General features: G+C 36.4%; 10 protein-coding genes and 2 long non-coding RNA genes across 15 annotated transcripts; 7 read left to right on the forward strand and 5 right to left on the reverse strand.

The window, feature by feature from the left end:
- Nucleotides 1–5,243: 5,243 nt before the first annotated feature.
- Nucleotides 5,244–11,676, reverse strand: LOC149398399 (uncharacterized). Its single transcript, XR_016296899.1, has 2 exons — nucleotides 11,321–11,676; nucleotides 5,244–5,905 (listed from the first exon to the last, which is right to left on the reverse strand). It is a non-coding gene; the product is annotated as an uncharacterized LOC149398399 (long non-coding RNA).
- LOC149398400 (putative F-box/LRR-repeat protein At1g56400) lies at nucleotides 8,996–10,768 on the forward strand. Its single transcript, XM_089615256.1, has 3 exons — nucleotides 8,996–10,045; nucleotides 10,141–10,314; nucleotides 10,493–10,768. Exons 1-3 carry the CDS (start codon nucleotides 8,996–8,998, stop codon nucleotides 10,766–10,768), a joined length of 1,500 nt encoding a protein of 499 aa, XP_089471382.1.
- A 1,206-nt stretch (nucleotides 11,677–12,882) lies between the features above and the next one.
- LOC149398401 (DAG protein, chloroplastic-like) lies at nucleotides 12,883–16,101 on the forward strand. The gene is made up of 4 exons (XM_089615564.1): nucleotides 12,883–13,266; nucleotides 14,829–14,926; nucleotides 15,018–15,083; nucleotides 15,705–16,101. Exons 1-4 carry the CDS (start codon nucleotides 12,929–12,931, stop codon nucleotides 15,881–15,883), a joined length of 681 nt encoding a protein of 226 aa, XP_089471690.1. The 5' UTR covers nucleotides 12,883–12,928; the 3' UTR covers nucleotides 15,884–16,101.
- Nucleotides 16,102–22,508: 6,407 nt separating this feature from the next.
- On the forward strand, nucleotides 22,509–28,589 carry LOC149398402 (agamous-like MADS-box protein AP1). The gene is made up of 8 exons (XM_089615495.1): nucleotides 22,509–22,700; nucleotides 22,764–22,956; nucleotides 27,280–27,358; nucleotides 27,512–27,567; nucleotides 27,678–27,768; nucleotides 27,919–27,960; nucleotides 28,119–28,160; nucleotides 28,264–28,589. Exons 2-8 carry the CDS (start codon nucleotides 22,772–22,774, stop codon nucleotides 28,294–28,296), a joined length of 528 nt encoding a protein of 175 aa, XP_089471621.1. The 5' UTR covers nucleotides 22,509–22,700; nucleotides 22,764–22,771; the 3' UTR covers nucleotides 28,297–28,589.
- Nucleotides 28,590–36,923: 8,334 nt separating this feature from the next.
- Nucleotides 36,924–37,609, reverse strand: LOC149398403 (uncharacterized). Its single transcript, XM_089614580.1, has 2 exons — nucleotides 37,403–37,609; nucleotides 36,924–37,322 (listed from the first exon to the last, which is right to left on the reverse strand). The coding sequence occupies exons 1-2, from the start codon at nucleotides 37,607–37,609 to the stop codon at nucleotides 36,924–36,926; spliced, it is 606 nt and encodes a 201-aa protein (XP_089470706.1).
- A 60-nt stretch (nucleotides 37,610–37,669) lies between these two features.
- Nucleotides 37,670–39,056, reverse strand: LOC149398404 (uncharacterized). The gene is made up of 2 exons (XM_089614581.1): nucleotides 38,866–39,056; nucleotides 37,670–38,486 (listed from the first exon to the last, which is right to left on the reverse strand). The coding sequence occupies exons 1-2, from the start codon at nucleotides 39,054–39,056 to the stop codon at nucleotides 37,670–37,672; spliced, it is 1,008 nt and encodes a 335-aa protein (XP_089470707.1).
- A 5,692-nt stretch (nucleotides 39,057–44,748) lies between these two features.
- Nucleotides 44,749–45,492, forward strand: LOC149398405 (uncharacterized). The gene has a single exon (XM_089614583.1). The coding sequence runs from the start codon at nucleotides 44,749–44,751 to the stop codon at nucleotides 45,490–45,492; it is 744 nt and encodes a 247-aa protein (XP_089470709.1).
- An 18,198-nt stretch (nucleotides 45,493–63,690) lies between these two features.
- On the forward strand, nucleotides 63,691–66,457 carry LOC149398406 (aspartic proteinase nepenthesin-2-like). Its single transcript, XM_089614584.1, has 3 exons — nucleotides 63,691–64,069; nucleotides 64,749–65,546; nucleotides 66,405–66,457. The coding sequence occupies exons 1-3, from the start codon at nucleotides 63,691–63,693 to the stop codon at nucleotides 66,455–66,457; spliced, it is 1,230 nt and encodes a 409-aa protein (XP_089470710.1).
- A 57-nt stretch (nucleotides 66,458–66,514) lies between these two features.
- On the reverse strand, nucleotides 66,515–69,418 carry LOC149398407 (uncharacterized). Its single transcript, XM_089614585.1, has 4 exons — nucleotides 69,241–69,418; nucleotides 68,627–69,159; nucleotides 66,738–66,818; nucleotides 66,515–66,577 (listed from the first exon to the last, which is right to left on the reverse strand). Exons 1-4 carry the CDS (start codon nucleotides 69,416–69,418, stop codon nucleotides 66,515–66,517), a joined length of 855 nt encoding a protein of 284 aa, XP_089470711.1.
- Nucleotides 69,419–82,083: 12,665 nt separating this feature from the next.
- LOC149398408 (uncharacterized) lies at nucleotides 82,084–83,567 on the reverse strand. The gene is made up of 2 exons (XR_016297111.1): nucleotides 82,700–83,567; nucleotides 82,084–82,333 (listed from the first exon to the last, which is right to left on the reverse strand). It is a non-coding gene; the product is annotated as an uncharacterized LOC149398408 (long non-coding RNA).
- Nucleotides 83,568–83,734: 167 nt separating this feature from the next.
- On the forward strand, nucleotides 83,735–88,110 carry LOC149398409 (AP-5 complex subunit zeta-1). Of its 2 annotated transcripts, none has more exons than XM_089616120.1 (16): nucleotides 83,735–83,940; nucleotides 84,060–84,200; nucleotides 84,295–84,386; nucleotides 84,668–84,764; nucleotides 84,890–84,933; nucleotides 85,080–85,168; nucleotides 85,268–85,359; nucleotides 85,444–85,590; nucleotides 85,894–86,041; nucleotides 86,144–86,220; nucleotides 86,417–86,488; nucleotides 86,584–86,631; nucleotides 86,722–86,849; nucleotides 86,957–87,116; nucleotides 87,481–87,691; nucleotides 87,840–88,110. In XM_089616120.1, exons 1-16 carry the CDS (start codon nucleotides 83,836–83,838, stop codon nucleotides 87,887–87,889), a joined length of 1,701 nt encoding a protein of 566 aa, XP_089472246.1. In that variant the 5' UTR covers nucleotides 83,735–83,835; the 3' UTR covers nucleotides 87,890–88,110. The 2 variants fall into 2 exon arrangements, with proteins under 2 accessions (XP_089472246.1, XP_089472247.1); XM_089616121.1 differs by having other exon boundaries at nucleotides 86,587–86,631.
- Nucleotides 88,111–116,292: 28,182 nt separating this feature from the next.
- On the forward strand, nucleotides 116,293–117,562 carry LOC149398410 (vascular-related unknown protein 4-like). 3 transcript variants are annotated; one of them, XM_089615775.1, is made up of 3 exons: nucleotides 116,293–116,811; nucleotides 117,123–117,191; nucleotides 117,300–117,562. In XM_089615775.1, exons 1-3 carry the CDS (start codon nucleotides 116,479–116,481, stop codon nucleotides 117,447–117,449), a joined length of 552 nt encoding a protein of 183 aa, XP_089471901.1. In that variant the 5' UTR covers nucleotides 116,293–116,478; the 3' UTR covers nucleotides 117,450–117,562. The 3 variants fall into 3 exon arrangements, with proteins under 3 accessions (XP_089471901.1, XP_089471902.1, XP_089471903.1); XM_089615776.1 differs by having other exon boundaries at nucleotides 117,306–117,562; XM_089615777.1 differs by lacking the exon at nucleotides 117,123–117,191.
- The last annotated feature ends 4,136 nt before the right edge of the window (nucleotides 117,563–121,698 follow it).

A 121,698-nucleotide genomic window follows, 5' to 3' on the forward strand; every position in this document is an offset into this window, starting at 1 on the left:
AATTAATGTTGATTAACAAAAATTTACAGTAATTAAGTCTACAAAGATCTAGAAGTAAAACTTGGAATACCATGAAAAACAACATCAATTAACATTAAAGCGTTAATTAACGGATATGAAACAAAAAGACGCAGACCATGATGGTTTCGACAAAGAAGATGAAGACTTAAATGCAGAGAGAGATAGAGTATTTACCGAATAAAATTGATAGGCTAGGGATATAAGTAACTCCTACAAATAAGGAAAGAAATAAACTAATTATAATTAGTTGATAATAATTTAAATTTCCAACAAATTCTAATGAAACCATGAATAATTTGAGAAATGGTAATATATGGAATATTAAAACACAGATAATAGTGCCACGTAAGTGAAATCGCTATTTTTCATAAAATATTGAAACGTTTTCTATTTAAAAATTAATAAGTTTGAGGTGGCTTAGTTATTAATATTTTTTTTTAAAGTTTGATCTTGATGTTTACAGCATTAGTAGACTTCTTTTTAAAAAAAAAATCGTTTTCCATTTCATTTACCTTTTTATTAGTAATTTACGGTTTCATTAAAAATATATGCAAAATTATTAAATAAAATCAAATGAGGTAATTATGGAATGTACGTTATAAAATTTAAGGCATTCAGGAAATTACTATATTCAAACGAAGTGTTTATGGGATTTTCACGATTAGATCAGTGGTAAGACTACCTCTAAAATGAGGAATTAGGTTTCAATTTACTTTGAAAGTGCCAAAATCATATTAAAGACGACACTACACAATGGTTTAACTCATCAATCATCGTATACAATATGATGCACGTAAAAAAGAAGAATAAACCAAAAGGTGAAAGACAAAAGTTTCATTGAAAATGAAATTAGATAAAGGCTCTAGTAATTATTCGTTACACTTCATTATCTCAAATCTTATCCACCTTTTAATAAAAGTATATGAGTTTTCCTAAAAAAAAGGGTAAACAAAGAAAAAGTTATATTATTTTCAACATGGCATCTTTACTCTTGACGTTTAGTAAAAAGATTATTTAAAAAAAAAAAAAAACCAAAAGAAAAAAGGCCAAACATGACTTACTTTTCTTTGAACATATACATACTGTTTATTATTCTTTTTCTTTTTTTTTTTCTTTTTTTTTTCCCCCAAATTCAACCACTCTAATATCTACACATGACGACTTCCTTTCTAGGGTAGAAAACAATTATTGAAAAAAAGAAGAAAAAAAAAAGATTGTTACACATTTATTATTTTTCCTGCTAAGATTCCTTGGTTGTTGCACAGTAAATGTCTATGTCCTCATACCATCTAACAAAGTCTAAATTCAATACCTCTAGTCACACTTTTTGGCTCCACAACAGTAATTACAAAGATGATGAAATAAAGTGGTAGTTAGTTTGGTCTAGCGATAATCTCACACACACCTCGACGGAGAGGTCATGGGTTCAAGTCTCCATGGGATGCAGAAATGCATACTCCTTAGGATTTATTCTAATAAGTATGTAATTTTGGCCAGTAGTGTCACCTACTATGTAATCTTGGCCGATAGTGTCACCTGCGCTTTGCACTGCTAATATATCATGTAATCCTGGCCGATAGTGTCTCTACTCAAAAAAAAAAAAAAAAAAGATGATGAAATAAAAGAATGGTCATGCAAATTAGAATACTCATGTCAGAAGTTAAAAGCCAAAAGAAAAAACAAATTAAATTCATGCACATTTACAGAATTTGTGAACAATAATGAGACAATAGAAAGAAGAGCCAACGACCCTTTTGAATTGCCGAATTTTATTCTTCTTGTCTCCATATATCTATATGTATATATATATATATATATATGTATGTGTGTATATATTTGCTGACCAGTTTGGCACCATATCATAATAATATTCTGTCATCTCTTATTATCTCTATATCTATACACGTGATAATAAAGCATTATTACCGTACAAATATACATTTGTTGTGGTGGAGATTTCAAGTTTCAATAGCTAATTTCCTTTCTTCGAAAAAAAAATAGAAATAAAATAAAAATAAATTAAAGATCAAATCATCTAAAGTTGGAGAAATAATACGTACAGTCCTTTTCCATGACAACGGGGTTGGACTTTTGAAAGTGATAGTGTCTTTTCGCTATATTATCCCGAGTTTCAAGGAAAATTATTGGTATGGTTGAATTTCTTTTTATTTAATTTATAAGTATTATTATTAATGGGTCTTGAGTCTCTTGAGTGACACAAGTGTCACACAACGAAAGTAAAAGAGAAGCAATTTATATATCACTTATTCATGGCATTTAAGATAACTGGGCATTCAAAATTAAATGCAAAAATTGTGATCCTCCAAGTAGTGGTCTGGATTGATCCATATCTTCATGCATAATCATAGTTCTCTAACTTTGGCTACATTGTTCCAAATATCTATCTATAATTCTATTATTGACCATTGATCATTTTCATAATAGGGCTAGAAAACAAAAAAAAAATTAAAATGATCCATATAGCATCAAGAATCTTAACGTCTCTATACGTGAAGTTTTAAGTTTAAGCCATCTTAGTCGCGTATACTTGGGGAGGCTTTAATTAGTTAATGTGACGGAATAATAATGTTGTGTCAACCTTTCTTTCAAAAATTAGTCAAACTTATTTACTTCATACGACATTAATCATTGAGTGTGTTATTGCTTATCTGAGTTTGAATAATGATTCAGTGTGTACTTCAAGATTTTTTTTTAATTGCTCTGATAGATGATAGGTACTCGTATATTTGTTTTTATTTAATCAAGACGTGCTCTTCATCATGTGATGCCTTGGCGGAGGAAAAAAAAATTAAAGTCACACGGGATAAATTTGAAAAATAATTATCCAATAGAGCATATACGAAAAAAAAATCATATAATTTTGAGCTAAAAATGTAAAATAAAATAATAGCGATTTACGGTAAAAAAAAAAAAATTATAATGAATAAAAGTTTAGCGGAGGGGTGGACCTTGGATGGCGTATGCCCTCCTCAGCATGTTAAAATTATATAAAATATTTTAATTTTTTAGTTTAAAGATATACGCTTTATTCAATAAAATTCTCATCAGTTCTGAGATGAAATCTGAGCTCTGTCTATGGCGATCTGCATCTTGAATGATGGCTCGCATGCACAAAAAAAATTCATGTATCATTGTTCTCTATTCTAGCATATTATTACCTTGATAATTATATGTTGGATTAAATGTTGTGTTGTTTGTGTGAATTTTTTATGATGGAATATCCATCTTCTATTATTATTTTTAATAAATTGTTCATTTGATTTAATTAGGTTTATGAGAGTTTGAAGTTTACTTTCAAGATTTTGTTGCTTAAATTGATCAAGTTTTATTTTTAAACCATAATGTTATTGAAAAATAATCAAAATTATGCAAGATAATGTCTCACATTGTTATTCATCAGCTGTGGGTACATGTTCACATTGAAACGTGATGAACACTTTCATCCCATTGTGTCAGAAAATTGGATATGATTTAAAGTAAAGAAAATTGTTACTGTACATCGGACCTTTTGCATCAGCGACGCTAGTTAGTTCTTATCTATAGCGGAATCTTTATTTTGTTTTTAAAAAAAAATTAAATAGGTAATGAGTATACTTTGAACAATAATAAATTCATAAACCTAGATTCACCATCTACTGTAGATTCAGATATTATAGACATATAATTCTAATTTCCTTGTTTATGTAAAATTTAAGACAAAGAAAGTTTTGGAAATGGTAATTTTCTAATGGAGCCTAATTAAATTGGTATCTTAAATAATTCCCTTGAAAAATATATATTATACTATTGACTCAACATTAATCGGCGCCATGTCAAGTGTCCGCGACAAGACTTGTCAAAAAATTGTAAAAAAAAAAAAAAAAAAGATCGAGGTCTGCGGCACGTCTTTGTCGTGAATCCCAAAAAACCGAGCACTCAACACACCGCCTCAACATACCACTTTAAATACCTCATTCCTAAAAAAATTCGAGATAAGTTTATCTCAACTAACAGAATACTGCATCTCTCTCACCTTATTTTTTCTCTCTAAAATCTTGAGCCAAAACATAGGCCTTCCATCTCACAATAACAATCTGATTAATGAGCGTTAGGGAGCGCGTCGGAAAAAAATCCCTTTGCGTTCTTTCAGTTCACATTTTTCTCGTTTTCTCATCAGAAACAAACTTTTAACAAGGCAAAGACGATGAGTTTGTAGATCGTACCACCATTTGACTTTTGTGCGATCATTTGGTCCAATCCTAGATCGAGTCACGTGCGATTCTAGGTGTTAATTCAAAAACGACATTAACACCAATTAAATTGTTGCTAGTACATGCGATGTTGTTGTTATCGGACATAGTCCTAACCTAGAGCTTGGCTGATGTTATGGTGATGTTTTTGTTTAGTCAAAATTGTTTAAGGGGTTCTTTTCCAGACAAGAAAAAATTACGGGAGAAATCCATTATTACTTTTATAATCGTGACATTCATTTCTTAAGAGACCCTTTATTGGACATTTTTGTAAATGACTCGCGCAAAACACACCCCACGCATTTCATGCATGGAAAACTACTACTTTACACACACTCCATATCTCTATTTCTTATTATGGGCATCATTGAAAAAGCGAAGTTTTAGAGAGAAGAAAAATAATTTAAATCTGACCATCTTCTATTTTGTAAAACGACATGCTTCATTAAACGACATGCATTTTCCACGGTTGGCTCTTATAGACAAACGACATACTTCAGCAACATGTTTATAATCTCTCTACAAACTATGACTTCCTTTATTCCTATATTACAACATGTTTAAAATATCTTTACAAACTATGACTTCCTTATTCCTATTTCTACCAAGTAAAAACACATTCCGTACGACTTTGGTCCCAATCCGAAGAGCCCTCTCAAACTATCAGAGCCAACTAAAACCAACCAGCCATGAACTAGCCTAATTTTTTTTTTCCCTCAAACAAATTGCAAAAGTTGATTAATTCACTTTTCTTAGTACTGATTCTTGATTCCTCTCTGGCCTTGCTCCTAAACCGCAACAGAAATATGGATGTCTAAAGAAACGACGTGAAAAAGGAATGAACATATTTCTGTCTTTAACAGATCTTACTCTAGATAATTCGTTTCGTGAAGACCATTAACGAAAATATCTGGAAAAAAAAATATAAGCAATAAATAAGCCAGCAATAAATAAATGAATACATAGAAGACAGAACAATAATAGTGACTGAAATATAAGCTCCCAATATGAATATGCAAAGACAATTGTAAAGGAAAAACCTGGCCGAGATTCCGGTGGAGACCATGTTTTCGATGCCCGTTCCCAAGTTCAACTGTTGCTTTGGCCGAGATTCCGGTCTCTATTCCACTTTCTTCTTCAGCAACAAGTCATGGGTTTTGTTTCCTTTTTTTGGACAATAGACTCATTTATTTTCCATGAATGGTTCATGGTATGTTTAACATGTCATCACAGAATAGTTTTATTTAACAGGGTTCCGCAGAATATACGCAACTCCTTATTAGAGCTTATGAATACCAACCACTCTGTTTGGCAAGTGTTCTTGGAAGACTTGTTTGGCCACCGGAAAAAAGCGACAAACCACATCGAAAATCCCATCATCAAACGTCTCTTCCGTGGCCAAACTCTTTAGTCATCGAGCCCCATGAGATCTCCGGGCTAACTGGTTTGGAGAAATTTGTACATGTCTGAGTGGTCAAAGCTCTGTGACTGACATGTGGACCACAGTCTCTCTTGGCTCGGTCTTCTCTGCCGAGTTTTGGAGAATTCTGAGGCCGATGATTGCCACGTTGCGGGAGGTGAGTCATAACAACAAGTCATAGTTACAGAACTCTGAAGTGAAGAAACTCAATTGGCTGTAAAAGGATAATACTCGGATGTCAAATTTGTTTAAGCAAATTATGAAGAAAAGAAACGAGCGAGTGTACGTAATCATCAATGACTTCTAAAAAAATGTGTTCCTGAACAGCTTAAAACAGGTTATAGGACCTTTAACTTTTCTCTTTCGGCAAAAACTAATAAACATAAAAGTAAAAGTGAACCACCCCAAGATGTATACGCAAATGATTTACTATAATTTATCACTAATAAATCGATAAAATAAAAAAACAAAAAAAAAACATCTCATCAGAGCAAATGAAGACGATATTAAGGTGGGGAAATGGAATTATTCTCAATTATCATCAATACGAATCTGATTATCTAGCATCATAGTATGAACAGAATACTGTAAACAAAGAGGCTATAGTTGCATTGCAGAAGTATACAGATACGTTTCACCATGATAATGTTTAAGAAGGTATATATTTCGACACACGTCGTCTAATAGTATCCTTGCAAATATATCTTCTAAATAAGAAACTTGAAAAACGTGCCAATGGATAGTTTTCACACTTTCACAGAACAAGCTCTTGAAAAAACGGAGACAGATGAAGGAAGATCACAACTGAAGTTCAGCTATTTATAGTACAAAGCACGATCAATTGATACTTAGAGCTAAATTACTAGTTCCTAGATTTAGCTTTTCATTGATACTTCGTAACGATACTTAATATGTTGATCAGGAGCAATAACAACCATAGCCATAATATCTATTTAACAAACCAGCGGAAGCGAAGTATATTTATACAAAACAAACATCCAGTCCTATAAATTTTCATGATCAGTTCTTATAGTAAAATGGTCATTCCAAAAAATTAAACCAGACGAGACAAAATTAATTATTTTTGTTCCAGAGTCCAAACGCAATCAGTCGACTTGCGAACAAAAGTGAAACGGAAACTTGAAAGAATACGTTATGTACATAACAGACATGGACGAGTAATTTACAAAAATAAAAGGATGTTTTTTTTTTATTTCTTTCCTGTTCCACTTTCACGGGGTATATCGCTAGAGAAACAGAACCAAGTTTGTTATGCAGAAAAGACTATAAAAACTCGACCCTTCGGGAAATTTCCTTCCTTATAAGTGTCAACCATGTATTCCCTGATATGAATCGAGATTCCGGATTATATTTTCTTGGGCCACAATGGCACTCTTGATGGCATCCTTTATTCTATTTTCCTATGCCCTACAGTTTTTATCTTTGATTGGGTTACCAACACTTTTAACGGTCAAAATCCATCTTTTACCCAACGAATGTAGCAAATTGAGATCCACCATAAAGATAATTCCATTGTAATCCTTCAGAGTTCTTTAGGCAATTTTTTTATGCATATCTACATCTTATAGATTTCATCTATCCCTCATAACTACAGGGAGATATTTGAAGGAGCATGATTTTCTTGAATATAATAGTTCCATAGTAGAACTTCATGCTTTTTAATGCATATTTGGGATGCATATCTGTGCACGTCATACATATTATCTATGCCTCATAACTCCAGTGAGAGCTTTTAAGGAATAAGATTTTCTTTGATAATTAAAATCCTTCTACAATGGCTCATTTTTCTCCTAAATAAGAGCGCGAAAAACAAGATTTAGTTCTAGAACCGAACCATTGTTGAATATCCAAAGTGGTTTAAATATGAGGACATGAATCACAATACAATTGCGATAAGATAAGTCACAAGTTGCTATCATTCTGAAGTAAATGATTGTCTCTAAGCACGTCACTTAAAAACATGTAAAAGGTATCACTAATTTTTTTTTACTTCAAACGCCAATAGGAACAAGATAGACTCGAACAACTATTTAAAACAAATATGTCAATCCCAAGATTACCAAGTTGAAGTATCTCTAAATTAACACAATTGTAAAATAAATATATAAAAAAGATTATAAAAAAAATAGAGGCAAAAAAAAAATGGTTAAAACTCACATGATTATACCACGACACCGTTACTGTAACCGTAACACGCTAATGCAAAATTTGGACGCCCTTGGCCAATGCTCATGACAAACATTTGGCATTAATTAGATTGCCACGCTTTCCTTGAGAGTAACGATACCTCGACTCTATTTAATCTAGCCTCGATACCTTGTATTTTCATCAATCATTCTCTTGGGTTTAGTCTAATGATACTAGAGTAACGATACCTCGACTCTATTTTCCCTGAATTATCCCTCCAAACGTCCCGATTTTCTTTCTTTGTTCTTTTTCTCTGGTGTAAAGGTGATTCTTTTCCGCCGATTTTTTATATTCCGGATGACAAACAACACAAGAAGTGCTTTGAGGTAATCTATATTCCTTCAACATCATTTAGTAGATTTGCAGTTTACTTCCTCTGTCTACAGCATTCAATCCCATCTTTGATGATTAATTCCTAGATTATTTTTTCTTAATAAGTTGTATCAAAATCTTTTGCATTATATCATATCTGTATCCTGATCCCATCTTCACTATTTGCGTTTAATCGGGATTTAGTCCTCTAGCCCCTCTTTGTTATGACTGGGGCTTCAAAGAGCCGATTTTGTTCTTATCCGTCTTTTCTAGGACGGAATCTAATATCTATAATGCTGTCTATTACTTGGTTCTAATTCTTTGTACGTTTTCCTTTTTCGTTTTCAAGTACTAGATCTACATTTGCCACATCTAAATGTAAATTGAATCGCCGTTTTTTTTTTCTTTGAAGAATTTTAGAGTTCTAAGACGATATTCATATATTCCTATGGCCCTAAATCGAGCTAAGCAAACCACCCATTACGAGGAGAAGGCTTTACATTTAGGCTTTCTCACAAGCTCCTGAAAAAACCTCAAGTTTATTTTGGTATATAATAATTATTCCACCGTCATGTTTCTCACGTCATAATTGTTACATGCCAATAACAATTTCACAAGAGATAAGACTTGATATCTTTAGCATATTGTAGCACGGACTGCCGATATGTCGGTTAGCTATGCATGACTTAATATCTACTAGGCCAAATTTCCCCTTTTTCAACAATCCATAACGCGGTAATTTTCCATGGGATGATCTGATGAATTTTCTTTTGACCGAGATAGAATGGAAAGCTTCAGTGGCAGCGATGGTGATAGCGCTAGCAAGAAAAGGAAAGTGGAAGACGAATCAACGTGCATTAATCACATAAGTCGACTACCAGAAGTGATTTTCATCTGCATCATCTCACTTTTGCCGACGAAAGATCTCATGGTAGCGAGCCTAGTGTCAAGGCTCTGGAAAAGGATGGTCTTGAGTCATTTGTCAACAGTGTCCTCGAGTTTAAAGCTGAACGAACTCGAGGCCGTCAAAAAGTTCATCGCTGATCGCATTCCGAATCCGATTCCCGAGTTTCAAGGTTCCTATTTCCAAACGTATCTGATAGACGCAGCAAAAAGGAAATACGTGGATTTCGTAACTCAAACTCTCGTGCTCCATGCCGGGTGCGCAATCGAAAACCTCAAAATATGGTTACATCACGATAGGAACGATAGGTACGCCGAAAAGATCCAGAGCTGGGTTCACTTTTCCTTCACCAACAAAATCAGAGCGCTCTCTTTGGACTTCGCTAACGGAGACTCTGAAACAGCTGTTACTTCTCCAAAACGTTTTGACTTGCTCACTAGCGATTTCTCGAGTAGGATATTGCACTCTTTGTCCTTGACTTACTGCAAAATCAATTCATTCACTTTTGGCTCCATGACATCTCTTCATAAGTTAGAGCTGAAGCGCGTGAAGATTTACGGCAGCTCTTTTGGGGAACTAGTATCTACATGCCCAGTTCTTGAAGAAGTGGCTTTACATGACTGTATTCTTCCTTATGAATTTATGTTGTACGATCAAGACCTGAAGATCAAGAGTCTGTCGATGGTCAACTGCACAGATGTTATGATAGAATCGCTTGACATCGACATATCAGTTCCGGAGCTCGTGACACTTGTCATCGTAGCAAGTTCGTTCGGAACAATGTCCCTCCGAAAATCGGAGAAACTTGAAAACACTACAATCGACGGTTCTTATCTGGTGGCCAACAGCGGACAAGGAGATGGTATTGCTTCTCTCTTGTATAATTTAGACTATTGCAATACGGTCTCTTTGCACAGTTATTGCATTCAGGTAAGAATTTCTACACACACAAAAAAAAAAAAAAAAAAATCAATTTTTATTACTTCTGGGGTCTTATTTCTTGTAATTTTCTGTTTCTACGGAAGGTTCTGCCAACAGGAGAAGATATTTCAGAAGAAATGCCCAGTTATCTCACACATGTACAACACTTGAAGTTGACTACCGGATTAGGGAGACAAGAACTTCCTGGGATAGCGTGTCTCATAAGAAGTTGCCCCACCTTGAAGACCATAACTCTGACCATCGAGGAATCCGCTGAGGTACGCTGCGTTTCACCTTTCTCAGTGACATCGGACTCTAAAGATCTGAGCTTTTTCGGGGTGCCTGTTCTTCTCTCTCTCTCTCTCTCTCTCTCTCTCTCTCTGTCAGGTCGATTTCTTCGATTTCTTCGTTGAGGAAATATTTGCGTACGATGAGGATACCTATTGGGATACGCAGGCGTCCCCGTTCCTTTGCTTCGATGCCACTCTCAAGGAAGTCGTAATCAACGGATTCGGGTCAAGGAAAAGAGAGATCGACGTGGCTCGGTTCTTGCTTAACAACGCGCCGCTGCTTGAGAAAATGGAGCTCTACTACGAAGCCGAGACCAAAGGGAAACAAAAAGCCGAGACCAAGTGGTACCCGATATTCGATCATCCTCTCTTGGACGCCTCGAAGTTGTCCGAACATGTTCAAGTCTTGGCTTTCAAACCCCTTGTAGTCCTCGATGATTGAGTTTCTCGTCCCGATATTAGACCAGTGAATCTTCGTTCTTATTGCTTGTAGCTGTCTTTTTTGGTTTCTTTGTCCTTAAGAACCTATCTACCTTCGTGTCGCTCTCCCAATGCTGATGTTTTCATCTTTTGTTTTTCAGTGTTTTAAGTACTCTTTTTTTATTTTTATTTTATTTTATGTTTTAGGTATGTTTGTCGAGATACACATGAAGCTAAGGGTTTTTCTATTCCCATAAATCTCTCTTCTTCTATGATCGTTTTAAAGTCTTTTGGTTGTTTGGTGAAATTCAAGAGTAATTTTTCTCAATTCAGTTTGTTTTTCTCATTTCCAGTAACCTGAAGTGACAAGGACAAATTTCTCGAAGAAATTCAAGCGATTACTCTATAGATTACACACGTAACTCCAAATTCAAAAAATAACAATCTTAATCATTTTCGACCTAAATATACACAGCTAATTTTATATGAAAATAAATTAAGAAAAAGAAATCGAGTTTTAGAAGCAAATTCGTCGCAAGAGCAATCTATAACCATGAGGGCTTATATGCATTACCTGTTATCGTTGATAAAATCTCAGAAAGCTTGGCTCTTTCACATCGATCGATACGATAACCCGACAAAGTATCGAATCCATACTGACCATCGGTTGAAATTGAAAGTATGATCGATTTCGACAGAAATCGCAGAACTGTAATTTATTTCAGTTCTCTCTCTGTGGTCCGGAAGGTATGGCTGTTTTTTTTTTTTTTTTTTTTGACCAACTACTCAATTTCAAGGTAATTTTTCTCCCTCACTTTCATGCGTGGAATAAAAGTGTTGCCATTCTTAAAATAAAAGAATAAAAGTGTTGCTTGCTAAAATAGTGTATTTCATGCTAAAATGATAGGTTAAGATTTCCAATAATCATGAAAACGAACATTCGACCTTTTTTTCCCCCCGAAGACGACTGTGGGTGGAAAAATATTAAGATATTGTACTAGAATTAACCGAAAATTAATTTAACCGAGTATTCAATCAATTTTTAAAATATTCAATTAAGTTTTAACCGAATCAAATTGAACTATATAGACACTGTTTAACATAGCTCAACTACTTTTATATTTTTTTCTCAAAAATTCCGAAAATCTTGTTTTTCAATTTTTTTTTTATATTTTACAAAAATACTTTTTTAAAAATTATTTTTACCAAACGCTTTAAAACGATTAACCTTTTTAAAAAAAACTAAAACCAGACTTAATAAGCTAATCCAAACAGTTTCATTATACTAGAAGATGAACGTAACAAAGAGAAACTTGGGTAAACAGCAGCCAATCTAACAATTAGTTCTTATTAATTTTACATCGCAATTGTTTGTTTTTTTTTTAACAGACTTGCACGAGCTTTGGGATGAGAATGTGGATTTGGGCCAAGGAGTGTTTCAAAGTTAAGCCCTTTTTTTTTATTAACACTTGTGCACACGATATGTACTTTGATTGGTCACGTGCCTAATCTTTGATGGGCCCAAAATTACTCTTCAAGATTCCAAAAAGCTTGAAGAAGTTTAAAATGAGACCTAACGCGTCCAAGAGTTTCAGATGATCCTTAAATCATGTAATTGATTTCATATTCAACTTCGCGTTGGAAGTGAGCTTCATAGGTGATATTTGTGAAATATCCCCGACAGAATAAGTGAAATCGGAGGAAGGAGGGAATGGACAATGGAAATGGCATCAACTAGTAGCAATTTTGATAATTTGGACCAAAATCGTAGCAACTATGTTTTTGGACACTTTTACTATACATTAATTATACCAGTTGTTATAAACCGATTATTTACAAGTCTATAATTAACAATAATTGTAAATATAAGTCTACAGTTATCAGTAAAAGTGTCCAAAAACATAGCTACTACTGTTTTTGTCAAAAGTATCAAAATGGCTACTAGTTAAATCCATTTCCCAATGGACAATGGATTTTAATTGGGCCACAATAGCAAACCCAGAAAGCCCAAATTCATTTACTTAAAGCCCAATATGTTTAAGGTACTCGCTCTAATTTGTACATTTTTTTTGTTTTTTTTTGTTTTTTGTTTTTTCTTCTCATCGAGCTCAATACAAATATCCGCTCTTTCATTTCAGACTTTCCTTATCATCATCTCTCTCTCTCTCTCTCTCTCTGAACCATGGCAATGTCGACGAACCTCTCTCTAGCACCCAAAGCCCTAGTGGCGGAATCGATTAGGCCTTCTCTCTCTCACCACGGCCGAGTCCGGTTCGTCTCCGTCGTGCCGTCAACGGTCCGGTCTCGCTCGCTCCGGCAAGTCTCGGTTAGGGTTTCGACGATGGACAGCGATTACTCGGCGAACAGAAGCGAAAACAACGAGGAAATAGAGCCGATAATGTTACCTGGCTGTGACTATAACCACTGGCTCATCGTCATGGAGTTTCCCAAGGACCCTGCTCCAACCAGGGAACAGATGATTGATACCTATCTCAACACTCTCGCTTCAGTTCTCGGAAGGTTCATATTTTTTTCTTTTATCTGTGTTTTTTTTTCGTTTTCTTTATTGGATAATCTTGTTTACCTTTCCTGTTGTTTCTTAGCTGAGGATTTATTTCCATTCGTAAATTGGAACTTAATTTTTTCTTTCTTTCTTCTTTTTCTAAGATTGTGAAAACTTGAGTTTGTTTGACATATTTTCTAAATTATCGGTACTTTGGAGCTTAATTGGTTGTTGAAGTGTGGTTTGTCACATGACATAGCTGAATATCATTTGTGAAGTGAACTTTATTAAAGTAAGGTTCTTATTCCTGTCATATTTTTTAAATTTCCTGCGTAATATATTATACTTTCACAGGTTAGATGAAGGATTTTTATTTGCCTCTGGAGTAAGAAAAGATAATCCATGTTTTTTGTTTTTATTTTTATTTGGAGATTGTTATGTTTTTTTTTTCTTTTCTTTTTCAGAAGCTCGTGACTATCACTGGGTAATTATTTAAGTTAGCAGGTTAAGGGATGAGAGACATAAAAATATTATGCAGCTTAACAATGAAATATATATCTTTATCGGTGTTCTCGAAATATCAAGATTGTGAAAACTTGAGTTTGCTTGAAATATTTTCCAAATCATCAGTACTTTGGAGCTTAATGACATAGCTGAATTTGCATTTTGGAAGTGAAGTTTATTAATGAGATGCTTTTATTTTTATTTGGAGATTGTTATGTTTTTTTTTTCTTTTCTTTTTCAGAAGCTCGTGACTATCACTGGGTAATTATTTAAGTTAGCAGGTTAAGGGATGAGAGACATAAAATTATTATGCAGCTTAACAATGAAATATATATCTTTATCGGTGTTCTCGAAATATCAAGATTGTGAAAACTTGAGTTTGCTTGAAATATTTTCCAAATCATCAGTACTTTGGAGCTTAATGACATAGCTGAATTTGCATTTTGGAAGTGAAGTTTATTAATGAGATGCTCTTATTTCCATCGTGGTTTTTAAATGTCCTGAACTTGTTATGTGTTGAGTCCCTAGGATGCGATTTAGTTGTGTTTTCACAGGTTAGATGAAGGATTTTTATTTGACTCTGAAGTAAGAAAAGAGGTAACATGTTGTTTTTGGTGGTTTTTCGGAGGCTTGTGACTATCACTGGGTGATCATTAGCACTTTAGCAGGTTAAGGGTTGAGAGTCAAAATAATTTTTTTTGGGCAGCTTAACAATAAAATTTATATATCTTCTGGCGTTGTTGAATTATCAGCGATTGACTGAATTTATCAGAAGACTAACTTGGTTAAAATTTCAAACTGAACCGAGTTCAGTAGCACAATGATATGATAGCATATCGGGTGATTAACTGGTTCTTGATGAGGTGAACTTTAGCCAGTTTATATTGATCCTCTATGAATTTAGATAGATGTTCTATTTTTGCTTTTGTGGCTGAGAAAATACAGGACATATATATATATATATATTGTGAAGATTAGGCTTAGTATAATGAACATGCTCTTCTCAGGAATTCTGTGGTTGAAACATTTATTTTATAATTTTGGTTTTTTATACGTGGCTGATATATACAAACAGTATGGAAGAAGCAAAGAAGAACATGTATGCTTTTAGCACCACCACTTACACCGGTTTCCAGTGTACTATATCCGAAGAAACATCCGAAAAGTTCAAAGGTAAGTCTCACTTGTTCGGAGTCCTCGTAAATATTTTTGTAATGAGTGGCTAATGAAATTATTTCCCATCCCTCGTGAATGGTCACTGCAGGACTGCCCGGGGTTCTTTGGGTATTGCCGGATTCATACATTGATGTCAAGAATAAAGATTACGGCGGTAAAATTTTCTTTTATATCGAATTATGTCATATCCTACAAGCTTGTTTATTACATGCCCATTTACTATTCAGGTGGCGACAGTTTGTTCCTTGTTCTTTTTCTTGGCAGTTTCCTTCACGAGCCTTGTATTTATTTATTTATTTATTTTTTCTGTAAAACAAATTTCAGTTCTAAACAAAAGAAAAACAGAAAATTAGGAAAATAGCCAACTTAAACGTTTGACATTGCTAAATAGCCAATGTTTGATAAATCTTAGATAAATAGCCATAAATAATGACGTGCCCTATATGGAGGTGACTATTTAACTAAGATTTACGTCTGTAAATACATGAAATGGTTATTTACCTAGGATTTATCAAACGTTGGCTATTTAGTAATGTCAAACGTTTAAGTTGACTATTTTACTAATGGAAAAAAACATCACGTAGCTTTCGCGTATGTGAAAAGAAAGTTGGAGAAAAAAATTACGTGCTAAAATGAATTTTATTTTAATTAATTTGTAAGAAAATGCCAAGAAACACAAATTCAGGGAAGAACTGTCGCCACTTGAATAGTATGGGAGCTGTAACTAAATACCATATAACCTTTTTTTTTTTTTTTTTTTTTTGTGGCTATATAGGGGATAAATATGTTAACGGAGAGATTATTCCCGGGAGCTACCCGACCTATCAACCGAAGAAGCGCAAAGAACCGAGACAGGAGGGACGAAGATACGAAAGGCGAAGGGACGGTCCTATTTCCGAGCAGAAAAACCCGAGACAGGGAGCGACACAACCCGGATCATCGGCGGCGCCTTGATCGGTCGCATCAATCAGCGGACCCGGAAGTTTTTGCTTAAGAAGTAAGTAGTGTTGTAGTAATGGATCTTATTCTCGGATGTTAGATTAAGGCGATATTATTTTGGGATGTTAGTTTTTAAGGCATCAAATTTGAACGAACCACTGGACCGTGCACTTTGAGATGTGTATATACTTAAGTTCTATTGGACCAAATATATATTTTGGTGTTTTTGTTCTTCCCAAGTATTTATAAATCTGGGGTTTGTGTTTAGTAATTTTATTAAGTTTGTAAATCTGACTAGATAAGATTAGCTATAATGAAATTTAATCGTCATAATCGTTATAGTTATAGTTCACTTATTGAAAAGTTTAACACCATTACTTGATGTAGTTTTAGAGTATCGTGAACAACCTTCGATGATAATTGTGATTGGTTCAGTAGAAAATGGGATGGAAGAAATTATTTTGAGTGATATATGGGTGAGAAGGAAAGACATAATTGGAGAGAAATTTAAACTATAACTAAAAGAGAGGCATAAAACAGGCATAAAAATACTGTAGTTAGACTTGTCCCATAATAACTGCAGTGTGGCCCCATTTTGCTCTTTCTTTAACCTGTACCACACATTTGTTAGAGTTAGAGGTTGCATAAATTCTCGCTCATAGCTTCATATCAAGATATTCAACATTTTGGTTTACTCTCCCCTAAAAAATTGAACAAAACAAAAATCACCGTTATAAAACAACATTATAATTGAAGTACTATAACTACTGGAAGTCAAATTAGATAAAAACCTATTTCTTGTAACTATTATTAAAAAAAGTCATCAAATATTAAAATAAGTATATAATATTTATATTTAGCTAATAATTGTTATTTATTATATCATTTTCCAAGACAAATTTGAATAATAAGAAAAATTAAACAAAATTTATTTAATTCTATAGAATTACATTCATGTTAAACTTCATGCCATAACCTGAAAGTAACTAAAATTATGAAGAATTTATTTTAACGTCATTAGGAAAATACACAATATAAATTACCAAAAAGATTGTTAATATAAACGAAATAAATTAAGAAAACGTATGTATAGTTTTGATTTAACTTATTAAATTAACAACATAAAGCTTATATACACTAAAATAAATATGAATATTACTAAGTCGAATCCACAATTATTCAACGAAATCCAACAATGAAGAGAAAAATAAAGGCTGCTTTGAGAGTTAGAAAGAGAGAAAGAACAGAGGAATTAAGGAAAAGCAGAGAGAGAATGAGAGAAATGGTTAAATGGGCTGTAATGGTATTTTTGTCCGATTTTAGGTCAAAAGTCATGTTTTGGATATTTTCAAACTAGTAGATATAGCTTTGATATTTTGCTACTTTTGAAGCCCACAATATGACATTTCTTAATTATAATCCAACTCCAAAAACGACATGCGTGAAAACATGTGGCCATACCTAAAATTCTTATGGTTGAAGTCCATATGGCGATGAGCCAACCAACCCAAAATTCACAAGGCTCGAGCCCATAAGGCGATGAGCATGACCACACGACGTGATCTCTCGTTCCATGCCCCGTAACCTTTCGATCATGCAGCATTCCAGCCTCACGCCTACCTTCCCCAATGCATGTCTAGACGATCGGTAGCCCGTGTTACACCTTTCCCTATGCTTAGCTTGCCTCATGCCACTCTAGCTTTGTGGCACCCGACCTTGCTGAACGTCTAATAGCTCGACGACTTGCCTTCCCGCACGTCCAACCCGTCTCGTGGTTAACCTAGCAGCTTACCTCAGCACATTCAGCTACCGCGGCCCATCTCGACCTCTTAGGTATCATAACCTTTTTGTTATATATACACAAAACAATACTCCATCATCTACGCTGGACTCATTGAATTCTCTCTCCTTCTCTCAGTCTAAAGACGAGCAAAAAGTTACGAACTCTATAAGTCCTTACTTTAATATTGAGCGTCGTAGTGTGCAAGAAAAAAAAATGTCGACGAGTAACAAATGTCATTGTTATCTCATGTGACAACTCATCGACAAGAAGAATATGATGAGATCATAGTGTCATTTACTATAAATGAAAAATTAACATCACTTATAGTGTATTGGATATATAATTTTTTTTTATTTCCTTGTCTCCTTGTGTCCTTGAGAAGCATCGACTAGAAAATGACCCATCATCAGTCACATGATACTTTGGGCTTCATGTCCTCGAAACGTGTTTTCTTGAATGTTGATCCTGAAAATGATATTAATAATTTGGTGCTAGAGGGAAGCAACTCGTGAATAGCCACACTTTTCCGTCAATAGCTTGTTTCCTTAGTGGAAATTTTTCAATTCGATAATGATTGAAGATTAAAGATCCCTCTATAAGACCTTCTCATGGAATTTTTTGTCCCTTAAGAAACCCTATAATTGGTAATAAAAATCTTAGAAATTAAAGCAACCTTCGTCTCTCGAACCATACTACCTTGGTTGCTACAATGACTACGACTCACGTTTCTCGACCGCCTCAATGATTTTGACCAAGCAACTAGGCTACCTAAGTTTTAGCTACCACGTGGCTTGCGAACAAGGAATACACTCGACAGGTATGCAGTAAAAAAAACTGACACACTTCTTAGCGGCCCGTGACTCGCGACCACGCGATCTACAATCAAGCGACCAATCCGATGCCTAGCCTTTTTCCCACCACCCAAGGGATCACATCTCAACAAGTTTTGGGCCATCTCCAAAGTTTCATCCACCATCGAAAAAACCCCGAGGAGCCCCGCCGAGATGGGTAACGCTACCTCTCAAATTGCAACAGTCCTCTTCTTCGACTTCCAATACTCTTGAAGACGGGTCTTAGATGAAGAGAAAGCTTTCATATGAAATGAAAAAAGATGCCGAACTATGAAGTGATCTCCAAAAGAGACTCCAAAACTCCATATGGACAATAATTAATGTGGACTAAATAAGATTCCAACACAACACTCTGCTATAGATTTTTGGGTCGGAGACGTGAAGCTAGATTTACCTATCTTACCACCACCCTCGCCCTCGAAAGGTGGATGCGCTAGAATCTAGGAGAGTTTGCACCAAAGCCCGAGGTAAATTCGATTAATGTCTCGATCGATGAGATATTGCACGTGAACGACCTGAACGGTAAAAGTCCTTGAGGCGGCCTCGCTCTCTCAAAGATGGCCACACATTTCACTCTAAATGATTGTGATCCTTTTTGCTCATAATGTCTTAGTCGCCTTAAACTATTGAAACCTTTGTCTCCCTCCACCGACTTCCATAATTATATTAATCATTAATTTCTATGAATACAACAAACTTTCTTCTCGAAGTAATTCAGTACGATGTCATACCATACGCATATCGCAATCATGTTTTCATGCATAAACAACATGAGGTTCTACCTTCGGTAAAGTTGAATATGTATATAATCAAAACATAAGTTGAATATGTAATTGAAGCCCTTCCTAAGTGAAAGTTGTCCCTAGCTCGGCGATGCCTCTAGACTCGGTGTCCATCACTAGTGACATTTTTCTTTGGCATGATGCTCTTTATCAACAGACGTGGGCTTGCTATTATGTCCTTATTGTCTCACATCTTCCAAAAGTTCCGTGTTGTTTCTTCCGTGAACTCTGTGTTGAAGGGTCCACCTAAGAGAGCATTCAGAAAGAAAGAATTTTGCTAAACTTGAGTGTTATTTAGTGTTCAATTAATGACTCATTCTAATTAAAATAAATGACAAGATTAAGTGTCTTTGGGAAAACAAAATCTAATGCGACATTAAAATCATTCCAAGAGGTATTTAGATGGTATTTTGATAAATATTTTTTTGTGGTTGAATAACGTTTCATCAATCGTCTCTTTCAACATACAATCAAGAGCATTTGCGGAGAAGATGATGGGTCATTTTGTAAAAGAATTAATATTTTCAATTTTTATTGGAAAAAAAATCAACAAAAATTTAAATTAGAGATAAATTTAATACAGAGATATTCATTAAGATATAATTAAATCATACACACTAAAACATGATATTTAAAAAAAAATCCGAATTCGCCACGCATACGATATTTTCCACGAACGCAAGTAGTGCTGAGGAGGGGCTTTAGTCTCCCCCTTGAATTTGAAATATTCAAAATTAATACATACATACATACACACATATATATATATATATACACACACATATATATATATATATATATATATACACGCTATGTATTTAGAAATTGATAAAGAACTAAGCAACAACAAATATACAAATTTTATTATAGCCAATGTTCGAATTAAAAAAAAAAAAAACTAGCCAAGATGCTGACGTGGACAGAATTCAAGCGTCGTATTTTTACATTTTATCCCTTTGATACTTATCACACGGTTTATGTATATATTATTCAAAATCGTTATTAATTGGACGGTTTCTGTATATATTATTCAAAATCGTTATTAATTGGATGAAATATTATAATCAAATCTGATTTGGTTAGTTTTATTTATTTATTTTGTTTTTAATAGGAAACAGTTATATTAATATGACACAAGAATATGATGAGCGTATTCTAAATTGATTTTGATTGGCTGAGTCGATATGTTTTATATTTTCAAGGTTTGAAATGTCAGTGGCCATTTTTTTGCCGATGGTAAAAAAAATTAGAAATTGCGGTGGCCCAAACTCTTGCCACGATCCTTGAAGGGCTGAGCTCGTTTGGTGCCAGCGAGCACCGTCCCGAAGATCGGCGACCTAGGCGCATAGATCTCCGCGACTACAGGCTACGCGGCGACAACGAGATACGCTCAGGCGGAGTTGCTCGATGTGGCGGAATCATCAACGACATTTTTGAATTTATATTTTTCTTCTAAATCACGTTCATTTAATAATCATTTTTATTTTCTGGTTTGTATTCAAATTTGTGCAGTAAATATTCATTAATAATCGTTAAAAGTCTCTGGGATCTATTGTTTTCTAATTTTTTTCTTATTGATCGTGAATAGTTAATAATCGTTAATAATTTTCTGGGTATCTAATTGTTGTCGGGTGTTTTTTTTTTTTTCAAATATCATTAGGTAATAATTGGTAATAATCATTAATAGTATTATTCATTCCCATAATAGATATTTAAATATCGTTAGGTAATAATCGTTATAATTTTATGCATTCTCAGATTTTGAATTTTGCAATTTGGATTTACTTTATATTTGTATAATTGTTTCTGTAATTTTTGTTTTGTTTCTTTTCGGGAGTAGATTTTTTTTTTTATAAGAATTAATTGATGGTTGCTTGAATTAAGGAATCAGGATTATTTCTTTCCTTTTTTTTTTTTTTCTTAAATTATATCACATATATTTGGTGGACAATTTTATAAGGGCATTTGTGTAAAAATTATACCGTTAATTAATACGATTGGCTAATTAGAATGAAATTTCAAACTTTCATTGTAGTTACTTTGGTAGAGTGCTCATGTATTCAAGCTATACAACATTAAAAAGTGTAGTATGTATTAGTATATATATTCTGACCGACATAATACTATATATGCTATAGGTAAAATAATTTTAGAGGTATTTCTTTTATTTTTATTTTTGTATCAATACTTATCTAATTATATCTATTACCAACATAAAGTTAGAAGAATTTTTAGCCTCCCCCCTTTCAATAATCCTGGCTTCGTCCCCGTTTATGGGGGTGTTCATCAAAACTGCCAAACCGAACAACTCGATAATCCAAACCAAACCGCACTCTTTTTTAAACCGCCCCATTAAAACCCGATGAAGTTTGGGTTGTAACCAACCCAAACCGCAATTGTTTCGGGTTGGTTTGGTTTTTAATAGTCGTGAGATTGGGTTGAACCAAACCAACCCGATAGTGTTAATTATTTAATTTTTGTAAGATTACAAATATTTTATATGTACTATTGTTAAAAAAATAATAGTTTTTAATAATATTATAATAAAATAAAAAATATATAGTATTATATTTTATTATTTACGACTACATGAAAACTTGGTAATTAAAAATTTGCGTGATTTGTATTTTAATACGTAATTTTTTTAAAGATAAGTAAAATTTTAATTTTATTTGACAAAACGTTCTAAATATAATATATGTATATGATTTTCATTCGAGTTATAAAGTCATTTGTCGAGAATTATAATCCGAAAAAACTAACCCAAACCAACCCGATTATTTTCGGATTGGTTTAGTTTGATTTTACCTTTCAATCGGGTTGGTTTGGGTTTTAAAATTAAAAAATTAGTTATAACGGTTCGGGTTGGTAGAACATGAAAAAACCGATTAACCCAACCCGATTACACCCCTACCCGATTATACTAATTTTTTTTTTTTTCAATGTTAAGTCGGCATGTGTAAGTTTTGTAAAAAAAAAAAAAACAAACAAAATGGCGTGCTTATCTATCTTTGCCAAATGGAGGGCATGACTCGACACGTAGGAAGGAAACGATTTAAAAAAAAAAAAAAAAAAAAACGATAAATGTTCCGAGCCACAAATTTGTCGCGTGTGCTTCTTCATATTCAAAATACACGTATATAATAATAACTGATAAATAAACGTACCGGTAATAAAAAAAATGTAATACATAATTACATATATTGCCATAAAGAAACAACAACAACTAGAGCAGTGCAGACAGAATAAAATAATTCCTAATTTAGCATCAATCCTAAACCAAAAAAAAAAAAAACACTATTCTTCAAACTGACCCTCCTCTCTGGCATTCCAGCGAAATAAAAAAACCAGCCCTTGACACACGAAAACCGCCACGTGTCGACCACCGAGCCCGAAGAATTCAGGTCATCTTTCAGGTACGAGTTATATTTCTATCTTCTTCTTTAGTCAAATAATTAGGGTTTTGACTTCTCAGAGAGAGAGAGAGATGGGAAGAGGAAAAGTTGAGCTGAAGAGAATCGAGGACAAGCACAGCAGAAATGTAACATTCGCGAAGCGAAGAAAAGGTCTCATAAAGAAAGCCTCTGAAATCTCTGTTCTGTGCGACGTAGAGATCGCTCTCATCATCTTCTCTTCCACCGGAAAACTCTCCAACTTTTCTAGCCATCACTGGTACTTATTTCTCTAAATCCTTGGCCTTTCAAATAATATTTGCTTTTTTTTTTTTCTGTTAATAAATACTAAATCTGAGTGTCAACTAACTCTGTTTCACGTACTCCTATATGCAAAATGATTGTTTATTTTTATTTATTTATTTATTTATTTTTCATTCTTGTTCTTTATTGCAATTCAGTGTTAAATATCACCTTGTAATAACCTGTATTATTTGATATCATTTGATGTAAATCTATTTACAATATGAATTAATTTTTTTACAATCAAGATATCTAAAATAGGATATTGTAATAAAATTGCCCTGTAAAACACCCTCCTCATCGATTAGAGAACTTGCAAAATTGATCCATTTAATTTGCTGTAATAATGATTATTATGAATCTTAATTACTTTAATTAAGCCGTTAGACTCTAGTTTCTATATTTGAGACGTCATAGAGACGATCACTTTGCAGACGTATTAAGTTGAATGTTTTTTTTTTTTGTTTTTTTTTTGTCTTCAAACAGTTTCAAAGAAAGCCCGTACACACATTCATTGAATTATATATGTATATATTTAACCACACATATATGTGTATGCGATTCCTTAAAAGATGTGTTTTTTCTTATTTTTATAATTTGATTGTGTACGCAATTCTTTTTACTTGTATTTTTTTTATCTTTAATCGGTTTATTTATATGAAGGAAATTTCATCCGTTACTTTGCAAAATATTAGTTTCAAGTATTATTTGGCGGTTGTTATCCGAATTTACTATGTCAGCATAAACATGACATCGTTTGGCATAGTTTTGTTTAAAAAAAAAAAACGCTTTTAGATTCAGTTTTTGGAAAAAAACTGTTTTTTTTAAACTGACAGGTGTTTGGTAAGCTGTTTATAAAACAGTTGTTGCTGGTAACAAAAACTGATTTTGCGTTTGATAAAATAAATATATTATAGTAAAAAGACTAAAATAGACATAGAATAAATATTTAACAGTGCTATGGATAATCACGTGAGGATATTAAAGTAATTTTATATCAAATACAAAAACGCTTTTTTCTAAAAGTTAAGATTCGTAGCTTTTGTGACTCATGTACAATTTTTAAAATCGTTTTTGAAATTTTTTCTAAAAAATGTTTTACCAAACAGTAAGATTGCAGTTTGGTTTTTGCTAACAGTAAAAACAGGCTTAAAAAAGCTGTGCCAAACACGCCCATAATCTTCTAACACAAGATGTTCCTCCCTTTCTCACGTGGCAATATTTTTGGCCTAACTTTCATTTAGTTATTGAGGGAAATGATAGACGTGATGAGCACACGATCTCTATATTTTTAAGGGGATTGTTTGATCTCTAAATCCTTGGGCTTTCGAATAATATTTGCTCTTTTTTTTTTTTTTTTTTTCGGTTAATAAATACTAAATCTGAGTGTCAACTAACTCTGTTTCACGTACTCCTCTATGCAAAATGATTGTTTATTTATTTATTTTTATTCGTGTTCTTTATTGCAATTCAGTGTTAAATATCACCTTGTAATGACCTGTATTATTTCATATCATTTGATGTAAATCTATTTACAATATGAATTAATTTTTTTTTATTACGATCATGATATCTAAAATAGGATATTGTAATAAAATTGCCCTGTAAAACACCCTCCACATCGATTAGAGAACTTGCAAAATTGATCCATTTAATTTGCTGTAATAATGATTATTATGAATCTTAATTACTTTAATTAAGCCGGAAGACTCTAGTTTCTATATTTGAGACTTCATAGAGACGATCACTTTGCAGACGTATTAAGTTGAATGTTTTTTTATATTTGTCTTCAAACAGTTTCAAAGAAAGCCCGTACACACATTCATTGAATTATGAGAAATTGTCCCATTTGTCACAAATTTTCTAACATTTTTTCGCTTTTCACCAAAAGACTAATTTGGTCCAAAATAACACCGATAGGTCAACAATGTTGACATCTAATAGTTAAGGACAAAAATAAATGTCAACATTGTTGACATAGATGGTGACATTTTGGACCAAATTAATCTTTCGGTGGAAAGTGAAAAAATGTTATGAAATTGGTGACAAATTAGACAATTTCTCTTGAATTATATATGTTTCATATTTATCCACACATATATGTGTATGCGATTCCTTAAAAGAGGTGTTTTTTCTTATTTTTATAATTTGATTGTGTACGCAATTCTTTTTACTTTTATTTTTATCTTTAATCGGTGTATTTATATGGAGGAGATTTCATCCGTTGCTTTGCAAAATATTAGTTTCAAGTATTATTTGGCGGTTGTTATCCGAATTTTACTATGTCAGCATAAACATACTCTTCTAACACAACATGTTCCTCCCTTTCTTACGTACGTGGTAATATTTTTGGCCTAACTTTCATTTAGTTATAGAGAGAAATGATAGACGTGATGTGCTCACGATCTATATTTTTAAGGGGATCTGTTTGATGTTTGAGTTAGAAGATCAATCAACTGAGAGTCTAGCTAAAGTATGGGCTTAGTATGTGAGATTATAACCTCTTGGACACCCTCTCTATAAGCTAGCTTTTGAGGATGATTTCTATCAAAGGGTTGTAACAATTGGTATCAGAGCTAACCCTACTCCGACCCACATTGCGGAAGTGGCGACCTGGGAAGGGGCGACCTGAAAAAGCCAGAGTAGGCCATCTAGAGTGGGCAGACGTGGACATCGGTATCAGAAGCGTGGTGGTATGTTACAATCCTAGTTGATACTCACATTACTAAATATGTGATTGGCATATGTGAGAATCCCAAATAATGTTGGTTTATAACCTCTTGGTCACCTTCTCCCTAGTAGTTAGCTTTTGGCGATAAGTTCTACAGGAGAATGGCAACGGGTACGGGTTTTAGCGGGTACACCAATACCCGTTAACCCGTACCCTTTAACCCGGTTTTCCCAACGGGGCGGGTAACGGGTATACCCGCCGGGTGACGGGTGCCAAAATTGAGCACCCGTTAATCCGTTTAAAAAAAATAAAAAAATAATTTTTAATAAGAATCAGAACAACAACCTACTCATTATGATGTAATCTAATGTTTTCTTAAAAAAAAATATCTAGTTTTTTCCATAAAAATAATTAACGGGCGGGTTAGCGGGTTAACGGGGCGGGTTTAACATTTTCGCTACCCGACCCGTACCCGCTAAAATACTAACGGGTAATACCCGTTAGCCCGTTAACTCATTTTGAACGGGTATTACCCGACCCGTTAAGACCGGGTAACGGACGGGCTAACGGGTTTCGGGTAAAAATGCCATCCCTTTCTACTCAAAGGGCAGTAACATACTCAAACACAACTTTGGATTAAGAAAGACAGCCCATGTACCCGAATCTAGCCATGAAAAGAGCATTTTCTTCAATGGTTTAGTTACTCATTGTGTTTTGTTTTGGCGAGAGCCTTGATAGTAAAAAAAACATAAATGACTCATTTTAATGTAGAAAGCCTCAACTCTAGGAACCAGAAGAGACATGCTGGCACAAGTTTTTTGGAAATTCTCCAAACAAGTTCTCTTTAAGTATGAAAATCTTAATACAAACACTTTACTTGCAATAAGGATTTAGTTTTGAATTTTTTCTTCTGGATCTTTTGCACTCTTCCCATAGATGAAAAAAGAAATTTGATTGTCGCTAATGTTTCTAAAAAAGAAATTTACCACTAAAGAGTCCCATAATCTGTTGGCCACAGTTTGCTAATGTTTCTGAAAAGCTAATGACTTTTGCAGCTAAACTATTATTTGGTCAATTTTTAGAGTTCCAACAGTTTGGTACACATGCTAATTAATTTCTTCTGTTTTGTTTTCCTGGCCGAAACATCCCCTCTTTTTTTTTTTTTTTTTTTTTTTTTTTTTTTTTTTAATTTGTACAGCACAACTATGAAGATGAATGGACCTTGAAAGGAATTCTGTAACACCAAAATTTAAATCTATTGCCTTAGACCTGATCACTTTTTCTTCATCATTATCAAACCATAGCTTTTCAAAAAGCTAGGAATATTCTGCTGGCTTTGAAAAATAATTAGTCTAATAATATTCCATAACAATCATAAGCATTATATTTGGTACAGAAACGGGCTGTTAAGTTGGCTCTGTTTACAGAGGTTTAGATGCTAGGATTTCAGTATAGGCTAGGTAGGTTGATTTTTCGAGCTTTGATGATCCTTTTCTTTCTGGTATGAAAACAAGACATGGCAATGATTTTGAAAATGATTTTTTTTTTGTGTGTGGATAATTTCAGTTTGGATGCATTTAATAAATTATAACATGGGTTTATAGCTGAGATATCTACAACTACTTTCAGTTTGGAAAAAACAGTCAACCGATACAAGAGAATTGCCAATGCAGAAGTTACTTTCAACAAGCTACCTGGTGAATCAAAGGTATACACAACATATCTAAATATGAATCTATATGTATATATACACATACATATATATATATATATATATATATATACATATATCCTAAAGTACTATACGTCTTCTGCTACTTTGCACTTAATTGGCTCATTTGCAACGATATATTGCCTGCAGAATAATGAGATTGAGAAAGCTGATGATGTATATTTGCTTAATGATGACATAATAAGGTGGGTTAATTAACATATATAAATACCGACGTGTCGTCAGATTTCATATCAAAGCTATTTGGTTGGTGTGTTTTTATTTTGATTTTTGTGTACCATGACCTTCAATACAGGGATCCCACAATCGAACAACTATCTGTTAATGAACTAGCAAGCCTTGAAACAGATCTATCTGTGATGTTAGTAAAAACAAGAAAAAGAAAGGTTAGTCTAATGTTTTCTGTAAATATCTTCTCTCAAACTATTCGTTTCAAATCCAGGAAATTAGGCACAATAATGTTAGAACAAGTTAATTTTTTTTTTTTTTTTTTTTTTTTTTTTTTTTTTTTTTTTTGTAAATTTGCTTCCCTGCAGACAGAATTAATGGTGGAAACTTTGAAGAAACTTGTTGAGAAGGTATTGAACCGTCATTTTCTTGATTTTGATTATGCAACATCTCTTTAGTGGTTTTGACTAGAAAAAAATGAAAACTAATATTTATCACATTGAGATAGATAAAAAGACTGACCATGGATGTGGATATTCATTACCTGATACTTCTTTTCTGAGCTCAGGAAAAACAGCTCATGGAAAAGAATCGCTTACTTCAAAACAAGGTAAGCTAATGGATATTATAAAAGAAATTTTTATATGTATAGACGAGTGTGTTTACAAGTGTATTTTGAAGTAAGAACTAGTCTTTTGTCTTTTGAATTGCAGATTGGGATAGCTATCGAGGGTGGTGACAGCTAAAACGACGACGTTGCGTTTGAGGGATTGTTACGTGATTGGCTAGGAACGACGGTGATGTGATAATTTTGCCAAATCAGATTTCTATATTCAGACGTGTCCTTTTGACAATTGGCGGTTTGGCCAAAAGTAATATAAAGCATTGCTGTCTCTCTCGTGCCTTTCCAATAACGTTGCCACAATGCTTCTTCTGTTTGATTCTTTTTCTTCTGTATGTAAGCTATTTATGTTAAGATACTTATGTGACAATAAGATAAAGCACTGTGACAATAATATAAAACATGGTGATTTTTTTTTTCTTCTCGAGTATATGGGGGTTTCCAATTCCAATTTGCTCAAAGATAATAGAACAATAATGTTAGTACAAAACATTTTCGTGGAGATTAATAGTTATATTTTTTTTTTCTTTTCAGTCACACGTGTGTCTGTGTTCTTCTAATTTTTAAACCTTATAATATATATAATTTAATAAATCCTTGGTTTTTGCATATATTTTATTGAAAAATCTGGTTATGTTTCATAATCACAAAAATCTTGTAGATCTTAAATGAGTGTATTGGTTTAATGAGATTTGTTGGGTTAAAGTTTAAGATCATTTATAAAAGTAATATTTTTTTTTGTCTTATTACAAGATTGAAGCAAGACCTACAATATATATATGGGCTGTTTGAAATAAATTTTGGGAAATTGCCCTAAATAGGAGTAAAAAAAAAAGGTTTTTACTTTTTTGGACTTTTTTTTTCAAAAAGCTCACAAATAGGACTTCGTAATTAATTTGGATTTATGTAATTACCCTTTTACCCCCGTGAATATTAAAATTTAAATAAAAAATCACCAAAAAACCGGATTTCTTCATTTAACTTGCCTCCACGTCACCTTCCTCACTTACCTTGACTCCACGTCACCTTCCTCTTCATTTCTTCATCGACCGAGATAGTTTAACCAGAAGAGAGAGAGAGAGAGTGAGCGAAAAAAAAAACCGTCCAACTTCCTTAACCAACACTCCAAAAACCGTCTCGATTTGTTTTTCAAACTCCATAATCTCACTCATTTCGTCACTCTCGTCCATTCTTCGCCCAAGAAATGAAGAAAAAGAATAGTTCGCCGACCAAACGCCCCCCAAAAGTTCCAAAACCTAACCCTAAAAAGAGGAGTCTTCCTCAATCATCGGCCGAAACTCCACCTCCAGTGACGCATGCATCCCCGCGTCGGAGTCCGCGCGTGGCTTTTGGCCCGGAGTCACCAATGCAAAACTCCACGGCGAAGAAATGGAAGAAGGTTCTTGCGCCGCCGAAGAAAAAGAGGAAGGTGGTTCTTGAGTCGCCTTCAAATTCTGACTCCTCTGTCCCTTGTACATCCGAGAGACCTCACAAGGTGAGTTTTTTTACTTGCAATTGGTGGTTTCAGTTTTTTGGGTGCTTAAATTTTTTATTTCGTGACAAAAATGAAAACTTTTGGGTTTGCATGTTAATTTTTTGTTGATTATGTGTGGATTTTGTGTTGATTCATGGGTTTGCATGTTTATTGTGTGTTTCATGTAACTGTTAGTTTGACAAAAGTGTTCATTTTTCTAGGCTTGCTCATATTAGATGTAGGTTCTGTGAATTGTTTTGTGTCACACATTTCTGGGTATCGTGATAATTGTGTCATGAAATTTATGGATTTCCGTGACAATTGTGTCACGAAATATCTGGGTTTCGTGACACCTATGTGACGAAATTTTTGGGTATCGTGACAACTATATCACGAATTTCTGGGTATCGTGACAACTATGTCACGATACCCTGAAATTCGTGACACAATTGTAGCGAAACCCATAAATTTCGTGACAAAGGTGTCACGAAACCCTAAAAATTTCATGACACAATTATCACGAAACGCAGAAGTTTCGTGACACAAGAGTCACGAAATCCAGAAATTTCGTGACACAATTGTCACGAAAACCACAATGTTTATGTGTTTAATGTTCCAACTCATATGTGTTTAATGTTTTAACTTTTATGTGTTTAATGTTGTAATTTTTAGGGTTTCATACGAAGGATAAAAGAAGATGAAATAGACTCAAGCTACTCGTTCAATTTCCATGGGAACTTGGACGACTTCGAAAAGGAGACCGGCATGACCGCCAACCAAAAAGACTTATTCAAAAAGACGTGTTTTGGGCAGTTTCTAGACATGCCCTTGATAACAAAATCATCCAGAATAATAAGTCATTTGGTATTGAGATCTGGTTATTATGATGAGGCCGGTGCATCTAACGATTCTCTGGTCATGGAGATTGGTGGAAGACCCCGCGAGTTCACCATAGAGCACTTTTCCCTGATCACAGGGTTAAGACAGCGAAAACTACGCAGAACAACCACGGTACGCTAATGTGGTTGAGGGAGGGCTATACAATGTCACCTTCTGTAATGGTGCTCTTTGCCGGAAAAGGGCCAACATTGGTGTAGTCCTTGAGAGTAGCCAGGAATGGCCAGATGAGAGGAGGGTGAGACTACTCCTCCTCCACTTTCTGTACAATGTTCTCTTGGCGGCCGAGAAGACCGTCAACTTCCCCTGCGATAGCTACATCAAGATGGTGGATGACCCGGTTGTTTTCAACAACTACCCATGGGGAGACGTCGCCTGGAACTTCTTTCTAGGTTCTATCGTGGGCTTTGTGAGCAAGGCAAAGACCATCAAGGAGGGTAAGAACCCAAAACTCCACCTGTCGGGTTTCGTGCTCCCACTCCAGATATGGGGTTACGAGTGCATCCCACGATTCGTGGAGCTGGACTTCGCCTCAATACTCGTTGCCGACGCAACGCTGCTGATGAGGTGTTGGGCTACTAAATCAGGGAAGGTCTTGGAGTCCCAACTACAAAAGATTCGATTCCAAGAGGTATGAATATGATTGATAAGAATATGTACATTTAATTAAATTTTAATCTCTAACTTATAAGAACATGCAAATTTAATTAACTTCGGACCTCTTCCAGATCGAATTCAAGCCGATCGGTGGTGAGGTAGAGTCTGCGACAACTGCGAGGACTGTTGTGAGCCCCTCTGAGAAGAGGGGGAAGAAGAAAAAAGAAGACATTGTTACCACATCATCATCAACTGAGGTAATGGTTTCTTAAGTAATTAGTTTCTTATAGTTTAAAGTAAATTTGTGACAGTAAAGTCACGAAATCAAGTAAATTCGTGACATATCAATTATATTCGTGACATGAAATCAATTATAGTTTAAAAATATTTGATTTCGTGACTTTCATGGCACGAGTATACGTGATTTCGTGACATCTATGTCACGAAAGTATGTCACGAATATAATTGATTTCGTGACTTGTATGTCACGAAAATACTTCATTTCGTGATTCTATTCTCATACAAAATTATTTGTACATTGCAGATACGCATGTCCGCCATGGAAAAAGATCTGAAACATTTTAGAATAGAGTTTCTTGAGTGGAAGAAGCAGTTGTTCACTGAAATGCGATCCATTTCAGAAACCTTGAAAGAGGTTGTGGACAAGCAACAAGTATCTCAGGATGCTGATTTTGTCAACCTCCAGAAATATGAAGAGGAGGTGAAGGAGAAGGAAGAAGAGAATATGGAAGATGTGAACAGAGAAGAAGGGCACAGGAATGATGGGACAGAAGTTCCCATGAACGACGTCGATGTTAAAGAGAAACAAGGAGAAGAAGAAGAGAACAAGGAAGAGGAGAAGGACAAAGAAGAGGAGAAGGGTAATGAAGAAGTAGTTGTGGACAAATCAAATGAGTTGGAGAACAACAACGAAGAAGCTGAGAAAAATGATGAAGATCAGCCATCTATTGGAGGAAAATGTAAAGAAGATGATCTTCAGAAGAAAAAAGATGATAGTGAAGATGACGAAGACGGTGGGAGAGGTCCTGAAGATGAAGGGCCAAAAGAAGTGGACAGGAACCAAACACACGCTGATGGCGGCGAGGACCAGACCCGAGCCGAAGAGACCCATGAGTCTAAAACGCCTATGCCACGTCCAGAGGCGGCTGATGAGGTCTGTTCCTCGTTGTTGAAGATTCCTGGAAAGCTCATAATGATTTCATCATCAGATGAAAAGCCTACTCGCCATACGAGGGCGCCAGCGGTCTTCACACCGACACCCGCGCCGGCTGTGTTTACGAGGTTCACACGACCACTTCGGCCACCGTCAGTCTATCCATTCTCCTACCCTAAAGACGAGATTTCTGTGGGAGATATTGCAGCAATGGCTAAATGGATTAAAGTTGGTCTTAAATCGAATCACAAAAATGCGTAAGTATCTTTCTCCTTCTTACATATATTGTCTGGTAATTTTAAATAAAAATGAGATCTAATACTTGTGATTTTTCAGCAGTCCGAAGTACAAGTCACCAGATGAAGATTTATCTCCCTCGTTCCATTTTACGGTGGTTGAGATTACATCGAAGACTTGGTTTTACTCTTTGTGGACCCCGGTTGAGTGGCTTACGGGAGAGGTACGTCCGCTCAACCAGGTTTTTTAGAGCCAAGGATGACAAACACCACTGCACTTCGGATTGTTTTTTGTTTGTGTGAATGTAAATAGATAAAACCATGGTTTTTCTAGCTTTATTGTGACGTGTTTTTTATTTGGTTTTTTGAACTTCATGTAATAAATTCTATATGTCGTGACAATGAATTTCTGAACCTGGATTCCTGAATTAATTCACTTGGATTTCGCTTGTTATTCTACATACTCAATAGTCAACTGCATTTATTTGTTTGTTGTTAATATTTACTACATGACAACATTGTCACCAGAAACTGTGTTGTTGTCACCACATGAAGATAAGAATCTGGTGGCAATATTATCACGAAGTGAACACTTATATGTCACTGATTTCTGTGAATTTTTTTTTATTTTGCAGCATATGGACGTCATTTTCTACTACTTGAGAAAGAAGGGGAAGTATGGAAATGTCCGAAAGCCGTTTACGACAACCAACTCGTACTTTCTACCAATGCTCACCCGATGCCATGATGCTTGGTCCAAAGCGAAGAACAAGGACGTGTTTGATTGGACGGACCATTTAGTTGTGCTTGACTACATAACTGCCGAAAAAAAAACAGGTTTTGCAAACACTCCATGGGCAGATGTTAACACTATCTACGTCCCTGTCCATGTGCCGGATCACTGGCTCCTTGTCGTAATTTCCCTAAGCCGTAGAGCGCTAACAATATACGACTCTATGGACTCGAAGTATGCACGCAATGTTCGTGATAGCATACGGATGATGGCGGATTTTATCCCCATTGTGTTGGGCGTCGTCGGTCTGGCAGATGGCAACTCGGAGCAATTTAAAATAGTAATAGCGCCTATGCCACAACAATCCAATGGGTAAGATCTCTTCTCATAATTGTTTATCATGTTTTATTTTGATGTATATTTAATACTAGTAAGCAACCATGAACATGGGAGACTGTGGCATGTTTTGCGTAAAGGCCGCCGAATTTATGATCCACGGGATTCCGGTCAGTAGTTTGCATCAAGACAATATTTCCATGTACAGAAAAAAGATGGCAACCGAGTTGTACAAGCACGTGGCATTAAAGATCGCAAACAATGTTGAGTCAGCCGAAGAGAATTGAAAGTAGGAGAAGTGATTAGTGATCCAAATCTTATAAATAGGGTGAAGTGTATTCTTTTGGAATGTCTTTGTGATGGCGGTGTGACTCTTAATTCTCCTTTGTAGAATTTGTGTGACAAGGTCGTCACGAAGACATGGTCTATGTTTTATACGTACGTATAGGGGCCAGTAAATTATTAAATATGTAACTCTATACTCTTTTGGATGTGATTATATGAAATACAATTCATATGATTTCATAACAACGCCAAATAGATTCTTGATGTCACTTAATTTCTACGCATCTAGTGACGTTCCTGTCACGAAAAATGGGGACTTCGTGACGTTCATGTCACGAAAAATGGGGATTTCGTGACGTTCCTGTCACGAACAATGAGTATAACGAGTCTAACCTGAACTCCAGCTTTTAATTGTATAAATTTAAATTTAGTGCTCCACCTATCACGACTCTCCCGATAGCCTAGACGATTGCTATGTGGCTTCCTCTAGGTAACGGGTTCGACGGTCGTACCGTACTCAAGTTAAACAACTACAAAATAATAAAATGAGGTATTGTAAAATACCTCTTTTTTAATTTTTATATTTATTATTCGTACTTGTCACGAAATATTGGGATTTCGTGACTTTCCTGTCACGAAACAAAACTCTTCAAGTCACGAAATAGTACTATTTCGTGACTACTATGTCACGATATTTCGGGATTTCGCGACTCATATGTCACGAAAAATGGGGATTTCGTGACGTTCATGTCACGAAAAATGGGGATTTCGTGACGTTCATGTCACGAAAAATGGGGATTTCGTGACGTTCCTGTCACAAAAAATGGGTATTTCGTGACGTTCCTGTCACGAAAAATGGGGATTTCGTGACGTTCATGTCACGAAAAATGGGGATTTCGTGACGTTCCTGTCACGAAAATTGGGGACGTCGTGACGTTCCTGTAACGAAAAATAAGTCTTCAAGTCACGAAACGGTACGTTTTCGTGACATACCAGTCACGAAATTGTTCCCTTTGATGGAATTTAATGAGAAATCTCTTATTCTTTTCATTAAATCCGTCGTAGCGGATCAATGGTTGTTATGCAAATTAAAATGATAAAATTTGAAAAATAAATGGACAGCCGTTCTACTTACCTATAATATTAAGAAAATATGAGAAGCATAAATGGTAAGTGAGTTCTACTTACCTAGAACATTTTGACGAACTAATGTGTTTTGTATCGTGAAGTGTTGTTGACATACATTCATTTGTCTCATTTCATTTCATCATCTCAAAGGGACAAAATTTAAAGTACTCTAAACATATGAACATAGGTGAATGAGGTTGAACGTCATGTCGTCCGACATGTCGTTTTCAACTCTAATTTCTCCTTAATGTTGGAATTTTTTTATTAATAGCGTTGGTAGTCCTCCCAAAACAACTCATTTACGAGTCTAGAATGAAATTTATGAGGACCAAACGAGATCAAATGAGCGAAATAGATCATGAGTTCAGTTAATTGGTACGCATCTCGTGACGTTCTTGTCACGAAAAATGGGGATTTCGTGACGTTCCTGTCACAAAAAATGGGTATTTCGTGACGTTCCTGTCACGAAAAATGGGGATTTCGTGACTTTCCTGTCACGAAAAATGGGGATTTCGTGACGTTCCTGTCACGAAAAATGGGGATTTCGTGACGTTCCTGTCACGAAAATTGGGGACGTCGTGATGTTCCTGTCACGAAAAATGAGGATTTCGTGACGTTCCTGTCACGAAACGGAAGTCTTCAAGTCTCGAAACGGTAGTTTTTTGTGACATACCAGTCACGAAATTGGAAAAAAAAGTCCATACCCAACATTAGTACATCAAGAAAAAGTCTTAAAAACATATGAACATATGAGGAGAATTATACAAATAGTTTTAAAACATGTGATATCGTATAGACATTAAAACATTGTAAATATTGAGTACCTCATCTCGAACTACATTTTATTTCTTTCTGTCCACCCCCCTTTGGCAAGCCGGCAAATCTTTATGGTCTTCGACAATAGCTCCCTTTGATTTCAAAAATTCCTCCCAATTCTCGCCGAATATTTCTTGAAGAACGGAGTTAGCCATCAAAACCGGAGATTTGTAATCCTCACCTGCATGCATCTCTACATACTCGTTGTATTCAGCGTCGCTCATGTCATGACGCTTCTTTAATTTCCTGGGAGGGCGCGGAGATGGAATCATGTAATATCTTGCGGTCGAGTTTGCACTTCCTGAAGGCATCTCCGACGTCTCATTCACCGTCGACACCTTTTTACTCGAATCGCTTCCCTTCGTCATTGGATCTTTAGCGTCCATTTCACTGTTAGACTCTTTCGAACAATATTATCAGTTTGATATGAGGTAGGTCGGATAAATATGAGGATTCCTTACCTAACTTTTGTAGTAAGTAAATGCTAAAATAAATATTCTTACCTAACTTCCAAAGTTGGTTGTTCAGTAATTTAATTGCTATGAATGCCATTTATTGCTATTAAATATCCATATCCCAATTACCAACTCGGTCAAAACAGCGAAAGATATCATGGTTCACGAAAATGGCTCGAACTTCTCTGTCACGAAAATGGCTCGAACTTCTATGTCAAGAAAAATGATGATGTCGTGACTTCTCTGTCACGAAACAATTGGATGTCGTGACTTCTATGTCAAGAAAAATGATAATGTCGTGACTTCTCTGTAAGGGAAACAATTGGATGTCGTGACTTCTATGTCACGAAGAATTGCTATTTCGTGACATAGAAGTCAGTAAAACAATAGATTTCGTGAGGTTTACGTCACGTAAATTGTTTAATGGGACTAACGTCACGAATGAGAAATATATATAAAAATCCATAACAAACATAACAAACTAAATAAGAAATAAAGTAAAGTACAAATCCAAATTGGTACATCAAATAAAAAGTCTAAAAAAAGGAACAATCGAGCTCATGTTCGGGGTCGGCTATGGTGGGTCGGGATCGCGGTGCGACATGTGGCTCGATTATGTCCTACTCCACCACACCGACTGCATTTATTCCTTCTATCATCATCCCTTCCCATGGAGAGGGTATTCTTTTCTTTTTCGGTCTTCCGGCGGCACGAGCCGCAACATGAGGTGGATTTACTATTTTTTGCATGACTTCCTCTGGAAAATTCCACGACTCCTCGCTGCCAATTAGATGAATTACACCTGCATAACAACTTCTCCAATATTCGGTGGTGTAGTAATTTGATATGTACTTCTCAACTGCGAAGTTTCGAAAACCGCAAGCCGCAATGCCGTGGGGACAGATAAAGTTGTCAGTTTGAAAGACACGGCAACTACATGTCTTCTCTCTCAAATTTACAGCCCACTTTTGCCCCTCTCTATCAACGACTTCAAACTCGTATACCGATGATGGATGCACCTGTTCCGCACCCAATACCATTTTGTTTATAATAAAAAACATATTATAAAAAAATTAAAAATTGAATGCCTATCACGTACCCCCATTCCAGTAGATTTAGCGTGGTATTCTTCAAGTTTTTTATTCGCGTCAACGCAAAGGATCGTCAACGTTCCCAACGCTTTTTCTCTACGTTCGTAAAACCATTTACTCATTCTCTCCCGGAGAAAATCAAATAGCGTGGCAATAGGGAACTCTCTCGGTTTGACATTCATTGCATTCAGCGACTCGGCATTGTTTGATGTCATTATTGAGTACCTCTTCTCCGTGTAGAAACTACGAGCCCATTTTTCGTGGCCTACGTCATTCTAAAGATACGCTCGGACTCTTGGATCTTCCTCATCTATCATAAGCATATACTTTTCAAACTCTGCATACATGTATGCCTTTGCTGCATCATATAACGTCCAATTCACCTCTTTTGATAGACCTTTGATTTGGTTCTTCACGTTCTTCAAAAGATGAAACATGAAATAACCATGGTCTGAGTTAGTGAAAACCTTTTTCACACTGTTAATGATTCCCGCGTTCCTGTCAGACACTATGACCTGATGTGACCTCTCCCCGATTGCTTCCTTTAACCTTGTCAAGAAGTAAACCCACGATTCAGTAGATTCTGAATCACCAGCGCCGAATGCGAGGGGGTAAACTTGTTCATTTGCATCCATACCACATGCTGAAAACAGTGTGCCTTTATAGTAACTCTTCAAAAAAGTGTCGTCGATGATAACTACGGGCCGTAGATACTTCCACCCCCTTTTCCAAGCACTAAACGACACGAAGAAGTATTTGAAACGGTGGGATCGAGGAGTTGTGACAAGGTCGAATGACGAACCTGGATTGTTAGTCGACCACATGTACATGAATTTAGGGAGAGATCTATACGATGCATCATCGGTGTCAAACAATGATGATAGTGCCGCCTGTCTTGACCTCCATGCTTTTTTGTAGGACATGTCCACTCCAAAATCTTGTTGCATGTAGGACATGATGTCTTTGGGTTTGCATGGTGAACATGAGGGATCGATGTACCTGTGTTTCATAGTCTCGCCTACAAATGTGGACGTAGCCTGATGATGTTCTCCTTGTCTGAATTGTGTAGCACACGTGTGCTCAGAATCATACCTGCAAGAATGTAAGAGCAATGTTAATTTCGGGTGACCACAATAATATCAATGTAGAAATAAGTAATAAGTCACCTCCTCACTTCAAAGATCTCGGATGTAGTCTTTTTTACTCCACGAACTGACCACGCGCATGAGTCATCTCGACAAACAACATGGATATACCATTTGTTAGAAGTCTTCGTCTTGAACGTAAAATGTTTGGTGATTGCTAACATGCATAAATGTTTCTTCAGAGTTGCTTTGTTGGCGTACAATCCTCCTTTGACTAGTCTCAGCGGAGAGTGAACACATCAAGGTCAGGATGCATATTTTGGTTATCTGTGGAAGGCGTAGCGCATTGACTCGTCCTCCTCGTTCTAGAGCAAGGCGTACTAAACCGTTTTGGAGTGCCTGAGCGCGGAGGGGTCTGCCATGGTGTGCCTGAATGACTCTGATTCGGGTCGGGGATCTTGGGAGAACTAGCCTCCGACTTAGGAGACGACATGTCCGCTTGTGCTAGTTGATCGGTGTTTGGAGTTGAACCAACGCCTGAGTCCGAAACCAACGGCTCTTGCTTCAATGGCTCCATATCTACTACCAAACTAAGTTTGGATCTGTCCGGTTTCTCCTTCCGAAGATGCAAGTAACATTTCAAACTTAGGTCGGAGTCAATACTTACTAGGGGTACCGACCCTTCTGTCTCATAAGAAACACGGAGGACTTGATTTTTAGGTGAGCGATTGAGCGTGGCATACAATAACTGCATAAACACCTCGTACGTTGCTTTTGCCGGTATTAAGATTCCCACTGCACACCCAGGGCCAACGTCGTATCGTTCATGTTTCACCCATCTACCGCTATGCTTGACGAAGGTATGAATGTCTTTTATAACTGCAAATAGTGGAGATAAAGTCACATTAAATTATTTTCTCATAAAACTTTATTATATGCGCAGATATATAGTAAGCGCTTGAATCCATATTATATAATATCGTTCATGTTTGTCATTGCAGACTTTAGTTTCGTGACTATGGTGTCACGAAATAATTTAGTTCGTGACAATATTGTCACGAAATAATTTCGTTTTGTGACTATATTGTCACGAAATATGGATTCATGCTGAAGCTTTCGTGACTATGGGTGTCACGAAATAATTTAATTTCGTGACAATAGTGTCACGAAATAATTTCGTTTTGTGACTATATTGTCACGAAATATGGAGTCATGCTGAAGCTTTCGTGACTATGGGTGTCACGAAATAATTTAGTTTCGTGACAGTCACGAAATAATTTCGTTTTGTGACTATATTGTCACGAAATATTGAGTCATGCTGAATCTTTCGTGACAACGTTGGTCACAAACACTGTAACGAAATGGCTATGTATGAGGGAGCTTACCGGAATAAAGAGCGAAAAGAGTGTCAATGTGGGAGCTTGCTGCGCCGGAAAGGGCAGAGAGAGACGGCGGCGAAGGTGGGTGGCCTTGGAAGACGACGGACGGCGCGAACTAAGAGAGAGAGAAGGGATGGCCGTCAAGTTAGAGAGAGAGGACGGACGCCGGCTGAGATCCAGACACCCGGACGACAATGAGACACGACGCCAATGGAGGAGATGCGACGGAGAGGAGATGAAACAAGTGCAGTGGAGAAGAAGAAGCCGATAATAAATGAAAGAAAAGAAAGAAGGAGAAATGAGAGTAGGGTTTGCTTTTTAGGATTCTTTAAAAAAATAAATAGAAAATAAATAAGGGTATAATGGTAATTACATAAATAGAAATAAATGAAGAGGTCCTATTGCTGACCTTTTTAAAAAAAACGTCCAAAAAAGTCATTTGGTCTTTATTTACTTCTAGTTTTGGAAAACTCCCATAAATTTTTATGAATAGTTTTCAGATTAAATGTTATATTTCTATCAAAAGACTTCATTTTGGGAAGGCATTAATTCATCATTTGACCGGCATTGCTCTAAATTGGATGATTAATTCAAACTAAATAATCAGGCTAAGGCTAATAAATTTGCATGGTAGTTTTTTTTTTTTTTTTTTTTTTTTTAAATATAATAAAACAATAATGTGCAATAAACCTCTTAACAAAACGACTCTAAACCAAATAAATTAAATTAGAATAATAGGTTTATTAAAAAAATATGCTACTGATGCAGTTATTTGTTGAACGTATATAATTAAAATATATAGGTTCAATAAAAATGATAAAAAAAAAATCAGGTAGCCTTGTGTGCATATATATGTATATATATGGCATGAACGAGCATAAGTACACTTGCTGAAAGAGCAAATATATTGTACTCTCTAATAAGAAAAGTAAGGTGATCATTAAACTTGTGTGGAAGAGAGTGCGAGAATAGAAATACATGCATAAAGAAATAGACCTCAGCAAAATGTGAGAGAAAATTGAGCCACGTGCCACATCATTTTTGTGACGAAACATTTCAAAAACGTTTTTCCTATAGAGGTTGGCCTCTTTTATTATAAGTAAGTAGATATTACTATATTTATTTTAGAAAATATCTTTCTTTTGATATATCTTTTTACAAACGAAGTAAGTAGGTCAGCATTGTGTCGACTTAGGTTACTGTTTCACTTTTTCATGCAACAAAATTATTTGACCAATCCTTAACTTTTTAAACGCACGTACATCAATTTTTTGTTTGGTGAGTTGGTGTGTATATATATATCATTTGGTGTTCACTACAACTTAACTGAGTTTGAAATCATTGGATTAGGCTCAGATATGTTTGGTTATTTAAACATAAATGGGAATGATTGAATCGGGACATTATGGGTATTTATAAATATTTTTTCTCATATGAAGTGGGGTTTTATTACATGGGCCCAAAATCAAAATAGGTTGCTCTTCAAAATAGCCCAATCAAAATCCTACTTGTGGGGGTTGGATAGGTCCGCTCTACTGAAGTCTAATCTCGATTGGGAAAACAGGGAAATTTTGAAAAGCGTGTGCAATAGTCCACGAAATTCAATTTTTTGAAGAAAATTTTGTTGTAAATATGAAAATTATGTGCATTTTGACCCAAACAAATTCTTCCCTATGGTTAACCGAAGTGCAGTTGAGTAGGTTTAAGGTTTTAAGGTTGACCCAAACAAATTACATTGCGGCTGTGGGTAATTTGAAGATTTTAAGGTTAGTGTTTTTTACTCGAAAACTATATGTCCAAGGACAATGAAGTAGGTTTGTCCGTGGTGGTCGTAAGTCCATTCTTAGGGTTGTGCATCAACAAAACACTAGGTTTAATTTTATGGCGATGTTTGTACTTAAATTTTTTTTTTTTTTTTTGGTGAGAATGATAATAAGCTGTCTTTTTTCGAGCAATTTAAATTATTATTAAAGATAAATATGCTATTTCAATAATTTGGTCAGTAATTTAATTTCTATCAGGAGATAAATGGAAAAACCAAAAAAATAAAGGATTAAAAATGGGTAAAGAATATCTCCGGAAGGAAAATTCGACTTTGAAATTAGAAATTCCGTTAGCCAATGGAAACACAAACGGAAAAAAATGTTAGGTCACCCATATATAAATGTAGTGGGATGAGACGGATAGTCGTACATTTTACATTATAATCGAGATCTTCATATACATTGTGGAATGTCCTAAAAACAAAATTAGATAAATATGGTTCGTTACAACACTAGGACAAAAAACGTTATCCGGTGCAACGAAAGTCGCACCCAATACTTAAAATGTCGCACCTAAGGTAGTGTTTGGTATTCCTCTCAAAAACAATTTTTTAGTTTTTGAGTTGAAAAAATTGAAAACAAAAATTGAAAATATGTTTGGTTTAAGTTTTTGGAAAAAAATTTCAAAAATTTTTGAAGTTGTTTTGGAAAAAAGTAAAGAAAACTGAAAACAAATAAAATGTGTTTTTGAAAAAAATTTCTTCTCTTCTCTCCTCTTTCTCCTCATCTTCTCTTTTCATTCTTTCAAAAACAAAAATGAAAACTATACCAAACACTTTTTTCAGTTTTTTCACTTTCTCAAAAACAAAAATGAAAACTGTACCAAAGAGCTTTTTGAAAACAACTACAAAACAGTTTTTCTGTACAACTACAAAAATTAGAAAACAGAAAACAAAAACTTTTTGAATTAACTACCAAACACAACCTAAAAGTTTATTAGGTGCGACATTAGGTGCGACAGCGTCGCACCGGATAACCCGTCGCAGAAGGTATTGGGTGCGACATGTCGCACCGAATAAGTACACATTTAGGTGCGACATTTTCAGGTGCGATTTACCGCACCAAATGCCCAAGTTATTTTCCTGCCAAATTTTATAAGATTGGGGGGTAAATTCATATCGGGTGCGACATTGTCGCACCTAATGCCGTTCCCGCCGTTGTATTTCTTTTTTCTCATTACGATTATTCTTTCTGGAACTACGCAGTCAATGGAGAGAGTATAATTTCCTTTATTTACATATCGTCTCCGAATTTGAAATGTAGTACGTTACGGAATAAATTTACTTAAATTCACAGAAGTGTGATTATAATCGCATACCTTTTTTTTTTTAGTAAGGGCACTATCGACCAGGATTACATGATATATTAGCAGTGCAAAGCGCATGTGGCATTATCGGCCAAGATTACATAGTAGGTCGCACTATTGGCCAAGATTACATAATTTTTAGAATAAATCCTAGGGGGCATGCATTTCTGCATCCCATTGGGGCTTGAACCCATGACCTCTCTGTCGAGGTGTGTGTGAGATTACCGCTAGACCAAGCTAGCTACCACATTATAATCGCATACCTATTCCGGGAGAAATACTACAAATGTTTTTCAGTTTTTCAATAGTTTGTACATGTTCTGTTCTGTTAGTGATAGGCGTAAGTAGCATAGCCTAGCGTTATCTAACCAAATGCCAACAGATATCTACGATATTATATTTAATTAAAAAAAAAAACCTTCACTTTTGCAAATCAAATTCCTATCAATTATTAAATACCTTATACGGCGCTATAGACTTATTTAAAAATTTCAAATATCCCTAGAATATTGATTGGGATATGATATAATTAATGTCTTATGCGGTCATTAAAAAAATTAAACCTCCTTTTATTTTTCCTTTCATAAAAACAACAGTCACAATGTCACATGTACATTATTACCACACACACACACGCACAACAATACAACATACCAAACACTCTAAATATTCACTAGCAAACCATGTACTAATACAGATATTCCAACAGCAACCACGTAGATGAAAAAAAAAATGCCTCAATCTTTCCTAGTCAATTATGCTATACTAGTATTCACGGTATTTTTCCATGCATCCCAGTCCACTTATTCAAACCCTACCGGATTTTTCCATGAAAATGATAATGAGAGACTCTCCTGGATCGCCTTTGTACCCCGGAAATCTAACCCAATCGCAGAGAATAGAGAGACTGGTTAAATTCTCCAAAGACAGGGCTCAGTACTTAGAGGCTTCAAGTTCTTCTAATATTAGTGTCGTTGAGCCTCAAAGCGAGGGAGTCATGGCTATATATCATACAGGATTTGTGTACTTTGTATATTTTCTGATGGGGAATCCAATGATGAAAATGTACCTGATCATGGACACTGGCTCTTCCACAACTTGGACTCAGTGCTTGCCTTGTTCTGAGTGTTACCCACAATCCGTTGCTATCTACAATTCGAGTGCCTCGTCTACTTTTGCAAAGCTTCCTTGTAGTTCCCCTTTGTGCAGCGGTAATGATAATAACCCTAACTCTCTCTCTCTCTCTCTCTCTCTCTCTCTCTCTCTCATTCAAGTAGAGTTTAGACTTGTATAAGAATTGATGGCTATGTTTGTATTTTGTTATTCTACATATTGAGCGAGCTGAGGAGTTGAGCGAGCTGCGAGCTGAGGAGTTGAGCGAGCTGAGGAGTTGAGCGAGCTGGTTTGGTGCTTGCGTGACTTGCACGTTTTGTTTTAAACTGTTTCTTTCTTTTGTTTAAAAGGCTGTAAACAAAACGAGCGTATTTTACCCTCTGGTTTTAATTTTAAGTGAGGGTAACTTAGTCTTTTCTGAAAATCCTTTTGTTTAAATATCCTGTATTGTTCTGCGTTTGAATTCAATGAAACAGTATTTTTCATTTTTCAAAATTTCTTCTCTTTTCCCTTTTTTCTCTCTGAACGAATTCGAGCTTCAAATCGTGAAATGGTATCAGAGCAACTTTCGCTACTCTAGGGTTTATCGATTGCTCACCAGATCGGAGTGGTTCTTCACCTCCTCTTCATCCTATACGATCATCGGAGATGGCGACTGAAGAATCTTTGACTGGAGATAGATCAGCGACAGTGATTTCCTCGAGGAAAGCTCTGATGGATGAATCTCTTGATCCGTTCTTCTTGCACCACACAGATTCACCAGGCATGGTCTTGGTAACTCAGGAGATGAATGGTGAGAATTATCCTTCTTGGAGCAAATCGATGAGGATGGCGCTGTCAATCAAGAACAAGCTCGGCTTCATTGATGGATCCATCAAGAAACCTGACGAATCTAAGGTGAATCTCTTCCATTCTTGGAGAAGGAATAATAATATTGTGATCACCTGGATTCTGAATTCTTGCACTAAAGAAATTGCTTCGAGTATTGTGTATGGAGAGTATGCAAATGATATTTGGGAAGATCTGAGAGAAAGATATGAGCAGAGCAATGGTCCTCGGATTTTTGAACTCCGACGAGAGATCATGAACTTGGTTCAAGATCAGAAAAGTGTGGGAGTTTATTTCACCAAACTCAAGATCCTCTGGGAGGAACTGAGCAATTATAGGCCAGCTTGTGCTTGTACCTGTGGGGGATCCAAAGAATTGCTCAACTTCATGCAAAATGAATATGTTATGAAGTTATTGATGGGACTCAATGACTCTTTCTCGACTGTTCGAGGCCAAGTCCTTCTAATGGACCCCCTACCACCGATCAACAAGGTGTTTGCCATGGTGTGTCAAGATGAGAAGCAGAGATTAGTCAGTGCAGACACTTTTGCCAATCAAGACTAGTCCAACTCAGTTTCAATGGCGGTAAACGACCAAAAGAGAGCCAACAACAATGCCACCAACAAGAAAGATAAGCTCATATGCACTCACTCCAAGATGACATGGCACACTGTTGACAAGTGCTACAAGTTGCATGGCTATCCAACTGGCTACAAACCAAGGTCAAAGAACTCCACAAATGCGACTGAAGCAGCCTTACAAGGGACAAAGAACTCCATTGGCTCTACACCAAATCTCAGCAATGAACAAATTCACCAGATCATCTCCATGCTCTCCAACCAGCTCACAACACCTACACCCCTTACACCCTCTCCTGAAGGTCAAAGTGACATCAACATGACATCCTTTCTCACAGGTTCATGTTCTTACAATGATGCAGGTTGTATTACTAATTTTAGTCATAATTGGATTATTGACTCTCCTATTTCTAAGTACATTTGTGCTCATAGTTCAGGATGCATCACTAACCCTAGCCATAATTGGATTATGGACTCTGGTGCATTTAGATACATTTGTGCAAATAAAACTCTTTTCTACAGCTTGAAAAGATTACACAGTTCTACCATTACTTTGCCTAATCACACGGTGATACCTGTCCATTACTATGGTGACATCAATGTCAACAAGAATCTAGTGCTCAAAGATGTTTTACTTGTCCCTGATTTCAAATTTAATTTGATCTCAGTCAGTTCTTTGACACTAGATTCTTCCCTTATTGTCACTTTCTCACGCAGTGATTTTGTTATACAGGATATCCTGACCAAGATGATGATTGGCAAGGGTGAAACTCAAGGAGGACTGTATGTGCTCAAGAATGCTGCAGATCATACCATCAACAACATCACTGCACAGACTTGGCATAACAGGCTTGGCCATTTATCTTTTAAACGTTTAGATTTCCTGAGAACTAGACTGTCTTACTTACCACAGAATAAACATGATCCTTGTTATATTTGTCCTCTTGCAAAGCAGCGTAGACTTCCCTTTATATCTCATAATCATCTATCTGAAAAGACCTTTGACTTGATTCACTGTGATGTGTGGGGTCCTTATGCTGTGACCTCACGATCAGGTCATAGGTTCTTTTTTACTCTTGTAGATGATTGTAGTAGATTTTGCTGGATATATCTCATGAGGAACAAATCTGATGTTCACAGGATCATTCCAAACTTTTGTGCCATGGTTCAAAATCAATTTTGTACTACTATTAAGCAGTTTAGGTCTGATAATGCCAAAGAGTTAATCTTTTCAGACTTCTTCTCAAAGACATGTGTTATACATCAACTCTCTTGTGTAGAAACTCCACAGCAGAACTCAGTTGTGGAAAGGAAACATCAGCATCTTTTGAATGTGGCAAGAGCCTTATATTTTCAATCCCAAATTCCCATTGAATATTGGACTGACTGTGTGTTGACTGCTGTGTATCTCATAAACAGAACACCAAGTCCTCTCTTGTCCAACAAATGTCCTTTCAATATCTTAAACTCTAAAGAGGTTGATTACGATGTGATGAGAGTTTTTGGAAGTTTGGTCTTTGCTTCTACTTTGCAGTCTCACAGGACCAAGCTTCAACCAAGGGCCAGGCAGTGTGTTTTCTTGGGTTATCCCCCTGGTGTTAAGTGGTATAGGTTATTGGATTTACACACTCGAGAGACTTTTATCTCAAGAGATGTAGTATTCCATGAAAATGTCTATCCCTTCCACAATATTAAGACTAAATCCAAGCTGATTGACCCTTTTCGTGACATTGGTTTACCTCTCCCTGTTGCTGATTTTTCTGAACACAATCAAATAGACCAGGTTCCTGCAGCACATACAAAGGAAGCAGACAAGTTGGTGGACTTGCCAGCTACCCTTCCGAGTGAACATCAGGAGACATGCCCTAACCATTCAGATGGTCTCACTGACAGCACTATACCTAGAAGGAGATCAACAAGGTCAAGAGCACCACCAACAAAACTGCAAGATTACCACTGCATGGTTGCCAAAATAAAACCAGGTGTACATTTTCCATCCCCACATCATATCTCTAAAGTTTGTTCTTATGATTCTCTGAGTCCTCAATTTCACAACTATGTGATGTCTATTTCAAACAACTATGAGCCACAATATTTTCATCAGGCTTTTAAGCTTGCACATTGGAGACAAGCTATGCAAGAAGAGTTACAAGCCATGGAGGCTAATCATACATGGACTATTGTTGATTTACCACCTGACAAGAAAAGTATTGGGTGCAGGTGGATATACACAAATAAGTTCAACTCAGATGGGACTTTGGCTAGACATAAGGCACGTTTAGTTGCTAAGGGGTATAGCCAAAGGGAAGGTGTTGATTTTATTGACACTTTTTCTCCTGTAGCCAAGCTTACAACTGTGAAAGTTCTTCTAGCTTTGGCTGCCTCTTATAACTGGAAATTAGCCGAGTTAGACATAAATAATGCCTTTTTGAATGGTGAATTGTTTGAGGAAGTATATATGGACATTCCTTTAGGTTATGGTGGACAGGGGGAGCAACACAAGTCTCAGCCTAAGCGTGTATGCAAGTTACATAAGTCCATTTATGGTCTTAAACAAGCTTCAAGGCAGTGGAATATAACTTTTACCAAGGCTATTTTGTCTTATGGGTTTCATCAGTCAAAATCTGACTATTCTTTGTTTACACGTGGTTCTAACAATGATTTTGTGACTATTCTTTTATATGTAGATGATATTGTCATTGCAGGGCCTGATACAAAGATCATTGATGGTGTCAAGAATTTTTTGCATTCCAAGTTCAAACTCAAAGACCTAGGTCCCTTGAAGTTTTTTCTTGGGATAGAGATTGCTAGATCTGCATCTGACATTGTTATATGTCAAAGGCAGTATGCTTTGCAGCTATTAGATGACTATGGTTTCTTGGACTCAAAGCCTTCTACTACACCCATGAATCCGAGAGTTTCTTTAACTTCTCAGGATGGTTTACCTCTGGAGAATATAACACATTACATGAGTCTTATTGGACGACTTTTGTATCTGACTATTTCTCGACCGGATATCACTTATTGTGTTCATGCTTTGAGTCAGTTTTTACAGGCTCCTCGTGATGTTCATTTGCAGGCTGCTCACCATTTGCTGAGGTACACCAAGGGCTCTCCAGGGCAAGGATTGTTCTTCTCAGCAACGTCTACAACACAGCTCAAAGGCTTCTCTGATGCAGATTGGGGAACATGTCATGATACAATGAGGTCAATCACGGGTTTTTGCATGTTCATTGGAGATTCATTGGTGGCGTGGAAGTCCAAAAAGCAGAACACTGTATCCAGATCTTCAGCGGAAGCAGAATATCGGGCACTAGCCACTGCAACCAGTGAATTGGTTTGGCTACAACAGTTGTTGCGTGACTTTCAAGTTACGCCAACAGGTCCAACTGTTCTTTTCTGCGACAATCAGGCGGCTGTGTATATCGCCTCAAATCCTGTTTTCCATGAACGTACCAAACACATAGAGATTGATCTCTATTTTGTGCGCGATCATGTACAGCGTGGTACGATCAAGCTGTTGCCAATCCGTTCTCAGCATCAACTCGCGGATGCATTCACTAAGCCTCTTCCTGCTCCAGCTTTGCGATCAATCATGTCCAAGCTGTCTCTCAAGGATATCTTTCGTCCACCTTGAGGGGGAGTATCAGAATTGATGGCTATGTTTGTATTTTGTTATTCTACATATTGAGCGAGCTGAGGAGTTGAGCGAGCTGCGAGCTGAGGAGTTGAGCGAGCTGAGGAGTTGAGCGAGCTGGTTTGGTGCTTGCATGACTTGCACGTTTTGTTTTAAACTGTTTCTTTCTTTTGTTTAAAAGGCTGTAAACAAAACGAGCGTATTTTACCCTCTGGTTTTAATTTTAAGTGAGGGTAACTTAGTCTTTTCTGAAAATCCTTTTGTTTAAATATCATGTATTGTTCTGCGTTTGAATTCAATGAAACAGTATTTTTCATTCTTCAAAATTTCTTCTCTTTTCCCTTTTTCTATCTGAACGAATTCGAGCTTCAAATCGTGAAAACTTGAGATGAAAACTTTTTTTTTTCCTTGAAATTTAGACACAAATATATTCGTTGACATGTTCATTTTTTCTATCTTGGATTGGGAGAAATCAATATACCGATAGATACTGAATTTCAAAAAAGTTTCCTGCATAAATAAACTTTCGGATGGGAGAAAAAAAGATATATGAATTTTATGTTAATCCACACTGACGAACAATGTGGACAAGTTATTAGACGTGTAAGTCTAGCTCCCTCTCAAAAGCTAGTTCCCTGAAGCATTCCACACAATTTATAAGGAGCCCATTGCTCAAATACCTTATCAATCTATGACATTTGCAAAATAGTTTCTATTAGAATATTTCATGCATCATATTAATTAAGGTCTATTAGGAAAATAACTCATTTAAACGTTTGATATTGTTAAATAGTCAATGTTTGGTAAATATTAAGTAAGTAGCCATTTTTACGTATTTACATACGTAAATCTTAGATAAATAACCACCTCCATATATTAGGCCACGTCATTGTTTATGGCTATTTACTTAAAATTTACCAAACGCTGACTATTTAGCAATGTCAAATGTTTAAGTTGGCTATTTTCCTAATTTTCTGTAAACATGTCCAAGGCTCCGGAGCGCCGTTCAAGTGCGTTGAAAATGAATGTAAGTTCGTGATCAGCTACAACAGCGGAGGGTTCACCGAGGGCGATGTAGCCACCACTACTAGAAAAATGTTATTTAGTGGCATTGTTTTAATGCTAACAAATACAAAAAATGGCACAAAAAAAGTGCTGCCTATCTGAATGCTACTAAAACTTATATATTTTTTAGTGGCGGTCAATATATAGATAGCGGTTTAAGTTGAACCGCCATGAAAAAAACGAACCGCCACCTAAAAGTGCATTAATGAATTATTTTTATATAATATATATATTTTTTTTATAATTTCCCAATTTTTTTTATTAACTAATAATTACCAATTTATTGATAATATTTTAATTATTTGACTTTTTATTGTTTCATATTAAGAATATGTCTTTAAGAAACGATGCTCTCATCACTCCACCCAGATGAATATTAAGAACAAGTCTTTAACATCTGAAAGATGGGCATAAATTAGAGGAGGGCTGGTCATTTATGAACATCTCATTGACGATCTGTTTTGCCTTGTCAATCTCACGTTACTTAAAAAAAAGAATCAAGTGTTGCTCTCTTCTCTTGACCTTCACGCAGAAATTAGAGAGCTTTGTCGTTGGCCCGTTTTTTATTTGCAGAGAACATTCATCACAATACATCTTACCTCGTTCATCATATGGATCCAAAGCGATCCATCCATTAGTAAATATTACCTCTCTTTTATCCTACATCCCTTTCTGAACCGTCCGGCCATCAACACAACATAGGCCGCGGTGTTGCACATCGCCACGCTGACCCTGATTAGAGCATTCAGCAATAGTCCATTATGATATTTTGTTTTTCCTTCGTTAATGACGATGTAACCAGGAGACTGAGAATGGATTTCATTTATATGCGAGGTTAGTAGATTGTGGGGTAGGATTTCTAGGATATATATCTCTAACTGCTTAAATCCATAATAGAAAAAAGAGAGGGAAATTAAAAGATATATAACCAAGGGAGGGAAAAGTTGAAGGTTACGTGGGTTTTGTTAGTGGGTCACATGTCTACAATGTGAAAATTTTGAATTGTTTTTGAGAAAAAGTAGGCTGAATATGTGGAATTTGTTTGTAATTTATAATTAATGTATATATAATATTTTCTTATTATAATTTAATAATATTAAATATTAAAAATAAAATAAAATAACTACATAATTTCGGTGGCGGTTATGACTGCTTTCTTTTCTCAAGATTAGGAAGCACTTCATTCATGACTGTCATTATTTAGTGTTTTAATGGCAGTTTATATATAATTGCCATTAAAAATTAATAATAAATGGCTGTCTTTTAACTCACCGCCACCTTTCAAGTGCCACTAAATCTCATTTTTCTAGAAGTGCACGGAGACGATCCGCTTCCTCTGCAGCGACGGAACAGTCAACACCGTGAACGGCTTTGCCTTTGGCTGTGCGAGGAGGGTCACGGGCTTCAAAGTGCTCGAGAACACGGTGGTAGGAGGAATATTGGGCGTGAGCTGGGACTCCGAGGGGATAGTGTCCCAGCTCGGCGACCTCGCGAATAGTCGCTTCTCATATTGCCTCGACCCTTTCGAAAACGGAGGGAACGAAAAGAGCACCCTCAGCTTCGGAGACGCCGTCCCAACCCCGCCGGGGAACGCGTTTGTTACCCCGATTCTCCGCCATCCCGACCCGTTTAACTCTTATTTTTACCTAGACGTACGCGACATCAGCATGGGGTAAAAAAGATTAGGGTTTCCACCGGGGACTTTTTGAGTCTTGGGTGACTCGGGTGGCTTCATCATCGACTCGGGGACCGCTCTCACACACATAGCCGAAATATGGGGCAACCCTTACCTCCACATTGTCTCGGCCTTCGAGGACTACTACAACGACGAGAAGGGTCTCGTGAAGATCAAGGTCTCGGACATGGAGTTGTGCTACCGTTATCCAGTTGGGTTCACCGATTTCCTGTCGATGACGTACCATTTTGCCGGGGCTGATTTACACATCGACGGTGATTCCGTGAGTGTTCACGGGGATCTTAATGGGAGATTTTTCTGTGTGGGTGTTCTCCGTGGTGGTAGTAACTCCATTCTTGGGGCTGTGCATCAACATAACACTAGGTTTACTTTTGATGGTCACAGGAATACTCTTCAGTTTTACAGCGATGTTTGTGCTTGAATCAAACTTGGAACTCATCCTAAAACAAAATTTGAATGAAAATATGTACATACCGTGTGCAAGTGAAACTAAGAAAATTGGATAACGAAAAGCTGTGAAGAGAAAAGAGTGGGTTTTGTGCAAAAGAGAAGCTCGAAGAAGCCATGTCTTGATAAGAGTTGGGACAAAAAGATGAAAGAGGCAAAAGGAATTAGAGATGGGGTGTGTCCATATTTATATTCGGATTAACGAATTGTTTAAATATTTTGATTTTGGGAAAGATCAGATTGAATTCAAAAAAATGTGTTGCAGCAATGTCTCATCGTAAATATCGGTAAAATAACGACAAAAAAAAAAAGAAAAAAAAAGCACCATATAGTACTAATGTACGTATCATCTCACATGTTGCTCTTGAGTGTTGTTCCAGAAAACAAAATTCACAAGATGTATTAATCTTGTTAGGAAGATTGATTCCCTAACGAGGAAAGAAATTAGAGAAGGTTTATTTGTATCAAGATTCACATCCTAATAATAATATAGCCCCTGTGTATTACAAGAAAAAACTCAATATTAGGTTTCAAAACTAAACTTCTTTCGAATTCGTAAAAATATTAGAAAATCGTAATCATTCAAAATATACCAGAAATCGCATTTTCTACTTTAAAATTGATATCTTCATTCCTGTACATTTGGATATTATTCTTAATTTTTTTTTTACATCGAAACAGGATATATGTGGTCTATAAGTAAAATCCTACGTCTATAGTGAATTCAAAATATATAGTATACGTTACTTACCTTCCTCATTTTGGAAGATATAAGTACAAGAACGCAGTTCAACCATTCTTGAGTACCGTATTCATATCCATAAGTAAATACCTTAAACAGGACATTTAATTTATTCAGTGAATATTGTTGAGTATAATATTCTAATTAATGGCATAAGTGGTCATTAAAAAAAAACCATTCAATCTTTTTCTTTGCCGTTCATTATATTCAACGAACAACACGTAAACAAACATATCCAACAATTAAACATAATTACATTGTTACACCCACAAAACTATGCAAACCAAAACCCTATAAAAAAACTAACAGCCAAAGTTTCACAAATCTTGTAAGTTCTTTTTTTTTTTTTTTTTTTTTTTTTTAAACATGTCTCAATCTTTCCTACGTCTATAAGTAAAATCCTACGTCTATAGTGAATTCAAAATATATAGTATACGTTACTTACCTTCCTCATTTTGGAAGATATAAGTACAAGAACGCAGTTCAACAATTCTTGAGTACCGTATTCATATCTGTTACGGGATAAATTAGTCAGACTCCGATCTGGCTAGTCGGACTACCGAGCAGAAATATGAATCCAGCACCGAGCTCAGGTTAAGTAAACCCAAGGGCCATCCATTGAGAAGGAACGAACCGTTCATAAGTTAAGAACGAAACCCACCGATCAGAACTTCGAAGAGAAGAGAAGAACGTGGGTCAAAGACTAGTCAAAACTAATAGAAAACATGTTTCAAGCTCTAAAACGCACACCTCGACGGTTCAGGAACCACGCAAGGAGCATTAACCGCCCACCTCAGAGAGAGGCGAAAGGCAGTTACCTATAACCGTCCAGAACGTGGGATTGATCACCCCACGTTCCTCAAAATAACCGTCAAAGACACGACCAGATGAGTATAAATAGAGGCAGCAGCACAGAACGAGGGACGGACTTTTTTACACACTTTCTTTCACTTAAAATCTCTAGAAAACATTGCTCTCTTGTATTAGATTCGTCTGTATAAAGAGAAAGTCTTGCCTAAATCACCTCTGTACTCGGAGGCTTTGTACTCGGAGTCAGTATATTTTCGTGAGATATTGTTGTACTAATTTTACAGGTCAACAGTTGGCGCTAGAAGGAGGGGAACCAGCTGAAGAATATGGCTAGTTCGTCCGCACCCGTGAACGTTGTCTCTAACCAGGAGACGGAGATAGAGCACCATAACCGCACCCTGCCTCTCACCTCGGAAGAAATAGCTGAACTCCTTCCGGAACCCAGCCTCGAAGAACAATTCAGACAGATGCAAGAACGTCTCTCGGTCTTAGAGGCAAATAACAGGGACTTGAAGAGAAGGTTACAGGCAAAGAGGGTCACACTGCGAAGCGCGATAGTGATCCCAGATGAAGAGCCCTCGCACCGATCAGGGAAGGAACCCATCGGACAAGATCCGCAGGTTAAGAAACCTCGGAAACATGCCAAAGATCGGTATGAGAAGATGGAAGATGTTTCTGAGTCCGAGAAGGAGCAATACAGTCAGGAAAAGATTCCTGATCGGTACCAGCCCAGCATGGACAAAGGACATTCAAGCACTTTCAGGCACAGCTTAGAAAGCTCGGAGACCGAAGACAGTGCAAGCACCAACAAAACAAACCTTAGAAGGTTGGAACGTCGGATTGAAGAGGTAGCTCTAGGTCAGAAGGAGTCTGTTCCGAAGGTTGGAGAAGCTATCTCCCCGTTCACGGCCCGCGTGTTAGAACACCCGTTGCCTGATCGGTTTAGGATGCCAAGCATCCCAGTATACGACGGAAAGACCGACCCGGGAGACCATATAGACACCTTTTCCTCTTGGATGCTGCTGCAAGGAGCCGGACCAGAAGTTATGTGCAGAGCCTTCTCTATCACTTTGACTGGCTCAGCCAAAAGATGGTACAGAAAACTAAAGCCAAACTCCATAGGATCCTGGAAACAGCTGTCTAGAAAATTCATGGAACAGTTTGTCGGCTCCAGTTCAGGGAAAACTCCCAAAGAAAGACTGCTGGCGGTAAGACAAGCCCATGACGAGTCTCTAAAAGATTTTATTAATCGATACTCGGAACAAGCACTTCAGGTTGACGATCTGAACGAAGACTTTAAGCTCTTCGGGATCTCTTCCGGCGTCCGAACAGAATCAGAATTCTGGTGGTCTCTTCAGAAGACTAGTCCAAAGGACTACAACGATTTCTTGAAGAGAGCTCAGAAATATATCAACGCGGAGGAAGCAAGGCTGGCGGCAAGAAAAGCAAAGCCGCCGAAGAGCTACCGAGAAGAGCATAGGGAACGACATTCTGAGGACCACCGCCCACCAAAGAAGAGCCGGTCAGGAGCAGGACCTCTGAAACCTTTTTCCAGTAAGTTCGATAAATATCATAAGCTCAATGCCCCGATAGAGGAGATATTTAGTCTTACACAGGACAAGGAAGATTTCCCTAAGCCGAAGCCGATCAAGAAAGATATCTCGAAGAGAGATAAAACAAAATATTGCGCTTTCCACGCGGACATCGGTCACCGTACTGCCGACTGTTTCAACCTCAAAGAGGCCATAGAAGCTCTAATCCGAAGAGGAGCGTTGAAGAAATTCAAGGCCGAGCAAGGGGAGCAAGAGGAGCAGAGAGGTGAGGCATATGCCGAAATCTCACTCATAGTCGGAGGACCACATGTGGGAGGAACTTCAAGGAGCGCTCAAAAAAGCTATGTAAGGGAAGCCTACGCAGGACCCCGGCAGATCTTGTTTACAGCCGAGCAGAGGCCTAACAAGATAGCCAAGTCTAGCTCGGAGCCTATTACCTTTACAGCAGAAGATGCTCGGTGGGTGATGTATCCTCACAACGATCCATTGGTCATTTCGGCCTTAATCGGCAACAGGAACGTACACCGGATTTTGGTGGACACTGGAAGCGCTGTTGACGTACTCTATGAAGACACATTCAACAAGATGGGTCTTAAGCAAGACACGTTGGCTCCTTCCTCTGAGAATCTCTATGGCTTCACGGGAGATTCAATCCAGCCCAAGGGATTAGTCTCACTCCCAATAACTGTGGGAGAAAACCCGAGGAGTAAAACCATCAACACAACATGGATAGTGGTCCCCGGAAAATCTTCATTCAATGCGATCATTGGCAGACCCACCTTGCAGTCCCTCGGGGCCGTTGCGTCGGTGGAGTATTTGAAGATGAAGTTCCCTACCGAGCACGGGATAGGTGAAGTAGTCGGAACTCAGGCTATCGCAAGGAGCTGCTATGCGAATTATCTCAAAGAGAGTCAGGACAAAGATGTTCACAAGGTTATGATGATCGATCCAGATTTTGACCCACGCCTCCCGAGCCGAGAAGAAATTGGCCCAGGAGACGAAGTCGAGGAAGTCGCCCCAGATCCAAAGCAACCTGAGAAGAAGCTCAAGATTGGAAAGTATCTTGAATCAGGTACCAAAAGTAACTTAATTACTCTCCTATCTAATAGTTTAGATATATTTGCTTGGTCGCAGTCCGACATGACATGGATAGATCCTCAAATAGCATGTCATAGGTTAAATATAGATCCTAAAGAAAAACCTATCAGACAGAAAAGAAGAGCTTTAAACTCCGAAAGGTATACTGCTCTGAAGGAAGAAGTAGACAAACTGATTTCTAACGGATCAATAAAAGAAACTAAATATCCTAAGTGGGTGGCCAACCCCGTCTTGGTCAAGAAACCCAACGGGAAATGGAGAACTTGTGTGGATTTTACAGATCTGAACAAGGCTTTCCCAAAGGATAGTTTTCCTATGCCGAGAATTGATCAGTTAGTAGACGCCACGGCAGGTCATGAAATCCTAAGTTTTATGGATGCTTACTCTGGCTACAATCAAATCCCTATGTACGGTCCCGACCAGGACCACACGGCATTCATAACTGATCGGGGGCTATACTGTTATACGGTAATGCCTTTCGGGTTAAAAAATGCTGGAGCAACATATCAAAGATTAGTAAATCGAATGTTCGCCGAATTACTCGGGATCACAATGGAAGCATACATTGATGACTTGTTAGTTAAGAGCCGAAAAATAGTTGAACATACGAATGATCTTAGAAGATCATTCGAACTATTAAGGCAATATCGCATGAAATTAAATCCTCTAAAATGTACATTTGGTGTGTCCGCAGGAAAATTCTTGGGTTTCATCGTTCATGAACGAGGCATTGAAGTGAATCCAGAGAAGATCACAGCCCTATGGAACATGAGACCACCACGAAACATCAAAGAGGTGCAAAAATTGACGGGATGCATAGCTGCACTAAGTCGCTTTATCTCTCGGTCTACCGACCGAAGTATTCATTTCTTCAATATACTCAGAGGCTCCAAGGAATTTGAATGGACCAAGCAGTGCGACGAGAGCTTCGAATCTCTAAAGGAACACTTGGCATGGCCTCCGACTTTGAGAAAAGTACAGGAGGGAGAGCCCCTGGAGATCTACCTAGCCGTCTCGGAACATGCAGTAAGCTCAGCACTAATCAAGAATGAGGGAAAACACCAAGTCCCGGTTTATTATACTTCGCGGCGTCTTAACGAGGCAGAAGGAAGATACCCGGAACTCGAAAAGCTAGCTTTCGCCCTCATCACTGCTTCTCGGAAGCTAAAACACTACTTCCTTGCACATCCGATTACGGTCCTCACCAATTTCCCACTGCGCCAGGTGCTGCAAAAGCCTGACGTATCCGGAAGGCTAATGAAATGGTCAATTGAGTTGACACAATATGATATACACTTCAGCCCCCGACCAGCAATTAAAGGACAAGCAGTCGCCGACTTCATTGCAGAGTTCACATACAGGCCAGTCGAATACCCGATTTGGGACATGTATGTAGACGGAGCAGTCAACGAAAAGGGGTCCGGGGTCGGAATTGCGCTATCCAGTCCAGAAGGAGACAAGGTAAAATTCGCTTTAAAATTCGATTTTAATACTTCAAACAATGAAGCTGAGTACGAAGCTATGATACATGGGCTGCAAATAGCAAAAGATTTAGAAATCAAAAAGCTCAAAGTATATTCGGATTCTCAGTTAATTGTTAATCAAATGAAATGTGAATTTCAGGCAAAAGGCGAAAAGATGTCGCTATATGCCGAGAAGGCTAAAAACTTAGCAAACGAATTCGAACTTTGCGAGATCACCCAAGTCCCAAGAGCCATGAACGTAGAGGCCGATGCATTAGCAAAGCACGCCACTCAAGGATCAGACTCAGAGTCAATCCCAGTGATCAAAATTGGGCAGCCCAGCATCGAGCAGGCCACCCACGTGCTTCATATCGAGCAACGAAAGTCTTGGCAAACTCCGATCAGGAAATACTTGCAGCAGGGAACTCTACCCAACGACAAGAACGAGGCTAGAAGTTTGAAGTTCAAAGCCGCCCGATATTTCCTCGAAGGTCAGAATCTCTACAAAAGGGGATTTTCCCAAGCTCTACTCAAGTGCCTAGATGAAGACGAAGCCGAGTACGCTCTCAAAGAAATCCATGAAGGGATATGCGGAAGTCACATCGGATGCGAAGCATTGGCGCAAAAGATCATCCGACAAGGACTCTACTGGCCGACATTAAAGACCGATGCACGGCACATGACGCAAAGATGCGTCAAGTGTCAGAAGTTCTCAAACATCCCGAGGCTTCCACCTAATCCGCTCATCACCCTCTCATGCCCGATCCCATTCGCAGAATGGGGAATAGACCTAATCGGAGCTTTGCCAACAGGCCGAGGAGGATGCAGGTATGCGATTGTAGCCATCGACTATTTTTCAAAATGGGTTGAAGCCGAACCCTTAAATAAAATAACGGCCCATGCAATTGAGAAATTCGTATGGAAAAATATCATTACTCGTTTTGGAATACCAGTCAAAATTGTATCCGACCACGGAACCCAATTCGACTGCGATTCCTTCAAAAGCTTTTGTGAAAAATATGACATTAACAAAGTTTTTTCTACACCAGTCAGACCACAATCCAATGGATTGGTGGAGGCCGTCAACAAAACAATAAAACATGGCCTGAAAACAAAGTTAGACGAGCAAAAGTCAGAGTGGGTGGATATGCTTCAAGAAGTCCTCTGGTCATACAGGACCACCGAGCACTCCGCAACTGGCGAAACACATTTCTCCCTCGCATACGGTTCCGACGCGGCCATACCGACCGACGTCTTAATACCAACAATGAGAAGAGAAAATTACTCAACAAAGGTAAACAACGACATGCTTGAAATTAGTCTAGACCTGTTAGAAGAAAAAAGAGAAAACGCTAGATTGAGAAATCTAGCTAACCAGCAAAAGGTTTCTCGGTATTTCAACAGGAGAGTCCGACCAAGGTCATTCAAAGTCGGCGACAAAGTCCTCAGAAGAGTTTTTCTCCACACCAAAATCCACCAGGAATGAGCCTTCAACGCAAACTGGGAGGGACCCTACATCATCCGAGAAGACTTCGGAAACGGGGCCTACCGACTACAACAGTTGAGCGGCGATATGGAGAAAAACCCCTGGAACGCTGAGCACCTTCGCCAATTTTACGTTTGACTTGTTTATTTGTTAATCTTTCAAAAAGCGGCTTGGTCGCATGTATCGCGTTTACATTTTCAAAAAGCGGATTGGTCGCATGAATTATGTTTACTTGTTAAATTTTCGAAAAGCGGCTTGGTCGCACGTACTTATGATTTCAAGTAATTTTCTATCTTTCAATTTTCTACTCGGAGTTTCGAGTAATCACGTGCTTATAATTTCAAGTATTTGTTCATTTTTCTTTCCTCTGCTCGCAATTACTTATGTATCGCATTATGTATTACTTATCATAAATTATCTTTCAAAATTTCGACAAAGTAAACTGGGCGGCTAGATAACTAACGAACAGTTTTTAGAAAATATACCTAGTAATAGTAATACTTTACTTTACCAAAATTTTGAAACTAAATTTACACAAAATATAGATCCGACCAAGGATCATTTGTTCAAATCCCAAAAGGGAAAAACGAAAATTACATAATAAAGATCCGACCTCGGATCAATTGTTCAAAACCCAAGCGGGTTAGCAGAAATAAAAAAAAAATAATAATAAAACAACAACTATAAATTCTACTCCTGGTCGCCTTCTTCGCTAGCCCTTGACTCCGAGTCGAGATCGAGATCCGTCGCATCCAGAGTAGGATTCTTCGGACCAAGAAGCCGAACAGCCTCGGTCATCCCAGCGGTATAGAGATCATCGCGCATATCACGATAATCGTCGGAAGCTTTGTACTCTTCCACCGCCGCTAGACGAGCAGCCTCGAGGTCTTCTCGGAACTTTCGAGTTAACTCAGACCTAACCTTGGCTGTCTCATCCCTGGCAACATCTCTCTCCTTGAGAAATCGATCATTCCTTTGTCTCAAGGAGGTGAGCTCGGAGCCTAGCAGTCCGACTAGCCCGGTCATACTGACAAAATTCTGCAACGATCAAACGATCAGCCACAACGAGTTATCAAAAGGGAAGAGGTACCGACTAGACGAGTCAAAACTTACCGAAATCGCCAAGTCAGTGGCCTGGTTAAGCCTCTCCAAAGGCTCGAGCCTGAGAACCTCCTGAGCCTTCTCGGCAGGGAAACGCTCGCGGAAGAAAGAAACGACCGGAGCCAAAGGATCGGAGGCAGAGGAAGGCTCGGCCAGACCCTTAACGGGAGAAGAGCTCAGAGGCTCCGAGACCTTCGAAATCGACGAGGACGCCCGCTTGCCGGCCGTCGAAGCCTTAGAAGCCTTGACGCGTTTCGGATTGGGAGGGATCAGCTCGGGAGCGGATTTCTTTTTTGCCATCTGGGCGATCTCTGTTAAGAAACGAAAATGAAAATGAGAAGAGAACATATGTAAGCTGAGAAAGGACAGGTAAAATACTTACTTGAATAAGGGTAATAATAATATTGGTCGAGCAGGTCCGGGTCCGATAACAAAAACGTCGACCGGTCAGCCTCTGAAAGATCAAAAATTTCCGAGTGAAGTGGTCGCTCCTCCTCGGAGTATTGCGGAAGGGAACCTGGAACCAAACATAAAACATATAAGAACCCAGAACAAAAGCCCGGCTCAGATTATCAAACAAAAATTCTGGACCAAAATCACAACCAATTCCGAGAACGGAGCCCTTATGGGGCACCTTTCATAAAAGGCGTTCCCTTCAACCCAGAAGAAATGATCTTTCCAATTTTTCTGGCTGGTCGGCAGGCGAGTAACCACCTTAGACTGATCGTCATTAGCCCGAGCATAATAGTAACCATGCTGCCCTGGGGCCGATTAAACGAGTAGTATTGTGAGAAATCTTGCAAAGTGACAGGGCGATCATAAATTTTCGCCCACAGCACAGCCATCCCGACAAAGATTTTATACACGTTGGGGACGAGCTGGGTAGGAGAACAACCCAGGTCGGAAACGAACTGGGAAATGAGAGGATGCATTGGCAACCCTCCGATCACGTTCAAAATGGCCCTATTGAACGCAATCTTTCCGACGGGAGGCTGATCGGCTCTCTCGTGTTCCAAAGGTGTCGAGAGGATAATTCCATCAGCTATCTCGAATTCCTCCCTCAACCCTTGTAGATATTTCTCGGTAACCCGAGAAGTCCAAACTTTGGCCGAAAACTGGCCCTCTTTCCGTTCAAAGACCAGGGCCTCTTCCTCTTCCTCTGGAAGATCAACCCCAAAAGTCCTCCCACTTGGACCCGGAGTGCCTTGAGAGCAACCCTCTCCTCGGTCTTGCGAAAGAGAAAGGCTCGTCGTATCACGAGATTCCGACCCGCTCTCCTTCGAAGAATTGGACGAGGACGATATCTCCACGACCATAGTGTCCCTACACGACAGGGAAGACGAGTCAAAAACCTTTTTCTCGTTATCAACCCCCTCGGACTCAGGATTGGGAGGCACGCATGATTCATCATATGCCATTACAGGACGGTCCCATCCGATCTCTTGGACATGATACCACACGGGACTTCTGAGGAAAGGAAACTTGGACCCATCCAACAAGGTAACACTATCGGGATCAGGTTCCGATCGCCGAACGACGCGAGGATCGAAGCTTAGATCAGGACGCGCAAGTCCACCCATAGCCCTAATGAAGTTGAGAAACTAAGATTCCTAAAGTCCGAAGGGTCCGAATACAATAAATAAAGAAGATATCGATCGCCGAACAACAATCTCAAAACAAAAGGAAGGTATCAAAACAATGAAAAAAGAACAGACCTTACCCGCGAGATTGAAGATCGGAAGATCCGAGCAAAAACGAAAAAGCCAAAAGCACAATCTGAATAAGCAGATCAAGCCGAGAACGCTCTGAGACCAGAATTCAGAAGAAAAAGCGAAATGAAGTCAAAAGTTGAGGAAAGGCCTTATATAAAGACTTCATGAACGGTGAGGATTAAGCTTGTCCAGGAAGCCAAACACATCTGACCGTCGAAGCAAAAGACGCTACGGTTCAGAAAGGCCAGATGACAAACGACGTCGTCCTGTAAAAAGAAAAGAATGAAGAATTCTACTCGGATCATCCCGAGACGAGTAAGCAAAGATGAACACGGTCACAAAGCAAACCGAAATAGTTCCTTACCATTTTTGCTAAAGAAAAGACTAAGAAACTGGAGGGCAGCTGTTACGGGATAAATTAGTCAGACTCCGATCTGGCTAGTCGGACTACCGAGCAGAAATATGAATCCAGCACCGAGCTCAGGTTAAGTAAACCCAAGGGCCATCCATTGAGAAGGAACGAACCGTTCATAAGTTAAGAACGAAACCCACCGATCAGAACTTCGAAGAGAAGAGAAGAACGTGGGTCAAAGACTAGTCAAAACTAATAGAAAACATGTTTCAAGCTCTAAAACGCACACCTCGACGGTTCAGGAACCACGCAAGGAGCATTAACCGCCCACCTCAGAGAGAGGCGAAAGGCAGTTACCTATAACCGTCCAGAACGTGGGATTGATCACCCCACGTTCCTCAAAATAACCGTCAAAGACACGACCAGATGAGTATAAATAGAGGCAGCAGCACAGAACGAGGGACGGACTTTTTTACACACTTTCTTTCACTTAAAATCTCTAGAAAACATTGCTCTCTTGTATTAGATTCGTCTGTATAAAGAGAAAGTCTTGCCTAAATCACCTCTGTACTCGGAGGCTTTGTACTCGGAGTCAGTATATTTTCGTGAGATATTGTTGTACTAATTTTACAGGTCAACAATATCCATTAGTAAATACCTTAAACAGGACATTTAATTTATTCCGTGAATATTGTTGAGTATAATATTCTAATTAATGGCATAAGTGGTCATTAAAAAAAAACCATTCAATCTTTTTCTTTGCCGTTCATTATATTCAACGAACAACACGTAAACAAACATATCCAACAATTAAACATAATTACATTGTTACACCCACAAAACTATGCAAACCAAAACCCTATAAAAAACTAACAGCCAAAGTTTCACAAATCTTGTAAGTTCTTTTTTTTTTTTTAAACATGTCTCAATCTTTCCTAGTCATGGATGCTATTCTAGTATTCGTTCTAATCTCCCGAACATTCCATTCCGCTTATTCTAGCCCTACCGGACTTTCCATAAAAATGATTATGAGAGACTCTCCTGAATCTCCTTTATACCCTGGAAATCTAACCCAATTGCAACAGCTAGAGAGACTGGTCAGATTCTCCCAAGCTAGGGCTCAATACTTGGAGATTTCAACTTCTTCAAATAACACAGTCGTCATTGATCCACAAGGCGATGCAGTGATGGGTTTGTTCAGGGAAACATTTCTCTTCTTTGTCAATTTTCTGATGGGGGACCCACCTGTGTCCGTGTACCTAGTCATGGACACTGGCGCTACCATGGTTTGGACTCAGTGCTTGCCTTGTTCTGAGTGTTACCCACAATCCGTCGCTATCTACGATTCGAGCTCTTCGTCTACGTTTGCCAAGCTTCCTTGTAGCTCCCCTTTTTGCAGCGGTAACTATAATATCCTTAACCTTAATTTATTATTAAATTATAGATATATAGTAGTAATGAATTGCAGAAAAATAAGAGAAATTGACAACAATAATACCAATTGCTTGTCATTTACCAAAAACCAACAAAACCTCAAATATTAATACATCTAGTACCAAATCGGTCACGAACTGAGTTGATTTCGTGACACATTGGTCATGAACTGGTTACAGTTCGTGACCGATTTGATACTAAATATGTCAATATTTGAATTTTGGTTAATTATTTATAAGTTATAAGTAAATAGTATTATTGTTGTCAATTTCCCTAGAAAAATTCAATTTTCCTGACATTCTTATGTTCACCTCTTAATTTTACCTTTCTCGTATCTTTTCACTTTGAACTTCAAAACAAAACGTAGAATAATTTTTTTTCTGCTTCTTTTTCTTTTCTGTTAAGTAGAATAATTTTTTTTTTTTCCCATACATCATATTAATTAGGGACTATTCAAAAAGTACATTAATCAGAGGACATTTTTTCATCAAGGAGGGTTTTATTCCACTTTTATGATCATCAAGTCATCAAAAGCAGATTTGAATATCATTAAATGTATTCTTTCATGACATTAGTTATCATACTTTAGGAACACCATCATATTTTTGAAATAATCTCAATTAATTCAACATATATGTATTGCAAGCCCCGGGAGCACCATTCCAATGCGTCCGAAACGAATGCGTGTACGGCACGAGATACGCCAGCGGAGAGACCTCGGAGGGCGTGGTCGCGACGGAGCTCGTCCGGTTCCTCCACAGAGACGGAACCATCGGCTCCGCGGCCAATCTCATCTTCGGCTGCTCGAAGAGGACCACGGGCTTCGAAAAGCTCTCGAACACGGCCGTGGGCGGCTTCATGGGCCTGAGTTGGGCCCACGAGTCGTTCGCGTCCCAGCTCGGCCACCAATTCCAGTGCCGCTTCTCGTACTGCCTCTTCTCCTTCGGCCTCGAAGCCACCGTCCAGAGCACCCTCACCTTCGGGGACGCCGTCCCGACCCCGCCGGGCAACGCGTTGGCCACGCCGTTCCTCCGCTCGCCCCAGCCCGGGAACTACATGTTTTACCTGAGCCTACGCGACATCAGCGTCGGGTGGGTGAGATTAGGGTTTCCTCGTGGGACGTTCGGGTTCTCCGGCCCGAACATGGGCGACGGGGGTCTCTTCATCGACTCGGGGGCGGCTTTCAGCTACCTAGCGGAGACGGGGGTCAATCCTTACGAGCGCGTGATCGCGGAGTTTCGAAGGTACTACGACTCGAAGGGGCTCAGGAGGACCACGGTCACGGGCGGGCTCGACTTGTGCTACGATGTTTCCGATGGGTTCGACCGGTTTGTGTCGATGACGTACCATTTCGCGGGTGCGGATTTGATCGTCGACGGAAGATCTACGAGTGTTTTCGGGGACATCAATGGCAAGTTTTTCTGTGTGGGTATTATGGCTGGGGGTAGGACGTCGATCCTAGGGGCTGTGCATCAACAAAACACTAGGTTTATTTATGATGGCGTCATTAATACCCTTAAATTTTACAGAGAAATTTGTAGTTAAATCAATTTTTTTTTTTTTTTTTTTTTTTTTTTTTTTACATTTGATTAGTAGTAGTAATAATAATAATCTGTTATTTTTTGAACAGTTTAAGTTATTGTGAAAGATAAATGTGGTATATTAGTGTGCTTAAAATGGTTTACAGTACTGATTTTTTTTTTTTTAAGATTACATTAATATTGTATGGGAAAATATCTAGAGTACCCCTCGTGTTTAATCGAAATGCGAGATTTATCCCCTCTATTTTTAGAAATATCAGACATATCCCTTCAGTTTAATATAAATGACATATACATCCCCTAAAAAAATATTATATTACAAATATCACCCTTTTCGTTTATTTTTTACAAAAAAATAATTTGAACTCCTCAAAATAACCTTAATAGAATAAATATTTATTTACTATTTTATTAAAAAAAATCAAAATATCTCTTTATTAAAAAAAACCTTAACTTTTTATAAAGAAATTTTTTAATTTAATTTTTTTTTTATATAGAATAGAAGATAAAAAATTATTTCATTAAGGGTATTTAAGGGATTTCAAATTATTTTTTTGTAAAAAATAAACGAAAAATGGTGATATTTATAATATAACATTTTTTTAGGGGATGTATTTGTCATTTATATTAAACTGGAGAGATATGTCTGATATTTCTATAAATAGAGGGGATAAATCTCGCATTTCGATTAAACAAAATGGATACTCTTGATATTTTCCCTTATTGTATTGATAAGGCTTTTATTTCATTATATATGTCAGGTGTTACTGGAGTTCCGTGTATTTGGGAAAATATTATGGCTTTATTGAATTAGATCTTACACGGTTTTGTTCGATCATGTGTAAATGCTGAAGATCATTTAAGTAAGTTGTTAATAGTTGTCCATGGAAAGAGTAATATATTTGATTGGTGGAGTTTCTACAGTTGGTAGAGTCTGATACATTATCATTTATATATGCAGATTCTATTTCTCAAAAAACAAAAATTTATCAATTCGTTTTTAACAGAAAATCGATCAGTGGGGTACATAGTATTTTCCTTCTAGTTCAAAAAAGTCATATATATTGTAACTCAAAAAAAGGCACACTATGTACCAGAAAGGTAATTGCGCATATATTTTCATAGTTATCCATATTAAACACAACAGCCTCAATATAATCCATCACCTCAATATCCTTTATAACATGATATATCAAGAGCAATCACTACTACAAAAATAGGATTCTACAACGCTTAAAAACAGTTGTAGAATGATTCTACAACGCTTCTTAAGCGTTGTAGAATCCTGTGTTGTAGAAGCTTCTACAACGCTTAAAAATCCGTTGTAGAATCCAACAGCTTTCTACAACGCTTAATTATCCGTTGTAGAAACTAAGCTTCTACAACGGATTCTTAAGCGTTGTAGAAGCTTCTACAACGGGTTGAATCCATTGTGTAATTTTTAAACATTTTCAAACATCTCGCAGCGGCGACGTATAATTCGCGCCGCGGCGACATATTCTACAACGGATCTTCAATCCGTTGTAGAAGCACGTCGCCGCGGCGCGGAATATACGTCGTCGCGGCGAGTTATTTGCCGCGGCGACGTACGTTCCACGCCGCGGCGAGAACATTCTACAACGGATAATAATCCGTTGTAGAATCAACTCGCTGCGGCGAATAATACACTTCGCCGCGGCGAGAAATTCGCCGCGGCGAAGTCAAATCTTAGCCGCGGCGAGATTATTCTACAACGGATTATAATGCGTTGTAGGAAGGGGATGAATTTTTTTTAAAAAACTCGCCGCGGCGAAGAAAAAATCTCGCCGCGGCGAGACTAAGATTTCTAATTTGCCTGCTCTCGGTATCTTGTCTCGCCGCGGCGAATAATATTTCCCGCCGCGGCTCGAATTACTTGCCGCGGCGAGAAAAAAAGTTCGCCGCGGCGAGAATCATTTATTTTCAATCCAGAATCTGTTTTTTACACGATACTAGCACCTGAAAATAATCTTCAATACAAAAAATATCTAATATATACATTCATCTTCAAATATCCTCATCTTCAAAACATTCAAAATCTAATATATACATCTTCAAAAAAACTAGCTAATCATCACAGTTAATAAATGTTTGTACATAACTTACCCATTCTTCCCTAACTCTCTCTAAATCCTCCTTTGTATAGGATTTCTTATTTTCTAATTTTCCTACACCTCCTACGACTATATCACGCATATAAGAAATGACAAAATACCCGCATTCCGTGTTTCCCGTTTGTCTCGGAGCGTCCCAAGCCTTGATGTACGTTGATTGCCCGTTACTATGGGCGTTTTGATGCTCGAGCTTGAAATCAACAAGAACCCTATATAACACGGAGATTATAAGAGAAAAAACATCTAGAACGATTTATAATTAAAATTATTTAAGAAATCAAAATATTACCTTTTTATCAATCGATTTAAATCGATTGGGATTTTATTTCTCAACAGGTCAAATAACATAGCGCTATTTCTCCAAAGGTCGAGGACAACGAGCATCCAATGCGCACCTTTGTTATACGGCATCAAAACTAATTCACCAAATTTGCAATCTCGTACCACGTTTCCAACGTCCTTGACTCGTTTTGACAAATAAGCCTCCTCGTCGTCATTTTCGATATACGAACTTAAGCTCGGATTTATAAAACAATAATTTCGAGTCTTCTTCGCCTTTTCTAGCCTCGAGCGTAGATAGCTATGACAAACAAATATTTAGTTGATCAAAACACTAAATATTGAATATTGATATTAAAAAACGCATATAAAGAAAACTCTTACTCCATATAAACCGTTATGCTCCCCGCGCCAATTTCCAAGTATTGCAAAAAATCGGAAATGTCTTCAAATGACACAGGAATCGGGATAACCGCGAGACTTGGACTAACATCGACCATAATCACATCCCCTTCCGGTAACATTACTTTGTTGGCATGTTGAGCGAGCAATCGATACTTGGGATTAATCACCTTGTACGGAATCTTCTTAGCATCATCGATGCTAGCTTCACTCTCAAAACCGAGCTTTGAGAGTTGTTTGACAACCGGACCGCGACTCTCTATTCCCGAGTCCATTTCCATGAGTCTCTTTGGCCACGAGACAAACCCGCCTATAGCATCTTCAACGGTTTGAGCTTCTTCGGTGGGAATTGGCAATTTTGCTTTTTTAATCAAAACCCCCAAAACGGCCACGCGTAAATTTCCTTCCTCCAAAGGTGAGAAATGAACTACGCCTCCATTCATGTACGCTCGCCCATTTGCAACATGAATTGTGCCTCCAAACTCGGTGTCATCAATGAAAAGAAGACACTCGACGCTTTCATCCGAACTCGGTGTCACCGGCGTGGTTGGATTCAAAGAGCAACTAGCACGAACACTATTGGGTTTTTCCACAACAATAGGATCGATCTTCGGACGATCATCAACAATGATAGGATCGATCTTCGGACGATCATCAACAATGATAGGATCGATCTTCGGACGATCATCAACATCGTCGTGTTCTAAGCGAATCAAGAATTTTATCAATAACTTAATACCAAAACATTTATCTTTAATAAATAGATAAAAAAAATTAAACATACCTAAAGAGACCGCTTCATTGACGTGTTCTTCAACATTTGCCATCTCTTTATCATCAACAACCTTCGCGTTGAGATTCCCTTCCACTTGCTCGACACTAGGCGACTCGACATTAATGCTACCATTTCCACCGAAGGCCTTCATCACCAAAGACTTTAACTCGCTCATTTCCCGACGCATCTTCATTACTTCTTCGTTGGGCGTTGGAGGAACAAAATACTTAAAACGCGACGTGTGTTTAGATTGACCGCAAACTCGCGACGTTCCCAAAGCTTCTTGCAAAACACTCTTTCCCGATTCCGGCAACCATGTCCCTTGCGATGCTTGTTGGGATAACGTTTTCTACACATAAAATTATTTGAAAATAAAATTACAAGGTTAATTGTTATAACAAAGGTAAAGAACTTACGATTTTTTCTCCCATCAATTTGTCTTTCTCATCTTTGTAGTTATCTACGTCTTTCATTCGCGAGTCAATCCAAAGTTCCTCTTTCGTAGGTCATTCCCCCGTTTCGTCATGCTAGTAAGAAGTAATTATATAATAAATTAAAAAATAATTGCAACATTTGAAATAACTAAAAGAAAAAAATGAATCTAACCTTTTCTTGATCAAGCTTTCGATATCCATTTCGGCCCGTTCGAGATTTGTACACACTTTTTCCGATATTTGATTTCCCATGTTCCGATGTTTGTTTGAACATTTCGGTTCGCCTATATTCAACAAATGCTATCCAATCTTCTTCGGTGATACTTGTATAGTATTTCAAAATACAAGCCGGTCTCTTTAAGGCGATTGGTTCGTTGATTATGTCTTTGAGTAGATCGTTGTATATCTCATGACGAAATAACCTTGCGGCTTCTCCGACTCTCATAAGGCAATCGTGTTTTTGTTCGATAGGAATCGTAAATCCTTCTTGCATTTCGTTCCAAATCCGTTCTTTAATTTGGGCGTTGTCTTTACATCTCCAATCACGCATCGAAAGTGGAACGTGTTCTCTTGCTAACACGCCAAAGTAACTCGACAACTCATCACCCTCTTTACCGATTGGTTGCCCTTTATCATCAAATTGTACCGGGATTTTTTTACCAAGTGTTTTAGCCTTATTAACCCGACCCATAAGAGTGTTTCTTCGTTTTCCTTGTTCATCGGAGTTAAGCGCTAGTTGTCTTCTAATTTTTCTTTTACCACTACCGCTAGAAGTAGTAGTAGTGGACGACATTGAATCTAATAAACAAAATTCAAATCATAATTTCAATTTTCGACTCAAATGTTATCAAAATTTCAACTCAAATGTAACAAAAATCAAATATAAACTCAACTCCAATCACAATATAAACTCAAATCCAATCCGATTCTAAACAAAAACACAATTTCAATCCCAATTCAATCTACTATCAAATATATTTCTCAAATCAAATCAATATCAAACTTCAATTCAATAAACTCAAATCCAATACAATATCTCCTAATTTCAAATCAATACCGAATTCACACTAAATAAGTTCATGTAAAAATGTTCAAAAACATTACCCGGAGTTGGACGAGCACAAGGGCGGCGAAGAGAAGGTGGTGAGGCGAGGTGAGGGCGCGCGGCGAGGTGAGGGCGCGCGGCGAGGGTGGGCACGAGCAAGGTGAGGGCGCGCGGCGAGGGAGAGCGGCGTGGGCGCACGGCGAGGTGAGAGAGGGCGGCGTGGGCGCGGCGCACGGCGAGGAGAGGGAGTTGAGGGTCGGAGAGAACGCGCGGGAGGGCGCGGTAGTTCAGCGAAGTGAGGGACGGAGAGAGAGAGAGTGGCGGAGAGAGAAAGGGACGGGCGGCAAGAGAGTGGCGGAGAGAGAGAGGGACGGGCGGAGAGAGAGAGAAGGACGAGAGAGATAGAGATGAGAAGAAATGAGAAATGAGAAATGAGAGGGAAAAAAAAACCCTAAGTATAGATATGAATGGGCGCGGGTAGTTAAAAAAATTTGAAAATTTCAGATTTTTTAACGCTCCTACAACGCTTATTCTAAGCGTTGTAGGATCTCGCCGCGGCGAAGTGTATTTCTCGCCGCGGCGAGATGATTCTACAACGCTTAGAATAAGCGTTGTAGGATCCTCGCCACGGCGAAACCAAATTCTCGCTGCGGCGAGAGTTACCCAGAAACGTCTCGTCGCGGCGAAAATGTGGCATCGCCGCGGCGAGGTAACCCTAGATGTCCTCGCCGCGGCAATATACAATTTCCGCCGCGGCGAGACCTTTCTACAACGCTTAAGTAAGCGTTGTAGAAGCCTCGCCGCGGCGAAGGCTAATTCCCGCCGCGGCGAGGAATACATTCGCCGCGGCGGGAATTGTATGATGCCGCGGCGAGAGTATATGTCTGGAACATGGTGCTCTCGGTAAGTTTTTCGCCGCGGCGACGACTTGTTCCCGCCGCGGCGCAGGACTCCTGCCGCGGCGGGATTTGTACCTCGCCGCGGCGTGATATGTCGCCGCGGCGAACGCATATTTTTGCCGCGGCGACGACTTGTTCTCTTGATAGTTTATACTAATTAGAATTGGTAATTTTTTGTATAATTAGGGTTTTTCTATGAATATGAGGAAGTGGATGTGGGAGAATAGATTGAATGAGATATATCGGAAAGGTGTAGATGAGTTTTGTGATTTTGCTAGAGAGAACATGGTAGATTTGAAATCTATTAGTTGTCCTTGTATTAAATGTGGAAATCATAGACATTTTTCGATTGATGTCGTTCGGACCCATTTGTTTGCATATGGAATAATGACCTCGTATCAAAGATGGTTCTACCATGGTGAGGTTTTTCGTTCTACGGCAAATGAGGATGATGTTGAAGATGATATTGATGATATGTGCGGAATGATGAATGATTTGAAGGACGATTTTGTTGAGCGACCGGAATTGTTTGAGTCCATGATGAATGATGCGGAGACACCATTATATGAAGGGTGTACAAGCTATTCGAAGTTGTCATTTTTAGTTACATTATTTCATTTGAAGGCGTCGGGGGGTTGGACAAACACTAGTTTTACTCTATTGTTGGAAACACTGAAAGATGCATTTCCGAAAGACAATAAAGTACCTTTAAGTATGTATGAAGCAAAGAAGACTTTGGGTACATTAGGCATGAAGTACGAGAAATTCCATGCGTGCCCAAATGATTGTGTTTTATATAGACACGAGTATGAAGATCTAGATGAATGTCCGACGTGCAAAGAGTCACGGTGGAAGAAGGGTAAAATTCCATGTAACGGGGTTAAAGGAGTTCCAGTTAAGGTACGTACATTTTCATCACTTGATTAGGAAATACATGTAGCTCATATTCATTATTTATTACTGATTTTCATTAAATATATTTCAGTCGTTATGGTACATTCCTCCAATGCCGCGCTTTCGTCGAATGTTTAATAGTGTCAAACACGCGAAGAACATGGTTTGGCACTCCGAAAAGCGTATCGATGATGGTATGTTGAGACATCCTGCTGATGCTACACAGTGGAAATCATTCGATTTAGAGTATAAGGATTTCAGTGTTGATACTCGAAATTTGCGCCTTGGTTTAGCTTCTGATGGAATGAACCCGTTCAGCATGATGAGCAGTAAATACAGTGTTTGGCCGGTTATACTTGTGAACTACAATCTCCCTCCAAAGCTATGTATGAAGAGAAAGTTCTTGATGTTAACGCTTTTGATTTCAGGACCGAATCAACCAGGAAATGATATTGATGTCTATTTGGCACCGTTGGTCGATGATTTGAAGATGTTATGGGAGAAAGGGATGGAAGTTAAAGACGCTTACCGTGGAGATTCGTTCAACTTAAGGGCAATGTTAATGTGGACTATTAACGATTTTCCGGCCTATGGAAACTTGTCAGGATACTCTGTGAAATGCTCGATTGGTTGTCCGATTTGCATGAAAGACACATCTTCCATCCGTTTGAAGCATGGTAAGAAAACTGTTTTTCTGGGTCATAGAAGATTCTTACCAAGAGATCACTCGTATAGAAGATTGAAACAAGCGTTTGATGGAAATTCAGAAGAACGACCCCCTCCTAGAATTTTGTCTGGTGAAGATGTCTATGAGATGGTTAAAAACGTCAATGAAGTGCTTGGGAAAAGAAAGCGGAGTGCTAGTACTAAAGAATCGTTCAAAGAGAATCCTTGGAAGAAGAAATCGATTTTCTACGACCTTCCTTATTGGAAGACACACTACGTCCGGCATTGTCTGGATGTTATGCACATCGAGAAAAATGTTTGCGAATCGCTTATTGGTACACTTCTTGATGATCCAAATAAATCGAAAGACGGAATACAATCTCGATTGGATCTCAAAGAGATGAATATAAGAAGCATTTTGCATCCCGAGGAGGGGGGTGGGAAAAAAACAAAATTACCACCGGCAAAGTACACTCTAGATCGAAAGGAGAAGAAGAAATTGTGTAACTGGTTTGCTTCTATTAAAGTCCCCGAAGGTCATTCGTCAAACTATAAGAGGTTCGCGTCTTTGAAAGATTTGAGGCTTACTGGAATGAAGACGCACGACTGTCATGTGCTGCTACAACAAATGTTGCCTCTTGCTTTGCGAGGAATTGTGCCAAAAGATGTGAGGTTTGCAATATCAAAGATATGTGTATTCTTTAACTCGATTTGCTCGAAGGTCATCGATCCAACTCGATTGGATTTAATGCAGTCAGAATTGGTGAAAACTCTGTGCTTGCTCGAAAAGATCTTTCCACCTTCGTTTTTCGACATAATGATCCACTTAACCGTCCACTTGGTACGTGAAGTGAAATTAGGAGGGCCCGTATTTTTACGGTGGATGTATCCAATCGAACGTTATATGAAAGTGTTGAAAAGCTACGTGAAGAACTACAATAGGCCGGAAGGAAGCATAGTTGAAAATTACATAGCAGAAGAGTCGGTTGAGTTTTGTTCTGAGTATTTAGCTAAAACAGACGAAATTGGGTTACCCAAGAATACCAATTTTGATTCAAAACCTCTATCTAAAGGTATTTTTTTAACACTTTATTTGTTTATTTAAATTATATATGAACATTATTTTTAAGTATTTGTATCATTATAGGTACTTATTCGATCGTCAACCGAAAAGAATGGGAGCAAGCAAGTCTCCATGTGCTACACAACGTTTCCGAGGTCAAGCCATTTGTTGATATTCATTTGAATGAGTTGAGAGTGAATAATCCAAAGAAGGGTAGAAATGAAAAATGGTTGCAAGAAGAGCACAACCGTTTGTTTCAAAACTGGCTTGGAAAACGCATATTTAAAGAGGCAGGACATTCATCTACGTTGAGTAAACTATCTGGCGGGCCTTCCTCAATGGTTACAAGGTACACTGCTTGGTCCGTTAATGGTTTTACATTTTACACAAAGGAACGAGACAATAAGCATCCCGTACAAAATAGTGGTGTTACATTGTTTGCGGAAGCTTTACATGTTTCGTCGGCAAAAGATAAGAATCCAAAACATGCTTTTATGAAGTATTACGGATACATTGAAGATATTTGGGAACTTGATTATTGCGGGTTGCGAGTCGCATTATTCCAGTGCAAATGGGCAGACAATAATCACGTTAAAGTTGATAATGACGGAGTTACAATTGTCGACTTTAGACGGATTGGCTACGAGAATGATTCATTTATTTTGGCTTCGCAAGCAAGTCAAGTGTTTTATGTTTCGGATCCAGCAAATCCTGAGTTATCGTTAGTGGTTCATATGAAAGCGAGAAACGGTAACGAAGAAGAAGACGAAGACATGTCTAGCATTCCTCCGTTCACATCAGGATTACCGCCAATTGATCAAGAGGTGGATGATCTTGATAATGACGATGTTTCACATCTACTTCGTAAGGATATAGATCCTATTTTTGTTTAATATTGAACATTTAGATAATGTATTTTCATTTTGGATTTGATGTTATTCTCCTGTAGACAACGTTATTTTCCATTCAAAATTTCTCTATACAATGTCATTTACATTAACATTACATTTCTCCGACATCGCCGCGGCTGAGTACAACTCTCGCCGTGGCAGGATCATCTCGCCGCGGCGAAATACAAATCCTGCCGCGGCGAGGACCCTTCTACAACGCTTAAACAAGCGTTGTAGAAACCTCGCCGCGGCAACGTATATTCCATGCCGCGGCGAGGATATCACACTGCGGCGGGAATATTACCTCGCCGTGGCGAGACTAGATCTTAAAAAACACAGACTCTCGGTATAAAAAAATGAAATTCTCGCCGCGGCGACATATAAATCCTGCCGCGGCGAGGACCCTTCTACAACGCTTAAACAGGCGTTGTAGAACCCTCGCCGCGGCAACGTATATTACATGCCGCGGCGAGGGTATCCCGCCGCGGCGGGAATATTACCTCGCCGCGGCGAGACAATGTCTTGACTCGCCTCGCCTGGCCGAGCTCGTCAGCTCGCCTCGCCCTGTCGAGCTCGTCAGTTCGCCTCGCCCGGCCGAGCTCACCAGCTCGCCTCGCCTGGCCGAGCTCGTCAGCTCGCCTCGCCCGGCCGAGCTCACCAGCTCGCCTCGCCCGGCCGAGCTCATCAGCTCGCCTCGCCCGGCCGAGCTCATCAGCTCGCCTCGCCTGGCCGAACTAAACTGTTGTAGAAACCTCGCCGCGGCAACGTATATTCCATGCCGCGGCGGGAATATCAACTCGCCGCGGCGAGACAAGTTCTTAAAAAACAAAGACTCTCGGTATAAAAAAATCAATTTCTCGCCGCGGCGAAATACAAATCCTGCCGCGGCGAGGACACTTCTACAACGCTTAAATAAAGCGTTGTAGAAACCTCGCCGCGGCAACGTATATTCCATGCCGCGGCGAGGTCATTACGCCGCGGCGGGAATATCAACTCGCCGCGGCGAGACAAGTTCTTAAAAAATACAGACTCTCGGTATAAAAAAAATCAAACTCTCGCCGCGGCGAGGTGATATTTTAGCCGCGGCGTAGATCACTCGCCGCGGCGGAAAATATACTGTGCCGCGGCGAGAATAGTCACGCCGCGGCGAGAAAGGTACCTAGCCGCGGCGAAGAAGCACTCTACCAGGTACCCATTCACTTTTTTGCAATGTTTAACCAATTCTCCAACTAAAAATGATCATTCAATTAAAATTTCTACAATAAATAAAACAAACCAAACGAGTCTCAAACACACAAATAAAACAAACCAAACGAGTCTCAAACACACAAATAAAACACACCAAGCGAGTCTTAAACTGAAACTTAAATTTAAAAAGAGTTTGAAATTTATATGGAAGAGTTGGTGTTGTTGGTTCTTGAAATTTACTCGTCATTCGGTGGTGGTGGTGGTGGGTTCGCCGGATATTGAGGAGGTGCCATATGCGGTGGCCACTGTGGTGGTGCGTACGGATAGTCGAAGTACTGAGGATATGGAGGAAATAACACCTGATTCTCTTGGTTGATGTCCCACCGAGAGTAGAGATCGTTCAACTGATTGATGTGAGAGGCGCCATACTCCGCTTGTTGGTGCATGTACTGTTGCGTGTGTTGGAACCCGCCGACGAGATAGTTGGAGCAATGAGAAATGTAGTCGATGGTGGCGGGGTCGATTACCGGAGGCGCTGGTAAGCGCAATAGGGGCTCCGCTTCCCCCTCTTCACCCTCTTCCTCCGCTTCTTCCTCTTCCTCCGCTTGTGGATCCTCCCTGCCGGTAATGATCGCCGGATATGGCAAACCGTGTCGTTCATTAGTATAGTCGAGTTTCTTCATCCAATTATAGATGAATCGACCGACGTTAATGGAAAGGCCTTTAACAATGCAGAACAACACCTGGATACGATCCTCGTCGAGAGTGGTGAAGTGCTTGATTGGATAGAGACGAGCGCAAACAAAGTAAATCCACGCTTTAGCGATCCTGGTGAGTTGGTCACGCTTGAGTACCCTTTTTCCTTTTTCAGTGACCCAATCCTCTCCCGGAATGCACAACACCCGTGACATCTCCTCATGGCTGCAACTTCTTAGCCATTCTCGATAGCCCTCGTTCTCGAAAGGCACATCTGGGGTCCCAAGAAGATCGTTGATAGCTTCGATACTCATATCGACCCGTTTCCCACGGACCGTCACAACATCACCTTGGGAGTCTGGCAAGTTTGCGTAGAATTCGTACACGAAGTTGACGTTCGAATCGAACTCGGGTACAGCACAATACCTCCCCCAATCATGACCAACTATGCTGTTGCGGATTTGCTTTCCTATATCCGACGTATTGCTTACATTGAATCCTCTCTCATGGATAATGTTACGCGGCAAGATTTTGTCGTAGCGTTCCTCTGCCACCTTGCTAGTAAAGATACTCGAGTTGTATTCCTCTTCGGGAGACTGTTGACGAGGTCGCTTGCTTTTTACTTTACTCTGACCTCTGGAAGAGCTCGGAGCCTTGGAGGCCGTGTTTTTAGTTCGAGGCATTTTCAAGCTCCTACAAAACATAATCATAAACAATTCCAACAATCACAAATAATTCATAAACAATTCGACCAATCACAAATTCATGAACAATTCGATCAATCACCAATTCATAAACAATTCAATCTCAACATTAATATACATAACCATTTTAACCACTAACCTATGTAACAATATGTCAAACACAATCCGGACATTTCAATTTAACTCAAATTCTCATTCAAATTCACTCATTCAAATTCCACTAACCTAAATTCACTCATTCAAATTCCACTAACCCAAACCCTAATTTCTTGTTCTAATAAGAGAAAATCAAACAAAACCCTAAATTTGTGAATTCAAAAAATCAAACTATATGCAATTCGGGTAAACAACAAGAAATCCATATCAACAACACCAAATTAAATCAATATACACCTTAAAAAACTTTTAAAATCATACCTTACAATGACGCGGCAAGAGAGAGAGAGAGAGAGGCGCGAGAGGAAGCACGGCGAGGACTCGGCGAGAGAAAAGTGACGGCGAGGACAAGGCGAGAGAGAGTTGGCGGCGAGGACAAGGCGACGGCGAGATTTTGGGGCGGCGAGGACGTGGCGAGGGATTTTGAAAGAAAAAAACTGGAGAGAAGCGGCCGAAAATGGTTGTCTCGTGTGTGGGTATTGGAAAAAATGAGAAAAAAACTGAAAACGGCCTTTTATAGTGAAAACCTAAAAATTCTCGCCGCGGCGAAAATATCTCTTCGCCGCGGCGAGACGTTCCTACAACGGTTATAATATCCGTTGTAGGAACGGGTCGCCGCAGCGAGATTCCTCCCTCGCCGCGGCGAGACAGTTTCTTAAAAAACTGCTTGGCCACGGTATCCACCTCGCCGCGGCGGAGGATATTTCTAGCCGCGGCGAAATTATCTCGCCGCGGCGAGAAATAGTTATCGCCGCGGCGACATGAATCTACAACGCTTGTAACAAGCGTTGTAGAATGAGTCGCCGCGGCGATGTTTAAATTGTGCCGCGGCGAGACCCGTCCTTCTACAACGCTTTTACAAAGCGTTGTAGAAAGTTCTCGCCGAGGCATAAATCACGTGGTGCCGCGGCGAGGATTCTACAACGGATAGTTTAAACGTTGTGGAAAATCTGAAATTTATGTACTTCTACAACGCTTAGCTTTAAGCGTTGTAGAAACTATCATATCCTACAACGCTTATCCATAAGCGTTGTAGAAACACTGAGATTCTACAACGCTTAGCCATAAGCGTTGTAGAAACACTATGTTTCTACAACGCTTATGTTAAGCGTTGTAGAATCCCTAGTTTCTACAACGCTTATGTTAAGCGTTGTAGAAAGTGGGTTGTATAATCCAACATTTGTAGTAGTGAATATCAAAGATTTCAATCCCAAGAACAACATGACGAGTCTCCACTACCTCCCTCAACCAAAAAACAAAAAGATCGCGATTCGAAATGTGACGATATTTTATGGAAATTATGGACAAAAAGACCTGATAAGGTCTATGTCACAAATGTGGAAAGATGATCAACACCGACTACACCAAGCAAGAGAATTCCTCGTTGATCCACCACTACAATATGTGTGTGTTGGTCGAGTCTTCTTCATATCGAATTAACGCACATGATCTCAAATAATTTAAAAAGAACTTCTCCGATAGAAATCACATATTTTGGTAGATTGTTACATAATTTAGTTCACAGCATTCAACTCATATCTAGAACAACTCTATGTAGAGACATTCTTAGGTTTTTTTTCGTGAGCAAAAAGAAAAACTAAGTGCGTGTACCGTAGCGTAGACATCAAATATATGGTTGAAAAACGCAAATAGATGGATGACGCTTAGAATTTAAACAAGACGATATGTAGTTACATAGCGGATTCCATCTTAGAAATCCTACTAAAAGTAATAGACGAGTGGAATCTACATGAGAGAATCATGACCATAACCATTTAATGCCATAAACAACGATGTCATGGTTAGAGCTTTACAACACAGGGTACTTTGTTATGAAAACCTTTTACACCAAAGATGTGTTACCCACATCATAAATCTTATAGTGAAAGCCGGATTTGAACATTTCGAGGAATGTATTACGAAGATTAGAGATGCAATAGTTTGTGGAAGTAGTTCTAACAAAAAAAAGTATACAAGCTATAAAGAGGCGTTTTTTTTTAAATTTAAGTGGAACTCGACCTTTTTTTTTAATGTTGACAACCTTCTTGACCCCTAGATACGTAGACTTTATTAGATAATATGTGAACAAGGTACGTAGGAGGTCATGGCTTAATCGAAACAGACATCGAAGGCTAAAGTTTTTTCTCGGTAATCTAATTTTTTTTTACGTGAAACATGTACTTTGTCGGCTGTTTATATACCCGCATCGTATTTAGATATTCATGCGGTTTCAAAAAATGTCAAGCATCTTCATGACAACAATATGTTTACCATGTTTTAGCCGTGTATAGCATCTATGAGAGTAATTTGTTTTCAAAATATTGGGTTATAGAAAAGATTCATTACTTATATTGTTTTTTATGCATTCTAGCCCCCCTCCCCTCGAGAAGATTACGTGGCACACGATCATGGGAGTGTCGAGGAAGAGTTTCATAGATTTTTCATATTCTACCAAGTGTTACTTCCAAATCTTCCCAAGCCTAATCCACACCCGGAAACGCCTCAAAAAAGTCAAGGAATGTTTTTTGAGAAATAGTTCGTTTTGTACGTGGTGGAAGTTTATCTCCAAGATCATCACCACATACCTCAATACCCCGAGAAACATTTGAACACAGCGAGGTCACGCTATACAACTCTCAATAATTCGCATCTTTGGGACAAGACCAACTCGATCTAATGATGTGGTGGAGGCAACACCAAAACATGTTCCCAATGTTGTCAAAGATGGCCCAATAAATACATTCGATCTCGGTTTCGACTATTGCTTCGTCCGAAGCCCATTTAGTAGTTCGAGTCGCATCATTGACGATCGAAGACAAAGTTTGAAGCCCGCTATAGTCGAGGCATTGATCATTTACATAGATTAGTGCAAACACAAATGCAATGCTCAAGAGTCATTTGTGAACATCGACCTTGTTGATAGTTTTAAAGTGGACTTCGAAAACATGACTTGTCATGATTAGAATTGTAATTTTTGAAGACACTCTTTCCTTTATCAAGATTTATCCATTTGGATTTGCTCGGAAAGATTTTAACGAGATCGTTTTCAAAAAATTCTTATTTATTTTCTTACTTTACATATTAACACCTTAATAAAAAATTAATATTTAAATCCGCTTCAATTCCTTTTAAAATTGATCTTTTTTTAAAATAACCGAAAATTATCGGAACTAGAATTTTTAATAAGGTTATCGAAAATTTCAATTTTGATAACCACAAATTTTCGTTTTTAAGCATCAAAGGTTTCCGGTTCTCATAAGTTAAGTTTTGGAAGGCACACCAACAATACCGATAATTCTGTTAGCTCATATAATTTTACATTAAAAATGACACACATTTAAAAACAAATGTGATAAAAAGTAAAAACAAATGAGATATAATAAAATGAATGATTATCGCTCAAAAAAAGAGCGCGTCTGTTTCTCTTTACAAAGAATATTTGTGGGTAGAAATCAATAATTTTTGTCGTTATGGTCTCTCTTCACTTTTTTTTGGGAAAATATCAAGAGTATCTCTCGTGTTTAATCGAAATGAGAGATTTATCCATTCGATTTCTAAAAATATCATACATATCCCTTCACTTTAATATAAATGACATATACCTCCCCTAAAAAAATGTTATATTACAAATATCACATTTTTCATTTATTTTTTATAATAAAATAAATTGAACTCCCCCAAATACCCTTAATAGAAAAAATATTTATTTACTATTTTATTAAAAAAAATCAAAATCTCTCTTTATATTAAAAAAATCCTTAAATTTTTATAAAGAAATTTTTATTTTAATTTTTTTGTATATAGAATAGGAAATAAAAAAATTATTTTATTAAGGGTATTTTGGAGAGTTCATTTTTTTTTGTAAAAAATAATAAAAAAAAAGTGATATTTGTAATATAATATTTTTTAAAGAAGGTATATGTCATTTATATTAAACTGAAGAGTTATGTCTCGCATTTATAAAAATATAAAGTATAAATTTTGACATTTTCCCCTCTTTTATAGTCTATTTATAAAAGAATAAATGACAGGATTGCCCCCTGAATTATAGCACTTGAGACAACATGCCCCTCGGTCTTTAAAATATCGATATTTTCTCCTTAATCTTCATGTTTGTTACAGATTGGTCCTTCCGTCTATGTTGGATCACGTTCCGTCAGTTATATTTTCACGTGTGAGTAATGTGTTACTGAGTAAAAGGGTATTGTAGTAAACTATCAAATAAATATTAAATTCATTGATAAAATAATTAATATAATCATTAAATAAAGAAAACAAATCAAGAATTATTCACAGTCTTCTTCTTGAATTCTCTCTCGATCAACTTTCCCCAACACGCAGTCGAAACTCAAACATATTGTAGGGTTTCGAGCGTCTCCTGCGCCACGCTCAGATCGAAGAAGAGCCGGTCATCAACAAATGCCAAAGCGGGCACGCTCGGCCACGCCGCTCTGAATCGAAAATTGCCTGCCTCATATTTGTATCATTAAAACATCCAAAATAATCAAAGAACAGTTCAAAAATCTTTGTAATCGGTATTTTTTTTCTTTTTTTTTTCCTCTAACTCCAAAAAATCGAAAATTTTGTGCTATCTTTTGAATAGCAAAGTTTACTGATTCGGTTTAGATCTTCCTATGCAAAGTTTACTGATATTGAATTTGCAATACTTCTCCGTACAGACAGAAAATAGATTCGAGTATTTATCTACAAACAACTACAGTTTGCTATTGTGTTTTCAATCGAAAAGCCCTAATTCATTACGAGATAATTAAGAGATGATAAGAACGAAAGTGAGTAAAAAAAAAAAAAAAGAAGAAGCAGAGACTCGATTACCCTTTCGATGGTGGACTCGGTGGATCGAACGAGCCGAAGCACCAGATTGTTCGCGAAGGTGTAATTGGAGTTCGCGGTGTGTTGTTTCTGTGGCATCGAAGAAGAATTAATGGCTTCCGTAGAAATTGGGGATTTCGATTCAGGCGAACGTGGTCAAAGTGGTCGAGAGGCTCGCCTCGTCGCCGCACCTCGTGGGTCCCGACGCCAGGGACGACCTCTACGCCATGCTTCCCGGCGGCGGAGACGAGGAACAACAACGACCAGCTGACGATGATGTTCGACGACGGCGATGGGCGAGAAGGGGCTTTGGAGCAGATGTTTCGGTGTGTGAAACGAACGGCTTTGATTAGAGATTCCGGGTTCAGATGTTTCCCTGTGTATTTTTTTTTTTTTGCTGATAAATTAATTGAGTGTGTAGTTGTTCATTTCACTTCCGACGACGAAGAAGAAGAAGAAGAGAAATAGGGTAGGCAAAAAACGCTGTTGTACGGCTTCAGTCCCGTTGGACTCTCTCAGGAACAATCTTCGGTCCCGGCTGAGCTGAAGCGAGGCTTGGTCTCCCATCATGGAGCGGCCTCTCTTTCCGATCAGACCATGTCGACAAAGAACGAGTAACGGAGAATCCCGGCGGAGGCGGCGGAGTAGAACTCCGCTGTAGAAGCCGATCCCGTTGGAGAGAGAGAGAGGATCCAATTTTTAGTTTTTTATTTTATTTTATATTTTTTTCATATTTTTTTGGTGATAAAATTAAAATTAATTAGATTGGACTTTACCAAAATGACCTCCACTCGAGACTCACGTGACGCACACAAGGTCACTTAACTGACGGCGAGTAGACAGAAGGACTATAATGACACAAAATATGATATTAAGGAGCAAAGATCGATTTTTTATATTACGAGGGGTACGATGTTACAAGGTCTATAATACAGGGGGCATTTATGCAATTTATTCTTTATAAAAATATAAAGTATAAATTTTGACATTTTCCCCTCTTTTACTGTCATTGTACTGTATATGTCGTTTCTGTACGAGTTCATGGTTGAAAAAAACAATATACACTTTGATTTAAGCCCTCTCTCGCTCCCAAGCGGGAATATTTCTGCGCTTGTTTATCGGGAAAAAGAAAAAAGGAAATGGAAGCTCGAAGAAGAGACTGGGAAATCCATCTCCGAACCCTGTCTAGCAACGCCAGAGAATCCAATTCCGATTCCGATTCCGATTCGAACCTTCTTCAATCCGTGAGTCGAATTCCACCCGCAGCTTTCCGTTCGGTCGCCGAGAAGAATAATGATATCAAGATTCGATTTTTGGGAACTCGATTGAGATTCACATGCTTTCATTCATGTCTGCTCGTTAGGTTAAGAAGCTTCACGAGCTCTGTAAAGCTGACGATTCGGAGGATCTAATCGCTCGAGTTCATCCACAAATTAACAGGCTTTTTCAACGCTCGGTTTCCTCTATGTCGCAGTCTCGGACTTCCAATGGCCTTCTCTTACTGGTTTGATTTCGATTATACTGAATTCATTGTGCTTACATTTTGTTTTTCTCTCTTTATCATTTCTTACATATATTCTGTGTCTCTAACTTACCAGGCTATACTTCAGTTTTTCCTTGATTTCGGAGACCAGTTATTACACGATGCTGATCCGAGTTTGAGGACTTTCTTTCGAACGTGCTTGAGCCGGTATTCATGTAGTTTTTTTTTCCTTTAGATTATTGATCAAGTTAATTAGTTCTTGATTCTGATGTTTTCATTTTGAAAAACTACTAGACTTGTATTTATCCAATTTGGTCAATTAAATGCTTGTACTTCCTTACAGAAGCGTGATTCTTGTTTTGTTTCACAAGGAGCAATTGTTTCTACTTCAATGAATTAACTAGGGATTTTTTATTTTTTATTTTTTATCATTAAATTAGAATTTGGTGTATGTCATATCAATTTCTTCTGATTTTATTTGGTTGCAGTGAGTTTGCAGATCCCATTGTCGCAGAAGCGACCCTTGAATTTCTGAATCTGAACAAGAAAAAGCTTCTTAGTTCTTTCCCTACTTTACTGCCTCAGGTATGATATGATCAGAGAGTAATGTGTTTTAATTTGTATCCCTGTTTAATTCGTTTCGACATGACTTGTTGGCTTGTTTACCTATTTGAATTATATGGTTTGACAAACACTTAGCTTTATTGCAGTTTTATCCGTTGTTGCTAAAGTTGATTGCTTGGAATGGTGAAAAGTAAGGCTTTTCAAGTAACCTCATTAGTTCAGTTTTCTCTTGGAAGAAAAGAGCAATGGGACATTTTCTGGCGGAAATATGATGATTTTCAACCAAGTGCGAGTAACTAGAACACGGGACATGACATTCGAAACTCTCTTATGCAGATTGGAGAAGTTGTCTCTGGAGTTTTTTCCTGGATTGATGGCTCCGGGTTCATTTCTTCCACTATTTCATACATTAACGGACTTGCCAGGTTAGTTTTACAAATATTCCTTTTTTTTTACAAGTAGCTTGTACTATATTTTTCTACGAATCTGTCATCTTATCATTTTTTTTGGGGGTCAATTATTAGTCTTAGTAATGGCATTGGAGAAAGTAGAACGGAGCTCAGGGTCACTAGTCGGGAACAGCATAGCATCGATCCAGAAGAGTACGGCTCCGGAGGTTATTGTTTTATACTCGTTACCAAGCAAGCAAAAATCTCGTGAAGTGTCCAGAAATTCCAACGTGATTAAATTGTGGCTGTAGATGCTACTCGCTTTGATGGACGAAGCTTATACAGGCTCAACAATAGCAGATGGCGGCGGGGACTCTGAATCAGAGGAAAGTAACACAATAGATGTTGCCGATCCTCTGTTTCTCGACCTTTTAAAGGATGAAAATGATGGCATTGCTGTAAGTAACTATATCACAGATTTTTTTTTTTTTTTTTTCATTTTCTTTTTATACTTTTGATTTTCAGATCATTTCTGCCAGATTGATTACAATGATGGAAAGAATTAGGAATGCCTGTTAAATTGTTGATCGGCACTGGTTTAACTTTACATCATTAATTCAAGTATTATCATTTATACCGTTAAAAAAGTGGACATGGGTTTTTCTACCTAGGCTGTTACCCAAGTACCCTTTCATTGTTTATTTTATTTTTTGGTTTAGCTAATGAAAGGGCTTAATATGAAATTGTGTGTCACGTTTCAGGAACGCCATTGGAACTCCCCGGGCATGGCTACTACACTTCAGAATGCTATCAACACTCCTCAGTCTGATAGGCTAAAAAATGTTCTTAAAATAGCTCCCCGGCTGATTGACGTTTACTTTGCCGTCGCATTGCGTGATGTCAATGACTGTATGTAAATCTCAAACATCTAGCTTATATGTTGTTCTGGCAATAATTCTAAGGGTTTTTTTTTTATTTATTTTATTTATTTTTTTACTATTTTTTTTACAGCCTTGATCTGTGCTTTGATCCCCCTGCTTATGTCTAGAAATGCCACAATGTTTCCCGACAAAATCTTTTGTTTTGAGGTGCGTGTACGTTTAAATTTCAACCATGTTGCAAACTTAAGGACATACATTTCTTGTAGTTTGCATAGTTGATGTTATTTATATTTCCTCACAGTAAACACTGATGATTTCCTTCAATTCTCATCAGTGTCTTAATTTTATATCCTTGATGTTTCAGAATTATTACTGTTCACAAAGAGTAATTTTCTCGCTGTAGGTCCGCAAAAGGCTCTTGGAGTTTATGCTTTCAGCTTTCCAACGCTCTCCACATTTTATTGCGCTTCTCAAGGTACACCCGTCCGAAGAGTATTGGTTCTTCAAAGTGTGTGGGATTAGCTTAAACGTTCTTGATTAGTGAGAATATACTTGACTTTTCTTTCGTAGAAGCCCATAATGGACAGGCTTGCAGAGGCTTATGACAGCCCAGAAAAGGTCAGTCTATCGCCTACTTGTTAGTCTAGGAGCTAGTTTTCACTAAACTGTAGAGTCTGAAGTGATTATTAAAGAATTCCCTTCATATAGTCGGAATTGGCTCTGCGATTGTGTTGGGCAATAGGCGAGCATGGTGGGGGCGGTGGGTCCCACAAAGATGAAGCTCGTGAGCTGTTCGAGGGGTTGGAATTACTTTTGTATGAAAACCTTTCATCTAGGTATGGGTTACTTCACAGACTCGAACGAGGTTTAACAGGCTCACTTCCAATATGTAGCTCTGTTTATATATAATTTTTTTCCTTCTTCTTTTTGTTTCCTTGCGAAGTCGTCTAGGCCTAAGGCAAGAGTCCGCTTTTGGCTCCACCAGCCAAGTTTTCAACAAGTCGTCGCAGTCGAGGCTTCTTTGTTTCGTCGTAACAGCCATTGCAAAGCTGGCCACATATCACCGCGAGTTATTACCCAGGGCGCGTGTTTCCTTGGGCAAGGTTGAGCTTATATTTTTTATTATTTTTTTATTTCTTCTTTTTAGTACAAATCTTATAAATAATCCTCAAAACTTTGGGTTCCTTTTTCACGTTTGCTCTTAAGAGTATAAAATGTCTCAAATTCAGTCCTTAATATTTTTTTTGTTTTGTTTAAAGAAATGACATGAATAAAAACAGTTATGTATATTCTCAGATACCGTAAGTTTAATATATTAATCATAATAGTTAGAGGATTGGTTGAAAGAGATGATAAATAAAGTAATTTTTAATATAATAGCTATTCAAATATCTTCAGAATATCATTCTTTCTAACAAATATAGCAACAGCTTGTTTCAACACTAAAGTGGTTTCCCCGTCTTTCAGGTTGCTCGGTCGCGAATCTCAGACGCGAGGGTTTGGAGGCGTGCTCGTGATTACTTGGGCTTAATGAGCGAGCCCGCGATATCTATGTCTGTCTTGAGACCTTCGAGACCAGCCCAGGGACAGGGACAGAACCCGGGCACCGTAAAATGGAGCGATGGTGCCACGAAAATGGTTGCACATGTGCCGTTTTACATCCTAGGCCAACAAGAAGGTAAAATTCATTGGCTATATGTATATATGCTTATTTGCATTTCCAACTAAAGGAATACAGAAGAAGCTCATCAAACGTCTGTTACATAGTTGAAAAACACACTTCTGATACTCGAGTTCTGTTTGAAGTATTTTTTTTTTTTTTTCAGGTCCACCCTCCCATGACTTTTCATTTTCAGATATTCTCCCAAGAAGATGACTCAGCTTGTTTGCAATGTGTGTGTGTGTGTGCAAATTTAGTGAAGTTCTCCATTTTCAAATGGAGAAATTGTTTTCAAATTTTTTTTCTTTTTTGAACCGCATCATCATTTTCATATTCATGACACATAGGAATAAGCGTCTCTGTGAAGTTGGGTATATGTTGATTCGCATTGTATGTAAAATAAATTATTCTTTTTCAAACCAATGCCTTCTTTTTCACCTTTGCCTGATTATCAACAATTAAGAGCTTTTCTTTCCAACTATATTTATAAAAAACATAGCAACAAGTATCCTAGACATCGATGATATATTACTACACTAGCAACATTATATACAAGAGAAATTGTCTAATTTGCCACTAATTTCATAACATTTTCCCACTTTCCACCAAAATGTTAATTTTTCCTAAAATGCCACCATTTATATCAACAATGTTGACATCTATGTTTGCCCTTCACTATTAGATGTCAACATTGTTGACATAGAGGTGGCACTTTGGGAAAAATTAGCGTTTTAATGGAAAATGAGAAAATGTTATGAAATTGGTGGCAAATTAGGCAATTTCTCTATATACAACTTTGAAAACGAGATACTCTCTAACAATATTTTTAAAATGGGTTAGCTTGAGTAATATTCAGTGGCAAATTTTAAATTTTTTGACCTTTCACATGATTTTAGAGAGGAGGTGAATTTCACGAATAAGATGGTAAGTCTAAATATCTCTAATTTCAAATATTACATCAAATATTTATTTTATTTTATTTTTAGTTGGTAAGATATTCCTTACCGTTTCATTTATAGATTATAAATGATTGTCCTTACCCTAAATAGAACTGCAAGCATGACCAAAAACTAAAATAAAACTGTAAATATATAGTATAAAATAAAAGTCAAGTAATGGCATGACAAAAAAATAAAAAAGTTTATTAGATATATAGGCATATTTACAGTTTTGGATTGCCATTTAGAAATTTCATTTTCTAGACTTAAAAAGTATAAAAATATCTTGGCTAGGCCTCATATCTCTTAAATATCTTTAATTGGACTTTGACCATTTTTTGGACAAAAATGCTCATAAAATCAATAAATTGTTTTAAACTATTTTAACCATCTTGAACTGTCGTAAATTGTCTTATACCGTCTTAAACTGTCTTAAACCATCTCAAGCCATCTTAAAAATTACTCATTGAATTTCATCGCAAAATTACGTAAAATTTCATCAAAAACCATCTTAAATCATCTTAAACCATCTCAAACTGTTGCAATCTTTTTTAATCATAATTCATCTTAAACCCTCTTAAACCGTATTAAACCATCTTAAAAAGTACTCATTGAATTTCATCGGAAAATTTCGTTAAATTTCATGTTAAACAATCTTAAACCATCGCAAATGTTAACAAATATTTGGATTCTGCTGAATCCAACCTAAGTCAAAATTGTTAGGAATATTGTCCAATAGAAGATGATGATTACTAAATAAGATAAGAAGTTACTTTATTAGCATCATATGATTAGTGGGTTGAGGTCTGATAACGTTCAGAATCAATAACAACTATCATCCATAGTCTCCGTATCAAACTGAATCGCATGCTGGGCATCCGAGATTGGCCGGTGAACTAAAACTTGGTCGATGACTGATATGTGCCTGGAAAGCCTTATCTAAAGTCATATATGTGGAACACAAGTGAATGTTGATCATTTAGTGGGAGCATTTTGCACTTGTGGTAAGTGTACGACCCGGACAGACCTTGCCTGTAGATGTGTCGTTTAAGGACCGTTACGACACACTAGCCAAGGTCACAAATGATGGTCACAGTGACGCTTGATCTTAATCCTGAAGTGATCATGGACTTCTAGGTCGTGTTACCAGGTTCTTTGATTCATCACGTTAAAGGCCAATGAAGGTTGAATAAATGGATGTTTTGGGAACTCGGGACATGATTGTAGAAAAAAGTGGTTTACAGATATGGAATCCAGCCTTGCTGAAAGAAGGTTAATGTTCTATCACCTAAGGGTTGATTCCAGAACCGATTGATTATGCACACTTCCGAAGTTGGCTTACGTTCGGTTGAATCTTTCGCTAGGGAAGCAACGATGCTTAGGGCTTATATGTAACGAGAAATGTATAACAGAACAAATTGACCTATCTCGATATGGGCAGAACCTGGAGGGTCATGATCACGTACTGACTAAATCAATGGACACTCGTTACGATGAGTAAATATAATTCTAGTGTTAAAGGAGAGTTCAGTCTTAGCTTACACGGTGGAGTATTGACTAAGATTAGACGAATCGATCGAAAAAGAGAAAAGACATTTTTCGTCTTTTTGATCGGATTTGTTAAGCTTCTACTACTAGGTCCATCTTCCCCGATTCGACTTCGATAAAGGCGGATAAGAACTTTAATATAATAGTATGTATTATTATTATAATCTCACATGCTGTAATAGTGATTGACAAAATTAAATTCCAAAAAGGGTATTTTGGAAATTAAATAAATATTTATAGTAAAGCTGTTTATTTAGTGCTAGATCAAGTAAATAAACTTATTATTTATTGTTGGACAAGTAAATAAGTGTTTAATGGGCTTAAATCTATTGGGCCTTGAAAAAGCAAAAAAATCGCTTACCCCGCTACGGTGTTGGACGTTTTTTGCACTGGTGTAGTAACCAGTATTTTTTCTGTTTTTCTGTTCCTAAAATATAGGAGAATAAATAGAAAATATATTTTCCTATATTCTCTCCTAATATTTAGGCTAAATATTAGGGGGATATTTATGAGAATATCTAGGAGAATATAATTTCCTAGATTTTCTCAACAGAAAATATTTTATACTGTTGTATAAAATAAAATCCTAGATATTGATCTGATGGATGAGAGGAAATATAGGATTCACTTGTTGAGATCCAAGGGTTGAGATTTAATCCACTAGTGTGAACACAATAAAATGAAATAATATCTTTTAGAATATTCTGGAATATTATATAAAGATACCTTTTAAACTGCTATAAATAGAGGGCTGATGTGAAGCAAAAATGCCCACACACTCTCCTTTGTGGCCATGTGCTTGCTTCTCCTTCCTCCCATCGGAATTGCTTCAATTTCATTCTTAGAAATAAGAGAGAAAAATTGGAAACACCCCATTTCCAGATCTAATGAGATATAACGAAGCCCACTCTTTTGTCTTATCTTCCTCAGAGATTACGTTTCGAAAGACTTTGGTGTCATCACATCGAGTCCTTGAAGGAGGAGTTTCAGATCTGATCGTATGGAGGCTTGTACGTTCAAGACGAAGACGGATTGTGAAAGCTTTCGGTTTGTGAGCCAAAAAACTATAAGTTTTCTTAAACTCGTCTTTTATCTGATATGGTTGCTTGATGAAGTTTTTTATGATTTATTAATTAAGTAATCTAGATCTTGTTTAATAACCCTGTTAATAATTAGCTCTTGTTAGCGTAATTATTCTTTTTCGCATTTAATTGGTTATTTAAGGTGCATTATTCACCAACAAAAATACCAAGCTAATATAATAGAAATTGACTCGAAAGTATTAAACAAGTGAATTTACTCACTCTTGAGCTTTAATACACGAAATCAACGTTTTTTTAGAGAATCGTAGATGTAGGGTGATAGAGAGAAGTTGAAAAATGAAAAAGGGAGAATAATGTGTTTAAGAGCACATTGACGCAACCACATGACGAATTTCCCACACAATCCTCGACGCCAAGAACACCACTGATGAGCCGGACTAAAAATTTTGTAATCCTATTGTTAATATCTGTAAATTTGAAAATTTGAGTAAATAATAGTTAATTTCAATAAATAGCATATATTATATATGTGTCAAATTAACCAAAATAAACAAATGACAGTTTACAGAAAAAGGAGATCTTAGATTCAACAATATTATGTGTAAATTAACTAAAAATAAACAAATGAAATTTTTTGAAAGAAAGAGATCTCAGTGACAACGTATCATCAATTCAAATTTAAAACTCAAAATCACATATTCAAAGATTAATTTTCATAAATTCATCAAACATCAAATCAATTAACAGATATGAAAACCTAGAATTTTCAATCCAATTCAATTTATTTACCTCAATTATGAAGATTCGCCGAAATTTCAAGAGACTTCGTGATTTGGTAAACCTTCAATGACCAATAACCTTAAAGTTATCCCCTTCTTTGCCCCGTCAGTCTCGTCTTCGTCGGAGGCAGGGGAAGACGACAGGGAGTCCTGCACGGAGGTCATCACTAAGCACGAGACCGTCCTCGTGATGGCGATTCTTCGGGGCCGAAACGAGATCAACTGCGACGAAACCCTACATGAACATGATGGCAACGACAAAGAAGGATACAAAGTGCACCAATATTCTTTACCATAGGTCATCGCTTTTTACAGTGAGATTCATAGAGAAACACTAAACCTAGGATTTTTGGGTCTATAATTGATGTAGTCTCTAAAGATCTTGTATATGTTGAAGTGCATTAATATGCTTTTCATATATATTGGGCAAATTAGGTTCGTTGGCTGTAAAGAGAAGATATGTAAAGAGAGATACAGAATTGAAATTCTAGAATTATATATATATATATATATATATATATATATATATATATATATATATATATATATATATAAAATCAGGTTCGTTGGCTGTAAAGAGAAGATATGTAAAGAGAGATACAGAATTGAAATTCTAGAATTATATATATATAAGAGAGAGTACGAATTCAAAATAAAAGTAATTACACGTGACTATTATTTTTAAAAATAAAACTACCAAATATTTTTTTTGAAGTAAATACGTGTTTAAGGGTATATTTGGGATTGGAGTTTAGGTAGGATTGCCACATAAGCGAAATTGGCATTAACAAAAATCAAATGTTAGCTATTTTTGCAATTCAAACGTTTCAGGTGACCCAGTTCGTATAATTTTCTTTTATAAGAAAAGTATAGTAAAACTGCGAACAATCAAAATACGGTAGAAAGAGGACTTTATGATATGATAAGATGAACACAAAATTATTTGAAAGATTAAATGTGAAGATCGTGGGTCAATCTCCACCGACAGCAAATACCCTTACAAAAATGTGAAGTAACCTTTTTATATAAAATAAAAATGATGATCCAAAAAGAGAGAAAACAAGAAAAAGCTACATCACTTAATAATGTATTAAAACAGCAATTTTCAAACCAAATAAGAATTAAATCGAGTTTTAAACTCCAACTAATACCACAATTAGCAAAAACTAATGCCAAGTCGTTAATTACTTGGTCATTACAAAAACAAACATCTAGTCCAAAATGACTGAACAACCATATTATCAGCTCACCCTGGACGTCGTCCTCCAACTCTATCCATTTCTTTGTAAAACTTTCCATTTCTATGTAAATATCTGTCAAAATCAAACGTTAAAGATTATTATTCAGGTATACAAATAAAAAAAATTGTTCACTCTACTTCAGCCATGTATCAAATAAAATAAAATAAAATATATCAGTGTCACAATATATAATAGAAGAGTTTATTACAATTAACCAATTCTTTAATTTCTTTTAAGATTCTGACAAAAGTTACATTTTTTACTAAGAAAACAGATCATCAGACTGAAGTAAATTAAATTAGGATCGATTAGATATATAACGTTATCTACATTTTTAGTTTATCACTTAGCCAACATTTGGTAAGTATTTGGTAAATAGCCATATTTACAATATTTTTAAATTGCATATGAATAATATTTACACTATTGCATATGAACAATATGTGTGCATTGGATATTTACCAAAAATTTACAAAACCTTAGCTATTTAATAATTCATCTAGTTTTGGTGGCTTAGTTTGTTAATTATTTGATTAAATTAATTAAACCAATTAATTTAATTTATTTCGCATTGGTGGACTATTTTCCGGAATAAATTAAATTAACTAAATCTGTTAATTTAATTTATTTCGACCTGATAGACTATTTTAAAAAATGAAACTTTGACTATTTTTTAAAACAATGATGAATTATTGAACTATTGACCTAATTACTATTATATATAAGATGTATGTACCATATAGTCGGGCAGGAGAAGAAGAGTATCTTGGATAGAGTCCACAGTGTCAGTCAACACACTGTTCATCAAATCCGTGGAGTCTCCATCGCTGAGGTTGAGTGCGACGGTGATGAGGCTTTTCTCGCCCAATCCTCCTCTCATCGCCGCCACTTCAGGGTGGACTGCGATTCCTGACGCCGGCGATAATGCCGCCACGTCCATGTCTCCTCTGTCCAACAGAGCCGAAACCGCCCCCAAATCGAGGGACGAGTAGATCACGTAGCATCCTGTAGTAATTTGCCATATTATTATAGGATTTCCATTGAGCTTCGAATTTACAAGACTATATATATGATATAATTTGCCCAAGGCCCCTCCGTCCTATGGCCATATATATATATATATATATATATATATATATATATATATATATATATATATATATATCTAAAATTATTATATAGTTTAATTTGTAGTAACAATTTTACTAAATTAGTATTAATTTATAGTTCTAATTTCAAGTACATTTAAATACTTTAAATGTATTTTCTTTGTTATTAATTTATATGATATTTGATACAATAAATAAATAAAAAATTGAGATCTTTAATGAATTTCTCCTCAAGGCCACGGAATTTTTTTGGGAGCCGGCTCTATAAATATATGGAGAGGGGACTACCCCTCATGACTTGTTTATTTATCCTTTAGTACTAATTTTTTGTTTTTTTTAACTGGTCTTTTTAAGTTTTATTTAATTCTCTATTTTGATGGCATGGATTAATAAATGTTTACAATAAAGTTAAACAAATATTTTGGCTCTTAGACTTTCTCTATAATTTATATTACTCTTCTTAACTTGAACTTTAACCACTTAATTGTTTTTTATTTTAGCCTTATAACTTCACTAGATAACAAGCTTCTGATAAAAATCGAGCCATTCTATTAATATTTATATTATGAATAACTTTACGCTTTGCAGCGATATAAGGTGACATGTTAAGATTCTATTTCCTATTTCAATGACCAAAATGAATTCCCGTTCAACTTTTATTTTCTAGATATATATATGATACCTGTTGAGGTTGCGAAGCTCTCTTGTAGGTACCAGCTGGCCACAAAGTCAGGTGTTGACTGAAAGGATAATATGTTTTTCTTTAGGGTTTTACTTATAAAACACACATATAAAAAAATAGTATATCGGATATTCTTATAACTGATATGAACTTGACTGATTAAACAAATTAATGAGAGCCTACCTTCAACTGAATTAGGGATACAAAATTCCCTGGATCGTCGCCGGTTTTGATGCGAACAATTTCGTTAACAGAATATTTGCCAAAGCACATGATATCCCACTGCGAATGTATCATATCATACATCTTTATATCAGGTTATTCGGCTTTAACTGCTTTGCCTTCTCTTCTATATGATTGTTCGGTCTATATTTTATAAGAAATAATTTTAATAAATTAACAAGTCCATATATATATATATATATATATATATATATATATATATATAAACTCATCCTTTAACTATGTGGGTCACAAAATTTAGCCTATAATGCACAGAGATTTGTACAGGCCAGGCCATATCTATAATTGGTTAGGTAAAGCAATTATAATGTTTATGTCATACAAACCTGCCACAAACTTATTTTACCACTGAAAACATTATGCTATTTTTTTTTTTTGTTGCACAACATCTGTTGAGTCTCAGGTATTGTAATATTACTACAATTGAATTAGTATAAAACTAATGATCACCCGGGTCTATAAAAACCATGGCACATCATCAGAACCCTAAAAAAAAGCCTCATCATTCACTGGAGAAAAATCAAAAGACGCGGAAATGTACATACCGAGGCCCGATAGTTTATGTCGCGAAGGTAATCGAACACTTTCCTTGCTGGGATTTGAAGCCCCAGCGAAGTGGTGAAGTAAGTTATCCCGCCCGTAGGTTTTACAGGATTGTCGTCGTAGGTTTTCTTCGCCATCAATCTTGGAGGATCTTGATCGCCATTTGACGTAGAATCTAATGGTCTCCAATTGTTCGTCGAAGCACTTAAGTCACGGAAAAAACTTCGGACCATTCTCTCCGACAGCTTCAACATGTTCTTCCTCCCGGTTTCCGACACTAAAAATGTATAATTGAAAAATAAAAATGAAGACATATATGGTTTAGTGTGAATTTTCTAAATCATATGAATAATGTGCTGAACCAAAATAAATTTTCAAGAAGAGACCTCCTTTGGGTATTTTGGATACAAATGTCCAAAACAAAGAACTCTTTTGAAGAATAAATTAAGATGTAATTGAACGTCGTTTGAGGATTTCTTTGCAGGGTGTATTAATTTGTGGTATACTTTGTAACAATTATTTTTAAAACTAAGAGTCGTTATGAGTCATTACATTATACATTTTAGTATTAAGAACCTAACGACGTGATAGATGAAAACTATATATATTAACCTGCATTCGAAAAAGGACTGATCGTAGCCATTGGCGAAGAAGGCCTTTGACAGTGACGAGCAATAGTTTCAACCCAACGCTTTGCACTGAATGCAAAGCCAGAGCTGACCATTTGTTCAAAAACGCCATGGACATTGCTATTATCAGCTTCCACATTCTCAACCCATATGACCTGTACATACATAAATATATAAGTTCAATATATCAACAGTCCTTTGAATTATGTGGTTATTTACATGGGATTAACAATTAAAAAAAATACATGGGATTAATAATTAAAAAAAATACATGGGATTAAAGTCAAAACTACAAGAATTGTTTATTTTGATATCAAGGGTGTGTATAGATGCTCTTGAAAACCCTTCTTTCAAAATTGTTATCGGTCGTTTTCAAAAATATTATTAAATTTTGTTGCGACTTGCAAGGAATTCCATGCCGAAACTCAAATGAAGCTCACAAAGAAGCCTGATCCGGACTTACAAAAGCTAAAAAGTCAATCCAAGCCAAACCATGGAGAAAGGCAAGAAAAAACGAAAAAAATAATGTCAAAAAGCCCTTGGAGCGGCCCGCCAGTGTGAAAACTAAGCACGTGCCTGTATTTTTTGCGCGCGCACCCTGCTTTCGCTCAATCCGATTTTTAGGGCTCTTTTCAGCCCTTCAACCACTATAAATACTCATCTCCTCAGAGGGAAAAACATAAACAATTTTCTCTCAACACTATCACTCGATTCCAGAGTCGTGAAATGCTGCCGAGGACCCTCCGCACTAGATTTCACTCTGATCGAGCTTGATTCTTTTAAATATTCTCTAGGAATAACGGCGCCTCCATCTCACTCATAGAAATCAGACTAATGTTGAGCGTCGGAGCGCTCGTCAAAAACTTTCCGCACGAATGAAGAACGTTCTTGAGTTAGGAGAGCGAACTCGTGACTTTCGAGTTTCTACAAATCCGACTCGAGCGCGGCCACTTAGTCCGACCTTGTGTCGAACCGCCCGAAGTCTTCAACATTTTCTAATTTTCAGCGACATCAAAAATTAAAATTCAAAATTGAAAGTAAGCCGACGAGTATTGCTGAACACATTTATATTGTTAGGGTTGAACCATGATGTCATGATGACAGCATGGCAGTCTTAGCGATAAACTTCACTCATTTAAGAGGCACTAACATGTCAATTAGTTGTATTATATACATTATAAAGCTCACTGGTTTCATTCCCATTTCTTGTAATAATGACCGCAACCGCGGCTACTATGTACCCAACGATAAACGAAGACTTAAGCCATTAAAAAGGAAGCCTATAAACGAAGCCTTTCCCATTTCATTTGCCTCCTTTTACCTTCCGATCAGTCCAATTCATGCTCAATTGTGCCCCAGAATTAGACCCCAAATCAATCCTGTTAGAGTAGTCCTAGCAGGTGAATGAGGGAAATGAGTAGGTTGATAGTACCTTAGGCTTTCCATACATCTTTATTCGACATGAGCTGAACAATTCGTAGAGCTTTCTACCAGGCTCTTCGAAACTACTTCAATTTCTCGTTGATCATGATCAAGAAAGTTGAAATATATTTTGGAATATCTTGTATGGAAATTTGAAGATCGGCTTCTTCTTATTAGTTATTTCATCAATGCCGAAAAGTCTACTTACTTTCTTGGGTGTGACGAATCGAATAAAGTCTGAAAGAAAATTGGAGCAATATTTCATAACTCAAGCAAGATTGTAAATCAAGTAGAAAAAAGGAAATCGAAGAAAAGAAAAAAGAAAAAAGAAAAAGAGGATTTAAGCATGAAGCATGGTAGAAATGTGGACCTCACTTGCACCCAAAAACTAGTTCAAGACTAGAAAGTTGCTAAACACTTTTTAGGAGATCACTGCATACATCACAGATGTGGGACATTCTCATACACACCCTAGTTGTCTAGGATATACATCAAGAGTTTGATGTGAGAATGAACATCCAAAAGTGGCTCTACATTGATACTAACAATCACTCTGATACCATGTTAGAAGTGCGAATAACTCACAACTAAAATCTAGGTAAAAAATGGATGGTTTCAAACACTCATAAGTAGCATATTGCATACACCACATACACCCCTCCCACCTAGGATAGACGTTTAGAGTGTGAAGTTTGTGAGAACGAACATCTTGAAGTGGTCCCACATTGATATTGGGTTTGACTCTCATGCTCTATTAAAAGTGGGACAAAAAACTAACTGAAGAGTGGAAAGCTGGCAAACATTTATAAGAAATCAAATTTTTTAATGCATACTTGATCGATGTGGGACATTTTAATATAAGTTGTGTCAAATCTCGTAGATCGAGACATATATCTATTTGGGTTTTGTTGAGCTCTTATACGCAAATCTTCATCGAACAAAAAGAGATTGCATTGCTAACCTATTTTTCTCAATCTAAATCTCATGGAAGCAAATTTCGGTTTCTCTGGAGAAGGAATTAATCCTTATTATCAAGGCCAATACGGGTGTGTTTGAGGTGGTCGAGGTTATAAGTCCAGTACTGAATATGATCATTTTGAAAAACCTACTCTAGTGCTTCAATTCACAATCTTCTCCAACCACATAACAATGCTCTATTCTTAGAGATATACATCCAAAAACCTTATCATCAGACTTTCATCGCTACACCTGAAGTGGTTTACTATTTTATTGCCGCAGCACATCACTCCCAAATCCTACAACGTGTGAACCACTCAAGCTACACGGAGAAGGAGAAACTTTTTGCTTGAAACGATAAGCTCTTCCTCACAATCTGATTGCTAATTAGTTTTAAGATCGATCCGAGCCCACAAAGCTCTACTAACAAACACCAATTAAAAAATAGAGAGATCTAGTCCAAGATGATTAAGCCCTAACCGTCTCAAGGGAGAATGTTAGGAATCTCACATATTAAGGGATCTAATAAAGTTTAAGAAGTTATGGGCTATCCCATGTGCCAATTGGTGATAGAATTTCATAATTCTTATTAGGTCATGATAATGTCAGGTTGCTCAGGCGTGTTAGGATTGATAACCCCATTAACGTTAGAGTTGAGCCTGAAACCCTGATTACAACATTGATGTTAGAGGTGGGCCCTGATGCCTATACTCTTAAATTCCTTTGGTGTGTTTCACTCATTGTATACGTATCATGTGTCAGTTATTAGTTATATTATATTCAATCAGTAAGTTGAGTCTATTATATGAACCCCTTTATAAATAACAACACTAGAAACAAGCCTAAGACTACTTCCTCTTAGCTTAACACTATTTCTTCCCAAAATTCTTTCATTAATCTTAAAAGATAATGAAATTTTTTTCATGAATTGTAGTCGGGTCAGGGGTTAATCTCACCTTAGAGCTTCCGTCTGTCATTTTTCGGATCAAGCAACCGGAAGGCCGTCGCCGGAAGTATTTTGAAGATGGAAACTGAAACAAACTTTCAAGTGACACGTCGACAATTCCCCACAAGTCCCACTCGAGCCTTTTGCAGTACCGAGCCATGGTGGTTTCTCTAGCTGGAACAAGCGGGCTAGGGAATTGAAATTCTGCTCTCAGCTGAAATAAAAAAAAAATTAAAAGTAATAAAGAGAATGACATAACCATTTGAATTCAAAAGAATTTGAGCAACCGGAATTTAGTATAGCCATTTTAATTATGGCCGGGATATATTGATCATTTTAATTACCACTTGAAGTGTTTCTTCATAGTCTCTTTGCGCTCCTGGAGATACTAAAACTCCAATCACTGAAGTTTTGGAGACAATGTCCGAGAATACTTTGGACCACTTTTCCTGTTAATCATTACAACTAATCAGAACATGCTGAGAAATTAAAGAGACCATGTGAATTTAATGGTTACTTGCTTTGAAATTGTACCGAACATTTACTAATTGTTTAATTTAAGAAAGTACCCTATGGTCTACCCGTATCAAAGTAGTTGATCAGAAAAATTATGATTACATACTTAAATATCTGAAAATATCAGTACGAATTTAAACGTAAAAATTAAATATGCTCTATAGTGTCTGATATCTATATGTACGTACCAAATCCATAAGCAGTTCAACAAGCTCTAAAGGCTTCATCCCAACATAGCCAATATCTCTTGAGCCCACGGATTGGAGGTTATCTTCGAGAGATCGATCACGATCAGAGGCAAGTAAATCTTCGGTGATCAAGCTATCGAAAAATTCATCGTCGCCTCGGCCATAATCATAGCCGCTGTAATTCTTGGGCCACAGTCTAGGCAATACGCCCATATCAGGCCTAACCCTAATCAACCGATCTATTTCCAACATCGTGGTTCTCATGTTCCCAAAATTCTTCGCGTACTCTATCTTGTCGAGGACATTGATGTTCTTGTCTTTGTCAAGCCTCCAAAGCGGCTCTCCGGGCTCCATGGCTGTCTTCCTCAGGTCTTCCATGGCCTCTAGGGCAAGCTTGGCGATATTGCCTGTATTTTCCTCGGTAAATATCGAGACCGCCATCAGAAGATCCGTTGCGTTGAGATTGTAGATGTCGGCGGAACTGTTGGCTCGGATTTCGTTCGAGCTCGAAGACGATCCCGTTTCGAAAGTCCATGGAAGAGATTGATGACTGATTGAAGATATTATCGGGGAACCGAATCCCTTGTTCTTGCTTATCAAGCTTTGGGGATCTGTAGGGCTAATTATCTGCTTCTCAAAATATATGTATATATATATATTTGTATTTCACTTAACAAATGCAAAACGTACGTAATTCACGATTATATATCTCTTTTCACTCATAGATCTTGAGATCAAAACAATCCGCATTTAAAGACTGGAGTAGAATTACAAATTTTGTAGTAATTAAAATTACTCATGTGTAGTTCAAGATTAAAAAGTAAACCAGTATTCCCTATTATCGTAGTACTTTTTTAGATTAAAACAAGAACCCAGTTTTTATTTTAAATTTTTATCTGTAATTAATTATCATGGATTGGAAGTCTTAAATTTTTTTTTTTTTTTTTAAATTAGACTAATCTATAGTTTTGAGTTGTATTTGTCAGATCATCACATACAGTTTGGTAACTTCTATAATCTATTTTATTTACCTGTTCAGTCTTAGGAATCGGTTTATCACCAAAACCTAATTGACCTCTCAGTAGTACATTTGGTTCTCCACTAGCCGCCACAGAGAAAAAACTGGTAAATGTCAATATATATACACAACTCAAAAAACTGGTAAATGTCAACATAAATTCACAGTATAACCAAATCCCTACAAAGATTATCAATGGGACAATTAGAGCAATGCATGTCCATTTTGTTCTGCGAAATCCAAAGCTAGTTAATAAAAAAAAAAAACAGCTTACTTTTGACCACTTCGTTCAACGCCAGTTCTCCCTAACCCTACAAAATTGGCCTCCGAAAATTCAGTCAAAAACTGTTCATCAACATCACTCTCCATGAAACTCAAAAAGGTTTTTCCTTTGGAAACGTTGTAGTTCTCTGCCATTATAATAATCTGTTAAAAAAAAAATTATCCATCAAAATTGTGAGATTCGATTTTGAGCATTTCAACAAACAGAAAAAAATAAAGGCAATCCATCGCCAATCTGAACATGATAAAAGAATTGGATTTACGAGATGAATGAGAAATTGTGTTACACTGGGTTGAGTAGATATCGTCTCTGGGCTTTTTCTTTCTCACTCTCTCGAACATATCAGGAGAGTGAATATATAGAACAAAACTGGCATGTATGTGCGTTTTGAAGATTCCTTGTGTGGGTCTTTCAAGAAGTGTCATTGGGTTCAGTGTCTTTTTCTCTTTGTGAGTGAAGTGTCTAAGAGAGTGCCAGGTGAACTAAAACCTGGGTCTTCAAGTGTCAAATTCTGACATGGCAGTTTGATTCACTTTCGTACGTGTGACACTTTTAGTTTATTTACATAGGGTTTGAGCGAACATCATTTACTATTTTTTTTATATTATATTATTATTATCAAAAAGGAAAAAAAAATGCTTTATAATGTAGAAGAGAAGAAAAATCTTGAGAAGGAAAACCGGCATGGGTGTTTTTTTTTTCAAAACCCACACAGACTAGGGTTTTCAATGTGCTGAGAATATTAATATTAACAAAAAAAAAGGACACTTTTTTTTTCCGCTTATTTGCAATTGAACTGATATAGGAAAAAAAAATTGGAGGGCACCTAAGGTTCAATTTTTATTTTTTATGTTTTATTTTTTTTTTTATTTTTTTTTTTTTTGGGTAGAGAAACTTTAAAAAATAGGATATACAGCAAAATAAACTAAAAATATGTTTAAATTTGTTTATTTTTATAAAATATAGTATGCTTCTTAATTATGAAATTTTTTGAATGACCAATTTCTAACTTGATCAGACGAAGAACAAAATAAAGACTATTACAACAAATAAATAATTACTAAATATTTGTTTTAAAATATATAAAAAGACAAGAAGGTCTAAAATGTAAAAAATAAAAACATCAGGAGGTCTAAAGACAAGAAGGCTTCCCCTAGTAACACTTAGGTACTATTAACCCCAATTTTATTTTATTTTTGCATCATTAGCCTTTGAATTTTATTTTCAGCACTCACTGTCATGTTGTCTAACTTCCGTCAATCTTAGACAGAATCTTAAGTATGCAATCACCGGCACAGTATATTTATGATAAAATAGTAATTATATCCAATCTTTTTCACTTCATGACTGCAACTCATTGATCTTTATTTATTGATACACAATCAATTAGACTTCATGTACTTTATAAATGATTAAAATAACATTTTACGGTAGAAGAAAAAGTCACATTGGTGATCACACTTAAAAGTTTTGTCCGAAATTTGATATAAGTTAGGCTAAGAGGTCACATGCTCATGAGCTAAGTTTTAAAGGCTTATACGCATCCGTATTTTCTGAACTTTATGAATTTAACATGTTAAATCTAAATATTTTCACCAACAGCCCCTAAATTTAACATTTTGGTAGTCATGTCCCATTTTACATAAGACTTTTAATTTTTGTCTACCTTCTATGAATTTTTAGGGAGTCTCTAGCGCGCCTCACATCATTGATACTATTTTATGATAAAAAATGGTCAAATCATGCTAACTTGTACCAATTTTGAATAAGGGAAAACAAATTGACGCGCAAGCAAGCAATCGCTGGAAAATCTGAACAGAAAGTTCGATTTAATAAGAACTAGCTAGAGGTATGCTATAAAAGTTCCAAAACATAATTTTTTTCATTTGTGTGAATTTGAAGGTTGATATTATTCTCACATATTCAAACTCGGATTTCATTTCTCATCAATTTTATTTTCGATTTTCATTCTTAATCTTTGGGTCTTTTCCCCTCAAGTCATATTTGAATTTGGTCATAAGAAATGTGGTGGTAAAGTAGTAGTTAAGCATATTGATTATATATATTAATATTAATATATATGAAGTCTATAGATTGACAGTATTTGTTCAACAATAATATAATTAAGTTCAATAAATACGGTATATTCCAATAATATACTTCCTACGGCGTTTGACAAAGTAACATGCAACTATTGAAACATGCCAATGCCAAAGTTACATAAAAAGAGAAGACGAACATATATTACAGATTCGTATATGGATATTGGTAGTAGGATACATGAACAAACATATATATTAATTTGATCAAATAATTGCTTTTCTAAGAAACATGCCTACCCAAAAAAAAAAAAAAAAAAAAAAAACAAATGTCGCTTTATTTACCTTGGTTTTTTAATTTTAAAGGTTGTGGTGGTGTTTCCTTCGTCTGAAATTTGAGAATTTGATGCCGTCATTTTTGTCATTTTTTAAACTAATGTATTTATAGAATCTCAAGTGTTCGGCCAGCATGACCTTGTTATTTGTTTTAGATCGTATAGTCACACACACAAAAAATAAAATAAAAATAAAAAAACTCATCACGAAATCAATTTTGAATGTAATCTCTCACAAGTGTGATCGAATGCTGCTGTACTGTTGTTCAAACTTGAATATAACTAATATAATGATGATTTTTAAACATGATTTAAATCATTTTATTCTAAAAACACAATTGAAATTTCGTTTGGTAAAAAATGACAGTAAGTAAATCGGTGAAAAGAGGACAGGGGGTTAGCTTTTTTTAATTTTATAGAGTATTAATAATAAAAAAAAAATTACAAGCTGTCCAAAATTGTAAAATTTAGAGATCACAATAAGAAAAAAAAAATAAAGTAGTAGAAAAATTAGTTTTGAAGAAGTACATTCGCTCTAGTCCATTTCTCCGCAATTGTCTGATTATATAATGTCAAGTTATAGTCTTCGGATTTACACCAAATAAACTTTCTAGCATTTGCACGTGTATGATTAGCTACGAATAGCAAACATATATACGTTAATAAAAATTAGATGACGAGAGAATTTTACAAATAGCATTTTTCATTGTTAGAAAAAAAATATCGTTTCTCTTGCAGCACTTTATGTGAACACTCTCATACATAAGGATAGTAGCCATTTAGACGGGTTTGGAATCATAAATTTATAAAACTTATATTTTTTTTTCTTGTATCCCTGCATCTGAATTCTAAGATATATGGACTTTAGAAATTTATTATAAAATTACAGAATAGCCTGTAAATATGATTAAAAGTAGTAAAATAATGATAATCAAACCTTTTAAAAAAAGAAGCAAGACAACCTGACTAAATTTAGGAATTATAGTATCTTAAATTCAAAGGATTTAATGAGAACAATTGACAATGAAAGAATTTCTCATTACCACTTCAGTTGAACGTATAGAGTATATATCAATTAGTTCGTAACTGATTCAACAACCTTGACAGCTAAGCTACGCGTGTTCTAATTAATTCTACTAGACACAACATAAATAATACACGTAGGTTATTCTTTATACTCTATCATTCCCTTCAATTTGAGCGTACCTCTAAGTGTTCGACTCAAAGCTTTACCTCCATTAAAAAAAATGACCACTTGGAACAGCTTTCGTGAGAACATCAGCGATCTATGCAATAGCAGGGACATGCATGACGTCCTTCCGAGCCACTTTTTCTCGCAAAAAGAAAAAGTCAATTTCAATGTGCTTCGATCTGGCGTGAATCACAGGATTAGTAGATAGCAAAATTGTGCTCAAGTTATCACACCAGACAATTGGTGCTCGTGTCAGTGGTAACTTGAGCTCCTATAGATTTGAGGGTTGTCGAGAAGTCTGCAACCATGCTTGGAGAGCTTGTGACCACTGAGCATAGGGGTGTGCATGCTCTTTGTTGTGAACATGTTTGTCTTCTTGAGCAAGTCAGTGATATACTTAAACTCTGTGAGCAACATACCTTCCTTGGTCTTAGTGACTTGAAAACCAAGGAAGAAATCCAAATCTCCAAGATCTTTGAGAGCAAAAAACTTGTTCATGGCTTGAATGAGCTATTGTATCTCCAAGTTATGAGTACTAGTGAAAAGAATGTCATCAACGTATACAAGTACATAGAGGACAGAAGTACTTGTATATTTGATAAACAAGGATTTGTCTGACTTGGTACTCTCAAAGCCAAGAGATCTTAGAGCAGAGTATAGGGTTTCAAACCATGCCCTTCGAGCTTCTTTCAAGCCAATTTTTGTGCAGTTTGCAAACTTGATGTTCTAAGCCTGATATCTCAAACCATTGTGGCTTATGCATATATAATTCTTCAGTTAAGGCACCGTTGAGAAAGACATTGTTGCTTACTAAAGGTTATTTTCGAAATTAGAAGGGCAAACCTGAAAACCGTAAATCATTCACATACTGTCACTTAATCATTTGTGGCTATTTATCAAATATTTACTAAAGATTGGTTATATAGCAATCTAAAAGTGTAAATATGACTAGTTTGCTAATTATTTGTTTATCAATTGACTTTGTTGGTGGATAGACACCAGCCATGTCATCAAACGACAACCACCCGTAATATGTATTGCACTATATTTGACTTATGGGCATCGACTTTAGCTCGATACCGACCTAAGATTGACAACATGTTTCAAGGTTATTAGTGAGTCAATGAGCAACTTGAAATGTCTGTTAGGCTTTATTTCATACAAGAAATGTTATTCATATAATTTGCACGGTCCAAGCAAAATTTTGGATGTATCAAGAATGGTAGGAATTATCCAACACAGAGCCCGAGTCAAATAGTCTCAAGGGTTCATGGAAGATGCGTTCATAAGGTACGAACGAACCTTACCGAGCAGAATTTCGGAGAGAAGAAAAGTTTTCACGGTCCGAATAAGAGGTTGGATGCACTAAGAAGGTAGGAACCCAACACGGAGCCCGAGTCAAATAGGCCTGAGGGTTTATGAGGATTAAAGAACAATTCGTTCATAAGGCAAGAACATACCCTACCGAGCAGCACTTCAGAGGGAAGAAAAGTTGAGAGGTTAAAGACTAGCCAAACTCAATATAAACACGTGTAAACAAATTCAAAAAGCTCATCTCAACGGTTTTGCCGAAGAGACGAGCAAGTAACCAACCAATACACCCGTCTATGAATGGTTATTCAGCAACTGCCAAGGACGTGGGATTGATCATCCCAAACTCGACCCAAAGGTCTATAAATATAAGGAAGCAGGGCTGAAGCAAATGACATGGACATTTCGACACACACCAACACTCGCCTAAAGATTCATCTATCATTCAGCACCCTTTATTACTTTCTCTCTTGTACTATATTCATCTATATTTAGAGATAATCTTGCCAAGACACTCGGAATTCTCGGGACTGCGTGTTCGGAACTAAGTGCTCTTTGTGAGATAATAGTTATACTAATTATTATGTCAGTCAACAAGAAGATTATGTAAGCAATTATAAATATCTATTGTTGAAGTCAATAATATAAGTAGGAGTTGTTATTATATGATCATAATAAAGTCATTTTATTGAATTAATAAAAATTCATCAACTCATCAAATCTTTACCTTCTATATTAACTAATTTAGCTTTATGAATTATCTAAGTATAGATGAAACACTTGAAATGGTCGGTGATTAATGTATATATGGATAATATATGCGAAATCATATATAGGCAGATAGTCTATACACAATTTATATAGACTTCAATTGAATGTGTGAAATTTTTTAATGTAATTGAATGTGTGATTTAAGGAATCGTTATGACACACATGTAATATAAGAGTTATTACGGTGATCATTAATCTAAATCTTGAAGTAATCCTGAAACGTTCTAGTATATAAAAGTTGTGAAAATAAACTTTATATGATGATTATATTAGAATCTTTTATTCTTATAAAAATTATAGGTGGTTAAGAAAGCATCATTTTCTTTCCAATATAGAAAAAATATTTTTTTCTTTTTATTTTAAATTTTATACTTGCCTATAAGCAACGCGCTGATATTAAGATAACATTCAATGAAACTAAAAACTTGACAAATATTCATTTGCAATGTGTCAATGCACGTGATGAGCATGTGCAATGGAATGGATAGAGATCGAGCATACACGTGCATATGAATGCCCATATGTAGAGACGAAGCTAGGAATTCAAATTACGAGAGGCTAATATGCGAGAAAAAAAAATCGAAGAAAAGTTAACTTGTAAATATTTGGATAAATTTTAAAAAAAATTAAAAATTGTGAAAAAAATGCAATTTTTTTATGGAGGGTTATAACACATCCTGAGCACTATGTGGTTTCGTGCTTGCCCATATGCTAACTTAATTTTATGTTTGGCCAAGTTTTGGTCATGAAATTTGTACACAATATAAGAGAGAAACATAGAACCCAAAATCCATAAATTCACATAAAAAAATTGAAAACGAAAATACAAAGTCATTGCCTAATTAATTAGGAATGACACGTATCTAGGGATGTAATTGCATACGCTATATATAGTGTGTTTTTTTTTTTTTGGGAGAGAATGATTTGTTTCTTTAGTATGTCACGTTGACACCAAGGGATAACATCACTCTCTATACTTTATTAAAGGCCATTAAGTTATATGAGCTATTTCTTAGTCACCCAACATTTTACTTAATATATCTCAGGAAAATTTAAAATATATCCGCTCTATTTTTTCTATAACGTTCTTCGCTGATATATCAACATGTATAATATAGAAAAAATTAGTCTTGTATATTTCACAATTAGAGCTTATTTATCTGTGACCTAAAGATTCCTTAATGTGACTAGTTGATTGATACCCAACAACTAATATGCGAAAGTGGGATAGGTTTAAGCAAAAATATATGAACAGGACTACCCATGCCATTATTTTATAGGATTACTTCATATAATATTGCAACAAAATCTTCATCAAATCTCTTCAGATTGAGAATATAGTGTATTTAGTAGTTACAAAGTCAATGCAAGGACAAAAGAAATATGAATTATACTGCACATCCAATCACTTTTATTATGTATTAGTAGATAACGAGTGTATAAATAAATTATGACTATATGTATGAATATATATATATATATATATATATATATATATATGGTTAGGATAATGATTAATTTATTGGGGGGTTTATAAGCATTCAAAATGGGAAGATGCAGATTAGAAGGTCAATAAGATGTCATGTTTAAAATGTCCATGAAATTCTGCTAAATTTCATCACAATTTCTATATTAGATGGATATCAGGTTTCAACTTCAACGAATAACTTGTCGTCAATTAGCATTTTCAATAATTTGATAGAAGATCATTTGTGAATTGATTTTGCGATTTTTTATTTGTGATTTGCGTTTCGAAAAAATAATTATTTTTGAAATTCAGTGTTGTGCTAGTTTAAAATTTGCAGAGGGAATAATTTTGACCTTATTGTTGTTGTCCATAATATAAGAGAAACTCTACCAAAGTTTTCTTATAAGGATTATAGCAAAAAAAAAAAAATGAATCGGTTCATGCTTTTGTAATTTCTTGTGATTAATTCAATTATTGTTATATAATAATTAAAGTCTTTCAATAAATTTTATTATGAAATTTGTCTTAGTATATATGTTGCAATCGACATATTGAGGCACACATCTCTGAACTATATCAATTATATTGAATAGTACTTACGAAAGGTCCCTCAGAGTTATACACTCTTATAATGCCATGAGTATTGGATCGTACGTAGCTGCAATTCTGACGGATGAAGTTGAATTATATACATATACGCATATATATATATATATATATATTTAACTTTATGTTAATATAAAAACCAAATAAAGTTTTACTGGTGACAATAGATATAATATTTTCATATATGTACTTATGTATATAAGTAATTAAACATGGCACTACTTAATCTATTTTACGTGCAAGGATCGAAATACCATTACCGTTACCGTTCCGAGCTTCAGAATTTACTGAGAACCCCTGGTACCGTAAAGAAATACCAGAGAAAGCATGAAAAAAAAAGGAAACCGGTACCGTTGAACTTACCGTTACCGTAGAGAAATACCGTCATATACCGTATTTACCGAGAGAGGAAATCCAGAAAAGAAATATACAAAAAACATACAAAGTACGTAAGATAAAATTCATAAAATTAAAAATAGTGTACAATGTTTCAACACATTACCAATTTACAAACACAACAAAAACTAAGTTCAATAGTATAAACCAAAATGATAAAGTTCAACACAATCCATCAAATACTATAGTTCAAATTCACATATTCACAAACTTTAACATATTCCCGGATCTAAAGTTCTAAACTAACATATTCCCGGATCTAAATGAAAATTGAAAATAATTCATAAGAAATTCGGAATAAAACAATTTAATATATGATTTTAACCATAATCATCACAAACTAACAATAAATTCAAAGATTAATTCGGATTAATAAAAAAATTAGAAAACATGAACACAGAGTCTAACATATTCTCGGATGTAAAATATTATTCAAAACAAATCAATAAGAAATTCGGAATAAATCAATAACCAAGTTCAACATAACCATAATCATCACAAACTAACTAAAAAATAATAAAAGAATTAGGATTATTAATAAAAACAAATAGAAAACATGAACACAAACTCAAAATCAACACTAGATTCATGTTCACAACTACCAATTTATATTTAATCTTCACGAATTATAAAGAAATTAAAAAAAAAAAAAAAAAACTCAAAATCATCAAAATACGAATTCACGTCGGTTAGCTCATCAATACCACTGCTTTCCGGCGGTATATGGAGAAGTTTGGCCTTCGGAGCATCGGTTGTCCGGAAGCTCGGAAAGTGACAAAATTCCGGAAGATTTGCACTGGGTCGCGTCGGTTTTCTCGGAATCACCGGAAACCTCCGGTTTTGGTCATTCCGGTGCCGGACTCTTAAAAAAAACGGGAATCAGATTGGTTTTTGTCCGGTTTCCTCGAAATTTAAATCCATCTTACGTGTTACGGTATTTAATAAATAGTTTTTATTACTATTTTTATTAAAATAACGTCATGATCCAGGAATAAAATAATGGGAAACAAAAAGCCTAAAAGTCGAGTATATATGTTTGCAATTTGAAAATAATTTTTTCAACTTCTATTCTATGATTGTTTAAGGTTTAAAGTCAATATATAATATTAGTCCAACGATCAGACGGCAGGTGTGTATGTTCCCATGTTTTCAACCGTTCTAATAATTGTTGGAGACAAGATACTATTAGCTTTAACATGGGGGCCAATTAAAAGCATTTCCTTTATATTTTTTTTGATAATTTTAAAACCAAAGAAAATAAATAGTAGGCAAACAAAAAAAGGACAATATGAATTTTTTTTTCATGTATGTATATTATATAAATATATATTTTATTGCCATTAAAAAATGATATAATTATTTTTTAAAAAGTTATATTGTAGTATTTCGACGCATAAAAATGAGTTACATCGATTGTCAGACAAGGAATGCAAAATGTTGGTTGACTTTTCAGGGAAACCGACCGGAAACCGCCTTATCGTAGAGGATCGGTACCGGTTCGATATTTACCATTTTCGTTCTAATTTACCGATGGTTTCCGTTGGTTTTAGCGAGTTTTCGTTCGTCGCAGGCTTTTTTGTCAACTTTTCTTGGTTTTCGGTAGATAAGTTTCGGGGGGTTTCTCATATTTTGGGATTTTTTTCATTATTTTATCATTTTTTTTTACTTTAATCCATAATTTCAAGGGTTTGAGTAATGAATATGAGTTTAATCCGAATTAAATTGTTGATTTTTAATCCGAATATGAGTTTTTTGATGTTGTAAATGATAATTTAATGGTGAATATGATGTTCTTGAGATGAATATAATGCTTATGATGTTTAATGATGATGGATGATGTTCTTGAGTTGAATATGATGATTTGATGATGAATTGATATCATGAATTCGTTGTATGAACTATGAAGTTTGAACTATGAAAAATATGTTTATTTTTGCAAAATATTTGTCTAAATACCCCTCGGTTTCCTACATTTTTTTATCGGCTTCCTCTACAGTAAGCAGTTTTCTAACAGTACCGATTTCTTTTTTTTTTTTTTTTTTTTGGTCTGAATGCCCTTATTTTCCTCTCCGTTAAGTGGTTTACCCCATTAAAGTCTCGGTACGATAACGGTAACGGTAGGACGAACCTTGAAAATACCAAACACAATGAAATTTTTTTATACCATCTTGTCTGCGGGATCGTCGTACTTATCATGCCGAAAATTCATATAAAATAATAGTATCTTTTTTTTTACGTATCATTTATTACTTCGAGATGACTAGATAAGAAAATTATCTTTAATAAGAAACTAGAGTTCAAAAATTAAAATATTTCTTCTTAATTATATAATAAAATAAACCATAATGAATACTTATCAAAATATGTTGGATTTGAAATATGTAACAAATAAATAAGTATAAAAAAATAAACGTTTCTACTTTTAAACATAGAAAAACCTTAACTGTATAATATTTTGATATTGGAAACGATTTTTTGTTTTCAAAATAATCAATAGAAAATGAGTAATAGTAAAATTGAGCTCAATAAGTGAGCTTAGTAAAGCTAAACATAAACGTAAATTAAGGTACTAATTATATCTCAATAAAAACATAAATTTTAAATTTATATTGGAAAATAATTTATTTAATATGTAATAAAAGTCTTGTTTTATTTAGCAACCACGACCCAATTTTTAAGCTACCGATGCATGATAGAAATTTAGCCCAAATAAGAAATTTTCTCGAACTAGCATGCTATTATTGGAAGAAGGATCCGCCTAATGAAGAAAAGAGACAAAGTATGAGTGAACCAAAAAATATGAATAAAATTTTCGTGAATTGTAGAGAAGCTTTATCACAACGGCAACTCTTTTACTCGATGTTGGTGGATAGCAATTGTCCATCTAAAACGATGTTGTATTAATGTAACATGGCGGAGTAGTGACTTATGCTAAGATAATTTAAGAAGATCATGAGAGAAATTCTCGAGTTCATGATACGGAGCTAGCTGCAGTAGTTTTTGCTCTAAGAACTGAATCTAGCATTCCAGACCGTCATATTTATGCTCCCATTTTTATATACATAAGTATGATAAGTAAAAGATGTAAGATAAGTATGAGCGTCCGGGAAATTGGCCGGTTATCACAATTTTAAGTGAGGTTGTTTCTAATTTTACATGTGAATCTACTAAAAAAAAAGAGAAAAATAATTTTGTGTTGATGGTGATGTGATGACGAAGATTGTTGATGAGTTCAATGTTGGAATAGATCTAGGATTAAGAAAAGATTTATCGCTTCTAGCAAATGGCAGAATATAAAAAAATTTCTATAAAACTCGTAAAACGTTTTTACAACCTAGACAAAGTGCATGAATGTATAATTTAAAATTTTAAAACTACATTTAGTTTTTACTCAGTACCAACCTTGAATGGAGCTTGAATATTGAGAAGCCTTAAGAAGATTAAAACGCTCGTCTCCCCACGCAGCTCGTCTCTCCCACTAGTCTTTTTGAACCTGTGAGTAATTACGAAAGTTTCTACCACTAGAGTCTTTGAGTATGGTTAGGATTTAGTGTGTGAGCACTTTTAAACATTATGACTCAAGAACAAGTCTTTGAGCCAAAGAGCTAAAATAAAACGCTAGGTCTAATGAGGACCTAGGTGCCAAAACAAAAGGACAAGAAGAGATAGAGAGAGAGAGGGTGAGCGGCTACAAGGTTAGAGAGAGAAGCTCTCAATCTCTAAAATTTTGTGTTGTGAATTGTGATGATGTGAGGTATTTAAAGGAGGAGGTTTGTCTTGAAAAGGTATTTTCCTCTTTTTCTATTGAATATCGCAGATTCATAAGCAAATCCTTGGTTTCCTCTTCCTTACCTTGGACGTGCAACATGATGCACCAAGTCATTGGATTTGTTTCCTCATTTGTTTGCTTCCCTCTTGGCCACCCCCTTTGTTTTCCTTCTAGAGAAACTTTGTTTCCTCTTTTTGTTTTGGCAAGTATCTTCATACATGATCAATGCACAAAATAATCTCTCTTTACTCTCTATGTTGGATGGTTTGGAGCTTCTAGAACATACTTCTAGATGTTTATTTATTTGTTCATGACAACATAAGAAAAGCCCATTAAGAATTTTTACATAAAATTCCATGAAATGAAATTCAATTCTCAAGGCCCAATTTCTTAAGTGTGGCCAAGTGATCAAATTCATTGTCATCATATGAAAATGTCAAAAAACTTATTTATTGACATTCATACCATCCCATGTCCAAAAGGACAAAATTACCATTTAGGGAATTTTCGTAAAACTTGTCTAGTTCAATATTTGAACTTGTTTTGACTTAGCTTTCATGTTTAACTAATCCTACTCTAAAAACATGTGGTAGTGACCTCATGGATCCAAATGAACAAAGCTTGAGCTCGCATAACTTGGACTCAAAAGTTCACAAACCTTTTCCAAGTTCTAGCTTAATGTCAACTGACTACACTAAAGAGTTGACACTGAAATCTCTCGGTTCAAATGAATATATTTTCTACTCAAGAATTCTACTTAATTGTAATGAGTGGATCCATTGAATATTATCTATGTTTACCCTTCGTGAATATCATCGATTAGATGGGATTTACAAAATTACCATTTTACCCTTCTAGTTGTTATTTTCTCAACTCTTTTGTCGCTTGTGAATAAGTTAAAAACAATGTATTGACGAGGAGCTAACAAGTTACAATGTACTTCACCAATAGGTCTTGTCTATATCATATAGTGAATCTAGAACTCTGACTTTTTCAAATGAGAATACGTATGCTATAAAATGACATGCCTCATTTCAAGAATGAGGTAAGTATAATGCAATTCATACATAGTGACTTCGAGACATAAGAGATTAAATGGTTTCTTCTTATTCTGTCTCTAGAAGTGCACTGGTCAATTCAGTACCTTCAGAAGATACCTAGGAAGAACTATAGAGTCTCCAACTCTCAATGCCTCATAACCAGACATCATAAATTATCCTAACAATCATACTGAGATCAATAGCCATTTGATCTTTAGATTGTGAATATACTCTTTTAAGAAAACCATGAAGAGTTTGTTCATGCAAATCTATATTTTACTCTTCATTTGTTGTTAAGTTTGTTTAAGGACTAAATACTATAGTTTATCATAAAGCTTCAATACAGACAAGGAAGAATGAATAAACATTTCAACTTTTATTCATTATTCATCAGTTACAAGAAAGAGTCTTCGTGAGACTTTATTACATCAAATGTACATAAGTAAAAACTACTACTCTTCTTGTAGGCACCATTGACAACATTCAACTGTGTGCTTGAGAGCATATGTTTTTTCTAACCTCGCTGCTATTTTTTTATTGCGGATTGTTTAGACCCAGCATTGTCAGTTATTTTTTTAGTAATAACCATTACGCGTCCTCAATCACTTTTTTATTTTCGACCATTGAATTTTGTTTTTAACAGCTTCTATTAACTCGAACTCTAGTATAGCTTTTGTGGTCATTCAAAACAATTAAAAGTTTTGAGTAATAATATCATATATGGACAATTAGACCACTACCCCAATAACTCATGCTCCTTTTAAAAAGTGACTCAAGTTTCATTCTATTAAAAAAAAAATAGTCCACCAGTAAAGTAAAATGAAACTTGAGTCACCTTTTTAAAAGGAGCATGGGTTATTGGGGTAGTGGCCTAATTGTCGATACAAGATATTGCCCAAACTTTTAATTGTTCGGAATGACCACAAAAACTATACCAGAGTTCGAGCTGTCGAGGCTAGGTAAATTAGGTAATTTTGTTGGACAAGAGTTAATTTAATTGAGTGCAGACTAGTGGACTATTTTTTTTAACAAAATGAAAAGCTATAATCTTAAAAGAAGCTAGTGAAATAGCTAGTTGCAAAAATATTTTTATCTTATATTTGTCATTTTTGCATACATCCTAAGCTTTTTTTTTTTAAAAAAGTATTAAATGTGAAGCAAGTGTCATTCATTATATAATATAAATATATATATATATATATATATATATATATATATATCTGAGTGTGTATATATTAATTGGAAATTAGTCGTCTAAGTTTGTAGAACATGGCGAAAGTTTAAGGGACACCCCCATCTTAATTAAGATAAACAAAAGTTTCAAAAAATAAATATAATAAACTTCAAAAAGTCTCTTTGATGATGGACTTAAGTGACTGATTCAACCAATTTTTTAATAAAAAGTAAAAGTAAGTGCACCCCAAGAAAAATTAATTGGCAAAAAAATATCTATGTTGGTGCTCATAATTCATGCTGCACGAAAATGTCAAATCTCTCTCTCTCTCTCTCTCTCTCTCTCTCTCTCTCTCTCTCTCTCTCTCTTTCTCAATTATTTTTGTCATCCCTCCATGTCCCACAAATCATACCCTAGTATCATAAACCTTGTTCCAACTTATTTTACAAGCTTCGCATCATCTTTATATTCCAAATATTCCACTATATATAACGTCGTCTCTCAAACTTTCACTATACATAAAGCAATTCCTTTGATCATTTGAATCCACCCAAAAAAAAAAAAAAAGCTATTAGAGACTAATCACTTAGCTGTTACCCCTCTCATCGTCATCAAAGCTATGGAAAAGTCAAGCAATAATTCCATGAACAAAGCTCCTAAACAATATTATTCCTCTGATAAAAATACCGACGATTGTCATGAACCCGAAGAGAGTGGTTGGACCATGTACTTGGAAGATTTCAGGATTGATAAAAACTACGAGCAGAGCTGTTTCAGCTACGAGACCTCTCTGATCTCAGACGCAGGTTCTACCGCGAAGATCAAAAGAGGGTGTTATAATGAGATGTCGAGTTTTAAAAAGAGAAAGACAATTCTCAAAGTTGTTTTGGTTGATGATGATTATGATGATGCCTTGGAAGACACTGCTAGCTCTCCAGTACAGAGCCCAAAGGTCAGATTATTATTATTCGGATAAAAAAAAAAAAAAAAAATCTTTTAGTATACCACTACAATTTTATTAATGTATTAATTAGTATTTTTTGTATTTTACTCTGTTCACTTTCAAAGGGCAGCTTTATAAATTTTGAGAACTGGCTATTTTTTTCTTTCTTTCTTTTGTTCAATACATGAATTTGTTTACTCGTATCGATAGTACTCTTAATTGTGGAAACAATATGTTGCTTTTATTAATTATATGTATATGTGTTTCATAAATACATTTTTTTTTTGTTCTGATATACGAGTAGTTGTGTATTTTAATAGGTTTTTAACTTGAGCCAGATGGGAGTGAAACCTAAAGAAAAAGAAGATTATCATCGTAACATGTTTGAGGTATTTAAATTTTTTTTTTTTAGGTTAATTATCAGGCATTTATCTTTATGTTATGTTTATGATATATGGCTATAAATTTATTTCAATTGATTTTTTTTTTTTTGGTAGGACAAGGGGATCATTAATTCTGGCAAAAAAGATGATCAAATAATGAGCCATGATAAATTTGATACAGGAAGAGAAAGTGACTGCACGGCACTTAAGAAAAGAGGTCTTTGCTTAGTTCCTTTATCTGTGTTGGTTAACTATATTGGGTGACCAAAGTTCTCTCAACAAATACATATATGTCTATCTCTTTCTCTTTTTCTCGTATCCCATGAGAACTTGCACAAAGTTATGATGTAAATAATCAATGCAAGTATTTATGATAATCGACCAGGCTTCAGTGTATATATACGGTAGAATAATAATGGATTCATTAGGTATATAGTTATATTTACAGTTTCACATTGTTATATTGTCAACGTTTTGTTATATGTGTAAATTGACGTAAATATCATTTTTTTTATTTCAATGAAAGTGTAAATCAGGAATGACACATCATTTTTATGGTTATTTATCTAAGATTTACGAAACGTTGACTATATAGCAATTCTATACGTTTTAATTTGCTATTTACCTAATTTTTTTTATAATATAAAGCTTTTTTTTGGCGCCTATATCTAATTTATAATTCGTAGGAAAAATTTGACGACTACTCGACATTCCAAACGAATAGATTAGCAAAATATTTACAGTTTTAAGTTAATGTCAAACGAATTGTTCATTGGAATATCAATTAGATTATTGTATCATCGTTATTGGTTTTCTAACACATTCAGCACGAATAATTTGATCATTAATCTTTTTTTTTTCTTTTATGTTCAATTCACAATATACTAAATCAAATAGTTCGGTAGATTGATATGTAAAATGGAATGATGAAGGATCAATAAAAGGATTGATCGTAGCACTCGAAAAAGAAAAAAAATAATGGAGAGGTAGAGATCTGTGTATAATTATAAATTTTCCCATAATGTTCAACATGGGTATTCTGGGATAAAATCCCTACTAGATATAACTGAGAAAATTTGGAGAATTATTTCCTCGAATTTCAGTAGGTCAAAAACAGGCTTTAGACGCAACAAGGTGTCGCGTCTAAAGCCCCTATGTTAGACGGAATGATAAAGAAAAGTGATTGAGGTAGAGATCTGTGTTTAATTATAAAGTTTCATAAAATGTTAAACATGTGTATTTTGGGATACAATCCCGCCGTTCACCGCGTCGACTAGATAAGATAACTAAGAAAACTCGGAGACTTATTTCCTTGGAACTAATCATTCTCAAGAATCAAGGTCGAGAGTTCTCATATCATCAAGTCAAGGTTGAGAAGTCGAGAGCCTTGATTAATCAAACTTAAACATGTATAGAATTTCACTCGATCTTACTCAAGATCTCGATCTCACGATATGTTTGTTTTGCTTGCCTGACTCCTAGATATTCACCAAATGTCTTAAGTAACGAGGACCTGAAATTGTGGCCCTCTGCATTATTAGAATTATAGTCTCTAATCTCAACGCGATTGATTAGAAATAATAGCCAAAGCAGAAGCATAATGAATCAAGCGTTAATTACCTCCGGCGATTGTTGAACAGAACGCGTAGGAGCTTTGACAATGACTCGGAACATCGGCGACGACTCAAAACAAAGACAAAACACGGAATTTTGTTCTTCTAAACCTTCGTAATTTGAGATAGTGTATGTTTTATTATGGAGATTATAGGCTTAGGGACCAAAAATTCACTCACACTATGGTTATTAAAGAGAAACATAAATGTGATCTGTTATGGTTATTAAAAGTGACTTTATTCTGTTATTAATAAGTACACTAATTAACGGATTTTATTCACCATAATTTTGTGAGTAATATCAATCTAATGTTTTTTTTTTATTATTATTGATACGTTAAAATTCCAACATGCCTCTCACACCAACCTTATAAAATGGTACCTAAAAAGTAAATAAAGTTATGTTGCAAACTCTAGTTAATCGTATATCTCTCATTATGTCCGTTTACCGTCTAGTAATCTTTCTTCCTTGTGCGAGAATAGAAACTTGATTAAAACAAGGCTTGCTTAGGCCATCAAAATCAAAGTTTTTGCCAAGGATTTTGTGATTTTTTTTTATATATATTTGAGAGACTTTCCGGTTATTGCTATTATTTATTTTAGAAGACTTTACGGTTATTTATTTTAGAAGACTTTACGGTTATTTAAAACAAGGATGAGTTATTGAGCTATTGACCTAATTACTATTATATAAGATGTATGTACCATATAGTCGGGAAGGAGAAGAAGAGTATCTTGGATAGAGTCCACAGTGTCAGTCAACAAACTGTTCGTCAAATCCGTGGAGTCTCCATCGCTGAGGTTGAGTGTGACGGTGATGAGGCTTTTCTCGCCCAATCCTCCTCTCATCGCCGCCACATCAGGGTGGACTGCGATTCCTGACGCCGGTGATAATGCCGTCACGTCCACATCTCCTCTGTCCAACAGAGCCGAAGCCGCCCCCAAATCGAGGGACGAGTAGATCACGTAGCATCCTGTAGTAATTTGCCATATTATTATAGGATTTCCATTGAGCTTTGAATTTACAAGACTATATACATGATATGATTTTCCCAAGGCCCCTCCGTCCTAAGGCCCATAAATATATCTCTAAAATTATTATATAGTTTAATTTGTAGCAACAATTTTACTAAATTAGTTATAATTTGTAGTTCTAATTTCAAGTACATTCAAATATATTTTCTTTGTTGTAAATTTATATGATATTTGATACAGATTAAAAAAAATTGAGGCCTTCAATGAATTTCTCCTCAAGGCCCCGGAAATTTTTTGGAGCCGGCTCTGCATATATGGAGAGGGGACTACCCCTCATGACTTGTTTATTTATCCCTTTAGTACTATTTTTTTTCCATAGTATCAAATTTTAAATGGTCTTTTTAAGTTTTATTCAATTCTCTAATGTTGATGGCATGGATTAATTAATGTTTACGATAAAGTTAAACAAATATTCTAGCTCTTAAACTTTCCTTATAATTTATATTACTGTTCTTAACTTGAATTTTAACAACGTAATTGTTTTTTTTTAAATATATTTTTACCCTTATAACTTCACTAGATAACAAGCTTCCGATAAAAATTTACAATATTTATAATATGAATACCTTAACACTTTGCGCAGAGATATAAAGTGACATTTTTAAGATTCTATTTCCTAGTACCATGACCAAAATGAATTCTCGTTCAACTTTTATTGCCACATAAATCATTTGGCTATATCCCTAAAAATTGTCAAACGTAAGTTAGATCCAAAATCACATGTTTAAAGTGGGCTAATTAGTTACAAATCTCTATATATAATACCTGTTGAGGTTGCGAAGCTCTCTTGTAACTGATATGAACTTGAGTGATTAAGCAAATTAATGAGAGCCTACCTTCAACTGAATTAGGGATACAATATTCCCTGGATCGTCGCCGGTTTTGATGCGAACAATTTCGTTAACAGAATATTTGCCAAAGCACATGATAACCCACTGCGAATGTATCATATCATACATCTTTAAATCAGGTTATTCGGCTTTAACTGCTTTCCCTTTTTTTTCTATATGATTGTTCGGTCTATATTTTATAAGAAATAATTTTAATAAATTAATAAGTCTATATATATATATATATATATATATATATATATATATATATATATATATATAAACTCATCCTTTAACTATGTGGGTCACAAAATTTAGCCTATAATGCTCAGAGATTTGTACAGGCCAGGCCATATCTATAATTGGTTAGGTAAAGCAATTATAATGTTTATGTCATACAAACCTGCCACAAACTTATTTTACCACTGAAAACATTATGCTATTTTTTTTTTTTTTTGTTGCACAACATCTCAACACATGGCTAACATTAAAGAACTAACTATACAGACAGCATTGCATTATTCATGAATCAACAAGATATACATAATGCATTAAATCTAGTAAAGAACCAATGGTGGAAGCTCAGCCGGAGATTGAAGCCTCAGCCTCTTCTTCACTACTGGCTGGATTCGGTGAGATCCTGGAAGACGACGCTCCCGACTCCAGTGCTGCTGAAGCTGTCGACCCCGATCCTCTCTCTTCAACTTCAAGCTATTAAACTAAGGTTTTGAGAAATCAATTAATATGCTTATTTCTTGTGGTATTACCTATATTAACTCTACAAGATAACAACCATAACAAAGAGAATAACTCAAGAACAATGATAAGAACTTCTACAAGATAACAACTGCAAACACATGAACTCCTAAGCGTTGAGTCTCAGGTATTGTAATATTACTACAATTGAATTAGTATAAAACTAATCACCCGGGTCTATAAAAACCATGGCACATCATCAGAACCCTAAAAAAAAGCCTCATCATTCACTGGAGAAAAATCAAAAGACGCGGAAATGTACATACCGAGGCCCGATAG

This window comes from Urtica dioica, chromosome 5, assembly GCF_054948205.1.
Source record: "Urtica dioica subsp. dioica isolate 48M chromosome 5, U.dioica_male_clone48M_v1_H2, whole genome shotgun sequence".
In the NCBI taxonomy this organism is placed as follows: Eukaryota; Viridiplantae; Streptophyta; class Magnoliopsida; order Rosales; family Urticaceae; genus Urtica; species Urtica dioica.

What these genes read in the sequence shown, in the direction of transcription:
- LOC149398403 (XM_089614580.1), bottom strand. Translation starts at nt 37,609, where the DNA reads ATGACATCAAACAATGCCGAGTCGCTGAATGCAATGAATGTCAAACCG. An exon ending in CTAAATCTACTGGAATGGGG is followed by an intron (nt 37,323 to 37,402) that starts GTACGTGATAGG and finishes GGTGCGGAACAG; the next exon opens with GTGCATCCATCATCGGTATA.
- LOC149398404 (XM_089614581.1), bottom strand. Translation starts at nt 39,056, where the DNA reads ATGGAGCCATTGAAGCAAGAGCCGTTGGTTTCGGACTCAGGCGTTGGT. An exon ending in CGCTCAGGCACTCCAAAACG is followed by an intron (nt 38,487 to 38,865) that starts GTTTAGTACGCC and finishes ACATTCTTGCAG; the next exon opens with GTATGATTCTGAGCACACGT.
- LOC149398406 (XM_089614584.1), top strand. Translation starts at nt 63,691, where the DNA reads ATGATTATGAGAGACTCTCCTGAATCTCCTTTATACCCTGGAAATCTA. An exon ending in TAGCTCCCCTTTTTGCAGCG is followed by an intron (nt 64,070 to 64,748) that starts GTAACTATAATA and finishes ATGTATTGCAAG; the next exon opens with CCCCGGGAGCACCATTCCAA. An exon ending in TGTGGGTATTATGGCTGGGG is followed by an intron (nt 65,547 to 66,404) that starts GTAGGACGTCGA and finishes TATATATGTCAG; the next exon opens with GTGTTACTGGAGTTCCGTGT.
- LOC149398400 (XM_089615256.1), top strand. Translation starts at nt 8,996, where the DNA reads ATGGAAAGCTTCAGTGGCAGCGATGGTGATAGCGCTAGCAAGAAAAGG. An exon ending in TGCACAGTTATTGCATTCAG is followed by an intron (nt 10,046 to 10,140) that starts GTAAGAATTTCT and finishes TTTCTACGGAAG; the next exon opens with GTTCTGCCAACAGGAGAAGA. An exon ending in CCATCGAGGAATCCGCTGAG is followed by an intron (nt 10,315 to 10,492) that starts GTACGCTGCGTT and finishes TGGGATACGCAG; the next exon opens with GCGTCCCCGTTCCTTTGCTT.
- LOC149398401 (XM_089615564.1), top strand. Translation starts at nt 12,929, where the DNA reads ATGGCAATGTCGACGAACCTCTCTCTAGCACCCAAAGCCCTAGTGGCG. An exon ending in AACATCCGAAAAGTTCAAAG is followed by an intron (nt 14,927 to 15,017) that starts GTAAGTCTCACT and finishes TGGTCACTGCAG; the next exon opens with GACTGCCCGGGGTTCTTTGG. An exon ending in CAAGAATAAAGATTACGGCG is followed by an intron (nt 15,084 to 15,704) that starts GTAAAATTTTCT and finishes GTGGCTATATAG; the next exon opens with GGGATAAATATGTTAACGGA.
- LOC149398402 (XM_089615495.1), top strand. Translation starts at nt 22,772, where the DNA reads ATGGGAAGAGGAAAAGTTGAGCTGAAGAGAATCGAGGACAAGCACAGC. An exon ending in CTTAATGATGACATAATAAG is followed by an intron (nt 27,568 to 27,677) that starts GTGGGTTAATTA and finishes CCTTCAATACAG; the next exon opens with GGATCCCACAATCGAACAAC. An exon ending in TAAAAACAAGAAAAAGAAAG is followed by an intron (nt 27,769 to 27,918) that starts GTTAGTCTAATG and finishes GCTTCCCTGCAG; the next exon opens with ACAGAATTAATGGTGGAAAC.
- LOC149398407 (XM_089614585.1), bottom strand. Translation starts at nt 69,418, where the DNA reads ATGCGTCGGGAAATGAGCGAGTTAAAGTCTTTGGTGATGAAGGCCTTC. An exon ending in CAATGAAGCGGTCTCTTTAG is followed by an intron (nt 69,160 to 69,240) that starts GTATGTTTAATT and finishes TGATTCGCTTAG; the next exon opens with AACACGACGATGTTGATGAT. An exon ending in TATGCGCAATTACCTTTCTG is followed by an intron (nt 66,578 to 66,737) that starts GTACATAGTGTG and finishes ATAATGTATCAG; the next exon opens with ACTCTACCAACTGTAGAAAC.
- LOC149398405 (XM_089614583.1), top strand. Translation starts at nt 44,749, where the DNA reads ATGGCGACTGAAGAATCTTTGACTGGAGATAGATCAGCGACAGTGATT.
- LOC149398409 (XM_089616120.1), top strand. Translation starts at nt 83,836, where the DNA reads ATGGAAGCTCGAAGAAGAGACTGGGAAATCCATCTCCGAACCCTGTCT. An exon ending in TTTCGAACGTGCTTGAGCCG is followed by an intron (nt 84,387 to 84,667) that starts GTATTCATGTAG and finishes ATTTGGTTGCAG; the next exon opens with TGAGTTTGCAGATCCCATTG. An exon ending in TATGAAAACCTTTCATCTAG is followed by an intron (nt 86,850 to 86,956) that starts GTATGGGTTACT and finishes TTCCTTGCGAAG; the next exon opens with TCGTCTAGGCCTAAGGCAAG.
- LOC149398410 (XM_089615775.1), top strand. Translation starts at nt 116,479, where the DNA reads ATGGAAAAGTCAAGCAATAATTCCATGAACAAAGCTCCTAAACAATAT. An exon ending in CTCCAGTACAGAGCCCAAAG is followed by an intron (nt 116,812 to 117,122) that starts GTCAGATTATTA and finishes GTATTTTAATAG; the next exon opens with GTTTTTAACTTGAGCCAGAT. An exon ending in ATCATCGTAACATGTTTGAG is followed by an intron (nt 117,192 to 117,299) that starts GTATTTAAATTT and finishes TTTTTTTGGTAG; the next exon opens with GACAAGGGGATCATTAATTC.